This window comes from Oryctolagus cuniculus, chromosome 8, assembly GCF_051225735.1.
Source record: "Oryctolagus cuniculus isolate XC-2025 breed Fujian yellow rabbit chromosome 8, ASM5122573v1, whole genome shotgun sequence".
Taxonomy (NCBI): Eukaryota; Metazoa; Chordata; class Mammalia; order Lagomorpha; family Leporidae; genus Oryctolagus; species Oryctolagus cuniculus.
Window position 1 is genome coordinate 102,779,666 of NC_142874.1, and position 144,179 is coordinate 102,923,844.

At 38.6% G+C, this 144,179-nt stretch overlaps 1 pseudogene; it reads left to right on the forward strand.

Annotated features, from left to right (window-relative positions):
• Positions 1-2,155: 2,155 nt before the first annotated feature.
• On the forward strand, positions 2,156-2,530 carry LOC100342979 (prefoldin subunit 1 pseudogene; annotated as a pseudogene).
• Positions 2,531-144,179: the final 141,649 nt, after the last annotated feature.

The window sequence follows — 144,179 nt, forward strand, 5'->3', positions numbered from 1 at the left end:
ACCTTTGTTTTCTGGAAGAACATGGAGAAATTGAGTCATAGCAACTCTACCGCTATGTGCTGCAAGACTAGAACTTAGAAAATAAGTATGTTCAAGAAAATCATCAACTCACAAACTCCTATATAACATGTGAATTAACATGTGAATTTTAACATTGGGCGTACCTCATCCTGATTCTATTTCAGGATGACTTCACCCTGACTCAGCACTTTCTACTTTATTAAAACATCTTGTCTGTGACACTGGTACAAGTCTTACCCTCGAAAATAGGTGCTATCTTGCTCACTCCCTCTATCCTGTCCTTCTTGACTTCTAAATCAAGCTCTTGATCCCACCCTTCTGTTCAGAGTTTTCCCTAAATCTGTGAGGTTCCCCTGTCAGGGCAATGCTTTATTCTCTTCTAACTCACTGAGATACAAATCCCAATCAAAGTCTGAAACTGACTTGATTGATAAAAACTAGGGCTTTACCAAACTCATCTATTATTAAGGTTAATTCAAGTGAAATTGAATTTCAAAACGTTTTCACTGTCCATACATTAGTCATGATATTGAGCTTTTCAGACCAGCGACTCAGTTATACAAATATTTATTAGTAGATCTCTTTTGGCTGCCATGTCTCTTCTTGTCTGAATGCTGATGTGGCATTTCAAGGAGAATATTAATACACATCAACCAATTGGGTAATAGAAGTCGAAAGGTGACTTATAGCCCAAAGGAGCACTTTACTGAGATTGGCCCCTCACTACATTATATCCTGTCCCCACAAGATGGCAGCCATGCTTGATTTCAATTTAATCAGCTTATTTTTTAAATCTCTCAATATGTACCAGTTTATCAGAGTGATTTTTCACACTAATGAAATTACTGTAATGAAACAAACTTGATATTTTAAGTGACTTTTTCGATAACTTGGTTCTCTGCAGTTTTATTTCTTCTAATGCTTCTAAAACTTTCACATAAGATAAATTTCTGTTATGAGGCTGTTACAATGTATACTTCATTCACAACTTGTCTGGTATGATCAGCTATTTAGGTATTAAATATCAACAGAACACTAATAACATGCCACTCATGTACTAAAGAGTAATTAGAACACTAGGACATTATCCTGTGATTTCAATCTTTAGTGTAAATATTAAGTCTTCAAAATTGAAATCAATGTAACTATTTTCTTCTTCTAAAAAATTATCTATCCTGAGGGAATTGTACTTGGCCATGATAAAGATATTATCTATCTATTATGAATATTTTGACCCCTCTGGTGCTGGTGAGGCAGAGCAGTTAAGGCAAATTTCTGTGTAGGTCAAAAACAAACAATTGCATGCATAATGTCAATTATAGTGATTATCAATTATCATTAAAGAACCTACAAAAAGTCAAATTTTTCATCTGCCAATGATTATTTTAATTATAAAATAAACCATTTCTTTTGTACATATATTTTCTAGACACATAAGTCTCAAATACAATGTGTACTTGTGGAGTAGACTGAAATACTCAACTATCCATTTTTTTCAAAATACACTGTATTATATATATATTTAAAGATTTATTTTATTTATTTGACAGAGTTACAGCGAGAGTTAGAGGCAGAGAGAGGTCTTTCATCCACTGGTTCACTCCCCAGATGGCTGCAAGAGCCAGAGCTGTGCCAATCCAAAGCCAGGAGCCAGGAGCTTCCTCCGGGTCTCCCATATGGGTGCAGGGACCTGAGGACTTGGGCCATCTTCTACTGCTTTCCTAGGCCACAGCAGAGAGCTGGATTGGAAGAGGAGCATCCAGGACTGGAACCGGTGCCCATGTGGGATTCCGGCACTTCACTCCAGGGCTCTAACCCGCTGCGCTGCAGTGCCAGCCCCATTACACTGTATTATATAATACCACATAGAGTGAAGGAAACATCAATAGAGAAACAAAAGCATGATCAACACTCAAACACTTCTGCTATATCTATATTGACCTTGGAGGTCATTTCCAAGAAGGCATAGAACTTTATAAACATTTACTTCCACTTCTTAGTGAGTAATTGCATAATAATTATAGACTTGAGTACAATAAATTGCATATTCCTTGTTGCTCCTGAACATTGGTGGTGCATTTGAATGTTAGCTGATTATAAACAATAGTGAACTACAGAGTTAGTGGGCCACAAGATGGCTGCCCCTGTGGATCTCGAGTTGAAGAAGGCCTTCACAGAGCCTCAAGCCAAAGTTATTGCCACTCAACAGAAGGCGAAGCTTGCTGACATACAGATTGAGCAACTGAACAGAACAAAAAAAAAAAAAATGCACATCTTACAGATACAGAAATTAGGACTTTGGTAGATGAGACTAACATGTATGAAAGTGTGGGGAGAATGTTTATTCTTCATTCCAAGGAGGTAATTCACAATCAATGGTTTGATAAACAGAATATAGCAGAAGAAAAAAGTAAAGAACTAGAGCAGAGAAAAATCCTAAATAGAGCAGAGCTTTAAGGATGCAGAAGACAACGTCTGGGAAATGATATTGGCAGGAAGGTCATGGTAGGAGCCTCCTCCTGACCCTCCCATTCCTGGCAAGGATGGAGGGGCATGTGCAGGGGAGTGCCCCCTCTCTGCCCTGATGGACAGTTTAAATGGCCTAGCAACCCCACATTTTCCACATCAATCTGCACCCCTTTCAGACTCCTCCCTGTGTCCTTTCTTTATCCAGGCTCTGCCACTCCTGCCCAAGCCCCTCCTGTCTCCTGAGAATAGCATACTGAATTCCTGGGAGACAGAAAGAGGGGCAAACCACTGAACACCTGCTCAGCCAATCAAAGGTGTCCGTCTGCACTATTCCACTCAGCCTGCCTGTCTTGAATCGAGGCCTGAGAACAGAGAATGAAGAGGTAGTGGCTGTCTCCAACTCAGCTGCTTTTCCCTCTACATTGAAGCTTTTTCCTTTTTCCTTTTTCCTCCTTGGAGGAAAGTGGGTCCTGCCCTCCTCTCTTCCCCTCCTGTACTTCGACACCCCCCCAAATGATTCCTCCATGGCAGCCTGCCTGGAGATTTCTGTCCCACTTGTTCCCACATTTGTAACAAGTCTCCCCAGTAAGCCGCAGCTCTCAGGCTGTGCTGTTGGACGATGTCTTACCGTGAACGTGAAATCCTCCAGGCTCACAGGCAGCTGCAGTGGCCTGGAGCTGGCTTGTCCTGGCTCAGAAGCACCAACAGTGCAATTTTCAGGAATTTTGTTGCAAGCCCGTTGTGAAACAGAACAATTACCAAAAATTTCAATCTGAAATTTCAAATTATATCAAAAGCAAAGATAATGAATATTTGCAAGTCAAAAAAAAAAGTGAGTGAAAGGATGAACTAAAAATTTTACATATTATGGAATATTACTCTTGCAGGATAAGATAAAATGGCCTTAACTCACTATACAATAAATACATTACTGAGATGTCAAGTTGATCTTTTCCTAAGATTATTTTTCCTCTGTATCAGTCTGACAGCTTACAACACAGACACAATCCTTGTATTTGGTCTAGAGAAGATGGAATATGTCTTCAAAGAATGCTTTAAAAGATGTCAATAAAAATTATTTCAGGAAGAGAAACCAAAATAAGAATCTCTGCCTAAATTTAACTCGGTCTATTTTGCAGTGGGGATTATGTGAATAAAAATGACAGAGGGGAGACAAATCCTTAATTTTAGGTTGGATCTCACAGAATGCATTCAAAGTTAATTCATAAAAACTTAAAATTATATTGTCAAGCTTTTGTTCTCTAGCCTTTGTTTGTTACACTTTGTTGCCTCTTCACATTTTTTTATCTCATCAGGAGAGAGTGGGATCATAAAAAAATTATCCACAATAAGGTTGTGAAAATGACACAATAGTAAAAATGTTTAGATTGCCAGTGTTGTCAGAAATATATGAACCAGCTTTTCCTATGTTGGACCTTATGGAATGATTTGTCCTGTGGTGGGGGAAAGTGAAGTATATTTGCCACATAAAATTTCAAAATGCCAAAAAGATTTTTTTATACCTGTAGCACATGTAAATAAATTATAAACAGAGAGAAATCTCAGAGGAAGCCAATCATTAACCTATATTTAAATATTTCAAACTTATTTTACCATTGACATTCTTTTATATTTATTTTTAATTATTTTTTAAGTTTGTTTTTTTAAGGAATACAAATTTCATAAGTACAACTTTAGGAATATAGTTATTCTTCCCACCATATCCCCCCAACACACTCCCTTCCCTCCCCCTCCTCCCTCTCCCCTTCCCAATCCCATTCTCCATTAAGATTCATTAATTTTGTACACAGAAGACCAACTGTATCCTAAGTAAATATTTAAGCAATTTGCATACACACACAAAATAAAAACTGTTTGATAATTAGTTTTACATTTAACTCTCATAATACAACTCATTGAGGACAGAGGTTCTGAATGGGGAGCTGGTGCATGGTGACACCTGTTATTAATTTAGCAATGAACACTCTTATGTATGATGTCAGTGACCACCCAAGGCTCTTAACATGAGCTTCCCAGGCTATGGAAGTCTTTTGAGACCACAAACTCTGTCAGTATTTGGACAAGGCCATAAGCAATGTGGAAGTTCTCACCTACCTTCAGAGAAAATTTCTTCTTTCTTTGATGGCCACTTCTTTGTGCCAGGGTCTCACTCACAGAGATCCTTCATGTAGAACATTTTTTGCCGCAATGTCTAGGCTTTCCATGCCTGAAATGCTCTCACATGCTTTTCAGCCAGATCAGGAAGACTTAAGGGCTGATTCTGAAGACAGGGTGTTACTTCAAAGGATTGTCATTCTATGAGTCTGCTGTGTGGACTGCTTCCCATATTGGAAAACTCTCTCCTCTTTAATTCTATTATTATTACCAGACACTTGATCCTATTTATATGATCACTTTAACACTGAATCCTATCTATATATTCACTTTATTACTTAATATGATCACTTTAACAATTAACATAACATTTTTATCACCAAACTTAATGAGATTTGGAGTCCCATGACAAATTTTTAAACTGTATCCTTGGGGCTGGTGCTGTGTTTCAGCGGGTTAAACCCTGGTCTGTATCCCATATGGGCGCTGGTTCTAGTCTCAGCTGTTCCTATTCTGATGCAGTTCTCTGCTATGGCCTGGGAAAGCAGCAGAAGATAGCCCAAGTCCTTGGGCCCCTGCACCCATGTGGGAGACCCAGAAGAAGCTCCTTGTGGCCATCTGGGGAGTGACCCAGTGGTTGGAAAACCTCTCTCTCTCTCTGTCTCTACTTCTCTGTAACTCTTTCAAATAAGTAAAATAAATCTTAAAAAAAAATAAAAAAAAAACTGTAACCCTAGAAGTATGTCTGTAAGTGTATCCTATACAGCTTTACAGTTACAAACTTCTTCCTCCCTCTCTTATCCCCACTCATTTTTTACTGAGATCTATTTTCAATTGACTTTATACACATATGTTTTATAATTCTCATGGTAGAGATCTTTGATTTCTTTGGTTAAATTTATTCCGAGGTATTTTTGTTGGTTTGTTTGTTTGTTTTTGTAGCTATTGTGAAAGGGATTGATCTTTTTTTTTTTTTTTTTGGATTAACATGAATTTTATGTCTCTTGTTGTCGAATAAACCAGAAATAATAAAAAAAACCTTGTATATAAGCGTTTACATAATTTAGAATTATTTAACAGAGTCAAAAAGAGCTTACAGGACCTAACTCTAGAAATGGCAGAGTAACCGATTAAGCAGACACTGTTAAAATAGACATTACAGTTTTTGCAAAAACAGATTCCAAGCTTTATGATTTAGACCATTTTTAGATATTTACTAATATTAGTACACATTTTTTTTTTAACCCATTGTTATAACAGAAGATCAGACTTCAACTTTAGGTCAGTGTAATTTTGGCATTAGCACTCAACTCTGTAAACAATATTTTAAAATCGTAAACATTTTAAAACTTTTTATGACTTGTTTACACCTTTTGAAACTTTATACCCATAGTTACTTTTACATAGCCTTGAATTGTCATGTATGGACAACCTATGAGAAATATATTTTTTCAAGTTTTACTTAGCACTGATGCCTAGATGACTTAAGACACTGAGTTATTAATGAATACCACACCATTATTTGAAATGAAAGTTAAAATTACACTTTTATGTTTTTAAGTAACATGAGGATAACACCTCCTGGACAGCAAACACTAGTGCATGTTTACAACTTTGAAAAGATCTTTATCATTAAGAGAAATAAGTTTAAAGCATATTAAAGACTTGTAAAACTGAGCAAGCAAGCCACTGAGCCAACCAAAGGGCGTTTGTATTACCTCAATTTTCTTTTTTTTTTTAACTTTTATTTAATGAATATACGTTTCCAAAGTACGAATAATGGATTACTATGGCTTCCCCCCCCATACCGTCCCTCCCACCCACAACCCTCCCCTTTCCCACTCCCTCACCCCTTCCATTCACATCAAGATTCATTTTCGATTATCTTAAGACACTCTGGCAAAAGATCTCTGTGAGTGAGATCTCAGTGGAAAGAACAGGTCTTCAAAGAAGGAGGTACCTTTCTCTGAAGGGAGGAGAGAACCTCCACTTTGACTATGACCTTGTCTAAACAAGATAAGAGTTGGAGAACTCAAGGGGCTTCCATAGCCTTGGAAACTCATGACTGGAGCATAGGGAGATTACTGATGCCATAGACAGGAGTGTCAATTTGTAAAGTCAACAACAGGAGTCACTGTGCACTTACTCCTCATGTAGGATCTCTGTCCTTAATGTGCTGTGCATTGAGATTTAATGCTATAACGAGTACTCAAATAATATATTTCACTTTGTGTTTCTATGGGGGTGCAAACTGTTGAAATCTTTACTTAATGCATACTAAACTGATCCTCTGTAAAAAAAAAAAAAAAGAAAAGAAAAGAAACTATCAACTTCCAACTTTTCCAACTTGACTCTCACTGGGATTAAACATGACAATAGGTCTGATCTGATTTCATCATCATTTAAAAAAAATCATCTATTATTTTTCACTTTATGTTTCTGTGTGGGAGCAAACTGTTGAAATCCTTACTTAATGTAAGGGATTGATCTTACAAGCACAATTCAGCCTTGACATTGTCTGTGTATACAAAGGCTGTTGATTTTTGTGTATTGACTTTATATCCTGCTACTTTACGAAACTCTTCTATGAGCTCTAGTATGTTCTTACTGGCATCTTTCACATATTCTATATATCGAATTATACCATCAGTAAATTGGGATAGTTTGACTTCCTCCTTTCCAATTTGTATCCCTTTGATTTCTTTTTCTTTCCTAATGGCTCTTCCTAAAACTTCCAGGAGTACATTGAATAGCAATAGTGAGAGTGGGCATCCTTGTCTGATACCAGATTTCAATGGCAATGCTTCCAACTCTTCCCCATTCAATAGGAAGCTGGCCATGGGTTTGTTATAAATTGCCTTGATTGTGTTGAGGAACATGCCTTCAATACCCAATTTGCTTGAAGTTTTCACCATGAAAGGGTATTGTGTTTTAGCAAATGCTTTTGATGCATCTATTGAAATAATCACATGGTTTGGCTGGCGCTGCGGCTCACTTGGCTAATCCTCCACCTGTGGCACCAGCACCCTGGGTTCTAGTCCCAGTTGGGGCACCAGATTCTGTCCAGGTTGTTCCTCTTCCAGTCCAGCTCTCTGCTGTGGCCCGGGAGTACAGTGGAGGATGGCCCAAGTGCTTGGGCCCTGCACCCACATGGGAGACCAGGAGGAAGCACCTGGCTCCTGGCTTCAGATCGGTGCTGTGCACCTGAAGTAATGGCCACTTGGGGGATGAACTAATGGAAGGAAGACCTTTCTCTCTGTCTCTCTCTCTCACTGTCCAGCTCTGCCTGTTAAAAAAAAAAAAAGAAAGAATCACATGGTTTTTGTTCAGCAGTTTGTTAATGTGATATATCACATTGAAAGATTTGTGAATGGATAAATTCCACTTGGTCTGGGTGGATGATCTTTCTGACGTGTTGTCAGATTCTATTGGCTAGAATTTTGTTGAGGATTTTTGCACCTATGTGTATCAGGAAACTTGGTCTGTAATTGTCTTTTTCTTATGATCTTTTTCAGATTTAGGAATTAAGGCGATGCTGGCTTCATAGAAAGAATTTGGGAGGTTTCCCTTTCTTTCAATTGTTTTGAATACCTTGAGAAGAATTGGAATTAGTTCTTCTTTAAATGTCTGGTAGAAGTCAGTAGTGAATCCATCCAGTCCTGGGCTTTTCTTTGTTGGTAGGGCCTTTTATTACTGATCCAATTTCAGTCTTGGTTATGGGTCAGTTTAGGTTTTATATGTTTTCATGGCTCAATTTAGGTAGGTTGTACATGTCCAGGAATCTGTCTATTTCTACTAGATTTCCCAATTTATTGGCATACAGCTCTTTGTAGTAATTTCTGAAGACTTTTTATTTCTGTGGTGTCTGTTGTTCCATTTCGTTTTTCATCTCTAATTTTCTTAATTTGGGTCTTCTCTCCCCCCCCCCTTTTTTTTCAAAAAACCAGCTCTTACTTTTGTTCACATTTTGTATTTTTTTGTTTCAATTTTGTTGACTTCTTCTCTAATTTTAATTATTTCTTTTCTCCTTCTAATTTTGGGTTTGGTTTGCTGTTGTTTTTCTAGATCCTTGAGATGCATCGACAGCTCATTTGTTCAGTTCCATTCCAATTTCTTGATGCAGGCACCAATTGCTATAAACTTTCCCCATTACTGCTTTTGCTGTATCCCATAAGGTTTGATATGCTATGTTATCAACTTCATTTGTTTCCAGAAAGTTTTTGAATTTTCTTTTGATTTCTTCTATGACTCATTGTACATTCAGGAGCATGTTGTTCACTGTACATTGTTCATTGTACATTCAGTCTCCATGTGTTTGCATATGTTCCAGTGATTCCTAAGTTGCTGATTTCCAGTTCAAGTCCATTGTGGTCCAAGAAGGTGCATGGTATGATTTTGATCTTTTTGAATTTGCTGAGACTTGCTTTATGGCCTAGTATGTGGTCAATCCTAGAGAAAGTTCCATGCACTGGTGAGAAGAATGTGTATTCTACAACTGTGGGATGAATAGTTCTGTAGATATTTATAATGCCCATTTGGTCTATAGTGTTGATTAAATCTGTTGTTTCCTTGTTGATTTTCTGTCTGGTTGATCTGTCCATTGCTGAAAGTGGAGTGAAGTCCCCCATTGCTATTGTACTGGAGTCTACATCTCCCTTTAGATCTCATAATATTTCTTTTAAATAGCCGGATGCCTTGTAATTAAGTAGTTATACATTTATAATAGTTAAACCTTGTTATTGAATTGATCCCTTAATCATTACATAGTGCCCTTCTTTGTCTCTTTTAACAGTTTTCGTGTGAATGTCTATTTTGTCTGGTATAAGGATGGCTACACCAGCTCTTTTTTGGTTTTTGTTGGCATGGAATATCTTTTTCCATCCTTTGACTTTCAGTTTGTTTCTTCTAGGCAGCAAATAGATGGGTTTTGCTTTTTAATCCATTTAGCCAGTCTGTGTCTTTTAATTGGAACGTTGAGATCATTTACATTCAAGGTGACTATTGATAAGTAATGACTTTGCCCTGTCATTTTTCCAAAAATATTCCTATTTGTTTCCTTGAATTTCCTTTGAACTTTTACTGAAAGATTTTTTTTCTATTACCTTCTTTCATATTGATGATCATGTTTTTGTGTTTCTATGTGAAGCACATCCTTAAGCTTCTTTTGTAGGGCTTGACATGTGGTGGAAAATTCTTTCAATTTCTGTTTGTTATGGAAGATCTTTATTTCACCTTCATTCGTAAATGTGAGTTTTTCAGGGTTTAGTATTCCGGGTTGACAGTTTTTTCTCTTAAGATTTAGAGTATATCTCACCATTCTCTCCTACCCTGTAGGGTTTCTGATGAGAAGTTCTCTGTGAGCCTAATTGGAGATCCACTGAAAGTAATCTGGTATTTCTCTCGTGTACATTTTAGAATCTTTTTTTATGTTTTACTGTGGTGAGTTTGATTACAGTATGTCATGGTGACGATCTTATCTAATCATGTCTATTAGGCATCCTATGTGCTTTCTATATTTGGATATCCATTTCTTTCTCCAAATTAGGGAAGTTTTCCATTATTATTTTGCTAAAAAAACCTTCAAATCCTTTCTCTCTTTCATGCCTTCAGGAACTCCTAGAACCCCTATGTTGGTTTATTTTATAGTATCCTGTAGATTCCCAGCAGTGTTTTTTAGTTTTCTAATTTCCTCTTCTTGTTTTTGGTTTGACTGTATAATTTCCTGTGTTTTGTCTTCTAAGTCAGATATTCTTTCTTTGGCTTCACTGATTCTATTGTTAAGGCTTTCTATTGCATTTTTTATTTGTTATATTGAATTTGTCATTTCATTTTGATTTCTCTTTAAGTTCCCATTTCATGGTGGAAATTTTCTTTCATGTCCTATACAGATTTCAGTAGTTCATGCATTTGCTTCTGATTACTTCTATGTAATCTTATGATCAATTTTTTGAATTCCATTTCTTGTATTTCTTCCATTTCATTATCTTCACAATCTAGAATTGAAGTGTTGTGTTAATTTGGGACACCATGTTGTCTTCCTTATTCTTGTTTCTTGAATTGGTGCACTTGTTATTCAGCATTTGTGGAGATACTCCTTAGTTTCCTTAGTTTCTTCTTCTTTTTTTTTTTTTTTTAATTTGCTGTGGTTGCTTTTATATTTGTGCCTAGCCTCTGTAGATAAGTGGAGTGTCTTCTTTCAGTGACTATCTAGAGGCTTGTAGTGGGTGTGGCCAGGGAGCTCTGTTCAGTTCTCCAGGGTGAAGTGTGACACACCCAGGTTTGGTATGGTAAATCTTTTTTTTTTTAAATCAGAAGGGAAGTTTATTCTGCTCAGCTGAGCTCCTCTCCTGAGAGGAGATCAGTGTCTGACAGCTAGCCTCATTGTGTACAATATTCATCTGCTCTGTCACCAGGACCACACAAAGGATCTGTGCAATCTTCATTGTAATCTCAGCTTCCAGAACAATGTCCCTCATCAGGTAACCAGGAAGCCCTGAGCATGTGGAGTCTCCCACAGTGGCTGCCCAAAGTCCCAGTCATATTGTGAGTCCCCCCACACAGCCTCAGATTTTTTCACTGTCCTGGCACACAAGTTTCCCACAGTCACAAGCTCCCAGCCCCCTGTTAGTTCTCCCCACCAGAGTCAGGAGTCTCCACTTGGCTGGATGCTGGTTGCAGACGTGAGCTGCTATGGTTGTTGTGTATGTCCAAAATGGTGCCTGCTCTATCGACTTGTTACAGAATGCCATTGTAAAGTGATTAGGGAAAGACAGATGTGTCCATCCTGTCCTTTTTGTTTTCATCCCCTAGTTTGGCAGGTAACCGATCCCCCATGGTTATCAAGCTGTGTTCCCTCTAGACTCTTCCTGTAGCTTTAAAGCCAGTGGTTTGGGCTGCTGTGGTCTGGTCTCACCTCACTTTCCAATGCTGGTGCATAGGCTCTCGGCTCCTTGGGTCCTGAGTTGTGGGTGTCCACACCCTTCACTTAGGTTCATGTTTCCCTCTAATTTGTGTAGATTTCCCCCTGCCATTTTCTCCCTAACTCTTCCCTGAGACTGCACTCCTTTTTTTTTTTTTTACACATCTCTTCCTAGAGCAGTAAGCCCCCTCCCTACTCTACCCAACATTCCTTTTTATAATATACAACATACCTTTTCTAACAGTGTTGCAATTCATTTTTAAATTCCAAAAGTAATGTGTGTGTGTGTATGTGTGTGTGTTTCATTTCCACTTCATATGGTTGTGGATGTTTACATTAGCCAGATTGCAAACTTATAGAATGATCTATCATTTCTAGGGAAAGATTATGTTTTGTACTCTAAAAGGAATTTCCTATCTGTGTTTGGAACTTCTTTGGTGGAAATAATAAAGAACATTCAGCAACAAACATATTTTCTTTTTAAAATGCCTTAATATTTCTACTTTTGCTTTAAATGTACGAAGTCAAAGGAGAACATTGTTTTGAGCCTATGTTGAGAAATGTTGAGAAAATACGGGGTGATGTATAAAAATATAAATTTTCTCAAGTCTATCAGAGGGCTGATTTGGTGGGGCAACAAAGTGAACCAATTTCCCAAGAGTGAAAAGCCTCCAGTGTAAGACAGAACATGAAACTGCTCAACTTTGGAAAACATAGAGGAAATCAGGGCTGCCATGGAAGCAGGTTAGAAGAAATCAGCCAAAATTGTAATGAATTGCTAAAGGTTAAAGGTATGCTAATATGAGTTTAGAATAACTGGGCGCACAGATACAAGGACATTTGCAATTAATTATAGATTAACTATTCTGAACTCTTCACTCTAGGAAGAAAAGGGCTTTAAATTCTTAGGGTGGGACACCAAATCATCTTGTCCCCAAGTCCCAGATAAACATCCAATGCTTTGTTTCCAAGCAAAATTCATCAGCCTCTGAAAAGGATTAATAAAACCTCCTCTCTGACACCAAGAACTAAGTAAAGACTGATGTACCAGATACAGGCAAGACTCCAAGCTGTCTGTACTTTTATGGTTCAGGATCCTGTGCCAACGTAAAGCGGAGGTATACTGTCAGCAGGATCAAGCAGGGGCACACAGTATCTCCCCTGTTTAAGATCCTTCAGAGACACCAGTTGGAACATGGCTAACATGGGGAACAGTGGGACAAGAATGATAGCAAAACTCCATTCCGATGAGTAGGCACACAGGCACTGTATAAGATCAAGGCCACATCAAAAAATTAAATATCTACTCCCTGCATGCACAATGAGCTAAGCATGGAATAACAAGATAGAGCAAAAGAGTTTGGAGAGATAGACCCTGTATTGCATGTAGCCATGTAACAGATTCTGAGTGCTGAGTATGGAGCAGAGAGATTGAGAAAATCCTCTAGTACTACAGCTTTCACTCTGGCCATGTGGTTCAATCAACCTGCCACTCAAGGAATTTGAAGGCTGTGTTGCAAGGAGGATTATGATATAAAAAACAAAATTCAACACACAATTCAATTATGCATTACCATTCGAAGATGGCATTGTGGTAAAGCACTAAAGCTGCCACCTGCAATGCCAGCATCCCATACAGATGCCAGTTCATGTCCCAGCTTCTCCACTTCCAATCCAGTTGTCTGCAAATGACCTTGAAAAAGCAGCAAAAGAAGACTCAGGTGTTGTGGCCCCTGCCACCCACATGGGAGACCCAATGAAGCTCCTCACTCATGTTGAATCTTGCCAAATACTTCCTCTGCATCTATAGAAGATTACCATGATTTTTTGTTCTAATAATTCAAAACCACAGAAAAGTAGAATAAAATATTATTTAAACTAAGAACATGAGGAAGGCACCAAAAAAGGAACATTGAAGTGATATGACAAAGAGAAAAAAATAAATGTAAAACACACCAACAATTACATTAAATGTAAATGATCAAATATTTTACTCAAAAGAGAAATTGACATATTGGATAAAAAGGCAAGAAAGTTGTATGCTATCTTTAAGTAACTTACTTAGAGTATATAAATTAAAGATGTTAAAATAAAAGGATATAAAGGATGTGCCAATGCCATCTCACTACTCCAAGTGATCAATTTCAGTTCACAATTGATCATAATGAAAGGACTAAGAGTCAAAGGGAGCACATAAACAAGTCTAGTATCTGCTAACACTAACCGATAGAATAAATAAAGGGGAGAGTGATCCAACATGGGAAGTGAGATACTCAGCAGACTCATAGAATGGCAGATGTCCTAAATAGCACTCTGGCCTCAGAATCAGCCCTAAAGGCACTCGGATCTGGCTGAAAAGCCCATGAGAGTATTTCAGGCATGGAAAGCCAAGACACTCTGGCAAAAAGATCTCTGTGAGTGAGATCCCAGTGGAAAGAACAGGTCTTCAAAGAGGGAGGTGCCTTTCTCTGAAGGGAGGAGAGAACCTCCACTTTGACTATGACCGTGTCTAAACAAGATAAGAGTCGGAGAACTCAAGGGGCTTCCATAGCCTTGGAAACTCATAACTGGTGCATAGGGAGATTACTGATGCCATAAACAGGAGTGTCAATTGGTAAAGTCAACAACAGGAGTCACTGTGCACTTACTCCTCATGTAGGATCTCGGTCCTTAACGTGCTGTACACTGAGGCTTAATGCTATAACGAGTACTCAAACAGTATATTTCACTTTGTGTTTCTATGGGGGTGCAAACGACTGAAATCTTTACTTAATGTATACTAAACTGATCTTCTGTAAAAAAAAAAAAAAAAAAGAAAAAAAAAAAAAGAAAAAAGAAAAAAAGAAAGAAATTTTCAATTCCCAACTTGACTCTCACTGGGATTAAACATGACAATAGGTCTGATCTGATTTCATCATCATTTAAAAAAAATCATCTATTATTTTTCACTTTATGTTTCTGTGTGGGAGCAAACTGTTGAAATACTTACTTAAGGTATACTAAGCTGATCTTCTGTATATTAAGATAATCGAAAATGAATCTTGATGTGAATGGAAGGGGAGAGGGAGTGGGAAAGGGGAGGGTTGTTGGTGGGAGGGACGGTATGGGGGGGAAAGCCATTGTAACCCATGAGTCATACTTTGGAAATTTATATTCATTAAATAAAAGATAAAAAAAAAAAGAAAAAAAAAACATTAATAGAAAGCTGAATTCAATATATCAAAATATAAATGATTGATTTCAGAACTAAACTGCTTACTAATGATAAATAACCTTATATGATAATAAAATAGCAAGATGTTTATGATATAAACTTTCAACAAAACAGAGATTAAAGGAAATTTCCTTAACAATGCTATTTATGATAAGTCACAGGTAACATCATAATCAATGGAGAAAAACTGACTGCTTTTCATATAAGCTCAGGTACAAGGCAAGGTCGCCTACTCTTATTCCTGCTTTTCCATACAGAAATGCTAGCAAGAGCAATAAAAATAAGAGAGAGAGAGAGAGAGAAAGGCATTCAAATTAGGAAGGAAGACATAAAATTATTCCTGTTTGTAAGTGATATAATTCCACATGTAGAAAATCCAAAAGCTGTCACCACCCAAAAAAAGTACCTAGCAAATGAATTCAGTAAACACAAGGATATAAATAAATTTACAAAGACCAATTGTATTTTTATACCAATAGTAATCTTACTGAAAATCAAATAAACTTTAAAAAGACTTTTTAAAGTAGCAACATAAAAGCAAAATACTCTGGAATAAATTTAACCAAGATGGTGAAAGACTAGTCCACTGTAAACTATGAAACATTGAAAAAAGAAATGGGAGAAGACACAAATAAATGGAAGAATTAATGTTTAAAATGCCCAATCTACCCAAGGTGATTTATAGATTCAATGGAATCCTTACTAAAATTCTAATGATTTTTTTCCCCAGGAATCAAAATAACAATTCTAAAATTCCTGTGGTACCACGAAAGATCCTGAATGGTTAAAAATAATCTTGAAAGTGAGAAGCCCCACAAAGTTGGATGTATCACACATTTTGAATTCAGATTATATTACCAAGCACTAGTAATGAAAACAGTATGGTAATGCCATACAAATAATTGTGTAGACCAATGCAACAGAATAGAGAGTCCATAAATAAACCTAAACCTCTATGGTCAATTAATTTTTGAAAAGCTCACAGAGAAGACACAATGAGGAGAAAGTTTCTGCAAGAAATGTTGTTTGGAAAACTGATGACCACACATCAAAGAATCACACTGAAGTCTTACACTAAATACAAAAGTCAACTCAAAATTAATTAAAGACTTAAAACATAAAATTTCTGGAAGAAAACAGTAGAAAATCTCCTACATATTGACCTTAGCAATTATTTCTTTAATATCATAGAAAGCACAGGCAGCAAAAACAAAAAGGAGTAAATGGAACTAATCTAAATTTAAAATCTGCAAAGCAAACAATATTCAAATTAAAAAGCAGCCTACAATTGGGAGAAAATATTTGCAAGCTACATATCTGATAATGGATTAATATCCAAAACATTAACTTCCACAGCAAGCAAAACAATAAACAAAAACATAATTAAAATTATTTTTCACATTTCAACAGTTAAATAATTAACATTGTTAATTGAATTAAACCTTTTTTCTACATTAAATGCACAATGGCCAACAGTATGTAAAAACATGCTCAATGTCAAAGAGCAAAGGAATACAACCTCATATCTGTTATGATGATTATTGAAAGGACATGAGATAATATTGGCAAAGGAATGGAGAAAGTAAAAACTTTATAGAATACTGGTAAGAATGTAAATTTGTATAGCCATTATGTAATGTGGTGGATCTTCAAAAAAATTAAAAATAAAATGACCAAATGACCTGTCAATTTGTTTTGTTGGTTTTATACTAAGCCAAAATGAAATTAGCACCTTCTTCATTGCAGCATTGTTCACAATAGCCAAAATATTGGAACAACATAATTGTCTATCGACAAATGCATGGAGAAAGAAGTTGTAATATATACAATATAATACATATTTTATATGAATATATGTGTGTGACTATTATTCAGACTTTTAAAAGGTCAAAATGTAGATAAACCTTGAAGACACTATACATTTTACAAAAAAACTAGACACAAAATATGATCTTCCTATATCCAGAATCTGTAATAAAAAGAAAAGTAAATCCAAATAAATAGGAACAGAACAGAGATTGGATGATTGCTGTGCCATTCTCTTACAGTCCAGAGAAGGAGGAAATTATAGAAGTAAGTCAGAGTATGAACCTATATTTAGGTAAGAATAATAAAATTAGAGATGAAATATACATAGCATGAAAACACCAGTTAAAAGTGTTTTTATTAGTCAATTTCTCATCACAATAACTAAATCTTAAATATCAAAAGCAGGGTACTTAGTAATGAAGGTTTTTTTTTTTCTTATTCGCTTACAGTTTTTGGAAGTTTGTGGTGCAATATTGAGTGAACCTATTATTATGGTGCCTGATGAGGGTGGTGGATGGCTGAATGACTGCAAAGAAAGGATCAAATACTAAGTCCATTATCAGAGCAACTGGGCCTTACCCAGCATAACCAATCCTGCTGTAAGAACTATCTTCAACTGCATGCCTCCAGTGACCAAAGACCTCCCTTTAGACCTATCTCTGACAACATAATTGGATCTCAATACCATCAACTTTTGACTTTGGTTTTAAATGTATGCATGAGTCGGGGTGCTGAACAATGTTCAACATTTAATTAACAACTAATATTGTATGTTCTTAACAAGCTTTATTTATTTATTTGAAAGGCAGAGAGAGAGAGAGAGAGAATCGTCCATCCACTAGTTCTCTCCCCAAATGGTTACAAAGCCCTGGGGTGGGCCGGACTGAAGCCATGAACCTGGAACTCCATCTGGGTCTCCCATGTGGGTACAGGGTCCCAAGCACTTGGGACATCTTCTGTCGCTCCCCGTCTTCATGGGGGAACGACACAGGACCCTGCGCTGTTCTTTCGTCTGCTCGGCCTTCCCCGGGTTTGCTGCTGGTTCTTCCCGGGTTGGCTACTATCCCTTCCACCTCCGTGGAAGGGCAGTTCCCCCTGGCCGCATTCCCCACTTCCGCAGGGGAGCGGCACACCGCCGGCCGGGTCTCTCGGGGGCTGCACGGGTGTTCCTTCAGCTAGATGTTCCCCATAGATGTTCCCGGTGCATGCCGTCTCTCTCCTCCTTTATAGTCCTCCTCCGCCAATCCTAACTCGGCTGCCCACACGCCGAGTACGCTGCTCTCCTCCAATCAATAGCAAGTCCTACAGTTTATTAGTTGAACTGGAGGCAGCTGTGCGGAAGCTGTTTACTTCTCTCCCAGCGCCATATTGTGGGAGAGCAGATGCATAGAATAAGTCTTAATTCCAGTAACTCAGTCTAGTCCGGTTGCTCCCCACAATCTTCCACTGCTTTCTCAGGTGCACTAGAAAGGAGCAGGATCAGAAGTGGAGAAGCTGTGCTCAACTGGCATTCACATGTGATGTCAGTGTCTCAAACAGTGGCTTAACCTGTTGCACTATAATCCTGGCCCTTATTTTTGTATTCTATACTGAAAATTTTCCAAGGTAGTAGACTTTAGGTGCTTTACCACACACACATCAAGATAACTATGGAAGGCGATGAATATACTAATTTCCTAACTGAAGTAATAATATGTAAATGTATGTAAAGCAACATGTTGTTTTAAGTGTACGTAACAGAAATGCTCTATTTTAAAAGTATGCATCAGAAATAAATGTTTAAAATTAATAGAACTAAAAAAAAGCATGCACATTCACAATTATAGCTGTGTCAATAATTCCTTTTGACATAATTGATAGAAGAGATAAACAGAAATAATGTTATAGTTCTGAACTTCACTATCAACCAAATTGATTTAACTAATATTGACACAAAATTGCACTCAATATCTACAAAAATCACACATTCTTTCAACTGCACAGAATTCCTAAAAAAGATGCTTTTCTGAGCCGTAAAACAAATCTTGACAAAATTAAAAACAATGAAACCCTACAAATAGAAATAAATAAAAAATGATATTTGGAAAAATCTACATATACACAATCTTTGAATCAAGAGGAAGATACAAATGAAATGTAGAACATGCAAATTTCTAAAATTGAAGATAATATATCACCTTTTATGAAATGAAGATAAAGCAATACTTGCAGGAAAACTTTAGAGCATAAAATTGACAATTAAATTAAACAAATCCACTAACTTTATACCTCATGGTATTGGGGAAAAAGGGAAGATTAAATTCATAGCAATCAGAAACAAGGCAATAACAAATATTAGAGAAAAAAATTTTTTAAATTTAAAGCAAAAATAGAGAAAATCAATTAAACTAACAGCTGGTTCTTTGAAAATGATCAATAAAATTGAAATCATAGCATCATAAGAAAAAAGAGAAAGGTTAGAATGGGTCATCAAAGAAGGAGGTATGTGGGGAGCAATCCGGACTAGACTAAGTTACTCGAATTAAGACTTATTCTATGCATCTGCTCTCCCACAATATGTCGCTGGGAGAGAAGTAAACAGCTTCCGCACAGCTGCCTCCAGTTCAACCAATTAACTGTAGGACTTGCTCCTGATTGGAGAGCAGCGTACTCGGCGTGTGGGCAGCCGAGTTGGGATTGGCGGAGGAGGACTATAAAGGAGGAGAGAAACGGCATGCACCGGGAACATCTATGGGGAACATCTAAGGGGAACACCTGTGCAGCCCCCGAGAGAGCCGGCCGGCGGTGTGCCGCTCCCCTGCGGAAGTGGGGAATGCGGCCAGGGGGAACTGCCCTTCCACGGAGGTGGAAGGGATAGTAGCCAACCCGGGAAGAACCAGCAGCAAACCCGGGGAGGGCCGAGCAGACGAAAGAACAGCGCAGGGTCCTGTGTTGCTCCTCCACGAAGAGGGGGAGCGACATAATGGTGCCGTGACTTGGATATGAAGCCTAGGCAGGGTTTGGTGTCGTTCCCCCATGAAGACGGGGAGCGACATAATGGTGCCGTGACTCGGATAGGAAACCTAGCTCGGATAGGAAACCTAGCTCGGATAGGAAACCTAGCTCGGATAGGAAACCTAGGACGGATAGAAAACTTAGGACGGATAGCAAACTTAGGAGGGAAGAAACGGGAAGAAGCAGGAAAATACCGGAGAGAGAGACTAGCGAAGAGCCTAGGGGAAAGCCGGACGAGAAAGGTGCCGGAAGAAGCTATTGAAAGCCTAGGCATAGACTTGGATATGGACTGTGGGAAAGAAGTCAGGATTTGAAAGCGAAAGTGAAAGCTTTCATAGACTCGGATGCGGACTATGGCGGAGAAGCTAGGAGACTGAAAGCGAAAGTGAAACCTGGAGGAGGCTTGGACTCGGATACGGACTGTGGGGAGAAGCCAGGAGAAATGAGAGGAATATTGTTGGAAGAAAACTTAAGGAAACATACCGGGTAGAGAAAAATGTTAGGGAGGATGAAGCCGCGAGTGCAGGCCAAGGCGGAGACATAAGCCACCTTGGAATTCTTCAAGTCACCCCGGGGAGCAAGAGGCGAAGATCTGGAGCCAGAGGCAGAGACGTGGGCCGCCAGGATTCGCCAGGTTAGTCCGGGGAACTTGGACTGAATGCCGGTGGTGGCAGAAACATTCGCGGAAGCCGCCGCGTGCAGAGAGAGCACGGGGCGTGAATAGGTAGGGAACGCGGGGCTGGCGCGAGGCCGTGGTGCAGACGCGAAGGGCGTGGAGACCGCGGAGCGCGCGAAGCCAAGCCGCGCAAAGCCGGGAAGCCGCGCAGATGAGAGAGGCTGAAGCGGCTCTGGGCGAGGCACCGAGAAGCAGCCTCGGGGCGGGGCGAGGCGCCGGGAAGCTGCAGGGATAAGAGAAACAGAAGTTTAGAAGTAAAGTGAGAGAAATAGGAATGCTGGAAGATAGAAGTAAAATGGGAGAAATAGGAATGCCCGGAGATAGAGAAATAGAGAAATAGAAAGGCCTCCCCTCAACATGGCAATGAGAAAGCTTGGATTCGGTCTGCCTGATTAAGTGAGGCGATGAGCACCTGGGCGGCTAGCAGCTTATGCGCCGCAGGTCACCGAAGACAGGCATGAATCAACACCAATAAGTCTCCCCACAATACGGCAACGAGAAGGCTTGGATTCGGTTTGCCTGACTGGTAGGGCTTGTAAGCACCTGCAGGCAGTTCTAGCAGAGCAGAGCATGCGCTGCAGGGCACCGAACACAGGCACGTATCAGCACCTAAAAACCTCCTCACAACATGGCGAAGAGAGGACCCGGATTCGGTTTGCCTGATAGGACTTGTAAGAGCCTGTGGCAACTCTAGCAAGTAGAGCAGAGTGTGTGCCGCGGGACACCGAAGACAGGCGCGTATCAACGCTAAAAAATAAAAAGAAAGGGGGATCTGTGGGGAGCAATCCGGACTAGACTAAGTTACTCGAATTAAGACTTATTCTATGCATCTGCTCTCCCACAATATGTCGCTGGGAGAGAAGTAAACAGCTTCCGCACAGCTGCCTCCAGTTCAACCAATTAACTGTAGGACTTGCTATTGATTGGAGAGCAGCGTACTCGGCGTGTGGGCAGCCGAGTTGGGATTGGCGGAGGAGGACTATAAAGGAGGAGAGAAACGGCATGCACCGGGAACATCTATGGGGAACATCTAAGGGGAACACCTGTGCAGCCCCCGAGAGAGCCGGCCGGCGGTGTGCCGCTCCCCTGCGGAAGTGGGGAATGCGGCCAGGGGGAACTGCCCTTCCACGGAGGTGGAAGGGATAGTAGCCAACCCGGGAAGAACCAGCAGCAAACCCGGGGAGGGCCGAGCAGACGAAAGAACAGCGCAGGGTCCTGTGTTGCTCCTCCACGAAGAGGGGGAGCGACATAATGGTGCCGTGACTTGGATATGAAGCCTAGGCAGGGTTTGGTGTCGTTCCCCCATGAAGACGGGGAGCGACAGAGGTACCTTTCTCTGAAGGGAGGAGAGAACTTCCACTTTGACCATGGCCTTGTCTAAATATGATCAGAGTCGGTGAACTCAGGGGGCTTCCATAGCCTTGGCTGCTCATGACAAGAGCCTAGGGTGATTACTGAGGCCATAAACAAGAGTGTCAATTTGTTAAGTCAACAACAGGAGTCACTCTGCACTTACTCCTCATGTAGGATCTTTGTCCTTAGTGTGCTGTACATTGAGATTTAATGCTATAACTAGTACTCAAACAGTATTTTTCACTTTATGTTTCTGTGTGGGAGCAAACTGTTGAAATCTTTACTTAATGTATGCTAAACTGATCTTCTGTATATAAAGAGAATGGAAAATGAATCTTGATGTGAATGGAAGGGGAGAGGGAGTGGGAAAGGGGAGGGTTGCGGGTGGGAGGGACATTATGGGGGGGGAAGCCATTGTAATCCATAAGCTGTACTTTGGAAATTTATATTCATTAAATAAAAGTTAAAAAAAATAAATAAAGAAAGAAAGAAAAGAAAAGAAAAAATCCCCCCCCCCCAAAAAATAAACTTTAGTTCATGGATTCTACCATCATTTGCAGAATCCAGAGCATATTACCTGCTAGATTGCTGCCATCTTACCTTCTGCGACACATACGAGGTCTTAAACATTTTCACTTAAAACACTAGTGTCCAGTATTGCAAATAATAAATAGCCTCTGCTTGCTGTTCAAAAATAATGCTCATTTTATTTCTATGATTAATTAGTAAGCATTCTAATAAAATTGTTTACATAAAAAGATACGTTATCTCAAAAATAAAATAAACAAAAATAAAGCTTAAAAACCAAATAAACTGTACACAGATTGCTAAAAAGGAAATGAATCAGAGATTCTAAGAGGGCAGATTAGGGAATGACATAGTGTGCTAGGCTAGGGCTAAACAGTTAAAAAAAAAAAAAAGTGTAGGACGTACACTCTCAGAGGAGAATTGGAGAGAAAACCACACTGGAAATATTACAAAGGGAAGAGGAATGCTGTGGTCCTTTATGGAAGGGGAGGATGCAGCATGAACATGAACACAAGTTGGGCTGGTACCATGGCTCAATAGGCTAATCCTCCGCCTGCGGCGCCAGCACACCGGGTTCTAGTCCCGGTCGGGGCACCGGATTCTGTCCCGGTTGCCCCTCTTCCAGGCCAGCTCTCTGCTGTGGCCTGGGAGTGCAGTGGAGGATGGCCCAAGTGCTTGGGCCCTGCACCCTATGGGAGACCAGGAGAAGCACCTGGCTCCTGGTTTCGGATCAGCACGATGCGCTAGCCGCAGCGCGCCGGCCGCAGCGGCCATTGGAGGGTGAACCAATGGTAAAAGGAAGACCTTTCTCTCTCTCTCTGTCTCTCTCATTGTCCACTCTGCCTGTCCAAAAAAAAAAAAAAAAAAAAAAAAAAGAACACAAGCACAATTGCAACAGCTGAGACCCAGAGCAGGCAGCAGCTTGGAGACAGAAGTGAGACTGGACTGCAGCAACCCGTGGTGATATAGCAGGAGGGAGAGCATGGTGTGAGTCCAGACTGGAGCCATGGGGGCTAGCGTTTGCTAGCAGTTGCCCATGGACCAGTGGAAGTGTAGGGAGCAGATTTATCTTACCCCAAATTGCCCAAAAAGATGCCCAAGAAAAGGCTCAGAATGAGTGGGCACCATTTTGAGTTTGGGCAGGAGCTTTAGACTTTTTATATATGGCAATTAGCTGAGACAGGATGCCATCTTCTTGGCGGTACTGGCAGCAGTGGCAGGGAGAGAAAAGCATTCAACCAGTGGCTCTTCTGTATACATGTGATCCAGAGATTCCGGCAGAGGGAACAATCTGCAGTCACTATTGACTTTGAACCTGGCTGGGAGGTGGCTGAGCAACCACGTAGGACTGTGAGGTGCCTGCAGCCTCCCAGGATCAAGACCCCTAGGTGGAATTTTCTCAGGAAATGTCTGCTTCTCTGTTGACTGGACAGGCTGGCAGGGCAGAGGAAAACCTCTGCACCTAGTGACTGTGGGACCCTTGTGAGCTGAGACCGTGGGGACTTGATGGTGATATGAGAAGGTGCAAGGTGTAGCTGGGTCTCCAGGCAATCACTGGGTGCAACACCAGACACTCGGCGCTCCATGGTTGCCTAGGGCAGGTCATTGCAGCAGGAACTGTGCTGACAGTGAGGACTGAGCAGAACATTTATGCAGTTCATATGTGGAGCAGAACACACTGGGGGCTAACACCTGGGCACTGAGATCTACCATGCCCAACTTGAGTGTTACCCTGGATACTCGCCCCACCCTGGAGCACTGACCAGAGCTCCCTGGCCACACCCACCACACACCTCTTGGCAATCACTGAAAGTACAGACATTCTATTAAGCCACAGAGGCATAGCTCAAAGATAAAAGCCACTGGAGGACAAAGAACAAAAACAAAAATAAAAATCAACTCCACAAATGCCTAAAAACAATACAGTAATTCAAGAAACAAGAATAAGGAAGACTCCATGACTGCTCCAAAAGGAACACAACAAAACTTCAGTATTAGAATATGAAGATGAAGAGATTGAAGAAATGCCAGAAATAGAATTCAAAAAATTAATCTTAGAATTACTCAGAAGCAAATCCACGAACTAAAGAAAACTATACAGCCGGTGCCATAGCTCACTTGGTTAATCCTCTGCCTGCGGCGCTGGCATCCCATATGGGTGCCGGGTTCTAGTCTCGGTTGCTCCTCTTCCAGTCCAGCTCTTTGCTGTGGCCCAGGAATGAAATTGGAAGATGGCTCAAGTGCTTGGGCCCTGCACCGATATGGGAGACCAGGAGGAAGCACCTGGTCCCTGGCTTCGGATTGGCACAGTGCCAGCCATATCGGCCATTTGTGGGGTGAACCATCTCTCTCTCTCTCTCTCTCTCTCTCTCTCTCACTGTCTAACTCTGTCAAATAAATAAAAAACAAACAAACAAATAAATAAAAGAAAACTATAAGCGTCATAAATGTAAATTTTCCCATGATGTTGAGATTTTTAAAGACGAGTCAAGGGGCCAGCACCGTGGCACAGCGGGTTAATGCCCTGGCCTGCAGTGCCTGCATCCCATATGGGTGCCGAATAGAGACTCAGCTGCTCCACTTCCGATCCAGCTCTGCTATGGCCTGGGAAAGCAGTAGAAGATGGCTCAAGTCCTTGGGCCCCTGCACCCATGTGGGAGACCCAGAAGCTCCTGGCTCCTGGCTTCGGATTGGTGCAGTCCCGGCTGTTGCAGCCAATTAGGGAATGAACCCGTGGTTGGAAGACCTCTCTCTCTTTCTCTCTCTCTCTCTCTCTCTCTCTCTCTCTCTCTGCCTTTCCTCTCTGTTTAACTCTGACTTTCAAATAAATAAATAAATCTTAAAAACATCATTTTAGGAAGATACAGCTGATAAAGGATTGACAGCTGATATTGTGTATATACGTATGTGTGATCAGATGAAAGTGTGTGTGTTTTAATATACATGTATATATGTTTAAACATATATTTGTAAAAAAAGCTGAAAAGCTCTTAAATTCAACAATAAGGATATGAATGATCATATTTTAAAGTACACAAAGATTTGAACAGAAACTTCAATAAAGAAGATACGGAGTTGGCAAATATGCTATGTGAAAAGTATCATATCCAAGTTGAAACAACAATGGGATTCCACTACTTACTTACTAGATTGGCAAAAATAGAAAATACTGACGACAGCAAATGCTAGAAAAAGTGTCAAATGGGGGTCGGTGGCATGGCGCAGTAGGTTAATCCTCCACCTGCAGCGCTGGCATCCCATATGTGCGCCGGTTTTAGTCCCGGCTGTTCCTCTACAGCTCTCTGCTGTAGCCCGGAAGGGCAGTGGAGGATGGCCCAGGTCCTTGGGCCCCTGCACCCACATGGGACACCAGGAAGAAGCACCTGGCTCCTGGCTTTGGATAGGCACAGCTCCAGCCATTGGGGCCATTTGGGAGGTGAACCAACAGAAGGAAGACCTTTTTCTCCATGTCTCCCTCTCACTGTCTATAACTCTACCTCTCAAATAAATAAATAAATAATAAAATCTTTTAAAAAATTGTAAAATTATTGGAACACTTTTTCATTACTGTTGGGAATTTAAGATGGTATAGCTATTTTGAATGACAGTTTCATGATTTCCTATAGAACTAAACATATTCTAATCATGTAATCCACCAGTTCACTCCCTGGTGTTTACTGAAGTGATTTAAAAGCTTATATCACACAAATACATCGATATTTATAGCAGCTTTATTTATAATTGCCAAAACACGGAAGTAACCATGATGTCCTTCAGTAGGTGCATGAATAAGTAACTGGTAACACCAGATAATGGAATGTTCTTCAGTGGTGAAAAAAAAAAAATAAGACATCAAGACATGAAAAAACTTGGAGGAACCTAAATGCACATTAAGTGAAAAAAGTGAATCTGAAAAGCCTACATATTACAGCCAACTATGAGACATTCTAGAAAAGGAAAAAACTATGAAGACAGTTGTGATCACAGAGTAGTGAGATGAGAAAGAATAGACAGATCATAGAGGACACTTAGAGCAGAGAAATTGTTCTGTATGAAACTGTAAATGTTAAGTGCCTGTCAGCATAGGTGTATCCAAACCACAGAATGTACAGAACCAGAAGCCAACCCTGATGGAAACAACTGACTTGCTAACAATGTTATAGAACTGTAGGTATTTTCAGTTGTAATAAATTACCATTGTGGTGTGGGATTTGGATAGTCAGGAAGACTGCCTGTGTGGAGCATAGGATATATGAAAATCCCCCATGCCTTCTTATTTTTTGTTATGAGCCTAAAACTCCTTTAAAATATAATCTATACATTTTAATTCTAGGCAAAATATTTAGAAAGACACATTATCAGACAGATGCTTGACAAATAAGCATCTACAATTTTTTCAGCATTATAGGTTATGAGGGAAGTATACATGAAAACAACAGTCAGATGTTTCAACACAGCTATGAACATGACTTATGTGAAAGAAAAAGCAAAATGACCATAGAAAGGCCGAGCAAGAATGTAGAGCAAGTGGAAATACCGCATGATTCTGGTGGGAAAGCTAAGTGCTGTAGCCACTTTGCAAGGAGTTTCAGTTTCTTATAAAGTTAAACATGCAGTTGCCATTAAGTATGGCCGTCCCACTCTGATGTATTTACTCAAGAAAAATAAAAGTGCATGTCCAAATCAGGCCTCTCTGTAAACATTTAACAGTTTTTCTATTTGTAACTGTTCAAAACTGGAGATGACCCAAATATCCAAATGCTAAGGAAATGATTAAAAAAAAAATTGTTTGTCTATACAAGTTAATGCTACTCAGCAACAAAAGATACTTTCCTCAAATGTCCAACAATAAGGTCGAATCTCAATATCAAATGTATACAGAAAGAAGGCAGACATGAGAAGTTGTGTATATTGGATGTCTAGTGACATTTAGGAAAAGATAAACTATAGGAAAGGAAATCAGATTGGCTTTCTCCAGAGACAGAGAGTGAAAGGTCTAAATTATCTAAAAGGGGCACCAGGACTCTCTCCAAAATAACAGAAATTTTATTTATAAAATTGTATATATATATATATATTTTAAAAGTCATCAGTGTGGACAAAAGATGGTGATATTTTCAACATATAGATTTTACTAAAATTAATCTAACTTTAAAAGTGACATACACTACATGAAAACTTAAGCATTTATTCTTTGTGTAATATTTCAAAACTCTAGCAGTTGCTAAAATAAAAATTTGAATTCACCCAGCAATTAGCATATTCCAAGTAGATCAACAAACACGGTGTCTACTGTGAGTTTTATCAACTTTTTCTTCCATTAGTTTTGATTGATACATCTTCCATATTTAAAGTTAATTTGATCTAATTTTCTGCTTTCAATTTACTAAAATATGCAATTATACAGAGGCCATTAAAATCTAAATTTTCTAAAATCACTATCCTCCCCATTTTCCCACAGCAATAGAAATGGAGCATTTGACAAAGCATCTCAGTAAATCCCTTAATTAATTAAATAGGTTTAAAAGCTGCCACAATACTACTAGTATTTGAATGTATTCTCTCTCTCTCTCTCTCTTTTTTTTTTTTTTTTTTTTTTTTTTTTTTGACAGGCAGAGTTAGACAGTGAGAGAGAGAGACAGAGAGAAAGGTCTTCTTTCTGTTGGTTCACCCCCCCCAAATGGCTGCTACGGCCAGCACGCTACGAAGATCCAAAGCCAGGAGCCAGGTGCTTTCTCCTGGTCTCCCATGTGGGTGAAGGGCCCAAGCACTTGGACCATCCTCCACTGCCTTCCTGGGCCACAGCAGAGAGCTGGACTGGAAGAGGAGCAACCAGGACACAACCAGTGCCCCAACCGGGACTAGAATCTGGAGTACTGGCGCTGCAGGCAGAGGATTAGCCTAGTGAGCCATGGAGCCGGCATGAATGTATTCTCTCTCTCTCTCTCTTTTTTTTTTTTTTCCCCCACAGGCAGAGTGGACAGTGAGAGAGAGAGAGACAGAGAGAAAGGTCTTCCTTTGCCGTTGGTTACCCTCCAATGGCCGCCACGGCCAGTGCGCTGTGGCCGGCGCACCTCGCTGATCCAAAGGCAGGAGCCAGGTGCTTCTCCTGGTCTCCCATGGGGTGCAGGGCCCAAGTACTCGGGCCATCCTCCACTGCACTCCCTGGCCACAGCAGAGAGCTGGCCTGGAAGAGGGGCAACCGGGACAGAATCTGGCTCCCCGACCGGGACTAGAACCCGGTGTGCCAGAGCAGCTAGGCAGAAGATTAGCCTAGTGAGCAGTGGCACCGGCCCTGAATGTATTCTCAATGCATAACATCTTTATATTTCTTTCCCTGCTTTAATTTAGCACCAATTCCAAGTCATCAGAAAAAAAAAAGTTAATGCTGACCATTTTCCATGTTTATTTTATGCAGTTGAAATCATCATTCCTCCACAAACATTTTGAAATAATAAACTGTACCAAGAATTTTAGGACTGTGGAAGAAATTTCTGGATTAAAACAGAACTTTATACATAATTCCATTTATTTATTTATTTATAAATATTTATTTATTTGAAAGTTAGAGAGAGGAGAGGCAGAGAGAGAGAGAGAGGTCTTCCATCTGTTGCTTCACTCCCCAATTGACTGTAACGGCCAGAGCTGTGCCAATCCAAAGCCAGGAGACAGGAGCCTCTTCCAGGTCTCCCACATGAGTGCAGAGGCTCAAGGACTTGGGCCATCTTCTACTGCTTTCCCAGGCCAAGGTAGAGAGCTGGATTGGAAGTAGAGTAGCCGGGACTTGAACCCGTGTCCATATGAGATACCAGCACTACAGGCAGTGGCTTTACCCACTATGCCACAACGCCAGCCCCACCTACTCCCATTTAAAATGTGCAGAAATTTTAGACTTTCTGAAATTGCAACCTGGAAATGACCACTACATGTTCATTGTCACCAAATGCATATAGATTTTTAATTATGATCGTGTATTTATTTCTTCATAGCTGTACAGGCTTAAATTCTTTTCATGATGTAAATGAAAAATATCTCTGTACCATACAAATATCTAATGAATAAAAATGTCTTAACATGCCTGAAATATCAGGCTTTGATACATTAAACATCATTTCCTCTTCCCAGAATTTGAATCCATACTTTTAAAATGACAAACAGCATCATTTTATTTGACATTTTCCTTATTGCACAATATTTTTATCATAAATTATGATGCAGTCATTAATTCTGATGATGTGATGAGGAATAAACAACTAACATGATAAATTATTTGTAATTGTTTTTAAAATAAATTTAATAAGAAAGATATTGTTTATGCAGTAACCATAGTAACAAAGCAATTCTTTTCCCTGTTGTAACAACGAAATTTCCAAGAGGATTCTGAAATCCCTGAGAGAGATGTCTTTTAAGATATATATTTTAATCACTTGTATTGATTTACAAACAATGCATTTTAAATATAGATTTAAAATACCAAAATTATTCAGGTTGAAAAATGGTCTCTTAAATAGTTTCTCAATTATGACATTTGTGTCAATCTTGCTTACATAGTTTTGTTTAGTAAAATTTGATATTTTTCTTTTTGAATTGAGGTACTAGTTGAGTAAAGAGGGAATATTTCTCACATTTTTGGAGATGCAGCTATTTTTGTTTACAACACTTGTGCTTTCTTTGTGTCTGTTCAGGCCAATGAATAATAGCTACTAGAAAAACTACAGGAAGAATAATTAGGGAAAGTAGTTCTTATATTTTTGATTAGTTGCTATATCAAAGGTTGGGATATGTCTGGCTTGCAGGCTATATAATGCTCATAAAATAATTTGCTCTAACTCTGGCACCTAAGACTACAGTTGAAATGCAATGAATCTAGAGCGGGCTAATTTTAAGCTGACAATTTTATATGGCCTGTGGATGCTGCCGTAAATATCCAAATGGCCCTTTGCAGAGAAGAGCTTCCCCATCTCTGCCAGATCCAAGTGTCAAATGTAGTTGAGACTAACAGCCATGGTCAATTGCACTAGTATCCAACGAATGGATTCCCCTATTTGGGAGGCACATTTTTCTTCTCCTTCAGCTAACTGAGCAAGGAGGCTATTTAGATGTTTGTTAGCATATAAGGTTATCATCACAAATATTCACTAATAAGTGTGACAAATATATATGTTTATTATGGCAGTCAACTCATAAAATATCTATCACAAAGTAAAATAAGATGGAAAATAATGAAGACAATGGATAAAAAAGTATTATATTATAAATACCCAAAATTAAGAACTGTAATGATGAACATCTAGAAACAAATAAACATGCTCTTACTTACCTTGATAAAATAATTATCTTTAAGATCTAGGTATGGGGCCAGTGCTGTAAAGCCACTGCCTTCAGTGCCGGCATCCCACATGGGTGCCGGTTCAAGTCCCAACTGCTCCACTTCCAATTCAGCTCTCTGCTATGGCCTAGGAAAGCAGTAGAAGATGGCCCAAGTCCTTGGGGCCATGCACCCACGTGGGAGACATGGAGGAAGTTCCTGGCTCCTGGCTTCAGATCAGTGTGGCTCTGGCCGTTGCAGCCAGCTGGGGAGTGAATCAGTGGATGGAAGACCTCTGTCTCTCTCTTCCTCTCCTCTCTCTGTGTAACTCTGACTTTCAAGTAAATAAGTCTTTAAAAAAAATCTAGGTATAGTCGCATGCTTGGAAATCTTAAAAAATGTATTTTTAGGGCAATAATTTTTTGTGCTTTTCTTTTTTTATTTTTATTTTTATTTTTTTAATTTTTTTTATTTTTTGACAGGCAGAGTGGACAGTGAGAGAGTGAGACAGAGAGAAAGGTCTTCCTTTTGGCCGTTGGTTCACCCTCCAATGGCTGCCATGGCTGGTGCGCTGCGGCCAGCGAACCGCGCTGATCCGATGGCAGGAGCCAGGTACTTATCCTGGTCTCCCATGCTTTTCATTAAAATAGTAGGTAATGTTGATGATATTTAACTATTCCTCTGATTTCTTAATTAATTTTAATGCTTAACTAATAAACCTTGAGGCATGCACCAAGATTTCAATTCCAATATAAAAATCAGTCAATTCATTCCAATTCTAAGGAAGGACAGAATATCCCATTGATGATGTTTGAAGAAACACCAATGACAAAGAATTTGAGATTTCTGTTTCCAATTTAGAATAAATATGATAAAACCATAAGGAAGTCTTGGGGCACATTGTATGTTTGGGTACAAACCTCAAATGTAACATGGAAAGTCTCCATTGGTCTTTATCTTCTCTTCCATGCAAAGTGGTTCTTAGGAATTCTACACCATAACTAAGATGTTGTTATTAACATTACTTTTTTTAATCTATGAAAATTCAAGTCTAATTTTCCTCTCATTGAGAGGGCTTATATATCAGGAATGAAAAGTTCTCTTACACCTCTTCTGTCTTGAATTATATGACTCTAAGGCCTGGCTCCCCACCTCCTACACCACCACACAAATATACATAATTGATTACCTCACATGTAAAATATTGCTTTCTTTTATATCCCCCCTTTTATCTTTAATTTGATTATCTTCTATTTTTCTATCTAAAAATTTAGAAAGTTTTTAATTTTTTTGAAAAATAAAGTCATAATGCTATTAAAATATTTTGAAGACATTTAAAAAGTAATTCAGAAGAAACATTTTATTGGTTCTTTTTTTTTTTTTTTTTTTTTTTTTGACAGGCAGAGTGGACAGTGAGAGAGAGAGACAGAGAGAAAGGTCTTCCTTTGCCGTTGGTTCATGGTTCACCCTCCAATGGCCGCCGCGGCCTGCGCACTGCGCTGATCCAATGGCAGGAGCCAGGTACTTCTCCTGGTCTCCCATGGGGTACAGGGCCCAAGCACTTGGGCCATCCTCCACTGCACTCCCTGGCCACACCAGAGAGCTGGCCTGGAAGAGGGGCAACCGGGACAGAATCTGGTGCCCCGACCAGGACTAGAACCCAGTGTGCTGGCGCCGCAAGGCGGAGGATTAGCCTAGTGAGCCGCGGCGCTGGCTTATTGGTCCATTTTTGTTTCATTCATTTTTATTTTATTTTTAAAGTCTATTTTAAGGTCATTTTATTTCCGAATAGTGTTAAATTTACAAAAATTGTGCAATAGAAATACAAAGAGTCCCCATGTACCCTTCACCCTATTTCTCCTATTAACATCTCATATTAGAGTTTTTGTCACAATGAATGAACCACAAACCCCTTATATCCCTTCTACTCCCCCCTGCCTCTCACATTCAACATTCTGTGTTCAGATTGAGTTTTTATTTTTATTTTTTGACAGGTAGAGTTATAGACAGTGAGAGAGAGACAGAGAGAAAGGTCTTCCTTCCCTTGGTTCACTCCCCAAATGGCCACCACAGCTGGCGCTGCACCCATCCAAAGCCAGGAGCCAGGTGCTTCTTCCTGGTCTCCCATGCAGGTGCAGGGGCCCAAGGACTTGGGCCATCCTCCACTGCCCTTCTGGGCTACAGCAGAGAGCTGGACTGGAAGAGGAGCACCTGGGACTAGAACCTAGTGCCCATGTGGCAGAGGATTAACCAAGTGAGCAACAGCACAGGCCCCAGAGTTTTTATTTTAATTTTAGCTCTTACATATAAGGGAGAATGTGTAGTATGTTTCTTTCTTTGGCTTATTACACTCCACAGGATGTCCTCTAGTTACACAATTTAGCAGCAAATGACAGCATTTCACTTTCTAAAATACCTTATATAGTATTCTATTGTGTGTATATGCAAGTTTGTTTATTCATTCATCTGATGATGAACATCCTGTTTGGCTCTATTTTTTGAACAGTGTCCGCTGTGCTGCTATACACATAGAAGCAGGTATCTCTTTGTCACAGTAAGTTCATGCCTTTTGAATATATACGCAGTAGGGATTGCTGCATCATATGGCAATTTCAGTTCTAGTATTTAAATGAACCTCCATACTGTTTCCCATAGTGACTGCATTAATTAACATTCCTACCAACAGTGTGTAAGAGTTCTACTTTCTCTGCATCCGCACCAGTGTTACTTTCTGTGTTTTAGATATTAGCCATTCTGACAGCATTGAGGTGATATCTCATTGTGGTTTTGATTTGCATTCCCCTATTGGCTAGCATTTTTCAGAAATATTTTTAAAGATTTATTCATTTATTTGAAAGGCAGAATTACAGATCTGGGGCTGAGAGAGAAAGAGAGAAAGAGAGAGAGAGAGAGAGAGGTATCTTCCATCCACTGATTCATTCCCCAGCTGGTCACAACGGCTGGGGCAGGCCTGGTCAAAGCCAGGAGCCTGAAACTTCATCTAGGTCTCCTATGTGGGTTCAGGGGTTCAAGCACTTGAGCTGTTTTCCACTGCTTTCTGAGGCACATTAGCAGGGAGCCAGACTGGAAGCAGAGCAGATGATACTCGAAGAAATGCTCATATGGCATGCTAGTGTTGCAGACGGTGGCTTAATCCGCTGCACAACACTGGTCCCATATTACATATATTTATTAACTATTTATAATTCTTCTTGTGAGACTTCTCTATTCAGATCATTTGTTGCTTTCTTCAGTGGATTGGTTGTTTTCCTTTTGTTGAATTTTCTGAGTTGCTGATATGTCTAGATATTAATCCTTTGTTAGATAAGTAGTTTGCAGATATCTTCTCTCATTCTATCAGATTCCTCTACACTCTATGGATTATTTTCTTGGCTGTGCAAATGCCTCTAAATTTGATACGATCCAGTTTATCTAGTTTTGTTTTTCGTTGCTGTGCTTTTGGGATATTACCTGTGAAGTCATCACTTACATCAATGACTTGAAGTATTTCCCTTCTGCTTTATTCTAGCCATTTCAATTCTTACGTTTAGGTCTTCAATTCATCTTGAGCTGATTTTTGTACATGATGAGAGGTGGGGATCTAATATCATTTTTCTGCATGTATGTATTCAGTTTCACCAGCAATATTTGTTGAAGAGACTATCCCTTCTGCAGTATATGTTCTTAGTGTCTTTGTACAAAATCGGTTGGCTGGGCCATTTCTTCTGTTCCATTTATCCATGTGCCATCACCATGGTGTTTTAGTTACTATAGCTCTGTAGTACTCTATGGAATCAGGTACTGTGCTGCCTCCAGTGATTATTTTCCTCAAGATAACTTTGAGTATTCTGGGTCTTTTTTGATTCCATATGATTTTTAGGATTTTTTCCCTAATTCTGCAAAGAATTGGTTGGTCTTTTGACATGGATTCATTGAATTTGTAGATTGACTTAAGTAGTATAAATATTTTAATAATATTAATCCTTTCAATATAATTTTCATGTATCCCTGCTGATATCTTTCATCAGTGGTATATACCTTTCTTCATAGAGTTCTTTGACTTTGGTTAAATTTTTGCCTACATGATTTACTTTTGTAGTTATTGTGAGTGAACTTTCTTTTCTGATTTCTCCTTCAGTGAGATCACTTTTGTACATTTAAAAATAAAGTCTGAAATGGAATTTTCATATGATGTAGCAATCTGTTTCTTATGATACTCAGAAAGTGTGATCACAGCAATCATTTTCTTATTGCATAGAAATATTTTTCCTGCTAATATTGTTCAAGGCAAAGATTTGAGCTATTTTACAAGCATAGTTAAAGCTCAATATTAATTTAGAATGACTAGAGAAAATATGCAAATCAAGGTCTTTTAGATAATGAAATTTTTGATAAAATATTGTTTTGAAAGATCCTTTTACTGTAGTTTTAGTTATCAAAAATGCGTATTGAGGGGCTGGTGCTGTGGTGCAGTGGGTTAAAGCCCCCGCCTGCAGTGCCAGCATTCAGTCCTGGCTGCTCCACTTTTGATCCAGCTCCCTAATAATGCACCTGGGAAAATGGAAGAGGATAGCTCAAGTCCTTGAGCCCATGTACCCAGATGAGAGACCCGGACAAAACTCTTGGCTCCCGGCTTCGGATTGGCTCAGCTCCAGCTGTTGTAGCCATTTGGGGAGTGAACCTGCAGATGTAAGATCTTTCTCTCTCTCTCTCTCTCTCTCTCTCTCTCTTTCTCTGTCTCTCTACCTCTCTCTGTAACTCTGTCTTTCAAATAAATAAAATAAGTCTATTTAAAAAATGTTATTGAATCTCTTCAGTATTCTCAAATTCTGTCTTCAAGTTTATAGATGTGTCATTATGTTATTAGGCACTACAGGCCTGAACTTCAAGAACTGAAGCAAAACAGAATAATTTTACAGAGATTGTTGTCAGCACAATAATAATAAAATAACTTTTAAAAGTAACTTGCGGCACCGGCACACCGGGTTCTAGTCCCGGTCGGGGCACCGGATTCCGTCCCGGTTGCCCCTCTTCCAGGCCAGCTCTCTGCTGTGGCCAGGGAGTGCAGTGGAGGATGGCCCAAGTGCTTGGGCCCTGCACTCCATGGGAGACCAGGATAAGTACCTGGCTCCTGCCATAAGATCAGCGCGGTGCGCCGGCCGCAGCGTGCCGGCCGTGGTGGCCATTGGAGGGTGAACCAACGGCAAAGGAAGACCTTTCTCTCCTTTCTCTCTGTCTCTCTCTCTCTCACTATCCACTCTGCCTGTCAAAAAAAAAAAAAAAAAGTAAAAGTAACGTTCTAATATTTATTAATTTTTTACAGTGTTAATTTGAATATATTCAATTTCTACACACCCAAATAAGTTGAACCCTGTTGCAATTCATAAAAGGGAAAGATATAAGATTACTTATCCAATGGCTCTTATGTTAGAAATAATTACATAACAAACATTGAACCTCATTATTTCAAGACTTACTGGTTTTATCAGCAAACAGAAGCAAAATCATCTCAGGTCCTGAAATTTCTGCAAATTAAACAAAAGCAAGGTTTATTTGTTCCATTCCATTCATGACAGAACAATATCTCTACATATAATTAAGTTTTATTCTTTCTCAATTAATGGAGATAACCCTAAGTCAGTTTGACATCTACAGCTCTACTACTGCTGATATTCACTAATATATGGATCATTTTATTGGGTAATGTGATTATCTTCTACAAAAAATGTAACACAAAGCCTCATGGTAAGTACTATAAACCCAATTTCTGTTATTTGATTCTGTTACTACCAGCTGAAACAAAGTCACTTCGATGTTTAGAATAAGAAGATTGTTGTTTTTCTTTTCTTGGTGTTGTTGTTGTTAAGAATTTAATAAAAATAGGATTCTAAGGCTAGAAAGCAGACAGAAATAAACCAGAGAGTAACTACCTGTCAATATCCAAGATCTGCACACAATGAAAAAGGGTATTCAAAAGTACCAACAATGGGCCGGCAGCACAGCTCAATAGGCTAATCATCCACCTGCAGCACTGGCACCCTGGGTTCTAGTCCCGGTCGGGGCGCCGGATTCTGTCCTGGTTGCTCCTCCTCCAGTCCAGCTCTCTGCTGTGGCCCCGGGAGTGCAGTGGAGGATGGCCCAGGTCCTTGGGCCCTGTGCCTGCATGGGAGAACAGGAGAAGCACTTGGCTCCTGGCTTCGGATCAGTGCAGTGCACCAGCACCAGTGGCCATTGGGGGGGGGGGGGCGAGTGAACCAACAGAAAAAGGAAGACCTTTCTCTCTGTCTCTTGCTCTCACTGTCCACTCTGCTTGTCCAAATAAATAAAGTACCAACAATGTCCCCTGTTTCTCAAATTTTCTATTAAATGTAACTGCTGAAAAATTAGGATTAAAGCTTATATGCCCTGAAAGCAAAATCAATATAAACATTTCCATACACTCCAGACAGTGTACTTGGTCTGGCACATTTATAAAAGGACAGTTGGAGTTAGGTATATAACAGTGATTAAGAGTTTTGGAAGAAAAAAAAAAAAAAAGAACATCACAGTCTGGTAACTGGAGCAACCTGAAAGCTCTAAGACTCATGGAAAGCATAAAAATTGTATTAACCTGGGAAGTGAGTGAAGGAAATGAACTTAATAGCATTTGAGCAGGAGAGGTAGAAATTACATCCTCATGGTACCCTAAAGATTAATACAAACATGTTAACAAAAATGAACTAGGATCCTGGATGAGAACAGTGACCATGTCATCAGATCTGAAACAAATCAATTGACCTATTTTTAAAGTGAGTGCTAAAAATGTACTTTATATATTTGACCAGTTTTAGTCATTTTCTGAAAGAGTAAATTCTGGTACCAGTTACTCTAAACAACCAGATGCCATCATCAAAACTTTTAAGCTTCCTAACAACCCAAATCTCATCTTTTAGGAGTTTGGAAGAGAGATTGGAGAGTATTACTCTATTTAAGGTTGACAATATAGGCAAAACTTTTTTCCCTTGTATCCATTTTTTTTTACATTCTTTTGTAATTCTTCCCATCAAAATATGTAGAATATGGTCAACTTTTGACTTCATCTAATTATACCTTATTCCAGAGTATTTATTATTCAAGGCATGAGATTAAGCTCAAGAAGCCTTGCATTAATTTACTCTCTTTTTTGAAAATCTCTCATCAGAATTTTAACAAGAAATAGGTTTCTGAATAATGAAAGTGACCCTGTCAGCATGGTCGATGCTTACCTAGCTAATAACATGTGAATGAGGTCATCTTAAACCTGGCCAGCCTATTGTTTGCCTGTGCACCAAAGAGGTATGAAAAGCCCAAATAAAGTCAGCTGAGTCTGGCCCAGATCACAAGAATTCTTCAGCTGATCCATAATGTTGTGAGCAGCAGTAATAAGTGCTTTGAGGTACAGAGTATTAGATTGATTAGTAATGAGATGACAGCACCTGACAACAATCATCATTGTTAATTCTGACTGAAAGACACAATTACTTTAAATTTTCATTTACTATCAAAGAGCTGAATTTGCTCCAGTTTCATGTCATATAGAATTCCAATCTGATGAAAGGGCTGGGATTTTGGAGTCTAGGTTCCAAAGAAGGAACTCGGTTATACATAGGGAATGCAAGTCTGTGTAGAGATTTAGCTAAGGAATAAGGGAGGAGATGTACAACTTGGGACATGCTCAATCGGACTTGCCCCAAATGGTGGAGTTAGAAATGGGCCAGGGGATTCCAATACAATCCCATCAAGGTGGCATGTACCAATGCCATCTCACTAGTCCAAGTGATCAATTTCAGTTCACAATTGATCACATTGATAGGTCTAAGAGTCAAAGGGATCACACAAACAAGACTAGTGTCTGCTAATACTAACTGATAGAATCAAAAAGGGAGAGAATGAACCATCATGGGAAGTGGGATACACAGCAAACTCATAGAATGGCAGATGTCCTAAATAGCACTCTGGCCTCAGAATCAGCCCTTAAGGCATTCGGCTCTGGCTGAAGAGTCCATGAGAGTATTTTAGGCATGGAAAGCCAAGACACTCTGGAAAAAAAAAAAAAAAAAAACTAAATGAAAGATCTCTGCGAGTGAGATCCCAGTGGAAAGAACGGGGCCATCAAAGAAGGAGGTACCTTTCTCTGAAGGGAGGGGAGAACTGTGGGGAGCAACTGGGAGCAACTCGGACTAGACTAAGTTACTGGAATTAAGACTTATTCTATGCATCTGCTCTCCCACAATATGGCGCTGGGAGAGGAGGAAACAGCTTCTACACAGCTGCCTCCAGTTCAACCAATAAACTGTAGGACCTGCTCCTGATTGGAGGAGAGCAGCGTACTCGGCGTGTGGGTAGCAGAGTTAGGATTGGTGGAAGAGGACTATAAAGGAGGAGAGAGACAACATGCACCAGGAACATCTATCTGAAGGAACACCTGTGCAGCCCCCGAGAGAGCCGGCCGGCGGTGTGCCGCTCCCCTGCGGAAGTGGGGAAAGTGGCAGGGGGAACCGCCCTTCCACGGAGGTGGAAGGGACGGTAGCCAACCCGGGAAGAACCAGCAGCAAACCCGGGGAGGGCCGAGCAGACAAAAGAACAGCGCAGGGTCCTGTGTCGTTCCTCCGGGAAGAGGGGGAGCGACAGAGAACTTCCACTTTGACTATGACCTTGTCTGAATAAGATTGAAGTCGGCGAACTCAAAAGGCTTCCATAGCCTTGGCAACTCATGACAAGAGCCTAGGGAGATTTCTGACGCCATAAAGAAGAGTGTCAAATTGTTAAGTCAACAACAGGCGTCACTGTGCACTTACTCCTCATGTAGGATCTCTGTCCTTAATGTGTTGCTCAATGTGAATTAATGCTATAACTACTACTCAAACAGTATTTTACACTTTATGTTCTGTGTGGGTGAAAACTGATGAAATCTTTACTCAATATATACTAAATCGATCTTCTGTATATAAAGATAATTGAAAATGAATCTTGATGTGAATGGCATGGGAGAGGGAGTGGGAGATGGGAGGATTGCAGGTGGGAGGGAAGTTATGGGGGGAAAAGCCATTGTAATCCATAAACTACTTTGGAAATTTATATTTACTATATAAAAGTTTAAAAAAAGAGAGATTTAGCTAAGCACCTTGGAACCTTCACACAGTCTGTCACACAGGAAATGCCATGTGTTTATTCAATGCTGAGAAATATTAGAATTTTTTAAAAGCTGATTATAGAAACCTCACAGAGCAAATTGAATACTCGGTTGATGCCCAAGAAGGGTAATACATTAAGTGTAACTAAAATCTATAAAAATTAGGCTTAGCACCAACTTTAAAGTTCAAATATAAACATCTTAAAGAGAATGAAATGAATCTAATAGGACAAAAATTATCCATCAGGAATTTAATGGCATATGAAAACAGAACACAACATGCTTTAAAGGAAAGATTTTAATCCCCAGATCCTGTAATAAATCACTCACAATGCCTAGCATACAATCAAAAGTTTCTACACCTGTGTTAAAAACATGAAAATATGAGTTGCAGTTATGACAAAAGAAGCAGAAGCACACATATTGACACATACATATGTATCACCTAGCTATTTGAATTAGCAAAACTGATTCAAAGCTATTGAAAGGACAGGAGGTATAATGATTCCTTGCATTAATGTATTTAACAAGTCTTATTAAGTAGAAAAATTTCTTGAAAAATCAACTTACCAAATTAGATGCAACAAAAATAGGATATCTAAATCTAGTAGCCATGAAAATGGAATTTAAGATTTCCACAAATGACAATTTTACTGGAATTTTTACTGAAATACTTAAGTCATGAACATTATCAGTCTTAAAAAACTATTTCAAAAATATATGATGGGAACATTTCCCAGCTACTTATACAAGAATGTCATAACCTAATGTCAAAATCTGAAAAAGCAACAAAATATTTAACATATTTTTGAGCATGGACATGAAAGCCTTTTTATAATATTAAAATATGCACATGAGAAATGTAAGAATATGACTGTTTTATCTTCAAGTGGAGCTTATCTTGGAAAGCACAGCTTTTGTATAATTTGAAAATCAAGCAATATATTTTTAATTTTTCTAAAAGATTTATTTATTTATTTGAAAGGCGGAGTTACAGAGAGGCAGAGGCAGAGAGAGAGAGAGAGAAAGTCTTCCATGTTCCGGTTCACTCCTCAAATGGCCAACTTAGCCGGAACTGGGCTGATCTGAAGTCAGGAACCATGAGCTTCTTCCAGGTCTCCCACATGGGTGCAGTAGCCTAAGGACTTGTGCCATCTTTTACTGCTTTCCCAGGCCATAGTAAAGAGTTGGAAGTGGAGCAGCCAGAACTCAAACCAGCACCCATATGGGATGCTAGCACTTCAGGTGTTGGCTTCATCTGCTACTATGCCACAGTGCTGGCCCTGCAATGTATTTTATTATGTGTAGATAGCAGAAAAATGCTGACAATTGCAGAAAAAGTATTTTAAAAATTATTTAGGTTATTCTTGATTTTTTTAAAAAATAATGTATTTATTTGAAAGAATTAGAGAAAGAGAGAGAGAGAGAGAGAAGAGAGACATGGAACTTCCATCTGCCTGTTCACTCCCCAAATGGCTATAATGGCCAGGTATAGGCCAGGCCAAAGCCAGGAGTCAGAAGCTTCATATGGGTCTCCTATGTTAGTACAGGTGTTCACAGACATGGACCATTTTCTGCTGCTTTCTTTGATGCATTAGCAGAGTTCTGGAACAGAAGTATAGCAGCTGGGACTTGAACTGGTGCCCATATGGGATGGCGGCACTGCAGAAGGCAGCCCTATTCTTGATTTCATAAAACAGCATCTAAGTAGAGTTCAGTAAAGAAAATTTCCCCAATCTGATAGTATCTTTATTTTTTTCTTAAGGCTGCTATAGCAAATATCATAAACTGAGTCCTTTAAATTAAAAAAAAGTCATTTTTTTCACAATTCTGAAAATTAGAAGTCTAAAGTCTGTGTGTCAGCAGAGTCATGCTTCCTCTGAAAGTTGTAAGAGCATCATTCCTTGCCTTTTGCTAGTTTCTAGCGATTCACTAGCAATCATTAACAATCATTGGCTTGCAACTGTGTAATATGAAACTTGGCCTTTGCAATCACTTAGAGTTCTTCCTGTGTATCTCTGTCTTCACAGAGTGATCTTTGTATCAGAAGTGATATTGGACTAGGATGCAACCTTCATATGATCACACCTTAATTGCATGGTTCTATTAACAAGTTAAATTATATTCTAATGGACTGGAGCTTCAGACTTCTAAATGTATTTTTTGGCAGCATCTAAACAATATCCCAAAATCCTGTTATTGAGATAATAATATTCAAGGAAATTTTGGACTCTCCTTCCAAGATCTTGAACAAGACAGATGTATCTTCTGTTACTAGTAATATTCTATTGATCTTGACAATGTTACTTGCAAGAAAAAATATTAAAGATCATAAGTTTGGGAAAGATAGAAACATGACTCTTCACAGAGGACAAGATGTTCATGTAGTCAATTCTAAGAACTCAATGGCAGCAAATACACATTACTAGAACAATTATGGAAGTTTAGCATGTCTCAGGAGTCAAGATCTATTAAAAAATTAATGCCATTCCTTTGCTGTAGAAAGGAATAGCAGAGGAAAGAATTTTGCAACAGTACAAAATAAAAAAATACATAAGAATGATCTTATGAAACAATGCCAAAATCTCTCCGTATATATTGGATACTAAAAATGTAACTTTTGAAAAGTTAAAGATGATATACAGAGAAAGAGATATACCATATTCAACATTTAAAAGATAAAATACTAATACTCCTACACGTTGATCTAAAATTTACCAAAATTATAAACAGTGAAGCATCAGTGTTGTAGACACAGGCAAATACCTCCTAAAATTTATAGTGAAATATAAAAAGCCTAGAATAGTCAAGACAACATAGAAAAATAGGAACAAAGTTCAAGTACTCAAAGTAAATGACTTCAAGACTTATTATAAAACTACAAGTAATCTAGTCAGTGTAGTTTTGATGTAATGAAGGAAAATTGCATTCATGGAAAACAAGTAAGTACAAAAGTAAATTCTCACTTACATGGCTTATTGACTTTCAACCAGAGTCAATCCCTGGAGAAATCACAGTCTTTCCAAAAAACAGTACCTGGATCATTATTCTGTTAAAAACAAGTGAAATCAAAGAAAAAAGAAAGAAATATGTAATATTGCTTATAGCATTCAGAAAAATTTACTTGTGGTTGATAATAGCCCCAAATGTTCAAGCAAATTCCAAAAAACCTTCTGGATTAAAACACTGTGATATACATTTTTTGATTAAAAGGTAGATACATGCTTTTTGGACAAGTATAGAATTTAATAAATTTATATAAAAAGATAATGAAAACATTTAAACATTAAAACCAGTGTTTTGAAAATGAATAGGCAAGCTAGAGATGAGAAAAACTATTTGAATATAATATATATAAGTTAAATAAATGAGTTCCATAAAGATAACTTCTCTGACTGAAAATAAGGGAAACAAAAGAAAAATGATAGAAGACTTGAAAATACGTTAGAAAGGAAGAGTTCTGGTGCTGGTGTTGTGGTGCAGCAGGTTAGGCCACTGCTTGCAAATATGGAGTCCAGTATCAGAGTGCAGGGTTAAATCTCTGGGAAAGCAGCAGAAGATGGTGTAAGTACTGGACCTCTACCACCAATGTGGATACCTGGATGGAGTTCTGAGCTCCTGGTTTTCTCCTGAACTAGCCATGATCATGTGGCCATTTGGGGACTGAGCCAGCAGATGGAGGATCTCTATCTCTCTGTCTCTCCCTCTCTCTCTGTTACTCTGAATTTCAAATCAATAGAGAAAAGATATCAAGGAAGAATTCCTTTCCAAGACCTATCTGTGATATGTAATAAACAAATGAATAAAGTGTTCAATATCTACCCCAAAAAAACACAAATTAGAGCCAAAATGAGATATCCCAACATACTCTCTTGTCTTAAGGGTCTGCCAACATTAAATGTTGCATAGTACATCTAGCCATAAGGACCTTCATAAACCACTGGAGAGAATTTCAAATAGTAAAACACCTGAGATAGATTGACAGAGAAAGAGAAGGAGAAACAGATAAACGAAAGAGAGAGAGAGGGAGAGAGGGAGTTTTGCATTTGCTGGTTCCCTCCCCAAATGGCTGCAATAGGTAAATGGCAGTGACCCAATCCTTGAACAGTTACCAGCTTCTGTGCACCTGTATCAGTAGGGAGCTAGATTCGAGGCAGAGCAGCCATACTCAAACAGGTGCTCCAACATGGGATATTGGCATACCAAGCAGTGCCTTAATTCGCTGCCTACAGTGTTTGCCCATATTTGGCCACTTTTTATGACATCAAAGAAATTCCCATCCTAAGATCAAGCAATTTTATGTATTAATAAACTCTGCTGAAAACAAAACAGACCTGAAAACAAATTGTAAGAGAAAGTCCATAGCACTTTTATTCATAGTAACCTCCAAATTAGAAATATCACATAGTGATCAAAAATAGAATGGGTTAGCAACATGGTATTTATAAAATAAGACTATTTAGCTATAAAAATAAAATGACAGGCTGGCGCCGTGGCTCACTTGGTTAATCTTCTGCCTGTGGGGCCGGCATCCCATATGGGCGCCGGGTTCTAGTCCCAGTTGCCCCTCTTTCAGTCCAGCTCTCTGCTGTGGCCCGGGAAGGCAGTGGAGGATGGCCCAAGTGCTTGGGCCCCTGCACCCATGTGGGAGACCAGGAGGAAGCACCTGGCTCCTGGCTTCAGATTGGCGCAGCACACCGGCCAGTGAACCAACAGAAGGAAGACCTTTCTCTGTCTCTCTCTCTCTCTGTCTAACTTTGCCTGTCAAATTAAAAAAAAAAAAAAGACAATGACAACTGATAAACACAACAGTATGGGCAAAATCCAGTTATTATAAACAAGAGAGGCCAAGGCAAAAGAATATACTTGTCTAAAATATGACTCCATAATATTAAACTCTAAGACAAGGTGACAACCTCAGAAATGTGATTGCCTGTGGGAGAAGGAGTGTTGACTGGTTAGAGAAAGGGGAGAAATTTATGGAGCGATGAAACTGCTGTATAGCTTGATAGTTTATGGCTTACTAAGTTTATACATTTGTGAGCAAATTTTAGATTGTTCATTTAATATTTATTCCTTTTTAATTGGAGCTATATAAATTTTACCTCCAAAGTAAGGGATATTATTCAACATTCAATTTTATTAACTATTGCAGTAAGATGATTTAATGAATTTGTAAAGTCTTCTGTGTACATTAGTGTTAACAAGTGAATAATATTTAAAGGTTGATAGAAGCCAGGTTTATTTCTGTTGGGTAATAGAAAAATTACAAATATCAAAAGGGGGAAGATTACAATGTGTTCTTGGTGATCATGAAAACTAGTCTTATCTGCTACATAGTTACCAACATATATTCATATGTTTTCTAGATTTGTTCACTGGGAAAAACTAAAAGTAATGACACATTAGTAACAATGAGATCCTGGTGTCTAAATGTGATTGTTCAGTAAAAGTCTTCAGGTCTTCTTGATTCCTGGGTGAGTAGGAAATGATCCTGTTAGCAGGTATGGGTGGCTCAAGCATTGCACCATCTCAAGAAAGGCCTGTTTTCAGGATTGTCCCTTGGCTTGCTCCTAGGATGTGATCCCTGGGTCATCGGAACAGTCTTCTTATTAGAATGGTTTGGCATGAATGAGGTGCTTTGTTTTGTCCATGTAGAGTGAACACTTGTTTTTGGCCCTGGGAAACAGTAGGCCAGAGTTTGAGCAGCTATGCAACTGCTGCACATCTATGTGACTGTTGTCCGATAAAAGACCAGAACACCCAGGCTCAGGTGACTCCCCACTGGACAACACCTTACATGTGTTGGAAAACTAATTGGATCCCTTTGTGGCTCAGATGGGAATGGACAACTGGAAATCTTCCCAGTTTCTGGACTTCAGCTCGTGCATCTGTTCCCTTTACTCACTCAGTCTGCATCCTTTCCCTCCTTCACTTTGATTTTATGGACTTTTCTGAGTCTTGTGAATCCTTTTCTTAATTCATCAAGCCCAAGTATGATCCTGGGGACCCAAAATCCCAGATAAGAAGGAAATAGTTTGTTTTTCCAGAAATCAACAAACTGTTTAAGGAGTGATGGATATAAATGATAGTTTGGAAAAGATTGGCCAAAGTTGTGATAAAACTTGAGTATCAAACTAAGTAATGAGAGTAACAGATTCTAATCCATTGAATAAATTAAAAGTCTATGAATACACAAAGATGAGAGTAAAATATACACATCAACAGACAAGAAAAAGCTCTTCATAACAGCATGAGGCCAACTAATAATTACAGAAATAATTATGCTAGAGAAACATAAATGCATGTTAATGAATAGGCAACATTTTGACAAGGAACAGAATAACTATACAGATTTAAGTATCTGCTAATTATACACACACACACACACACACACTATTGAGGAAGAAAAAGAATAAATTTACCTTGGATGCACCTGGCAGATGCTGTGGGGAGGACTGAATTTTCTCTGGGTAGCTTCAGCAATATTACTTATTCCACATCGTCTTCTTACAGTGAATCTTGACATCCTCCCCTTACATGGCCAAACTTCTGTTTTCTAGTCTTGAACTTGGTAAAACCTTTGTGTCTACCTCAATAAACAGGTAATAGATTAAGTGATACAATGTGATTTCTGAAGCTACATCATAAACGTTCCATTCAGGTCTACCTCACTTACTGTCTTGGGATGCTTGATCTTAAGAAATCCAAGCAATCTGTGGAGAGACAAAGGTGGATAGGAAAGGCCCTCTCCCCCATAGATTTAGCCGAGTTCCCAGATAACTGCATCAACTGGCTGGGACCTATGTTGCTCTGAAAGGATGAAGGTACTTCAAAAGTTTTGTGGAAAATGGAGTTTAAAATGGGTTTACAGGTGCAAAATAATTGGAATTCATGCAAAGAAGCGGTCTTCAATAGCCCATGGAAAATGTATTTTATGGAAAAACCATGCAAGTCTTTCAAATTTCTTTGCAGTCAAGTAAATTTGTTTTAATTCTTTCTCCACATACTTGTTGAAGTGCCGATGTAGATCTCTAATGGCTCAGTCAAGCTGCTGTGACCGATGCTGCATGGAGCGGAGCTGAGCCATTCCCACTAAGCTATTTTCAAATTGCTGATCTCTGAAGAGAATAAATTATTGTCATTGTTTCAAGCTGTCACATTTTGGAGTGCTCTTTTAAGCAGCAATAATATTTGGGAAACATTCTAGTATCACATGTAGGGTGCTGGTATCACTAAAACATAAAACATGCGGCTTTGATTTTGGGATTGTGGGATCTGAAGCTGGAAAGGATAATAGAGTGACTACAAGGAAACAGGAGGAAGAGTAAAGACTACATGAGAATAATTGGAAATAGGTGAAAGGGATTCGTTATTTTATAATGGCTGAAAATCTGGTAACACTGTTTTCTTTGATAATACAATGATAGGAATGAGGTACACTAAAGATATTTCCAAGAATAATATTGAAATAACCAGCTGGATTCCACTGGTTTCCAATGTAAGCGGAGAGGGATAAGCCAAGGTAACTTGCTAAACATACACGAACCAGGTCTTCAAAACCTCACAACAAAAATAAAACTGCTTCTTATTCCATCTTTCCAGATGGCAGACAACCTTCAAACTAAGTCTGCGAGCTGAAGAGCAAATCCGGAGGATGATTGGTAAGGTTCTTAGGGGTGTGGTCTCACAGCATTGTCACAGGGAGCCCGAGGCACAGGAAGCAGTATCTCTAGGAAAACTGTGTGTGTTGCTTTTGTCTAATGAAATATATTAGTAAACTGATAGCTAAGAAACCCACATTTTCTCCTGAGGAATTGTATCAGCTGTCATTAAAACAAAGAAAGGCACTACAAAACATTTTTAAAAGGCTTCTGGGACCCTCAACCTGTCTGAGCAAGAAGCAGTCTGGGAGGCCTATGCTTTGATGACAGGGGCCATTTATTATGGAGAATGACAGACGCTCCAGAAGACAGGAACGAGAGTGCAAAGAAAGCCCGGAGCCAGGAAGAACAATTGCTAGGGAGGTGACCAAGCCTTAAGGAAATGGAAGCATGTACATGGCTGTGATGGGAAGTTGCTGTGAACAAGTAGTTTTTCCAAGTCTCCTTTCCTTCCTTCAAATGGAAGGGATTAGCACCAGCATTGTGAGACAGAGGGCTAAGCCACTACAGCAGGGTAGGCTGCCTCCTAGGCACTGGCATCCCACATGGGCTCTGATTTGAGCCTGGCTGCTCCACTCCTGATCCAGCTCCTGCTATTGGACCCTGGAAAGCAGTGCTTAGGCCCCTTGTTACCCACATGGGAGACCCAAATAGTGTTGGAGCTCCTGGCTTCAGCCTGACGCAGCCCTGGCTGCTTTGGCCATTTGAGGACTAAACCAGAAGATGGAAGATCTCCTCTCTCTCTGTGTAACTCTGCCTTTCCAACAATCAAATAAATCTTTCAAAAAATGGAAGGGATTATGGTGTACTCCTATGTTGCACCCTCATCATATTCTGGTATATGTAAGTCAGACAACTTACCTCTTTGTTCATAATTATGCCAATTACATGTATTGAACAGAAAACATCTCAAGGACCTCTTCTTTTGTATATTTTTTTATTTATATGGTGAACAAATTTCATGTATTTCATATATACAGATTTGGGAGCATAGTGATACATCCCACCCTACCTTCCCTCCTGACCACACTCTCCCCACCCCACCCCCTTCCTTTCTTCTTGGAAGATCTAGAAGACACAGATACAGTTCTGGATAAGTATTACTTACCAAAATTGAATCATAAAGAAACAGAAAACCTGAGCAGATGAATAATGAGTAACATAATCATATCAGTAATAAGCCCAGAACCAGAAGACTGTACTACTGAATTCTACCAAACATTTAAGGAAGAGCTAACATCAATACTTCTCAAATTATTATAAAAATTGAAACTGACGGAATCTTTCCAATCTTACTCTGTGAAGCCAGAATTATCCTGATTCCAAATCCATAAACAGCAAAACGAAAAAACAAATGATATACTGGTGTGTCTTTGAGGGACAGGATTTTAAAGATTCTCAACAAAATACTAACCAGCTGAATCCAACACAGACCAAACAATTCACCCTGACCAAATAGGATTTATCACAATGATACATGGATGATTGAACATACATAAATCAGTAAATATATCACATCAACCAAATGAATGATAAAAATTATAAAATCATCTCAATAGACACAGAAAGAACTTTTAAAAAAATTAAGCACCCATTAAAAAACTTGAAGAAGTTGGATACAGAAGAAACATACTTCAATATAATAAAAAGTTAGATATAGAAGAAGCATACTTAAATATAATAAAAACTATATTTGACAGACGCATAGCAAAAACCATACTGAACAGGGAAAATCTGAAAGCATTTCCTTTCAGACCTGGAACAAGAAAAATATGCCCAATGCTCCTGCCCCTAATCAATATAATAATCATGTAATAATTGAAATTTTATCTAGAACCATTAGGCAAGAGAAAGAGGAAAAAGTCATACAAATAGGAAAGGAATTGATCGAATTACCCCCTCTTTGCCAAAGATATGATTCTAATTATAGATAAACCAAAAGATTCTGAGACTACTAGAACTACTAAATGAATTCAGTCAAGTTGTAGGCTATAAAATCAGCACTCAAAAATTAGTAGCACTGGCGCCGGCATTGTGGCATAGCAGGTAAAGCTGTTGCTGTGACTCCTGCATCCCATATGAGTGTTGGCTCATGTCCAGGCTTCTCCACTTCAGATCCAGCTCCTTGATAATGGCTTAGAAAAAACAATGTAAAATAGCCCAAGTACCTGGGCCCTTGCTACCTACGTGGAAGAGCCAATAGGCTCCTGGGTTTGGCCTGGCCCAGTCATAGCTATCGCAGCTATCTGGGGAATGAATCAACACATGGAATATATTTCTCTCTCTCTCTCTCAATTCCTCTCTTTCTGTCTTAGATCTCTCTTTCTGTCTCTCCATTTCTATAACACTTCAATTACATAAATCTTTTTTTAAAAAATCAGTAGCATTTTTATATTTAAGTAACAAATTTGCTGAGAAAATTATAAGAATGATTTCATCCACAATAAATACACTCTCACAAAAATACATTAAAATAAATTAACCAAGATGTGAATTATTTTTACATTGAAAATTATGAAACATTTAGAAAAGAAATTGAACAGGACAAACAAAAACAATGGAAACACTTTCCATGTTCATGCATTGGATGAATTAGTATTTTTATTTTTACTTTAAAAATATTGATTTATTTATTTTAAAGTCAGAATTACAGAGAGAGAAGAGAGAACTTCAGTTCACTGGTTAACTCCCTAAATGGCTGCAATGGCCAGGGCTGGGCCAGGCCAAAGGCAGGAACCAGGAGCTTCTTCTGGGTCTCCCATGTGGGCTCAGAGGCCCAAGGACTTGGACTATTTTCCTTTGCTTTCCCAGGAGCATTTGCAGGGAGCTAGATTGGAAGCAGAGCAGCTGGGACTGGAACCCGCACCTATATGGGATGTTGGCACTGCAAGTGGTGGCTTTACGTGCTATGCCACAGTGCCAGCGACTGAATTAGTCTTTTTTAAAAAGGAAACCTAGAAGAAACACTTTAAGACATTGGCTTAGGCACAAGAAACTAAAGCAAAAATAGATAAATATAAAATGAAGAAACTTCTGTTGGGAATTTACCCAAATAAAATGAGATCAGCACATGAAACAGTTATTTGTACCCCCATGTTTTCGCAGCTCAATTAACAACTGCTAACATATGGAATCAATCTAGGTGCTCATCAATTAATGGCTGGATATAGAAACAATGTGGTATGTATACTCTCTGGAATACTACTCAGTAGTAAAAACAAAAAGTAAAATCCTATCTTTGCAACAAGATGGGTGCGACTGGAAACCAGTATATTTAGTGAAATAAGCCAGTCCTGAAAATAAAAATATCACATGAAGAAACTTATTTTATAAAAAAAGATTTATTTATTTAATTATTATTCATTTCAAATACAGAGGGAGGGATGGAGAGAGGGAGGGAGAGAGAGAGTGATAGCCCATAATGCCACAATGGCCAGGGCTGGGCCAGACAAGCCAGGAGCCAGGGACTTCATTCAGGTCTCCCATGTGGGTGGCAGGGGCTGAAGCACTTGAGCCATCTGCTGCTGCTTTCCCAGGCGCATTAGCAGGGAGCTGGATCAGAAGTGTTGCATCTGAGACTCAAACCGAATCCCATATGGGATGCCGGTGTCCCAGGTGGCAGGTAAACCCATTATGCCACAACTCTGGCCCCAAAAGAAACTTCTTAACAGAGTGAAGTGACAACCAACAAAATGAGAGGGATGTTGTTTGCAAGCCATCCATCTGACAAAGAACTGATGTCCAGAATAAATAAGGAACTCAAAAGATTCAACAATAAAATCTCATCCAATCCAGTTAAAAAAGGGTAAATAATCTACACAGACATTTCTCAGAAGAAATACAATGGCTGTGGGGAAGTACAGACAAAAACACAATGAAGTATCAATTCATTCCAGTTACAATGACAATTATGAAAAAGACAATAAAATAACCAAAGTTGGTATGGATGTAAGAGAGAGGGGAGCCCCCATACACCCATGGTGGGAGTATAGTTTAGTACAGCAATTTTGGAAAACAGTATAGTAGTTCCTAAGAAAACTAAAAATAGCTGTATCCTTTAACCCATCCATCCTCCTTCTGGGTATACATACAAGTGAATTAAAATCAGCATGTGAGAGCGATAGCTGCACTCCTGTGTTCATTGCAGCACTATTCACAATAATCGAGGAATGGAATCAACCTAGGTTTCCATCAACAGAAGAATGGATAAAGAAACTATGATACAGGTACACAGTGTAGTATTATTCAACCATAAAAAGGAATTAAATCTTGACATTTGCAGATATATATAGTACTGAAGATCATTATGTTATGTGAAAAGTCAGAAAAACAAGTAATACACTTTCTCTTTCATATGTGGAAGTATATATATATATATACACACACACATATACTTACACACATACACATATACATTCATATATACTTACACACGTACATATATATATAATACACACATACATATATATTTAATCCTAATATAGTGATTTCTAGAGGTTTGGAAGAGTGGAGAGAAGGTAAAAAGGGAAGGTTGGATAATGAATTCTAATATGCACTAGGTTGAAAGTAACTCATTGTGGTTTTTGTTACACAGTAGGATTATTATAATTCACTGTGATGTGTTATATCTGTATGAAGAACTCTGGTAAGCTCCAAGTACAGGAGAAAGGTAAATGACTAGAAAGTCTATTTGCCTTGGCCAGTGCCGCGGCTCACTAGGCTAATCCTCCACCTAGCGGCGCCGGCACACCGGGTTCTAGTCCCGGTTGGGACGCTGGATTCTGTCCCGGTTGCCCCTCTTCCAGGCCAGCTCTCTGCTGTGGCCTGGGAAGATAGTGGAGGATGGCCCGAGTACTTCAGTCCTGCACCCCATGGGAGACCAAGAGAAGCACGTGGCTCCTGCCTTCAGATCAGCGCAGTGCACCGGCTGCAGCGCGCCAGCCATGGTGGCCATTGGAGGGTGAACCAACGGCAAAGGAAGACCTTTCTCTCTGTCTCTCTCTCTCTCACTATCCACTCTACCTGTCAAAAAAAAAAAAAAAAAAGAAAAAAAAGAAAGTCTATTTGCCTGGTGTGATTGATTCATGCTATGTATATGTATGGAAATATTGCTCTGTACCACCTTGAAATTCACAAGGAGCTCATATTAATAAAAATGATTAAAATAAGCCTTTTTTGAAAAAATTAAATATTTCAAAAATTAAAAAGTCACAGGTACTCAGGGGCCAGATACCAGAGCACGTTCCATTTATGACAGAGCCCTGATTAAAAAAAAAAAATATTAAGGCCTTAGACAATACTGAAGTGAATGTTTATAAAACTTCTGAGTGAGGAAGAAAATTGCAAGCTTTAAATGCTGTAAGCAGCAACAGAAAAGTTAACAGATTTAACTGAGAATCACAGGCTTCAAAATGGCCCTAATGAGCAAAAACAAGTAGCACATAAATATTTCCCCACATGTCTAGTTGTCTTTGTGGTCAAGTACAATACAAAGGAGAACTTCAGTTTCACCTATCAAATTATCAGAGACAGAACAGATGTAAATGAGATAAAAAGACAATAATTATAATAAAGTTCTTTTATTGATGGGAACAACATAACAGGTACTGATTAAGTTCAAGCTCATATTTTGCTGGTAATATATGTAATAGTTTTGAATTCTCTTCTAAGGCTATACTTTAGCAATAAATGTTAAGCAATTAAGAGTCACAATAAACTTTGACCCACTATTTTTACTTTTTGGGAAACTGCCTAACAGAAATTGCCTAAATAAAAAAAATACTTTGTGATGACAAGTTGTAATTATCAGTGGCCATGAACTTTTCAAGAGTTTTATACACATTCACACTACACTCATTTATTTCTTGCAATGGATTTACAGAGTAGTCACTAGTATTATCATTTGAAAAGTAACTGAGACACAGAGATTAGAGACATGGCCAGTCAGGTAACTAGAAAGTGCCAGTAGAAGAACTTGAATCTAAGAAATGAGATTCTAGAGTTTACACCCTAGAAGACAAGCACAAGCAGTATTTATTGCATTTCTATTTATATTAGTTAAATTTTAAAGGAATTTATTTGCTTAATAAGTAACTCTAGTACAAACCCTTAATGGACCTTTAATGATTACAAATGTTCTGTACAAGATTTGGGCAATAATAACATCACATGAGAGTTTTTAATACTTAAGGGAAGGGGGAATCAAAGAATAAGGGGAAATTAAACTATCTCCATTTTTAAAAATTGAGATGTTATTCAGTGAATACAAACAACTGATCTTTTAAAAATGAGCTAAAATCAATCTCTGGAGAATGAACAGTCTCTTCAACAAAAGATGCTGGGAAAATTGGATCTACACATGCAGAAGTATAAACCAAGACTCCTGCCTTACACTTTCTACAAAAATCAACTAAAACAGATATGGGTCAAAGACCTAAGTCTATGACTTTGTACCATCAAATTACTAGAACATATTGGAAACTCTGCAAGGCATTGGCATTTGCAAAGACTTTTTGGAAAAGACCCTGAAAGCACAGGCAGTCAAAGCCAAAATAGACAAATTGAAGTACATCAAGCTAAGAAGCTTCTGCACTGCAAAGGAAAATCTCAGCAAAGTAAAGATGCACCAACAGAATGGGAGAAAAATGTTTGCAAACTAAGCAATTGATAAAAGATTAATAGCCAGGATCTATAAAGATCCCAAGAAAGTCAACAACAACAAAACAAACTTTCCATTTAAGAAATGGGCAAAGGACACAAACAGGTATTTTTAAAAGGGTAAAATACAGATTGCTAACAAACACATGAAAAAATGCCCAGGATCAGTAGCCATAAGGGAAATGCAAATAAAAACCCCAATGAAGTTAAACCTCACCCCAATTAGAATGTCTATCATCCAAAAATAAAAAACTAATGCTAACGAGGACATGGAGGAAAAGGTAACCTAATACACTGCTGGTGGGATGTAAACCGGTACAGCCATTGTGGAAGAAAGTATGAGATTCCTCAGAAATCTGAAAATTGATTTTCCATATTTTGCAGCCATCCTGGGAATTTACTCAAATGAAGTGAAATGAGCATAGGAAAGATTTATTTGTACTCCTGTGTTTATTGCAGCTCAATTCATTATAGCAAAGATACGGAATCAACCCAGATGTCTGTTAACTGATAACTGGATAAAGAAAATGTGATATAGATACATTATGGAACACTATTCAGCCATAAAAAAATAAAATCCTGTGTTTTGTAATGAAATGAATGTGACAGGAAACCATTCTGATTAGTGAAATAAACCAGAATCAAGAAGACAAATAAATGTTTTCAATGATATGTAGCAGTTAATATAGAAGACAAAAATGTACAGGAATGAAATGAATATTTTGTGATATGATTGTTGTTTTTAGACCTTGTTTATACTCCTGTGGAATAGTGGTCTTCTTACTTTTTATTTGTTGAATATTATGTTTAGCAGTTAATTAAACCTGTGAACATAGAGTAGATTAAAATTATGTCTTTGCAAAAACTAATGAAGAGAAGGGAAGAGGGAGTAAGGGAGTATGATTGTCTTCTTGGAATGGTACTTATGGGATGCATAAAATCTATTCTCTTAATATTAATTTTTTTAAAAAAAAGAAAGCCACTGGAGCATAAAATGACTTATGTGTAAAATCTTATATAAATCAATCGTTGTAGGAATAATGTATTTTCATATCTACATTAGATGCGGTTAGTTCTGCTTTTGGATGACATTGATTATTTGAAATACTATTGATTTGAATTTACAAGATCTACTTAAAAATCTATTAACATTTTTCACACATAAGTATGAGAATCAAAGTCAACATTAGATATTAAAATAAACTACAGAAATTTGGCAAAACCATTTATGTTTATCATCATGTTTAATGAACTCATGAAACCATAGATCCAAAGCACTCTCAGGTGGCTAGTGTTGGCTCACCATGAGTTAAGCTGCTGCCTGGGATGCCAACATCCCACATCAAAGCACTATTTCCAGTCCCTGCTGCTCTGCTTCCAATCTAGGTCCCTTGTAATCCTCCTAGAATGCAGAAGAACGTGGTTCAAGTAACGTGGGTCCCTGCCACCCAGATGCGAGAGGCTTCGATGGAGTTCAAGGCTTCTGACTTTCATCAGGCCCAGACTTGGCTGTTGTAGCCATTTGGGATATGAACCAGCACATGGGAAATTTCTTTATTTCTGTGTCTCTCTAGCTCTCTTTATCAGCATGCCTTTCAAATGAACAATAAAAATAAGGCTTTAAAAAAATAGAATAGCAAACCATTTCCTATGTCTGGATCACACTTTTCCTGTCTTCATCTATAAAGTGTAGTTGCATGGATGATCTTCACAGAGCACCTTTTCTGACTGCATTCCTGAGACCTCTAAAAATAAAATTTGTTTAGTAGGGGCACCGATCAGTTTATGGAAAACAGCAATGGAAGTATATGCAAAGAAACAAATGACTGGAATACTTAGACTTACTCACTGAGGGTAATAGTTTCCTCTCACAATTTACCACAGAAGAACTCAAGAAACTGATTGCACAAATTAAATGAACAACAAAGAGAAATGAAGAATGACTAACCAGCATACAGACTTGTTGACTGTCCCATACTAGAAATGAAGTAAAATATTAAAAAATATAATCCTTAAGGGTGTAAAACTTTAAGCTGATGATGTTCTAAATAGCCTCAAAAATACCTATCAGCTCTGTTTATATTTACTGTAGTCTCTATTCCTCTTTTTTTTATTTCACTTCATGACTTGCATATTGACTGGGGAGACCAAATGCATATAAATCAAGTAATGTACTTAAGTAATTATTTAATTTCTGATGTTTTTTTTTTTTTTTTTTTTTTTTTTTTTTTTTTTTTTTGACAGGCAGAGTGGACAGTGAGAGAGAGAGACAGAGAGAAAGGTCTTCCTTTGCCGTTGGTTCACCCTCCAATGGCCGCCGCGGCCGGCGCGCTGCGGCCGGGGCACCGCACCGATCCGATGGCAGGAGCCAGGAGCCAGGTGCTTTTCCTGGTCTCCCATGGGGTGCAGGGCCCAAGCACCTGGGCCATCCTCCACTGCACTCCCGGGCCACAGCAGAGGGCTGGCCTGGAAGAGGGGCAACCGGGACAGAATCCGGCGCCCCGACCGGGACTAGAACCCGGTGTGCCGGCGCCGCAAGGCGGAGGATTAGCCTAGTGAGCCGCGGCGCCGGCTTAATTTCTGATGTTTTAAAAAACAACCCAATGTGAATAAAAAACCAGATTATAGTATGTTTCATATCTTGGGATTGCAGAATTGAATTTCAGGATCTTTGTATTTATTGTTCCAGATTTTTTAATGCAATTGTGACATGGCCTTCACTATTTTTATGGAGGTATGGTGGGCAGAAGAAGTACGAAGGAGGGTAAAGTTGTGCCTCCATGATTTAGTCTTTCACATTAGAGTGAATTGTCACTAAGAAATTACTTGTTTAATGATGATTTTACAACAACAGCAACAGCTGGAGCATTGTGTTTTGGAGGCAATGATGGAAGTTTGCAGGAAAATTTTGATGGGGGGAGGGAAGAATTAAGACACAGATTTAACAACCCAGTAGAGGCCAGGATCTGGAGTAGCCCTCGTTTGCACCAAAGTATGGACTCTGCCTTGTGTATAAGACAATAAAATTATACTTTAAATGATTACTTAATGGGGATGGAGACACATCTGTTCACTGTCCACATTCTGTTAGCAACTAGCTGTGTGCCATCGGACTAGGCAATTATGTGACCAGGATTCCTTGTAATCCTGTCATCTTATGTGTAAATTTAATGGACTAATTGGCTCAAAGAACTTGTATAGTATTAAATAAGTAATCATCTAAAACAGTGCGCAAGTTAAAGATGGTGTGTTTATTATAATTATTTTTTCTGCATTTTTATAATTTACTGTATCATTATATACTATGTATAATATGATCACAGTTTTGTTTTTTTTTTTTTTTTTTTTTTTTTTTTAGTATTATATGCACTAGTATGTGGGTTGGCATTCGCAGTGAGTAAGATGCCACTCTGGAGGACTGTATCCCCTATTAAACTGCCTGGCCTTCAGTTCCGGCTCTGCTTCCAAGTCCAGCTTCCTGCTCACACCTACCTTAGAAGGCGACAGGAGATTGTTCAAGTGGGCTCCTGTTCCCCATGAGGGAGACCGAACTTGATCTGGTGATTCTTGCCCTTGGGCCTAGTTCCAAATTGTAATTTAAAGACATTTTTACTATGCCCACCTATGATATTACATTTCTGCTGTGGGATTATGAAAGCAGTAAGGAATTCTTGATTAGAAAAAAAAGTACATGTGAAATCTTCTTAGAAAATTAATGATACTATTGACAGGTGGATAACATTTAAATTACCTCTTTTGGTTTAAGTTTCTTCTTCTTTTTTTCTTTTTGGAAACATTATTGTAGTATTCCAATAATCTTTTACTGCCCCCAACACCATAGTTTTTAAGGTATCAGGTGGTGAGTAATTTCCTCATTGTGTACGTGTTCCCTTTTCTGTGCCAAGCAAGGTGCTGGGCACTAGGTTTATAGGAGCCAAGGAGATCCCTTGTCATGGAGCTTTTATTCTAATATTCAGATTTGATATTTTAATAATTTTTGAAGGATAATAATGCTTCACAATCTATCAGCAAACCAAACATTTACTTAAAACTTGACATTGTTTTCAAAAGTTACTTAATTTTTATTTTATTTATTTTAATATTTTAAGACTATATATTTCTAATTTGCATTACAATCAATGGCTTATTGGCTCCACTAAATAAAGAGTGAAACACTAAAAAGTGAAAAGACCTAGTCTAGCAGAGAACTAGGCAAGGGCTATTCAGAATGACTAAAAGGGAAAATGGTCAATTTCACTCATATCAAATAAATTTTAAGATTGTCACAGAAGCATTAAAATTATAGCATTATCTAATTTCTATAAATTTGACAAATATTTAAAGCAAAGTTTGATAAAACACTGTATTTGAAGCAAAACTGTTCCAATTAGTTAATTTTTTAAAGAATACATTTCTTTTTGAAAATAGAAAGGAATGAAATCTGAAGTGGTGGCCAAGGGTTGAATCTGAAGGGGTGTTAGATAGCATTTGGTAAGAATGCATGTGTTAGCAGATTACCCAGACTGAAAGCATGTGCATTCCAAAATCTAATGATTTCTAGCACTGTAAAATCAAAATCTAAAAATGCTGATGGTGAAAGTGATAACATCTCTACAAGAATATTCTATAAGCTCTTGGCAGATGCAAAAGAAAACTGTCCCAAATTCATGGTTTGGGCTTTCTGCACCATCCATCAATCAGGAAATAAAACCCTATTATGCAAGACATACATTGTTAATTTATGACACATTATGCCTTTCATTGGCAGGATAGACAGGTAGTTTGTGTATATTTGCTTTAATATTTTAATAAAGTATTTTGAAAAATAAATCTACTGCTTCATTCCCATGCTTCATATTTCTTTTCCAATCTCCTATCATAAGACCATTAGATAGCCTACCTATAAAAATGATAAAAAAAAGATAACAATGCTTTAAAATATAGAAATAGTTCTGGTAATCTGAAGATAAATTTGGTAGTTCATTTTACAGAGATAGTTAAAGATTCATCTTTCAAAATATATTGTCAAATAAATTTATTCATTTAACTATATTATGTAAGTTCTTTTTTTAGTAACTTTCATATTTCCATCAAGAAGTCTGTTATAAATTTCCCAAGCTTTTCGTTATTCTTAAAAAGGTTTGGCAAAGAAATATATTGTTGTGGTATGACTTGAAGTGCTCTTTAATACAGAGTGCTCAAATATCTGATTTATGAGATCTATGAGATTCAAACTAGTCTTTCATTTTGTATCTAGTATTTTTCTTTATAACATGTAATATGGAATCAGAAATATCCTCCTAAGCCTCAATAGACTACTGTCTTTAGCTATGCTTTTCTCTAACTCAGAATGTCTCGAAATATTTCCATTTAAAGGAACCTCTCAGTCACGAGAAAGATGCTGTTGAAATGTAACTATTTTAATGTTTTGCTGTCTTGAATCTTATTTTGCCTAGATTTCCCTGAAGTGAGTGGGCCTCATCTGTGTAAGATTTCTTAGATGGCTTGAATTTATACTCTTGCTTTGGGAACTCTGCCTACTTTAACAAGGCACTCAACTAGTCCTGCAGAAGTAGTGTACAGAGATTTGTAAGATCTTTGAATATTCATTTCACATAGTTGCTGATTCTTAAGAATGTGGCGTGCATACAATTTCTTGAAAGCTGTGCTGGCAGAAAGAATCTACTTCAGAATTGCATCATTTTTAGGGAATGCAAAGGCACCATTGTCTTTAGAAAGGAAAAATTAGGCATGAAAATGAGTATTTTCCTCAGTTCCACCCATTGTATAAATACTAAATTCCTGTAAAAAGTAAGAACAATTATTGAGGAGAAATGATGAAAACATTTGCCCATAAAATGCATACTCACTAAACATGACAAAACATTCCCAATTTCTTTTAAGCTTTAAAATGCTCACTTATTTATCTGAGGCAGAGAGAAAAAGAGAGAGAGAAGGAGAGAGAGAGAGAGAGAAACAGAGACATAGAATGATCTCCCATCCACATGTTTATTCTTCAAATGCCTGTAACAGCCAGGTCTATACCAGGCAGAAGCCAGGAGCCCAGAAGCCAGTCTGAGTCTCCCACATGGGTGGCGGGGACAAAAGCACTTCAACCATCTCCAGTTGCTTCCAAGGGTGTGCATTATTAGGAGGTGGCATCAGGAGCAGACTTGGAACTTGAACCCAGGCACATAAAATACCAGCTGCAGGCATCCCAAGTTTCATTCTAACTGTGCCAAATACCTGCCGTTAATCACACTCTTGTTATGTGAAAAAAGTTCTTTGAACTTTGAATTTATTTCTGTGCAAAACTTGATTATTTGATTTCTCTGAAATCAAGCTGGAATTTTAAGAAGAATCTCTAGTCTAGTTAATTTATCATAAGGGATTATACCATAGTTGGTTTTCAGGTAATGGTTCCTCCATCCAGTAAACTGCTCAGTTGGGTCTTCTGTGATGCACTTCCAAATTATCTTATTGTAGTTATTATAATTTGAAAAAGATTTATTTATTTATGTGAAAGTCAGAGTTACAGAGAAGGAGAAGGAGAGGCAGAGAAAGAGAGAGAGGGAGAGAGAGAGAGAGAGAGAGAGAGAGAGAATCTTCATGTGCTGGCATACTCACCAAATGGCTACAACAGCCAGGGCTGGGCCAGGCTGAAGACAAAAGCCTCCCACCTGGGAGGCAAGGGCCCAAGCACTTGAGCCATCTTCTGCTGATTTCCCATGTGCATCAGCATAGAGCTGGGTAAGAAGAAGGGCAACAGGGACTTGAACCAATACTCCTATGGGGATGTCAACATCACGGGTAGCAGTTCAACATGCTGTGCCACAATGCTGCCCCTTTATATAATTTCTTAAACACATTTCAATTTGCTTTTATGTAGCAATTTTTTCCCAAAATTTAGGGAGAAAATTTACATGTTCTTTCTGTCTATTTAATCTGTTCTGACCATAAATGAACAGACTCAATTACCTGGTTTGTATGTGTGTATATGTGTGTACGTGCCAATTTTTACTTTTGTGATAACTACAAAATGCTCATTATATTTAGCATGAAGAATACATACTCTACTAGTTTCCAATTGTAATAAAATTATGAGGTTAAAATGTTTTCCTTTCTATAGATGATTTTATTATGAGTATTCTGAAACCATCACGATATTGTGCAATTGCAGTTTTCTGGCTGTGTTTGTGAAAATTAATAAACAATTTTCCAGAACTAGAACCAAAATTGCAAATGATAAAGACTTCCAGACATCAAAGAACTCATTGTCTTCTTTTGAGGTTCTCTCAAAATCAGAATTAGATAAAAACTTGAATGTAGGTACTTTATTTAGTAGGTGATCCAAAGAAATGAAAATGAGAGACTAGGGAAGGTAATACTGGAACAAAGCCAAAGCCAAAGTAGGGTGTGCTAATTGCAGTGTTTGCATTCAATTCCATTGTGTGCCCTCTGAGAAACCGTGTTGGATGTCCCTCTGGAGAGTTCCATTGAAAGATTGTGGAGCCTGGTATTTATTCTTCCCAGTTGGAGGTAAGCACAGAAGTGGGCCAAGAGAAAACAGAGAGCTTCATCAGTTGAATTGGCTCCTCTACCTCTTGCAGTCCTCAGGTATGCACGCATTCCATATTGATTTTATTCTGTCACTACCATTTTAAGGATTTACTCTTTTATTTTTATTTGAAAGATAGACCGACAGAGAGAGAAACAGGCATACAGACCCCGTTGCCCCCCCCCCCCCCACACACACAACAGATCTTCCATCTGTTGGTTTACTACCCAAATCCCTGCAACATCCAATGCTGGGCCAGGCCAAAGCCAGGATTTGAGAACTCAATACAGGTCTCCTGTGTGGGTAGCAAGGAGATAAGCACTTGAGCCTTCTCTGCTGCCAAATGGTGCTAATATTCAATATCTAGAATAAAAGCATAACTTGAGGGTGTTAGTGAAATCCATTGCTGCAGATAGAGACCATAATTGATGTTTAACTCCTTCTAATCCTGCCTCCCATTTTAGAAATCCATCATGTTTGGCTGTCGCCGCAGCTCAATAGGCTAATCCTCTGCCTGTGGAGCCGGCACACCGGGTTCTAGTTCCGGTCGGGGTGCTGGATTCTGTCCCGGTTGCCCCTCTTCCAGGCCAGCTCTCTGCTGTGGCCAGGGAGTGCAGTGGAGGATGGCCCAAGTGCTTGGGCCCTGCACCCCATGGGAGACCAGGAGAAGCACCTGGCTCCTGCCTTCGGATCAGCGCGGTGCACCGGCCACAGCGCGCTGGCCGCGGAGGCCATTGGAGGGTGAACCAACAGCAAAGGAAGACCTTTCTCTCTGTCTCTCTCTCCTCTCTCTCACTGTCCACTCTGCCTGTCAAAAAAAAAAAAAAAAAAAAAAGCAAGCAAGCAAGCAAGCAAGCAATTCATCATGCTACTTAGTGTTTCCTCTGTTTTAGGTCCATTGCCCAGGGTGGTGGTGGTGCTGGGATGTCTTTATTGCTGAAGTTTTAAGCCTCCTGATACTTTCATGTTACCATCCATGATTGGGGCAAATGCTCATGTCCTCACATCCTAGGTGTAGAACCATTAAGTGACAACAATGTAGACAAAGGACCATCGAGAGACAGCCTTTCCAGCAATGTTCCCTCATGCTCTAATTTTGTGTCAGCAATTCTACTAGTGCATATGACACTTGTAAGAATGTGTCTCAGATCTCTGATTGGGGGACCATTCAGTTTTCCATGGGTGATTTTCAGTCAATTATTGAATATGCAAATCAAATTCTTGGAGGTACAGACTTCCTCTGATGAGCAAATTTGACTCAAAGACTCTCTAGCAGACTTGTCAAATTGTGCTGAAACTGCTGTGTGTCTGGGACATTTCCACACAAACTTTCCTCATTTTCCCTCTCTGTGCTTTACTTGGGATTAAAACTCCATCATAGTCTGATAGCATGCCCAGCTTCTTGCATATTCCTTTCCAATATTCCTCACAGTTTTTGCCATGTTAAATCTCTTTGCATGGTTAATCTTATATTGGCATGGTTTTCATGAATGGTACCAGAAGTGATACCAGAATGACAAATATTTTAGAAGATTCCAAAGCAGTGATAGAGGATGCCTGTTTACAGCAGGATTTGAGAAGTCTTAATTCAATAATGAATATTGCCAAAAGGCCATCTCAACTTCAGAACTCTTTCTACCCCAGTTGCTTGAGGTCTACTTTGCTGCCTAATCACCACAGTCAGACTCATCCTCTTTGTCATTGTCATTCTGTTGTGTTTCATAGCACTCTCCAATAAAGCATCCTGCCTGGCAATCTCTAAAATGGGAACCCAATCTAGGGTTGTGTGATGCAGACATTCCTCTCTATCTCTAATGGAATAGTCTATAGTGTTTATGCTGTGCATGGATACTTTTGTTGAACTTTGCTTTTGTTTTTTTTTTTTTTTTTTTCAGGACTTCAAAAATAATTAAGTTATACAATTGGGTATAGAACACACAGGAGAACCCTATAGGAATTCTAAAGATAAATACCCTAAACAAATTAGTCTGTGAATTTGCACCAACATTGATGGAGCATAGGTTTTCCCCAGTCATGGGGTCAAGAACGGATTGAAAGAAGAATATCAAGGTCACCAGAGTCTCCAAAATACATCCCATTGCTAATTTGATAATAATTAGTGTATTCTGTTCAATTATTGGGCAGTGTACACAAAAGTTGTTATGCATTTGGAACTTTCAAGTAAGTGAGATATTAAGGCTGAAGTTTAGGCTTGAGTTTTTTCAACTTAAGAGAGCATTGAAACTATAAAAATAAGTATGCTTTAAATAAAAGATTTAGTTTAGCAACTTCATATTTTCTATGAAATCTCACCCTGATCCTCTCCACTTTTTTTGTTACTGCTTTGCTTTCCTGTTATTTATAGTTGTTCTTACCATTCAATTGACTGTATTTTAATTATTGATCTTGTTTATTATTTGTCTACCTCATCTCTTTTTTTAACATGGCCTTGTCTAAAAATGATCAGAGTCAGTGAACCCAGGGGGCTTCCATAGCCTTGGCAGCTCATGACAAGAGCCTAGGGTGATTACTGATGCCATAAACAAGAGTGTCAATTTGTTAAGTCAACAACAGGAGTCACTGTGCACTTAACTCCTCATGTAGGATCTTTGTCCTTAGTGTGCTGTACATTGAGATTTAATGCTATAACTAGTACTCAAACAGTATTTTTCACTTTATGTTTCTGTGTGGGAGCAAACTGTTGAAATCTTTACTTAATGTATGCTAAACTGATCTTCTGTATATAAAGAGAATCGAAAATGAATCTTGATGTGAATGGAAGGGGAGAGGGAGTGGATAAGGGGAGGGTTGCGGGTTGGAGGGACGTTATGGGGGGGAAGTCGTTGTAATCAATATTCTGTACTTTGGAAATTTATATTCATTAAATAAAAGTTAAAAAAATTATTTTATCTATTTATTTGAGAGGCAGAATTACAGGCAGAGAGAGAGAGAGAGAGAGAGAAGTCTTCCATCTGCTGGTCCACTCCCCAAATGGCCTCAATGGCCAGAGCTGGGCTGATCCAAAGCCCAGAGCCAGGAGCTTCCTCTGGGTCTCCCACATGGGTGCAGGGTCGCAAGTACTTGTGCCATCTTCCACTGCTTTACCAGCCCATAGCGGAGAGCTGGATAGGAACAAGTGCTGGGACAGACTGGTGCCCTTTTGGGATGACAGTGTCGCAGGCAGAGTCTTAGCCTACAATGTCAGCCCCTACCTCATCTCTTAACACAATTTCTATGAGAGCTAGGTTTTCTCTTCTTATCACTGTGGAATTCCCAGGACATAGAGTAACGACCATCTCATTATAGGTTCTTAATCATTATTTGAGAATAAATAAATACAAAAGAACATATGAGTGAGTAAAAGTGCTTAGAAATTGAAATCGTATGACAGAAGCCAGTTTTTATCATTGAAGTAGAATGTAATGTATTTTCACAAAAAAATAAGTCTAGATCTGCAATTTAAATGAAAAAGATGAGTTTCACTCCAGGGAATATATGAAACAGTATACTGAGACAGTGCTTTATCAACTTTGCTTACAAATCACCTGGCAATCTTGCTAACATGTGGCTGCTATTTTGGTTGTTCTAGGGTATGACTGAAGACAACATTCCCAGAAGAAACCTCGTGATGAAAATACCATTTCTTGGAGGCCATGCTTTTGAGTTGCATGATGCTAAAAAGTTAACTGATGGTGGATAAAAGTACATTATGTGGCACATCAAAAACATTGAATCAGAAGATTGGATTCATGATCTAATGATTACATCAATGAGCTTAACATTTTATTAATTTTTGTGTATAAAATTTTATGAATTTAATTATCATACTTTCAATTTAAATTATACATTCCAATTTTCCCAGGCAGATATGAGTATAATCAGCAACACATTCAAAAGTATGTCATAGTCTGAAACACAAATGTAAATAATGTCTTGAGTTTTTTGATTTGCTAACCAAATTAGAAAGCACATCAAGGGGCCAGCATTGTGACATACAGGGTTAATCTACTGCTTGCAATGTCAGCAGACTGAGTCCTGGCTACTCTGCTTCTGAACTGGGTTCCTGCTAACAGGTCTGGGAAAGCAGCATATGGTAGCCCAAGTATTTGAGCCCTTGCCTCCCAGGTGGGAGACCTGGATGAAGGTCATGGCTTTTGACTTCGGTCTGGTGCAGATCTGACTGTTGCAGTCATCGGGGAGTAAACCAGTGGATGAAAGATCAATCTCTCTCTCACTTGCTCTACTTCTCTCTTTTGTTTTACCTTTCATGTAAAAAAAATAAGCCTTAGAAAAAATTTTTTTGAAATGGAAGTCAAAAAATATACATTTTTTCCAAAGCTTTACAGACCTAGAAACTGATTCTGAGGTTATTTTTTGACTGAACAAAAAAGTTAAAAATTTACATTTATTGGGACTGTTTGCAAAAATCAGCAATGCCAAGGAAATCAGGATGGATTAGAAAGAAGAGTAATTTGCAAAGAGTAGTTTGAAAGAGGTAGAAGCAGATTTAATTCATTGTTGTGAAACAGAGATCAAGAATTGGTTGCTGAGTAAGGAAACAAATGTATTATATTGTGAAAATAAACCCTAATGTACAAAAATCCTGGACAGTGTTGAGATAGACAACCTTGGGCTTGGAATTGTTGATAGACCCAGTTAAAGAGGGGGGAAAAATGGGAGAGACATAGGTATAAATTTATTGTAAGAGATAAAGACCCCTCCACCCTTTTCTCATGCTGTCTCTAAATATACTATTATTTTAACTTCTAGCAGATTATATGGTCATTCTTGATTAATGAGTAATTGTGAATTGAAGTAGAGACTATCCTGGTATGCCCTCTGGCATATCGAAAGGATCATTTGTAAAAGTTCAGGTTTAGGAAATCAGACAAAAAAAATAGACTGTTATATTTCAGGTACTTTACTGCGAATGTAAAGTCTCAATTTTCCTAGATATTAATAATGATTCTTCATTATAACTCTTGTCAGTATTTATCTATTCTTTTTTTTTTTTTTTTTTTTTTTTTTTTTTTTTTTTTTGACAGGCAGAGTGGACAGTGAGAGAGAGAGACAGAGAGAAAGGTCTTCCTTTGCCGTTGGTTTACCCTCCAATGGCCGCCGCGGCCGGTGCGCTGCGGCCCGCGCACTGCGCTGATCCGATGTCAGGAGCCAGGTACTTATCCTGGTCTCCCATGAGGTGCAGGGCCCAAGCACCTGGGCCATCCTCCACTGCACTCCCTGGCCACAGCAGAGAGCTGGCCTGGAAGAGGGCCAACCGGGACAGAATCCGGAGCCCCGACCGGGACTAGAACCTGGTGTGCCGGCACTGCAAGGTGGAGGATTAGCCTAGTGAGCCGCAGCGCCGGCTCCTTAGTATTTATTTAAAAGTAAATTTCAATTTTGCCCTTTTTGGCTATTAGTTTGTTTTATTTCAATTATTTTACATAAAAAGATAGTCTTTACTTAATGCAAAATAATTATTTAAAATATTTATGATTTTCATTAAATATTTTTGATTACTTCTTTTCAATACCTTTTTACTTTTATTATAGAAATCAATGAATAAGCAAACTGTATATCATCTGCATCATTTTGTGGATGTTGTATTAATTTTGTTTTATTTCTAAATTTTGAGATCTTGTAAAAATTTGAAATTATTCTGATTTCATAATCCAGAATAAAATAAATAATAAATACTCCAAGAAAATCTTGTGATGTTTTCCTTTCTTGTTTGGAGTGATTGAATTTAGGATGATGATGTCAAGATCTGAACTTTGAAAGTTGTAAGGCAAACACTGACAAATAATGTGATGATGGTATTTTATTTGGTAGGTTGGCAAGTTTCAGATTTGTCATACTCTCTTTCTCCTAACATTACAAAATATTTTTTAACACTATGTAATTGAAAGTAGGGAAAAATTCAATTTCTAGGTGTTAGAGATCATATGGCTTTTCAGAGACATATACCTCTTGTTTGGGTCAGAGAAATAGAAAATTGAGTACCTGATGAAACAGCTGAATCAATTTAATCTCTTTCCAATTCATTTTCTTACAAATAATGCTTGTAATTAAAGGCACTGATAAGTAAAACAGAAGCCAAATTGTTTTTGCGTTTACAAAGACTTAGAGATGAAGAGGTAAATTATAAGTTTCAGTCACAGAACTGTATTGGGAGAAAAATTTAATGTACAGAACTTAACAGAAATATAGAATAAAATTACCCTATTTTGTTATGAAAATATTCTTAAAATATTTTTCCCAGAAAAGCCCCATTACAGATATTCCAAAATGAAAACCAGTTTAGTTTTCTTTCATTTACAATTTTTGTCTTCTCTTTTTAATTATCATAGTACAACAGGTTAATATGTTAGAAATTAGTTACTTCAAAGTAGTATTAAAAAGTAATTATTGGTATTATATCTGTTCTCTGAATTAAAAATGTTTAAATTTTTAAAAAAAGTCTACAGTATTATTGGAACCCCTTGACATCAGGTAGACCCTGTAAAAAGCTTTATACGTATTTGTTTTATGCTTTAGCAAATATAACATCATCCTACTAGAATGAAATGGCTATATAAATATATATTATACATATACACGCATACATATATATTTGTATATATCATTGATTCTAAATATTTAAGGCTTATGGCAAAAGTTAAATCCATTATCAGCAATTTTGTTTCTTTATTCTTTCATTTTACTTGATAATATCAAAGTATAATCGTGAAAAATTCAAAATGAGTTTTGAGGTCAAAACTGTGGCACAATGGGTATGCTGCTTGCAGTGCTGGCATCCCATATGGGATGGCCTGGGAAAAGCAGCCGCAGATGGCCCAAGTGCTTGGGCCCTTGCTGTCCACGTGGGAGACCTGCCTAAAGCTTCTGACTCCTGGCTTTGACCTGGCATAGCCAGGGGCCAATGTAGACATGTGGGGAGTAAACCAGCAGATGGAACATCTCTCTCTCTCTGACTCTGTCACTCTGCTTTTCAAATAAATAAATCTTTTTTTTTTTTTTTTTAAGAAAATGACATGGTTACACAATTGTTGCAAAATGTTTCCAATTTAAATTTTTGAAGTGAAAAATGTTTTGAGATACTTGTTTATCATGTGACTTGAGTCAAGCTAATATTCTGATCTGTGAATTTCTTCCGATTCACTGCCATTTTTTCTTTGCCAGGAAGAAATTCATGATTTTTTTTTTAATAATTCAAAATAATATTCTCAGAGAAACTGAGTTCCTGGGTAAGACCAGGGAAAGAACCAGAATTGGTCCAAGCTAGCAGTTTTACCCCTATTTTTTATGCTGAAACTTGCTTTATGGATGGCCACTGTGTAATGAAGTTTGAAGAATTCTTCCCCCATCAAAGGAAATGCTAAAGGAAAAATGCCTTTTTTTTTTGTCTCATATTACTCTGTGTTCTGTGATGCTTTGAATAACAATTCATCGGTAAAAGAAAAGTCTCAGATTGAAAGCCAATTTGTTCAAAATGGCAAAGCAGAAATTTGTGAGGATTTGGGTTCTTAATGAAGACATTGTCCTTATTCAATTTGTGTTGTCAAAATAATCACTTATTTATCTTAATTTAACATACTATTGATTAAAGGTATCCAGTTTAATGAAAATAATATTCAAAAATAATAGAATGTGTTTATAGGTAAAAATATGAGATTGACTGCTAATGAGAAATATATTAGGGAAATAAGTGTATTATAAAGTTTTTGATTCCACTTAAAACTAGTTTCCTCCAAATAAAGTAGTTATTTGGCTAGATCTAGTGAGTAACAGTGATGCACAGAGAGAAGCCATTCTCAGAAGTTACTAGATACCTCATGTTGATAAGTCTCATTTATTATTTAATTAAAAATTAGCATATGATTCTTGTGCATGAACCAGATCCTTGTTCAATGTTTTAGTTACGTTTGATGCAGTTTTTCCTCTCTGCAGTTGGGAAATTGAGACTTGGCCCGTATTTTAATTCTTTCTAATCTTTCTTCAGAGGAGACTTGACCTTAACCTCTGTTTCTAAATTAGCATTATTTTTTTTCTTTCCATGGCTACTGACAAGCATTTTTTTTTACTGACTATGATGACAGGAAGAAAACATGTAGGAGAAAAGGGAAGACAAAATTGAAGGTGAGCAGGTATAGAGCATTGGATCTAAGTAACAGAGATGGTTTATAATTAGTATGATTGCTGTGGTTTCTGGAAGCTTATTCAGTATTCTCTTATAAAAATAATTCATGTTTCATTTCTGAAATGAGAAAGGATTGCAACACTGCGTTCTAAAGCAAGAGAACTGCTTCTCTCCCCACAAAATAGTCTGTCACTGCCTTCACCATCACCTTCACCACCACCACCCCCATTATCCACATCTAAACTATTTAAAATATTTTCAAGTTCAGCCAAATTTGAAGTAACTGCTTCATTTCTAATCTCCTTCTCAGGTATCTTTCTTATTGTTTTTGTTTCCAAATTAATTTCTTCTGCTCTTTTAGTTATATTTTTCTCTATAAAGAAGCAAATTTTAGTTTTTTCTCTCATGTGAAATATATATTTATATTTAGAAGAGAAAAGCTGTGAAAAATATTATCTTTTACTATTTTATTATATATTATAAAATAATATAATATTAATGTAAGCTTACTCTTTATGTTCCAGTAGGGAGAGATTGGGGAGAGATTGGGTGGTTTGTTATTTTATAGTTGTTTAATTTCTCATAAAGAAAAAGTACTTGAAGAGAGAGAAGGTTGTAATACATTTATCTGCATGTATCTTCTTGTTAACTGTGCTGAAATATTAGAACAACAAGACCAATGTAATTATTTAAATGTGTGATCATAAATCATTCAGAACAGAGCAGCATCCAGCAGGCAAGGTGTCAAGTGAGGGATTAGTCTTATTTGGAAATGATTCACTCTAACAAGAAGGTGAATTGGAAGCTACTCCAGGGAGCAGCAGAATAACTGGCTTGGCTATAGAAGGCTCAGTACTCCTGTAAGAGGAAACCTGCAGATATACAGCTCTAATATAAACATTTCATAAGGCTAACATGAACATATCTTGTGATTCTAGTTTTCTCTTGCTGGTTTGATATCCTAAAATTAAATCATTTTGATCCCTTTTAGATTTCTACTGCAAAATTATCTTATATAGTTATCTTCAAGTAACAGTGTTAATCATGTTAATGCATATAGAATTTACATGAGTAATAAAATTTAATACAAAGTGCATTTTAGTTTATATGGAATGTGCAAGTCTTCATCAATAATTCTCTTTAACTAGAAATAATCATTGGTCTAGAGATTGTAAGGTTGAGTTGATTTTTTTAAAAAAAATTTTGTGGAGAAGCTTAAAAGTAGATATTAAATTGAATGAATACATATAGGCAATGTGCCTAAACAGAGATAGACACTAGCATGTGTACCTGTTTTTATCTATGTGCTAGAGAGTGATTTTTTTTTTTTTTTTCATAAAAAGGGGTTGTGGAATGGAAACACCTGTTTTAGGTCATTTAATTGAGCTACAGCATCAACTTTGAAACTTTCTATTCTACCCAACATACTTACAGCACTCTCCCACCGGAAGTGTCCTGTCCTGCAAATAAGGATTCTCTCTTTCCTCAACACCATTCTGTTGCTGTAATTGTACAGATTTTGCTGACAAGCCAGGCACAACAGGCATCCTTCCTGATATGTGATTTGCACTTGGAAAACTCAGTGGTGTGATTCTTTTCAATCAATGATAGTATGAGGAGATTTTAACTACAGAAAAGATTTATACTATCAGTCAAACTGATAAGTTCAAGAAACATTTGTCAAATCATTGTAACCAAACAAAAATTCAAGCAGAAGAGAGGCCATGAGACCAATTCCTTCCTTAACATCTCACATATTTTCTCTTTAGTCATGGTATATTATTTTTAAACACAACATTCCTATTTCTCTTCTCTCTCCAGAGTGGGATGTATTTGCATCTGTTTAGCAGCATACTGTTGTCAATAACTAGAAGAACAGGCAGAGAGCAATCCTGGCATTGCACTTTGTGGCTCCCCACTATGCCAGAGGCACACTTGGAGAGCAGTTGAGAGATGGAAGACGATGCCCAGCACTGGCTGAGCGCTAGATGACTGCTCCGTTGCAGCCACTTCCTGCTGTGTGGGCATGTGCAATTCTGGGTGTGAGTCTGTGTGAATCTCATGATGACGGTGGGACGAGAGGCATATTTTAGGACCAGCCGAGGTGAGAGTTGGTTGCCTTCATGACATTTAGGAATCTTTTACTGTAGCTTAAATTTTCAGCAGTGGTATTGGAATAGCCAGAACAAATTTACTTAATCTTGAACTGCTTCATTTAACTTAGTACCTCTTTGTCAGACTGTTGACTTAACATTTTTGAGTGTCAATTTATTTATGAAATGGGAGTAAAATTACCATCCACATACTGCTTTTTATGGGTATTTTTAGACAAATAATTTTGGGATGATACATAGTGTTTGATAATAGAGGAGGAAATTTGAAATAGAAAATGGTGTTATACAAAGGCACAGAAAGAGAAAACACAAGTTTGATTGGAGTAGATACTTGTGAAGGGAATGTAAGTATTAAAAGTAGGCTCTGGGGAAGCTTGTAGAATGCTCCATAGAGACTGAGAAATACAGGTGTGTGGTTTCTAGGCTTCTTGAGACAAAGAAGGGCTGATTTAGCTGTAGTAGGCAGGCCAAAAGTCTCAAGCATATAGGAGTCCAATCGGGACTAATTTGCAGTAATGAATACAGAACTAGACTAGACATTTTAGCCCTTAGTATCTTTTGGACAAGAAGCTGTCTCTCAACACCTTAGTGTCTTCATTTGTAAAGACATCTATGTCAGACAAATTCTATAATTCTGTATGGTTTGTAAAACACTGAGGATGTAACTTCTAGAGATGGACTTGAATTTGAGTAGTTGCCATCCAAAAAGAATGGAAGAATGCAAGCAAAAAACAAAGGCAAGAAAGCAAACAGAAAAAAACATTGTAACAAAAATCATAGAATTTAGTTACATATTGTTTATATAATTTTAGAAGATATTTCAAAGAAAGGACTTATATAATAAATTTTTATAATTACAAATATATTTCACCTTGTGCTTTTTTTTCTATTTTTAAAATTTAAAAATTAACATCTCTTCTTTAAAAATTTATTTACTTGCTTGAAGTTATAGTTGCAGAAAGAGGGAGAGAGAGGGAGAGACAGAAAGAAAAGTCTTCCAGCTGCTGGTTAACTCTTCAAATGGATGCTACAACAGGCCAAGGCTGGGCCATGCCAAAGCCAGGATCCTGGAGCTTCATCCAGGTCTCCCATATGGGTGCAGGGGCCCAAGCACTTGGGCTTTCTTCCACTGCTTTCCCAGGTGCATTAGCAGGAAGCTGCATCTGAAGTGAAACTGGAATCCATGTGGGATGCTGGCATTGCAGGCAGCAAGTTAACCCGCTGCGGCACAACACCAGCCCCTCTTCCTTTTTTAATATCATGTTTCTTCTCAAATATGTAATTGCCATGATTAAAATATTTATGATATTTTTATCTTGTCCTTTTTTCTGTTTACCCGTTTTTTAAATATCATGTTTCATCTCAAACATTTGTTCTGTACAAAAAACCAATTTTGGGAAAACTGAAAAGTTTGCCTTTGGGCTGTGACTAGTAATACAGAAGAATTTTCAGAAGCTTATAAGAAGTGAAAAGGAAAAAAAAATAAAAAGCAAATCTTACATCCTCACCTAGCACTCTTGGGGATTTAAGCAATATAAGATAACATTATAAAAGAAGAGCTTGAGAAGTGTTTTTTAAAGTTACAGAGTGTAACTTTAAAACAGGATGATTCATAATTTCACTATAGTTCCCCTATTTCAAATGAATTTTTTCTTATTCATAATTTTCATAACATGAAGATAATTGTAGGCTCTGTTTACAAGCTTTAAGTGGAAAGCCCACAGGGAGAGTGCACACACTTTTACCTAAGTGTAGCATCTCTGATATTTAGAATATTTCCTATGGAGGAATATTAGATTGCAATTAAACACAAGTTCCTTTTTTAGACTAAAGAATACAGAAATGGAATGAAGTAAGCCTGGATGCACAAGAAAATAAGGGTTGAAATGCAGTTGTTTGTAAGTGAAGCAGAGGGACAGGCACTTGAGGGAGAAGGGAAGACACTGCTTGGGACATGCGCATCCCCCACTGGAGTGCCTGCGTTTCACTCCTGACGCCATTTCTGATGCCAGCGTCCTGCTCATGCACACCCTGGGAGATAGCAGTGGTGACTCACTACATCACTGCCCTACTACCCAGGTGGGAGCCTTGGATTGAGTTGCCAGCTCCTGGCTCAGCCTGGATGATTGTGGGCATTTGGCGAGTGAACCAGAGGATGGAAGCTCTGTTTCTGTCTCTGTCTCTTGGTCTGTCTCTTCTGTGTATCTTTGAAATAATTGAACAAAGCTTCAACAAATAAGGAACAAGGATATCTCCCCTCTATTCTCAGGGAGGATTTGTCTGATCAGCAGTGTAGTGTCTTCTGCATGGGCAGCACATGCATGCAGACAAACTGCATATTATGCAATTACTCCTTCAACATTCTACCCGTAGACATGCCAAAGAGTCGACTCAACGTTCTATGTTGACCGGTTTGTCCATTTCCAACTTACAACAGGGTGAGACTTTTAAAAATAACTCTGGCTTTTAAAGATCTCCTCTGGGGCAGAGCTCGGTACCTCGAAGTTTTTGTCCAATTTGAGAAAGCATTATCTGCCTTTCTTTCTTTCCCTCACCTTCACTGAGTCTCCTACCACCTTAGATACGTCTTGTTGTGTTAAAATAGGAGTATTTTGTAAGATTGTGGGATTCAATGTAATTCCATTTTTTTCAATAATAAATATTTACAGGGGCTGGCACTGTGGCACAACGGGTAAAGCCTGCAGTGCCAGCATCACATATGGGCACTGTTTGGAGACCCAGCTGCTCCACTTCTGATCCAGCTCTCTGTTATGACCTGGGAACTCAGTAGAAGATGGCCCAAGTCCTTGGGCGCCTGCACCCACGCGGGAAGACCAGGAGGAAGCTCCTGGCCCCTGGCTTCAGATCAGCACAGCTCCAGCCATTGAGGCCAATTGGGGAGAACACAAGCAGATGGAAGACCTCTCTCTCTCTCTCTGTCTCTCTCTCTGCCTCTTCTTCTCTGTGTAGCTCTGACTTTCAAATAAGTAAAAAATAAATCTTTAAAATAAATAATAAATATTTACAGAGTTTATATATTGTGCCATTCAAGGAACAGGTGGTAGAAATAGAGAAAAAATAAACAGAAGGGGTCTCTGCTCTCAGTAGGACTAACATTCTAAAAGACTGAATCCAAGGACGAATTTTGTTTATAAAAGCTGAAAATCAGAAATCAAATAGAATCAAAATTAGCTGGTAACATGTTACTCTTCTTAAAATAGTTTAAGGGTCTGGGCATTTGACACAGCAGTTAAGATACTGCTTCGGATGCCTAGAACCCATATTGGAGCACCTACCTTCAGGTCCTGGCCCACCTCCAATTTCAGCATCCTGCTAATGGCTTACCCTGGGAGAAAGCAGGAGATGGCTCAAGTAGTTAGGTCCCTGCCACCTTCACAGGATCCCAGAATTGAGTTTCTGGCCCTGGCTTTGACCTGATCCAACTCCAGCTGCATTCGGGGAGTGAATCAGCAAATAAGAGCTCTCTTCTGTCACTGCCTTTCAAAGAAAAAGAAAGAAGGAAGGAAGGAAAGAAAGAGAAGTTGAGGAAATATGTGTATATGTACACAAATAGCATAAATGTCACATATAGGCCTCAACATATATTTATTATATATATTATATATATAATAAAACAGAAAACAGGATAAAATAGTGCACTCTTAAAAACTCAAAAGGAAATAAAATGCACACACAACTCCTTAACTACCATTTTTTGGTACTTTTATTATCTTGCCCTTATTTCCTCCTCCTTTATTTCTAACTATTTCATTTAAAAAAGACTTGAGGTGAATACAAAAGGAATAATTTTATAGGGTTAAATTAATGAGACTGCTTCAATTATTCTATATTTTAATCATTAATGTAGTGCACGGGCATTCTTAAATTGAACACTGTAGCCATGCATAAGTCTCTCCCTTACTGGGAAGCAAATACTTAAAGACATTAGTTAGTACTTTAAAAATTTAGCTAATATACTCTCCCATCCTAAACACTTGAAAAGCTAGTTAATACTTAAAAAAATTAGTTATCATGCTCTCCCATCCTTATGAGACTCCTACAATAAATATAGTGTCAGTTTTTTTCTGGTTAACCCTGGTACCAATCCTCAATTTAGACCAATTATATTTTGCCAAACATCTTGTTTTTTACTCTCCACCTACCTTTAACATTTGAATATTTCAGCTAAACACAATTCTGGGTTCTGCTTAGAATGAGGGTTAAGCCAAGATAAAATATTAACCAGTGTCCCCAAGACTGTCTGGAAATTTTGAAGAGCTCCAGTGATCCGATTGCTTGACACTGCTTTTCTCCCAAGCAGAATTTTCAGTTCAAAAGTGACAAGTGCAGGAGGGTAAAATGCCAGACAGAGAGTGGCTGTTAAGGAGAAGTGAGAATGAGGAGCTTTCTGAAGTCTCACTGGACTGGCAAGACAAAACTCCAGAAGTTCAGTTCTACTGGTGCAAGGATCCTTTTAGGAAGCAGATCCTAGAGAAAAGAGAAGCACAAAGAAGTAAGCCCAGTATACAGAATGCATTCTTTCCTTTAAGGCATTTGCCCTTCTTTATGCAGAACAGGCTGGGAGGTAGAGAAAGCAAACAGAAAGCTGTTGATAAATTTCTGAATAGTGAAGCAGATTTATTGGTGGCCTCATGAGGTTGGGAGAGAAAAATGGGCATTTAGAGCCTGGTCGTGGATGGTCTAACGGAACAGCTAATGAATTTATTCAGGATTCCTGAATGTCCAGATTGCAAAAGTAAGGGATATTCACAGATTTGGAGGCCTTGTGCCTCCAATCCCCTGCAGAAAACAAAGCTAATCTGCAAATGAGTTCAGTTTCTGATTGCATTAAGATTATATGCTCTTATTCTCACTATCTGTACGAATTTACCCAAAACCTTCCCTTGAAAATCACCACTTCAAAGAATCCTACATCTTATTGCACACAGTTTTCATCCCACTAAATAACCAAGCAGGATATTCACTTTATACTGTGATGCCATATTGGACCGAAGTTTGCCCTTCCACTGCTAAATGACCAGAATCAGGGTTAAATGTATGGAAAAGCTGTTTTTAAATATCAGACTAGAACAGCAGAAGAGTGGCATCCTGAAGAGAAGGAAGCCAAACTTGGGTTATTGAGGAATAAAACAATGAGAATTAGCATAGACTTTATTTCACAAATGATATGAAGGGACCAGCAGAGAGCCCCTTGAAGTGGAATGGAGTGGGGAAGGAGTGCATCCATGACTCTGCATCCAGACTGATTACAAACTTGTTTTCTCAGCCAAACATAATCTGATAGAGTTTGCTGCCAGCAGACCTGCACTGCAGGAAATATTAAAGATTCCCTAGGATGAAAACAACTGGGCCAGATGGAAAATTGAATTTACCCAAGGAATGACAGTGCTTGTAATGCTAAATACGTGCATAAAGATAAAACCATTCAAAATTTAATTTTTAACATTAAATATATCATAGTATCAGTAAAAATATGTTTATTACGAGGTTTATTACATTGATCCAAGTAGAATGTATACAACAAATCCTAAAAGCGAGGAAGGCATGAGACACAATGTTACAAGACCCTTGAAGTATACATGCAGCAGGGTAATGTTATTTGAAAATAGACCAAACCAAAGCAAAACCCCACAGAGGTATAGCCATTAGAGTTGGAGACATTGACATTTCACCAGATAATATAAACATATAAAAAAGAATTAAAAATTTACTCTCCAGGTGAAAACTTAGAATATAATTGCTTTCAGTATGGATTTTTTTTTTTGACAGGCAGAGTTAGACAGTGAGAGAGAGACAGAGAGAAAGGTCTTCCTTCTGTTGGTTCACCCCCCAAATGGCCACTACGGCCAGCACGCTGTGCCAATCCAATGCCAGGAGTCAGGTGCTTCCTCCTGGTCTCCCATGCGGGTGCAGAACCCAAGTACTTGGGCCAACCTCCACTGCCTTCACGGGCCACAGCAGAGAGTTGGACTGGAAGAGAAGCAACCAGGGCAGAATCCGGTGCCCCAACCGGGACTAGAACCCGGTGTGCTGGTGCCGCAGGTGGAGGATTAGCCTAGTGTGCCGCGGCGCTGGCCTTCAGTTTAGATTTAACATAGTTGTAGAGAACATATGAGATCTGGATTATGGATCAATTATATATATGTATTAATTATATATATATGTGTGTGTGTGTGTGTGTGGAGAATAAAAATATAAGTACATGCATGTATGCATGTAGATAGTTTTATGTCTGAAAAGGAGAAAGGTTAAAACAAATCAATGTTCAGGCGGCGGCCATTGGAGGGTGAACCAACGGCAAAGGAAGACCTTTCTCTCTGTCTCTCTCTCTCACTGTCCACTCTGCCTGTCAAAAAAAAAAAAAAAAAAGACACACAGCAATTTAAGCTCAAAGATTTTGAAGGAAATAAAAAACAGAGAATCCAGAAGAAACACTAAATACAGAATGAGAAATCAACTAACAGAGAACACACTTAATAATAGAAAATATGCAAAGCCAAAAATTGATCCTACAGAAAGACTCATTAAATTAACAAACCACCCTTAGGAAGAGTGATGAGAGAGAGAGAGAGAGAATGAGGACAGAAGTGAGAAAGAGAGGGAAAGACACATAGACAGAGAGGAGGGGAGACTGCTCTTGTCAGGAAAGAAAAAACAGGGAACTTCTGGCCTAGTGGTTAGTATGCCCACAATCAATTTCTGAGTACCTAGGTTTGTGTTCTATCTTTGGCTCTCTATTCCAGTTTTCTGCTAATATAAACCCTGAGAGGCAGCAGGTGATGGCTCAAGGAGTCGGGTCCCTGGCATCCTCGTGGGAAGCCGGGATTGAGATGGTGGCTCTCATTTTTGATGTGGTACAGCCTTAGCCATTGCAGGCATTTGGGAAGTGAAGCAGTAGACAAAAGCTGTCTCTCAAATAATGATAGAAAAAAGGGGATAGTTCTAATAATTCCATAGACATAGCAATAAGTCAAGAATCTGAAATAAAAGGTGTATGTGTAGCGAAGGAGAAATGGTTGTTATTATTTGCACATGTGTTTATCTACTTGGAAATCAACAACAATCCACAGATAACAAAATCTTGTAATTGATAGGGCAAACTCACTTGGTAAAAATTTAATGTATATACAGTAATTAACTGTACATCAGAAACAATTAAAAATGAGCAATTGAGCTAAAAATAGGGAAGAATTAAAGATTTATTTATTTATTTGAAAGGCAGAGTCACAGAGAGAGAAGCAGAAGAGGAGAGATATCTTCTGTCTGCTAGTTCACTCCCCCAAATAGCTGCAATGGCCAGGGCAAAGCCAGGCCAAAGCCAGGCCAAAGCCAGGAGCTTGGAACTCCATCTGGGTCTCCCACTTGAGTGGCAGTGGCCCAAGTACTTGGGTAATCCTCTGCTACTTTTCCATGTGTATTAGCAGGGACCTGGATCAGAAAATGAAGCGGCTGGGTCTTGTACAGGCACCCATGTGGGATGCTGGCATTGCAGGCATTGGCTTAAGGCATTGTGCTACAGTACCAGCCCTTTATAGATTTTTAAAAAGACATGATTTTATTTTCCAAGTGTTCGTTTTTTTCTCTTGAGTTAAAAAATCATAGAACATAAAATTTACCATTTTAAAGTATACAATTCAGTAACAATTGATGTGTTCACTTTATTGTAAAGTGTCAGGCCTCAAAATATAAATTCCACATTAAATTGATTTTCATAATCTCAGTAGGTTTGCTTTGAATTTAAAATTTTGATTTTAAAATTTTTGTGGAAACAGCTCAAAGGAGCAAGAATTGACAGGGCTTAGTCAATGCTGTAAATGGAGAGTAGCTAAGATAGTGTGTTATTGGTGCAAGAATGAGAAACAGGTTATTGGAACACACTAAATAATTACAAAGAGATCATTTCATATTATAATACAAATAAGGACAAAGAAGTCCTCAAAGTGTTCAGGGGCAGAACATACTTCTAAATATGTAATGCAATCGCATACCCAGGTGGTATAAAACAGATTTAGCTCAACAGGCTAATCCTCTGCCTGCGGCGCCAGCATACCAGGTTCTAGTCCCGGTCAGGGCTCCAGATTCTGTCCTGGTTGCCCCTCTTCCAGGCCAGCTCTCTGCTGTGGCCAGGGAGTGCAGTGGAGGATGGCCCAAATTCTTGGGCCCTGGACTCACATGGGAGACCAGGAGAAGCACCTGGCTCCTGGCTTCGGATCAGCACGGTGCGCCGACTGCAGCACGCCGGCTGTGGTGGCCATTGGAGGGTGAACCAATGGCAAAGGAAGACCTCTCTCTCTCTGTCTCTCCCTCTATCACTGTCTATTCTGCCTGTAAAAAACAAACAAACAAAAAACAACAGATTTTGACTTCTATTTCACATCACACTCAAAAAAAAATCAGTTACAAGTGAATCATTGATCAAAATGGAAAATGTAAAACAATGCACCTTCTAGAAAGTACTATTTAATAGAAATGAAATGTGTAACATGAATCACAGATATCTTTCAAATATCTTATATAATGTCATATATCCATATATATAATTTTAACATATACTTAGAGTAAAAAGATATGTTAAATTCTTGTTTTGAAACTTCTTTTTCTAACTCTGCTATGTATTTTACACTGACAGCACATCCCAGTTTTAACTCGTAACAGTAGTTCCATGTGAGGAGTTGCTAGTATCTTCATGATCTTGGGCTGATAAATATTTTTTTTCAGTAAGCTCAGTTGTTAACTGAAAACAAAAATACTGTCTTAAATTTAAGAACTACTCATCAAATAAGCCATTAAAAAGAAAAGTTAAATCCCACAGTGGAAGATATTATATAATTTCTTAAATATTACATAGCATAGGTTTTGTTTTAATTACACCTACACACACACACACACACACACACACACACATATTTCAGGTTGTCTCAGTGTGGCACTGTTGACATTTCAGTGCAGACATCCCTTTGTACCTGTTGGGCTACCCTGTTTGCTGTAGGATGTTTTGCAGCATCCCTGGCCTGGACCACGGCATGCTCATAGCACCCCTTCACTCACAACAAATGGAAATTTCTCTTGACGTTGCTAAATGTCCCCTGGTGGATAAAATCATTCCACAACTGAGAACCACTGATACATAAAAAATACATACAAAGTAGTTAAAAAAAAGACACAACTCAACAGAAAACATGGGGAAAATATTTGAGTAAGCAATTCACAAAAGAAGATTTTCAAATATCCAAAAAGCTATAAAATATATTATAACATTCTTAGTCTCATCATTCATTCACGAAATGCAAATTGAAACCACAGTATGATATGACTATACTGCCAGAAGAATGGCCAATTTATACACAATAATGTATACACAATAACAAATGGAGCAAGTGGAAGTCTTTGGAACAGCTGGAAGTGATAAGCTGCTGGTGGGTGCTTGTATTTGAGCAATTATTTTAGAAAAATTGCAGTATCGAGCGTATCTGAGCATATCATGCCCCTATTCTATCATGTAGTATTCTACACGTATGTGTGTTCTCCAACACGTATTTCTAAAAACATGCTTTAGAGCGTGAGCACAAGGATGTTTAAAGCAACAGTGTTTGTGATAACCAACCTGAAAACAACTCAAATTAATAAAAACAATTGTAGAATATTCTTAAAACGAAGCACTATATACAGAAGTGGAAATGAATAAGCTACTGCTATCTGCAATAATATGGGTAAATAACAATTACAATGTTAAGCAAATAAGTAATGAAATATGCACCATGTGATTCTATTGATGGAAGTACAAAGACTGGTAAACCCGCTCAGTGCTGCTGGAAACATTACCTTCGGGAAGACAGGAGGAAGCCGTTTCCGGAACGGCCGCAGCACCACAGGTTTTGATGGGATGGGTAACTCATCTGTGGACTGGTGACTCTGTGTGTTCTCACTCCGAAAACTCATCATGCTGCACACTTGTGGCCCATCCATTATTTTTGTTAAAAAGCATCAACTGAGTAATCTGAATATCATCATGTAAGAAATAAGTACATCCTTTGCAGTTAATGATAACCTCGATCGGTCTACATATAAGGGCTGGCATTGTGGTGCAGTATTTAATCCACTGCCTGAGACATCTGCATTCTAAATTAGCACTGGGTTTGAGTCCTGGCTGCTTCAATTTACAATTCAGTTGTCTGCTAATGCTCCTGGGAAAGCAGCAGAAAATGTTCTGAGCGCTTGGACCCCTGCCATCCATGTGGGAGACTGGGATGAAATTCCAGGAGCCTGGCTTTGGTCTGGTATAGCCTTGGTCAGTGTGGCCATTTAGGTCATGAACCAGTTTATCAAAATTGCTCTGTCTCTCCTAAGCTTCCCTAACCCCTGTCTCTAACTTTGTATTTCAAATAAATAAAATAGATCTCAGAAAATAAATATTTATGCATTTAAATTTTAAAAGGGTACATAGAAAATCATGTAGGTGTCTAGAAAATGAACAAGTATTTTTTTTTTTTGAGAGGACAAACAGGATAAGTTTTTAAGACTATTGCAGATATACTGTTTTGCAATTGATAATTGATTTATGCCTGGATTTTTTGTACCAACAATCTGTGGAGTCACTGGAATTGCCAACAGTGCAGTTTTTTTGTTTTATGTTGTTTTTACTGGACTGGATTGACCCTTTTCCTAACAGCATGGTTTAAATCCCTATGTACTCCTAGGGCACAGAAAAAGAAATGTGTTTTTAAACATGATCATACAAATCTGTAGCATTTTTTTCTGAAGATATTGGAAAAAACACTCAATAACCTCAGTATCTTTCATATACTCATAAGAAGTACATGAACAATGGTCTTATCCCTATGAAACAAATATAGATTTATTAGTAAAAGGCAAATATAAGACATTTTTATGAAAGTCTTTTAATCTTTTAAGATTCCTTTCATTCTCAGAAATCAAGAAAAGAGAGCTTAAAGCAAGCTTAATTTGAAAATTAAGCACACTATTGACTTTCTGAAATGTGATATAAGACAAGTTGGTAATAAATTATTTTATTGCTGCATTTAAAGGATCAATGGTATACTTGGTAAATTCACAGTAACTATGTATGAATGAGTGAGTGAATGAATGAATGACTCATGACTACCAAAACTTAACTTTGACCTTGGAAAGGCTTCAGGTTACAGCTCCCCCCATCCTCCTTGCAAAATGCATACAATTTTCTAAAAAGCTGCAAGCAGCTCCTCCTAGTTTCACATGGTTAGGTGATAGCAAGCTCTCCTTTTCATTTTTTCATTTATTAGCTAACTGACCAAAAACAAAAACAAATCAAAATGAAGTTCTTTGTCATGACCCCCACAGGAAAAGGAAGCTAGGGTAAGCATTTGAACCTGATGGGATTGTATTTTAAACGTTGTAATCACCAAAATACCACTGCAAAGGGAAGTTGGTAACTTTGAAATGGAAATGATTATTGAAATGCACTTTTAAAAGTGAAGTTGAAAGGAAATCCCTCTATAGCTTAACTAATTAGCGGCTTGCCCCTTGAGTAATGCATTTAGTGGTTTCTTCAAACCTCAATGTCACCCTTTTATGATGACACGACTGATAATACACAGACATTTTTATCACACATCAGCAATTGTTTTAGCAATGACACACAAAAGAACAAGCTATAGACACTGGAAGGTGTGTAAGAAGTTATGTTTTTTAAGAGAAATGTTCTTCATAACAATAGATTATGTTGTAGTATCTGTTTGCATTTATAAGATTTTCATGTTAATTCTATTCTCTTAAACACTATGCTTTATAATAGCTTGCTATCTCTAATTTTTAGATGAGAACATAAGTAGTCAGATAAACTTGGTGATCTTCTCAAGGTGATTTTCACAAACATATTTTGGATGAACCAGCACTAGAATTTGTATTTCTAGCCCAAGATTTTCATTTTTCCTCAATGCATCACGGTAACAAACAACTTTGTTTACATGTTGTTTTAAAAGAGTAACAATTTATTTAACAACAATGGACCTCAAATAAATGATCACATACACATGATTCAAACAATTCTAATAGTAGAGTTATTATCTAGTAGATTTGGGTTGATGATGTACAGTTTAAAATCTTCACTGTTCATTAGTTGAAACTATTCAATTGTCACAGTCCTAACGTGTTATTTGTATTATAAATCCAGTCAGAGGCTAGGGTGAAACTCTGTCAGTGGGTTAGTAACAAACAGAATCCTGAATTTTTGACAGTGGTTAGAAGCAGAAAATAAGTGTGGGGAAGGAACAATCCCTTTAAACACATATTAGTGGCTCCAGTCATGAGAATTATATCTATTTGCCACGTGATGTCTTTACAGAATTGATGGTGACTTCATTTATTAATCAATTTTTTTGGTGCCTGCTATGGGTCAGAGGCAATTCCCAGTGTTGGGAGCAGAAAGAACAAGGTATAGTGTGGTCTTTAATTAGCTCATAATCTCCAGGTGGAAACAAACTGTAAAGTCCAATATTTACAGTTCAATATAACAAGTTCCCTAATAGAGGTTTATAAAAATGTCATGGGAACCCATGGGATTAAATTTGCAGCTAAGCAGTGGAAATGTGCAAATCTTAACAAGTAGATAACATTAGAGGAAAGCCTGTAGGCTTTTCCAAGCACAGAGACTAAAAGGGGCTGTTCCAGAAAAGGAGAATGTCATAGATATTGGTACAGCTTGCGGTATTATTAGAAATAGTGAGAAATTGTATATAGCTACTTTGCTTATGCTCATAAGACAACACTTTCAGAATATAAACTTGTACATCCAGGCTATTGTACAGATTCATACATATAATGCCAGATGATGCAGACTTTGTAGATGAAGGAAATGTAAGGAGTTTTTTTTTTTTTTTTCTTTAAGAGTTTTTAGATAAGAATTCTGTTTTAGGAAAACAACTAGAGGCAAAATGGAGGATGCATTGCAAAGTAAGATGGAATCTTATTGCTAAAAAGTGTCAAATTCTATAGTATGAAGATTCAATACCATAAATGCTTTTTTATTTTGTGTCAGTATGAAAATGATGCTTCTTTAATGCTTTAATGTTTCATGAGAATGGTGAGCACTGCTGCATTATAGCAGTGAGGGGGAGATACAGTGTGGTAAGCAACAGCATTTACTCTAGATTTGATCTACATTCTTAGAGCTATCTCTTGAGTGAAACTCCCCGCGGAGGGCTTCTTATATGTAAAACAGGGAAAATAGTAGTATCTTTTCTGCAGGGCCATTTAAAGATAAAAGGCATTGTTGCATGTGAAATGCTGTGATAATTACCTGGCACTTGCTGCTCGATAATTTCATCCTCAATTATTTCACTAGAACAGTGGTTTCACCTGGGAGCAATTTTGTCCCCTAGTGTAAGTGTGGCTATGTCTTGAGACATTTTATTGTAAGTTGACCCAACTAGGAGAGAAGGGGTGCTGCTATATTCAAACACATAGAGCCCAGGGATGTTTCTAAACAACCTAAAATACCCAGGGTAGCCTATTGCAGTAAAGAATTAAGCAGACTAAAATAACATTAGTGTCAAGATACATAAGCTTTGCGTTAGAAAATGCTATTTCTTGTGTTAATTTACCGAAGGAAAATTTTGATCAGTCAGCTTAGAAACAAAGACTTATTCCCTTAATAAAGTTAGATCCAGATATGAAATAGCTAAAAATCACAATAAATTTACCAGCATATTTCGTCACAGTACTTCGCTGGAAGCAATAGAAGTATTTTATCAGAAGGTTGGAAATTCAAGGAATTTCTAGGAGATACAGATACCTGGGGTTTGTTGTCTCAGAGCCAAGAACAAAGCCACAAGTCATGATGCATCCAGGAAAAATAATTTCCAACCACGTATAGAACTGATAGCTCCAGCTGCTGCTTAGCATCCCTGCTACTGGACACCAACACTCAGGCGCTTCCAGGTACAGGTCTCAGATGAAACAGTTGCCTTTTTCCTGGGCTTGGGGGGAGACTTGATTTTGTATAGCTGACCACCAATTAATGAAGCTTGTATCTCTCTCCAAGCTTCATGTGAGTGCATCTGATGGACATAGATGAGAGAAACTCTGGTTGAATGAAAATCTTGGAAAATAATTTTTAAGCTAATTTTGTTGACTTCCAATCTAATTTATTTGCTTTCCATATAGACAGACTGAACCTCCAGTTCCATTGTTGTTCAGCTAGTATCAGAAGAATGTTCTTTACCATGTGTTGTCACCCAAAACTTCAGTCCTTGGATGTATGAAGTCATATTGGTCCCATCAGTACTCCACCATTAACTCTTAATAGATCACCCAGATTTTGGTAAACATCTCAAATAACATATCCCTTAATAATAAGTATTGGCCATTCCAATCATCACATTAGATATTGGATTTAATAGCCATCAAGAGACAATTGTGGTTCATTTTTATGAGTTGAATTGTGTCCCCAAGAAAGCTTTGTTAGTATACTAATACCTTTATTTGGAAATGGGGTTTTTGCAGAAGTGATCAGGTAACTATAATGTAATTAGGGTAAATTCATCATCTATGACTAGTGTCTTCATAAAAAGGTGAGATTTGGACGTGAAGACAGACTTGCACTGAAGGATGGCAATGTCAAACACACAGAGCTAAAACAGTCATGTGACTACAGGGGTGCATCCACAGTTCAGCAGTTCCATGCATTGGCAGCAAACACCCGAAGCTGGAAAATGCAAGGGTCGAGAAGGAATCTCATTTGGAATTGGCAGAGAGAACAAGGTCCTGGTGAAACCTTGAATTCAGGTTTCTGAACTTCAGTACTGTGAAACAATGAATTTGTCTTGTTTTAAGCCTCTGGTTTTTGGTACTTGGTTATGGCAGTCCTAGGAAACCAATGCAGTGCAGTGATGAAGTGTTCCTCCCTTGGGTTCCAGAGTCAACAGCATCTACGCTCATGAGGACACAAGACATTCATCTCACACTTGTAAGTAAAAGTAATGTCCTGTAGAATGGTAGATCAGGCCAGCAATTTTGGTATTTAGGAAGTAAGAAGAAATAAACAGAAGCTACTGTTTTCAGCTACATAAAGGCTGGAACCTGGTCTCATCACTCAGTTCACATTGAGCAACTGCCACAGTTCCTGTACATGAATTAGGCTCATGAATATGTTTTGTAGAATTGAAAGTTAATAGGGGTCAGCGCTATGGCATAGCAGGTTAAGCCTCTGACTTCGTGTCCTGCATACTCTGCTTCTGATCCAGCTTCTTTTAAGGTGCCTGGAAAACAGATGAAGATGGCCCACGTACTTGGATTTAATCACCATTGGAACCCTGCCCACAGACCCAGATGAAGCTCCTGGCTTTGGCCTATCCCAGCCCTGGCCATTGTCTCTCACTGTCTCTCCCTTTTTCTCTGTATCTCTACCTTTCAAGTAAATAAATCTTTAAAAAGGTAAAAGAGAAGATGATTAAGTTGTGTGTTTTAATTTCAGAATGGATGAAATATATCTTTATTCATGAAAGAAAGAAGTATGTTTTGGGGGAAGGAATTACAGTTGTAGACAACCAAATAATTAACAATTCAAAGTGCTGGTGTAGTCAAAAGCAACTACAAACCAAAGCCAGGTAGATAATTTAGCTTCAGCACATTCATTCTTGTGATACATGAGGGAAAGGGGTGTGAGTAGATGAGATACAAATATAATTATGGAGGTGGAAATGTGGGAGCTTCAAGAGTTCATATGGGTTGGTTCCTAATTTACTGATGAAGTAGGGAGTTGGAAGCCTGCCAAGAATAACTGGACAAGGTGAGGGCATAGGACTTGAAAAATATAGGCAAGATTTGGAATAGTCACTAAGGGAAGTGAGAGATTGCTGATTAGTTTTAAGTAAAAGGATTGCCAAACAGAATAGAGGGGGCAGCTGAGGTTGAACTTCAAATCTGTAATGGAGACGATCAGCTTCGTTAGGTGATTTTTTTCCCTAAAAGCATTTGGCAACCTGTGAGCAGAAACAGAGAAAATGGATGTTCAGGTTGGAGACTGGTGAGACAGGTGAGGCAGATGGTCACGGGGGTGATGGATGAGAAGGAGCTTCTAAGAGTGTCTTTGAAATGATGGATTATGGGGCCCAGTGTAAGTCAGGAGGGAGGGTCTGCCAGGAGGAAATGATAGAGTCAGAGAATAAAGTAGGGTTGAATGACCAGCAGTTGCAATGAGGTGACACAGTAGCTTTGTTGAGAGTAAGGGATTGAGAGAGGGGGAGAAGTCAGAGGCTGAGGTTAGATGGAGAATTCCAGCGTTCCAGTTTCTTAGGTAAAGCATTCATCATTATCAACAAAGCTTTACTAAATGGGAAATGAGCAGAGGCCTGTATTTCTAGGTCAGACAGTTTATTTCCATTGCCCATCATATTGAAGGAAAATAGAAGTAGTGGGTATGATTTGAGTTAATAAACAAAATAGTTTACTAGTCAACGTTTGAAATTAATTGAAAGGGGAAAGTCATTTCAAACTCCCTATCATTGAGATAAGATGCTGAAAACTTTGTACATTTGCTGGCCAAATTTCCTCCCCTGCCCTAATTTTACCTCCCCAAATACTGCTAGTTCTTTTGGCCTGCTTTTTCATAATGCATATGATTTTTATAGAATCTCCATCTATTTCAGATAGTGTGTTTTTTCTTCCCTAAACAACAAAACAACCTCTCTTTCCCGATCTTTCTAAACTACCCAAATACATTTTTCATACTGACTTCGGTTCTTAATACATATATATTTCTTGGTTTCCACAGTTTGGAGTGCTGCTATTTGTTAGTGTTCTCAAAAAAGTAATGCTATAATTCCAAATTCCAAAAGCAATTGATAGAGTTGGACAGGTTAAAAATAAAGTTTGGTAGAAAGTCCTACTAAGCAAAAATTAACCAAAAGTTGGAGTGGAGTTATTTATCCTAATAAATAGCATTGTGTTTGGGAAATAATTAGGGTGACAAAAATTCTGTTTCTTTGGTTAGTAATTCACTAGTGAAATTGAAAATTTTAGAATGGATTCGTGCAGAGTAAGAGGTCAGTTGAATCAGTTTCTAATCAAAACGCATACCTCAAAATATTGATGTAATCATACAGTGACTGGCTGCATTTGGAGAATAAGTTCATTTCCCACCAGTGGCTAATGTTAAATTCGATCTGCACATCTCCCTTAATGATGTAACATTGGATAAAGACGGGTAATTACCCAGTTGAATTTAACTGAAACTGCGCCTTTAATCTTTTGTATATTTCTGTTCTGTAAAGTTAGGAATTATTTAGGATACTTTGAAGAAACCCAAAAGAGGACAGAAGGGATTCAAACAATGAGGAAAAGATATGTGAAGCAGAAATGAGAAAAAAAAAAATCTATGTACTCCAGAAAAGAAAAAAAACTGAAGTGAGCCACATTCACAATCTATAAATAATACCTCCTGGGTAACAACATAATGAAAGAAGGGAATTATTCATAGTCTCAGAAGACATGAGGACAAAGAGCAATGACTGGAAGCTAAAGAAAGCAAAATATAGGTTAGATATTAGGAACGCAGTATGAACAGTGGCCTATTCCTGTTAGACCAATGTGAATAAAATCCTTTTTGACCTATAACATAATAATTATTTGAGAGATGAAAGCACCTACCAGAAAATAAGAAAATATACTTTATTTTTTAATTAGTACATTTCTTCACATACTGTTGAACCTGCTTAAGCCATTTTAACCTGAAAATTAACAGAACAATTCTCATTTGCAACTGAAAAAGTTAGCACACAACCAACTTACTCTAATAAATGGAAAAACTTAAAAAGAATTCTGGGGTTACAAAAATTATTCATATAAAAATGCCATTTATATCATAGACTTACTATTGTAGGTAAACTTAAAGTAGAACATTTGGAAGATGTCCTAAGAAAATCAATGAACTCTGCCATATAAAATAGGAACTACAGAAGACATAACAAAAATTAGCTTCGTAGTAAGGAAGATATTTTCTGGGAAAAAATTCTTAGGAAATTTTAACAAATAGAGAGGAAATACAGCACTGAAACTAAAAGTGACTGGAGTCAAAAAAACCTAGGTTTGAATCCCTACTACAGCACTTACCGTGTGACCTTGGATATATTCTCCCTGTATCCTGACACTCTCTTTGCAAAATGAGGACATAAACTAGAGGTTTGATGTGACTATTAAATTCTATGAGATAATGTGTGCAAAGTGCTTGCCTAGTAGCTGGTAGTGTTCGATGAATTGTCATCATTGGAATGAGTGTGCTGGGAGATGGTGGTTAGCAAGGAACACACATGGTAATGTGATCAGCTACCAGAACAAACTCTTTTTTTCCCCCTCAATTCTTTCCATTTCCTCTTCCCTTAGCCATTCATTAGCATTCTGGAGGCAAATCTAATTGTTAAGTGGGAACCATCTGTTTGGCAGAAAATCTCTCTGAATGGCAAAATCCATCAGAATCTCTATCAAAATCTTTCCACTAAGTAAAGCAAAATAAACAGTAAGATTGCACTTATGAGAATGTGCTTTTGTTTATCACATTAATTTTTATAATATATGGCTTGATATTCTTTATTAAGGATGCTAGGGAAGTCACTAATCAGTAAATTAACCACAACCAGGAATGAAATAAAATTCTGAAATAAATAGTGAAATAACACAAATCATGGAATAGATTCTCCAGGTAAAGCAGAGATAACTAACAGACTTGCTCTGCAAAGAGAAGAAAACTTTCCTTAGAGGAATTTCTGAGATGAGTGCCTTAGATCAGAAGCAAGCATTCTTTGATCTGTAATGATCCCTGAATTTGGTCTTTGTTTGAAGCCCTCTCTGTGGTCATTATGGTCTCTTTCTTAGAGGAAGCAATACTAATGACTGGGCACGTAAGATACAAACTGCCTAGCCTATAATGGGAGCATGAGTTTGAGTTCCAGCTGCTCGACTCCTGATCTGGCTCCCTACAAATGCACCTGGAAATGCAGCAGAAGATGCTTGTGTACTTGGGCTTTGCTACCCGCTAACCACATGGGAGACCAAGATGGACTTTCAGGCTCCAGGTTTTGCCCTGGCCTAGTCATGGCCTTTGCAGGCATTTGGGGAGTGAACCAGCAGATGGAAGATCTCTTTTTCCTGTCTCTCTGCCATTCTGCCTTTCAAATAAATAAAATAAATCTATTTAAAAAATTGGCTTGATATTTTCTTAAAATGTATTACTCTCACTACATTAGTAGTTTAAGGCCTAAAATAGTTGTTAATTAGACACACACCAAAGAATGTTTAAATTTATCCTTTTTTAATAGTCATTTAAAACGTTGGCATTTTTCCAGGTTTCATTCTATAAAGTGTTTCTATAAATATGTATATTTCAAAATAGAAAATTGTTGATAAGAAATTAAAGAAGGGAAGTAACTGAAAAACCTACAGTTTTATGCTTATGTTGTTGGAAAAATATGTTTAAATCACAGGCAAGAAGCATAATCCCACCACCATCCAAGATGGATTTGATTATAATAAAATTACTAGTTTTTATTTAACAGAAGATACACTAGATAAGTTGCCAGATACATATTTTCCTGAAAGTCAGTAAAATAAGACAAGAAACTCACCACAGGCTGGTGCTGTGGTGTAGTGGGTGAAGCTGCTGCCTGCAGTGCTGGTATCCCATATGGGTGCTGGTTCAAGACCTGGCTGCTCCACTTCTGATTCAGCTCTCTACTATGGCCTAGGAAAGCAGAAGAAGATGGCCCAAGTCCTTGGGCTCTTGCACCCACGTGGTAGACATGGAAGAAGCTCCTGGCTCCTGGCTTTGGAATAGCACAGCTCCAGCTTTTGCGGCCAACTGGAAAGTGAACCAACGGATGAAAGGCCTCTCTCTCCCTCTCTCTGCCTCTCCTTCTCTCTGTGTAACTCTGACTTTCAAATAAATAAATAAATCTTTTAAAAAAAGAGAAACTCACCACAAAAACTGACATATGAAGTGAAGTCATGGACTGGGAAGCCAAATAGCTAAGAATATCTCTTAGGAGATACTCTAAATTAAATCAACAAAAAATCACCTAATCTCAACACATTGCACAATTATTGAATAACAGATTAAGACAAGTGTTAACAAATATGGAGAAATCCTGGTGGATGAGACTGTGGGCTGAAATAGACAATGTGGAGCTGTTTGACAGCTCTCTGTTTTATTAATTTTTGAAATTTCAGTGCACCCCATGGGAGACCAGGATAAGTACCTGGCTCCTGCCATCGGATCAGCGCGGTGCGCCGGCCGTGGCGGCCATTGGAGGGTGAACCAACGGCAATGGAAGACCTTTCTCTCTGTCTCTCTCTCTCACTGTCCACTCTGCCTGTCAAAAAAAATAAATTAAAAAAAAAATTTCAGTGGCTATGCAGTTTCACTTTCTGGTAAATATCCTAGTGCTTTCCTTAAATCATATTATGAAGGGAAACTCATGAAGCCTTTTTCAAAGCTTTCAACTAGTAGACAATTGCACATGACACCATATAAGTATAGAGGATTATTATGTAAGGAAGAGAGATTACTGGTTGGTTCCACACTTTTCAGAATGAATAAATAATAAAAACAGTACTGAGTAGAATAAAGAGAATGAACTAGCTAAAAGACTATAGAACAGTAACATTTACTCAAATTGAAATGTATGTATTAAAAACAATCCTATGCAATTTGCATTGTACAGTTATACGGACAATTTAAAGGACATATTGCTATTAATCAGATTTAGTTTGTGGAGAATGGGTGGAGGAGGAAGATGAGGAAAAAGGAAGGGAAAGTGGAATCAATCAATAAATAAGAGGACTATGCACTGCCAGGCAATAGTTGTAGTTTAGAAAATGAGCGAAGTTATTGAATGCAAGTTTTAGTAACTCATGCTCACAAAACTATATATATGAAGAGCCTTAAAAAGAAAGGTTAGGAAAATCATAAACAGTTTTGCTAAAGTTTGTTCTACCACCTGTTCTTTGAAATGCTACTTTGTTATTCAGCATAGATTTCATTATAAGCACAAGATTTCAAGTTTTCAATAAAATAAAACAGCAAACATTGTAGGGAATGACAAATTCTGAAAGTAGAGACTGTAAAAGGTATACTGGACATATTTTGGATAACTTCCCAACTCTCAATGACACCTTTCCTCTGACAATTGTCATCTCCCCCTGCCACCCCCCTCCCATCTTTGTCTCATTAAATGGAGTGAGATTCTGGCAGCCAATGTATACCCGGATGGGTCAATAGGATTCTATGTCTCATGAATTGGGAATTGGGATCCAGGGACAAGGACAGTGTTTACTTGCTCAGGAAGTGAGGAAATCCTACTTAAGAGAATTTTAAACATTGTAAAATATAGTTTTATTACCATAATTATTTTTCCACATACCATGCTATTTATCAGGATAAGCACGTCGAAGTTTTCATTAATTTTGCTTAGTCAAAGTTCTTAACCACTCCTGTATGTTAGCATGTTCAACTACACAAAGCTAGGAGATGCAGAAGTACAGAGAAGTAAAGGAAGTTAGAGTACTGACTTTCTTTCTTTCTTCTACCCACTTCCTGACTTTTTTTTTTTTTTTTTTTAGTCTTTGAGGGAGGGAATGTCATCATGTTCTTGAACTTGTACCTATAAATCATATTGAAGCTGCTAAAAAGTAACTAAAATTAAAATAAAAATATTTTTAAAAAAGAGTATTCACTTTGCTTCTTTTCTCAGGCCATGTTGGGATCAGTTTCTGTCAAATATTCCAGCATACTTCCAATAAATTACCACTTAATTTGTTTTGTAAATCAGTTTGGGGTGATTGCTATCATTTTCAGCTTCATGCAATTTGAGTAGGTAGTGTATAGACTTCCAGCATTCACCAACACCCTAACTTAATATTTCATTTCCTCAACACTATTAACTCCAAGTCTGAAAATCTTGTTCTGAAATCTTGCTTGTCCAGTTGAGGGACTCTTTCCTTCCCATTAGCAGTTCCATTCAGCTTCACAATACTATAATTGGTAAATAGCAACCATACTGTGGTCTTTGTTTTTGTTTTTCAAGTCCTTGTCGGAATCTTCTGAGTTTTGGCTTGCTTTGTTTTGTAATAGTTTCTCTCTGTACTTAACAGTTTATTTTTATAATGTCTTTATATCTTTTTTTATTTACTCCCTTGTATTAGATTGCCTTTGAACACTTTTTAAATTTTTTATTTTTGAAATATGTTATATATTTTAGCAAAATCCTATGATCAGTCTCATGCCATATAGCACATGGCAATGACTTTTATAGTGGATGCTTTCAGGGTTAGAATTGAGTCACTTAGGGGGCTGGTGTTGTGGTGCACTAGGTTAATCCTCAGCCTATAGTGCTGGCATCCCATATGGGTGCTGGTTCTAGTCCCAGCTGTTCCTCTTCCAGTCCAGCTCTCTGCTGTGGCCTGGGATAGCAACAGAAGATGGCCCAAGTCCTTGGGCCCCTGCACCCATGTGGGAGACCTGGAAGAAGCTCCTGGCTTTGGAACGGCATAGCTCCTGCTGTTGCGGCCATTTGGAGAGTGAGATCTCTCTCTTTCTCTCTCTATCTCTCTCTGTAAATCTACCTGTCAAATAAATAAATAAAATCTTTAAAAAAAAAAAAAGAATTGAGCCACTCCATACATAAATGTATAAAAATCTTGGATAAAAGTCCTGAAGAAATGAGTTTTATAAGTCAATTGAACCAAGAAGGAGGTACCTTTCTCTGAAGGGAGGAGAGAACCTCCACTTTGACTATGACCTTGTCTAAACAAGATAAGAGTCGGAGAACTCAGAGGGCTTCCATAGCCTTGGAAACTCATGACTGGAGCATAGGGAGATTACCGGTGCCATAGACAGGAGTGTCAATTGGTAAAGTCAACAACAGGAGTCACTGTGCACTTACTCCTCATGTAGGATCTCTGTCCTTAATGTGCTGTACATTGAGATTTAATGCTATACCGAGTACTCAAACAATATATTTCACGTTGTGTTTCTATGGGGGTGCAAACTGTTGAAATCTTTACTTAATGCATACTAAACTGATCTTCTGTAAAAAAAAAAAAAAAAGAAAAGAAATTATCAATTCCCAACTTGACTCTCACTGGGATTAAACATGACAATAGGTCTGATCTGATTTCATCATCATTTAAAAAAATCATCTATTATTTTTCACTTTATGTTTCTGTGTGGGAGCAAACTGTTGAAATCCTTACTTAATGTATACTAAGCTGATCTTCTGTATATTAAGATAATCGAAAATGAATCTTGAAGTGAATGGAAGGGGAGAGGGAGTGGGAAAGGGGAGGGTTGTGGGTGGGAGGGACGGTATGGGGGGGAAGCCATTGTAATCCATAAGCTGTACTTTGGAAATTTATATTCATTAAATAAAAGTTAAAAAAAAAATAAGTCAATTGAACCATTTGGTTGTCATGCCTAGCTCAGTTCTTTGTAGGATGCTTAAATTATCTCTTGAGTTGAATCAAATGGAAACACTTCATATATTAAGAAAATTCTTTTTAGGTATTTCCTTTAATATTAGTATACAAGGAGATTGCATGTCTCTATTTTATGACTTGATTAATTCAGAGGTTTTTTTTTTTTTTAATGCTTGAGTTATTTAGTTCCCTTCCAAATGTACAAAAAGGGGACAAAATTTATACCAATAAAGCTTCTAATCCTAAATGTTCTTATGGTTTCCTTTGTTTCAATTACCCTCTGATAAATTGAAGAGCTGTATAATCAACTGAAAATAGCTGCTATCCCTTATTAAATGAGAGTAGAAATGAAAGTGCGAGTCATAGATAAATTTTATAAGTGAAATTTTTTTTATTTCATTTAATTTTTTTTTCCATTTTCGCACTTTTTCTTCCCTGTTCTTTTTCTTTTGTCCTCTTATTCTTCTGAATGTCGGTATCCTGGCACTGAATAACATTTAACATAAAACTTAAGTGCTAGGGCCAGCTTGGTGTTGTGCAGTGGGTAACACCACCACCTGCGACACCACAACCCATATCAGAGAACTGGGTTAAGTTCTAGCTGCTCTGCTTCCCATCAAGTACCCTGCTAGTATACAAGGAAAGGCAGCAGAAAAGGACCCAAGTATTTGGATCCCTGCCACCCACAAGAGAGACCTAGATGGAGTTCCAGGCTCCTGAGGTTGGCCTGGCCCAGCCACAATCATTACAGCAATTTGGGGAGTGAACCAGTGGATGGAACATCTGTGTCTCTTCCTTCCTCTCTATAACTCTGCCTTTTAAATGAATAAAATAAATCTTAAAAAAAACCCACTTATGTGCATATATGAAATGATTACTTACTACAGACTTATGAGTATGTCTTAAAATCCAACAGCTGGTTACTTAATATTGAGAGCATTATGGATTTCTCGTGTCCTTTTTCTGTCAGGGTTGACTTGAGGCAGTCCAACCTGATTAGATTGTTAGTGCAGTAAGAGTGGGAACTGTGTGGAGTATCCTTAGAAAGACATTCAAAGTATTATCACTGATCACAAAAATAGGTACACCTGCTAATTTGCTGCACTTGGACATAAGCCACAACTCAAATCAAGTTTCATCTGCAGAATCCTCACAGAAATGAACAGAGCAACCCCTTTTCCTCAGAACACTTTGTGGAGAGCTGCTATTGCTGTGTGAACTAGTTAGTCACCCAAATAGCAAAATTTGAATTTCAGCTTTTAGTGCCATCTCTCATTCCACAGTTTTCACTTTCTTCTTTTAATCTGAGGAGACATTTGCTACATTCAAAGTTCAAAATGAAGAAGTTCCTGTATGACACTTCTACTAGAAGGTATGCATCTTGAGGGAAATGTGTGGAAACTCCCCGCTGTAACAGTCACCAGCACCTGGCACATTTCCTGTCACACAGAGGCACTGAACCTGTGTCTGTGCTTTTTTTTTTAATGTATGAATAAATGAACAATAATAAATGCATTTTGAAACAATCACTGCAATCATGCTGTGGGCTTTGTAACAGCAATGTATCTAAACCAATACCTCCACATATCCTATTTCACAAATTTACTTGGAGTGAGTTCTGAGTAAATGTATAAAGAAAATTTTAGTACAAGGAATACAATTAAGAGACCTGGGGGGCCAGTGCTCTGGTGTAGTGGATAAAGCCACTGCCTGCTGCGCTGGCATTCCATATGGGGACCATTCAAGTCCCGGCTGCTCCACTTCCAATCCAGCTCTCTGCTGATGGCCTGGAAAAATGGTAGAAGATGGCTCAAGTCCTTGGGCCCCTGAATCCAGGTGGGAAACCCGTAAGAAGCTCCTGGCTCCTGGCTTCCAATCGGCGCAGCTCTGGCCGTTCACTCTGGGGAGTGGACCAGCAGATGGAAGATTCTCTCTCTCTCTCTTTCTCTCTCTCTCCCCCCTCTGCCTCGGCTTCTCTGTAACTCTGCATTTCAAATAAATCAATAAATCTCAAGAAAAAAAAGAGAGATGGGGTCGCCTAAACCCATATTTTGCTATCTGTCTTACAGATTTAATAGATGTTAAGTCAAAAATTAACTATGCCTTGCATTAAAAGTTTACATTATTTTGGGGCCAGCACTATGGCGCAGCAGGTTAATGCCCTGGCCTGAGGTGCCAGCATCCCATATGGGTGCTGGTTCGAGACCCAGCTGTTCCACTTCCAATCCAGCTCTCTGCTATGGCCTGGGAAAGCAGTAGAAGCTGGCCCAACTCCTTGGGCCCCTGCAACCATGTGGGGAGACACAGAAGAAGCTTCAGGCTCCTGGCTTCGGATAGGTGCAGCTCCCGCTGTTGCAGCCAATTGGGGAGTGAACCAGTGGATGGAAGACCTCTCTCTCTCTCTCTCTCTCTGCCTCTCCTCTCTGTGTAACTCTGACTTTCAAAAAAATAAATAAATCTTAAAAAAACAAGTTTACACTATTAGCCTATCAACACAAAACATATATTCTACCTTAAAACAGTAATATCAATGTAATTTGTTCACTGACCTCGTCCCTACTACAAGAGATATCAGATATCCTCAAATATTTGGCGAAGGTAAACACTTAGATTTAGACTATAACCAATTCACTGTCAGAATAATGTCTCAGACTGAGGCAAATGTGGGGTTTCCTAGAGAATTTTAAAAATCGACTTTCTGAAGTTTTGGGTAATGGTATCAAATATGTTCTACTGAGGCAATGAAATGCCCTCTGTAACTGTGAAAGTCTTGTTTCTATCATTTACATTTTGTTATATTTCTGAGAATAATCTAGCATTAGCCTTCTCTTAAAAGTTATCAATACCTTTTATTACAAAGCTTAGCCTTACTTTACATGTATTTTATTACTCAAAATCTCCTTTGTGGTACACATTGAAATAGTCATCTCACTGACTTGCGCAACATCTGCATGGAAGAAGAAAGGAAGTTCGCTCTATACTCTTTAATCTTCACTAGTTTTCAAAATGTGGTTGATTTTGGTAACAATGTGATTTCCTATAGTATGCATTTATACAAGAATGAAGTTATATTACTTATTTACTACATAATTAAATATATATTGAAATATGTTATAAATCAAAGCATATTTTTCTCATGTATTATTGGTGTACTGTAAAAGAATCCACATGAACCCAGGAGGAAAAGCTACAATTGTAGTTTAAATCCAAGGCTTGTTTGTTACTTTATAACGAGCATTTTGCTTAATTAAGTTGGGTGGCCACATTTATTGTAGATAGATTTAATATCAAATAATATGACATTGGATATTAAATTTATGGGAAAATTTCCACGTGAACTTTAAGAAGACATCAAAGAAGCCATAAAATAAAATATACTATGAATTTTATTACTTTTAATTACTTAAGAAATTGACCAAGAAGAATGCAAACTGCTCATTGGTCTCAATTGCTAAGCTGTCAAAAAAGAACAAAGTATAAGATACAAAACAGATTTTGGATTATCTAAATATGAAATTTAATAGAGAAACAGAGTGTAGATTATTGATATATGATGTTGAACACACATAGCACATTTTGGCAAATGCTGTATGAATACATAAAGCCCTAGATAGCAGTTACTTCACAGTTGGTTCCCTGTATTTATCATATGGAAGAGCACCTGATTGTATTTGAGTTTTTCACCTCTATACGCAAGCAGAAGTATTGATTGTTATCCAGAGCAGTATCCTGGAAGACAGGTTACTGATTTCCCAGAAGGTAGGATTTCAGGAAAATATCTCTTTTACACTCTTACTTACGGGATCTATTTTTTTTTTTTTTTTTTTTTTGACAGGCAGAGTGGACAGTGAGAGAGAGAGAGACAGAGAGAAAGGTCTTCCTTTTGTTGTTGGTTCACCCTCCAATGGCCACCGCGGCTGGTGCGCTGCGGCCGGCACACCGCGCTGATCCGGTGGCAGGAGCCAGGAGCCAGGTGCTTTTCCTGGTCTCTCATGGGGTGCAGGGCCCAAGCACCTGGGCCATCCTCCACTGCACTCCCTGGCCACAGCAGAGAGCTGGCCTGGAAGAGGGGCAACCGGGACAGAATCCGGCGCCCCGACCGGGACTAGAACCCGGTGTGCCGGCGCCGCTAGGCGGAGGATTAGCCTAGTGAGCCGCGGCGCCGGCCGGTATCTATTTTGACGTAACTGTTCTATCAAGTTTGAATCAAAACTTCTTTTTATGGTGAGACTATCAACTTTCTTCTGAGATACTGATGTAATTCATACTGTTCAATAATTAATAGAAGGAGCAAACATTTTAGAATTAAATATTATTAATAGAAGAACTATAGAAATACAAATGATTTAAAGATCACATACTGTTTTTGTAACTTCACAGGTATTAGCAATTATATGTATATCAGGAACAAGAATTTAAAATTAACCTTATTAATGAAAGGAAAGATAAATTTTATGTACTAGTAATAATTACTTTTTGAATGCTTGATTGCTGGAAATTAAAAGTTGAGGCTTTCCTAAGTAATTATATATATGTGTGTGTGTGTGTGTGTGTGTGTATGAATTAAAAACAAACACTGCTAATTTTGTATGATTGACATACTAATTTAATATGAAAAGAATGTGAAGTATTAGTGTGGGTGTTTATTTAGTCAACAAAATGAGAGTTCTTATCTTCTTAATAACTGTTAAGATCTGGCCTGTAGATTGGTAATCAAGAAAGAAGTTGAGTTTTTGAAGAAAAGGGCTGTTTAGTTAAACAATAAAGTCATGTGATCTCCAAAGACTACAGAGACACTCCAAAGAATGGCTGTTGCAATGTTCAAACAAGGTGCTGAAGACCTTTCCTGTGACAACTTGGCTGGAGTGGAGGATTTGTATTATTAAATAATATGAGCAATAGACTAGAAGATATTTTGCCGTAAGACTGGACTGAGGTGAACTAAAGTAAAAAAATATCACAGCTGAGTAAGAAGTAATGATATAGCACTGAATTCCATGGAGAGAATTTATGTATCTGTTTTTGGTCATCTACGATAAGATTGAACATTGAATACAAAGGGAAATCTCTAGTCAACATGTAAAGAAATTCAGCCTCAACAATGTGATTAAACAGAGTGAGATAAATAAGTAATCAGAATGGGTCAAATTTGACTATTTTATTTCATTTTTCAATCGAGCACTTTAGTTATTTGGGTCAAAACAGAAGATCTGGGGACCGGCGCTGTGGCGCAGTTGGTTAAAGCCCTGGCCTGAAGTGCTGGCATCCCATATGGGCATCGGTTCTAGTCCTGGCTGCTCCACTTCCGAGCCAGCTCTCTGCTATGGCCTGGGAAAGCAGCAGAAGTCCTTGGGTCTGTGCACCCATGTGGGAGACCCGGAGGAAGCTCCTGGCTCCTTGCTTCGGATCGGCGCAGCTCCGGCCATGTGGCCATCTAAGAGTGAACCATCAGATGGAAGACCTCTCTCTGTCTCTACCTCTCTGTAACTCTTTCAAATAAATAAAATATTAAAAAAAAAAAAAACAGAAGATTTGATATGGTAAAGAAAAATAATTATTTATTACTGCAGTGAATCTTTATCAAAATTAAAGTTCACAGAAAATAAACAATGATTTCCATCTGTTCACCAAGCAAAAAAGAAAGCCTATTCATTTAAAAGGGGCAATTAAAAAAACAATTCAAAAAGGCACAAAATTACTCAATTTTTTAGTTATTTGTATCCAGAATAAAAAAGTATTCAATATTTTCATTTGATTAAAAAGCCTTTAAAAAGATGTGGAAAATAATTTGTTGGAAATTTAGCCTTGACTGAAAATCTAATTTTTTTTTTACAGTCCACTGTGTACATTTACCATGCCTTCTTTACCTATCCGTTGACAGACACCCTGGTTAATGCCATATCTTGGCTACTGTAAATAGTGCTTCAGTAAACATGGTGGAGCAGGTATCTTTTGGATATAATAATTCCATTCTTTTGGATATAAATCCAGCCATGGGACAGCTAGGTCATATGAAAGTTTTATTTCCAGGTTTTTAAAGACTCCATACTTTTTCCCCAGTGGCTGTACTAATTTAAATCCCCACCAACATTGCATATGAGTTTCCCTTTCTCTACATCCTCCCTAGCATTTGTTATTGTCTTTTTTGTAACAGTCATTGTAACCTGGGTGAGGTGTTATCTCATTGTCATTTTAACTTGCATTTCCTGTCTTTCTGAACATGGAACAATGATTACTGGAGGCTGAAAGTCACAGGGAAGGAGTTAGTGGGAGTCTGGATAATAGGCACCAAAACAGAGCTAGATAGAAGGCATAAGTTCCTACTGCCACACAACACAGCTCACAATAACCTATCATATTCGCCGAGCAAACAGAAAGGAGGAGCCTCAAAGGCTCCAATAATAAAGCAATGTCTAGGAGTGGGAAATGTTTTTTTTTTAATATTTTTAATTTAGTGAATATAAATTTCCAAAGTACAGTTTAGGACATCTGCCATTCTATGAGTTTGCTGTGTATCCCACTTTCCATGTTGGTTCGTTCTCTCCCTTTTTGATTCTATCAGTTAGTATTAGCAGACACTAGTCTTGTTTGTGTGATCCCTTTGACTCTTAGACCTATCAGTGTGATCAATTGTGAACTGAAAGTGATCACTTGGACTAGTGAGATGGCATTGGTACATGCCATCTTGATGGGATTGTATTGGAATCCCCTGGCATGTTTCTAACTCCACCATTTGGGGCAAGTCCAATTGAGCATGCCCCAAATTGTACATCTCCTCCCTCTCTTATTCCCACTCTTATATTTAACAGGGATCACTTTTCCATTAAAATTTAAACATCTAAGAATAATTGTGTGTTAATTGCAGAGTTCAACCAATAGTACTAGAATAAAAAAAATACTTAAAGGGATAAAGTATTACATTGTACATCAACAGTCAGAACAAGGGATGTTCAAGCCCTTGATCAGCCCTTTTTCTGAAAAACTAATTTTTAAAACCTCTGCTATTTATTTTTTTATTTTTTATTGTAGGCTGTGGCTTTACCTACTATGCCACGGCACCAACCCTGACTATTTCAATTTTTAAAGACAGTTTGCTATCATTTAAAAGGGGACCAGGATATAAAACCAATGAAGAAAAATGTGAAAGAAAAGTGAGATATGTGAAGATAATTATGGATAAAAATGAGATAAAACTCAATAAGTATTATACACTGTCAAATAAAAAATAAATCAACTTTTTGAAAATACAAAAAATAACATTGTAGTTCAGGTTTACATACATATATGTATATACATAAATGTATACACAATGCAAATATATCTGAAGACGTCAAAAATTCATAAAACACTATGTGCAGATTTCAAGATTTTGGCACCAAAATAACCATCTTTTAATTTCATTTGCATTAACTTTTGGGTAAAAATTGATCTTAAAATAAGTATAAAAGAAGATTAAATTCAGGATCTGAGCCGGCATTATGATGCTTTGTCTTCTATTATATGATTATATCTTTATAAATTTTGCACACTTGTTGATTATGAGATTATAAACCTTAATGATTAGCTTAAATTGATTAGATTGTTGAGTGTCACTGAGATGTCAGGAAATGGCATTCTGTTGGAAAAATATGAAGCTATCCTTCACAATGTGTGGAGAGCTCCATGCTTTTGTTTATTTTTTTGCATGTAAATTAATCTCTGAACAATTTCTGTGTATCACAGCAAGAACTGTGCCATTTCCTAGTTACTAAACTAATCAAGGGCATAGGTCTTCCTAGACTGCCTTGGAAAACAGGAAGATCAAAGAATAGAAAAACCTTCTTATTTAATCAAGCTTTGTTTTCTAATCGATTTGGGAATAAGAATACAAACCCTTCTGTTTGTTGTTCCATGTCTTTAAATAGTCTAGGGGGAGAAAATCATCAAAGTGTATTCTGTAAATGTGGAATTAACAAGGCAAAACTAAAGACACTTAGGTTTGCATCATAAATTGTGGCTATTGAGTAAATTGTCTAGAGAAAGGTCTAATCTCTTTCTGGTTATCTAATAACTTAACCTTTTTCATTTCCCAAATGGAAAACATTGGCTCAGCTTTGTCAACATATCTAGTGCTAATCAAATGAAGGTGTTAGCTTACTTAACTTTAAAAAAAATGAATATTTTGGCAGAAAGTGTTTCCAAGTATATAGAAATTTAGAATCCCATGAGAATGACATTTCAATTTGAAATAAATCTGTCTGAGTATTTATGTCAACGTTGCCTACACAGAGGTCTACTTTTCTATGAAGGAATAAAGTGATTACAAAAAATTATGCTACCCTGGAGTCATAAGAATTTGTTTTTTGGGGAAAAAACACTGATAAAGTAGATTTTTTTGTATCAAAGCCTTAATCTTTACTTATTTTTATTGAAACAAGAGTGATTAATATCACTTCATTGGGATTTGTACTATTTATATTATGTACTTTCACTTGTTTTTCTTGCATCTGTTCTGGAATGATTCAACCATGGTGACTGTAAATATCAGAAGTTAGCTGACAAGGCAGATGTGTGGTTTGCAGAGTTAAGCTCCATTTCTTAGAGCCTGGGATTAAGTCCTACCTCTGCTTTGATTCAGCTTCCTGATAATGTGCACCTTAAGAGGCAGCAGATGATGGCAGAAATAAATGGGTCTCTTCACACACAGGGAAAACCCATATGGAATTTCTGGTTCTTAGCATCGGCCAGACCCAGTGATGGCTGTTGCAAGCATTTGGGAAGTGAACCAGGGGATCAAAGATATCTCTCTTTCAAATAAATAAAAATGAAATAAACAAAGATTAACTGTTAACTGCTGTTCAGATTCATATTCAATATTACAGTGGGATTTCCTGTTGGACAAACCATAGTTTAATATTTTGCAGGTAAATTAATTTTGATAAATAGCAAAATGCTTTCATATTCTATGTCTAATAAACAAAAATAATTTGTTTGCATATACTTATATATGCAAGCTGAGTAGGATAGTTTAACATTATTAAGGTTATAATAATGATATCATAAATTTTAGGAAACTGAATGATTAAAAGTGATTTCAATATTTATTACTTTATATTTCAAGATTTAGAGAAAAGGCCATTGATTCATTCTGTAAATGAAGTAATGTATGTTATGATATAGAATAATAAAGTAATTATCAAAAACATGTGTTGAATTTTATTGAAGACTTTCTGCTTCCATAGAGATGCTCATATCATTTTAATCTTTCATCTTTTTGTATGATATAATGCATTTATTAGCTTGCATATTTTTAAGATTTACTTTATCTCTTTGAAAGACAGAGTTACAGAGAGAGGTAGAGCCAGAGAGAGAGAGAGAGGTCTTCCATTCACTTGGATCAGTTCCCACATGACTGCAATAGCCAGAGCTGAGCTGATCTGACGCCAGGAGCCAGGAGTTTCTTCCAGGTTTCCCATGTGGGTGCAGGGGCCCAAGAACTCAGGCCACCCTCTACTGGTTTCCCAGACCTTAGCAGGGAGCTGAATCAGAAGAGGAGCTGATGGGACTTGAACTGCTACCTGTATGGGATTCTGGTACTGCAGGTGAGGCTTTAACCTGCTGTACCACAGAACCAGCCCTTAATATGTATTAGTTAAAACATACTTATATCCCTGAGATAAGTCCCATTTGGTTATGGTAAGGGAGCTTTTTTATGTGCTATTGGATTCAGGTTACTTGTATTTTGTTGAGAATGTCGGCATCTATCTCATTTTTGTTTTGTTTTTGTCAGGTTTTAGTATCAGACCATCCTCATAAAATGAGTGTGGATGAGTTCCCTACCTTTTAATTATTTTGAATAGCTTGATAAAAATTTCTGGTAGTGCTTATTTGAAAGTTTGGTTGAATTCAGCAGTTGAAGCCACTTAATCCTAGGGTTTTCTTTGTTAGAAGAATTTGTTTAAAATTTAATCTCATTACTCTTTATTAGCTCAGATTTCCTATGTCCTCACAATTCATTTTTACTTAGTTAAATGTGTCCAGAAATTGTTCCATTTCTCCTGTTTTCCAATTTGTTGGTATATAGTTGTTCATAATAATCTTAATAATCATTTGTATTTCTGCATTATCAGTTGTAATGTCTCTTTTTTTACCTCTGATTTTATTTATCTGAGTCTTTTATTCTTAAGTATTCTAGCTGAAAGTATGTAGGATTTGTTTAACAATTCCAAAATTCAGCTGTTTGCATTATTTTTTGGTATCTATTACATTTGTTTCTGCTGTTATAATTTTTTTCTATTAACTTTATTAAGATTTTATTTGTTTATTTGAGAGGCAGAGATACAGAGAGAGAGAGGGAGAGTTGGAATTGTTTCTGCTTTACTATGTCTTTGAGTTGCATCATTAAGGTGTTTATTTGAAATCTTTGTTTTTCGTTATAGTTATCATTATGAACTTTTCTCATTATATTGTGTTTTCTGAATCCTCTAAATTTTGATATGCTATGTTCTAATTTATATTGGTTCTATGAATTTTTAAAATTTAACTTCTGATTCTTTAATTACTCATTGTTTATTCAATAGTGTGCTGTCCAGTCTCAATGTATTATATAATATCTAAAGCGTCTTTTGAAATTGATTTCTAGTTATTTTACATTAGGGTCAGAAATAATATGTGCCATGATTTTTTTATCTTTTTGAGATTTGAATTGTGACCTAGTGTATAATTTATGTTATAGTTTACATATGCCGATGAGAAGAATGTGTGTTCTACAGCTGTAGGATGATATATTCTGCATTTGTCTGCTGGATCTGCTTACTCAATACTATCATATAACCTTGATGTTTCTTTGTTGGTGTCTACGGCCTGGATAGTCTGTCCATTGATAAAAATGAAGGATTTAAACCCCTCCCCCATTGTGGTATCAAAGCTTATTTTTACTTTAAATCTATTATTGCCAATTTTATATAAAATCGGGCAATCCAATATTATTCACATAGTTACTTAGAGCCAATATATATTCTTTTTGACTTGGTGCCTTGATCATTACAAAGTAATGTTCATTTTTTATGGTTTAGGTCTTAAAGCTATTTATTTTGTCTGTTAAAAGTAAAGCTGCTTCTGCTCGATTTTGGTTTCTATTTATATAGGATTTCTATTTCCAACATTCTTGTCAGGTAGGAAGTCAGATATGAGCTTATGTGTGTGTGACAAAGGCCTGAAGAGAAGTCCATGTCCAGCATATGCATCTGCTTCTCAAAGTCATCCTGATAACATTTCAGGGGCAGCCCAGTATCTCCATCCTGCCCTGCCCCCTTCTACCCAATAACCTGCCAGGTGGGGGTCCCCACCCCTTCTGCCTGATAATCTCCCAGATGCAGCCCAGTATCTGCATTTCAAATACCCTGCTCCAGATCCTGATTCTCCAGGGGGTCTTGCTCACCCTTTCTCTAAATCCAGGGAGGTGCCAACCAGGCTTCCTCCTGTCTGATACCTTCAGGGGGAAAACTCAGATAGGAGTTTTTAGTATTTACATCCATAAAGTCTTTTGTTTCAGGAGGAGGTGTGTGAAGACAAAGACCCATCTCCTTAAAAACCCCCAGCCTCAACCAGACTGTGGGCTCAGTCCTCTGCCTCTATGCTGAGCCGCCCACCTGGCCTGACCAGGTGTATTCCACTCAACCATGGAGCCTCACTCTCCCCCAGTCTGAGCGACTGGGCACTCTCTCAGGTTCTGTCTGGAGAGGTGCCCATCCATTCTTATGGATGTCCCTTCCCTAATAAACTTTGCTATTTTACTGTCCACTACTCTCTGTCTCACACCTGAATTCTTTCTTGTGGGAAGACAAAGGACCCTGCATTCACTGGTAATATTTTGGTAAGCAAGAAGGGATTTTAAGAAGACATCGAAGGTCAGTATTCCTTCCCTCAAGCGGGACCAGATCTGTGGAAGTGACCTTCGAGTGTCTGGCACCCCACACCTCTCCAAGAACGTGGAGTGCCCCGACCACAGCTTAGCCATGGCCAAAACTCCAGAGGGATTGTAAGGAACAGGAGAGAAATTAGGAAGAGTAGTTGGCTTAGAGCCTAGAGACCCCCTGAGCTCACTTTGGTTTCCCTGTGGCCGGTTACACTGCCTACTGCTATGCGAGCAGTGTTTAGCTCTGGTCTAGGCTAATATTGGCCCTCCAGGTAAACTCGGACAAATAGGTAGTGGACAATCATGAGCGATAGGAGATTTTGAACACCCACTCAGGCCCCAGACATCAGGGCCTTTCCCTATGCTCTCCTCCAGTTGAGATTTGTGGGGGAAGGTGAGGGCAGTTCCTCACCTCTTGTCTTCTGTGACTTTCCCTCTTCCTCCTCCTGGTCTCCCTCCACCTCATGTTCTCCTCATCTCCGTTCCTATATGGCTGGCCTTGAAGAAGGGAGAAGGAAATTCTACAGGTCTCTCAACCTAGGGAAGAGTCTTGATCAGATAACCCTTTCCAACCTGATAAATGTTTTTCCGTCTTTGCAGCTTATGGTAGCTCTGCTGTGTCTTGAAAGTCTTTTGTGCACTGTTACTGTTGCTAAGCTTTGATTGCCTGAGGACCGAATCTGGAAAGGAGCTAAAGGTAACTATCTGTTTGAATTTACTGATTGATTGCAGTAGTCCTGATTGGATCTGGCTTTGGTTGAATTATAGGAGGATCCCAGCACTCTTGGTGGAATGGCGTGCCTACCTAACCCCAGGGCCAGTCCTGCTAGGCCCCAGCGTGTGCAGTCTTCCCTGTAAAAGGGGGACCATGGCCTTTCCCTGCACTCCATTCAGGTCATTGTGGCCTGCCACACCCACTTAGGTACAGCCAGCGCTCCCCAGGGCTGCTTTTTTTCCTCTCCATTTCCAATTCAATACTCCTCCTTACTAGGAGGTGGGAAGAGGAAATGCCTCTAGCTACTGCTGGCCTTACCTAAGGGAGCTAGAACCTTAATCCATTAACCCTTTCCAACCTGATGGTTCTTTCTCTTTGCAGTTAATGGAAACTTAAGCAATGGACTGCTATGCTGATGACCAGCTCTTTTCTGTGCTGCTGTAGCTAACTTAGATTATGAGAGTTTGCACATGTCTTGAAGGTTTTACATTTTTCTATTGCCACTACTGAGTCTTGATTGGGAAAACTGCAACATGAAGTTGTTTACATTATTTGTCTGTATTTAATGGTTGAGTGATTACCTTAAATCTGATCAGATCTAGCCCACAGCCTTGGTTAAAATGCTCAGATTAAACGTACTAATTTGTGGCTAAACGGTTTGACTCTCTGACACTTCTAAACTGAGTCTTCCAACTTTGAGGCTTCCAGTCGGATCTCTCGAACTCTCAAAGGATGAGACTCTAAATTTGTTAAACTAACAGCTGTTTGAGTCAATTCAGATTATGGAAACTGTATTAAAATACTGTAAATGATGTCAGACCAAGTTGTATTCATGTTTTTGCTTTCCAGCTAGAGTGGTCTTATGAAAATGAGAGTAAATTCTGTGTATTTTTATGTTGTTAACTAAAGTAAGCCAATACAGATTGGTTCAGAAAATTGGGTTAATGCAAACGCCCTTCAGTTTGCTTGGTTTCCTTGCTCAGTTTTACATGTCTTTAATATGATATAAACTTATTTAAAAGATGAAGATCTTTTCAAAGTTGTAAACATGCACTAGTGTTTGCTGTCCAGGAGGTGTTATTAAAAAGCATGGAAATGTAATTTTGACTTTTAATTCAGATAATGGTGTGATATTCATTAATAACGCAGTGTCTTAAATCATCTAGGCATCCGTGCTAAGTAAAACTAGGGAAAATGTATTATGTGTACTTTTAACATCATAAATTCGATGAGAGACTGTTTGAGTTTGTTAGCATGTATTCTCATAGGTTGTCCATACATGACAATTCAAGACTATGTAAAAGTAACTATGGGTGTAAGTTTCAGAAGGTGTGAGCAAGTCATAAAAAGTTTTAAAAAGTTTACGATTTTAAAATGTTGTCTACAGAATTTTCTGTAAGTTGAATGTTAATGCCAAAATTACACTGACCTAAAGTTGAAGTCTGATCTTCTGTTACAACAATGGGGTTTTTTTTTAAAAAAAAATGTGTACTAATGTTAGTAAATACCTGGAAATGGTCTAAATTGTAAATCTTACAATCTGTTTTTGCAAAAACTGTAACGACTCTTTTTAACAGTGTCTGCTTAATTGGTTACTCTGCCATTTCTAGAGTTAGGTCCTGTAAGCTCTTTTTGAGTCTGTTAAATAGTTCTGAGTTATGTGATGATTTTGTGTGCTAACTCCTATGTTCAAGGTTTTTATTTCTGGTTTATTCGACAACAAGAGATACAGAATTCATGTTCTGCCAAAATAATCTACTTTGTACTCTGCTGTCTGTTAAATTATGATTGATGAAAAGCATTAAGCCTTAAAAAGTTATATTAAATATCATTATGATTAGGTCTGGTCTAAAAGTGTTAAAATCGCCCTGACTAAATGAATGGCTATCATTTCAGGATGTTAAGGAATTATATTTTGACCAGATCCAGATACTCTAAGTTCTCTTAGCACCTTTAACAGACTTTCTGAAAATCAAAGTTCTAAATTCCCTGGACTTTTGATATCTCCAGATGGGCCCCTGGAGATGTCAAAAGATATATCTCTCATCTTACAGAGATAATAACTAATCAGGCTGTTTAGATTGAAAGTGCTGCCAAGATGTGAAATGATGCTAGACTTCAGTTATAAATGTGTTTCTTTCTAGCTGCTCCAGTCTCTAGCTCAGAAGCCAGATTCTTTAAAGAGGGACTGACAAAGTCTCCATCCAGCTAATGCTGAATAACCAGGCATTACTAGTTCAAATGTATTGCTAGTTAAAATGTGGATCAAATGGAGGTCTAGCCAAAAGGGAGAAAGTGTTCCAAAAGAGACTCAGAGACAATTGGAGATGGTTATATGGCAGATGCTAGAGAACTGGGTTCCAGGAGCCCTAAAAGCTCTAGTATCCACAGGCTACACAGCAAAAACCCAGAAACCCAAAAACCTACACCTATGGGTTACACAGTAAGACTAGTTAAACCCAGAAACTCAGGCCCATAGCCCACTGGCTACATGGTAAATATCCAGAAGCCAAAGGATGACAGAGACATCTGCCATAATTTCTCCTCTAAGTCAGGCTACGCAGTAAACACTGGTTAAATGCCAGTTAAATCTGAAAGCCCAGGAAGTCAGGCTAAGCAACCAGAGAGACTTGACTCGCTGCCTCATATCTCCTTTTTTCTCTTCCAGAAGGGAAATTGCTACTGTTCTGCCTGACTCTCCACTGTGATGTATGGTTTGATCCCCTGACCTTATGTAAGGGATAACTAATCTTTTCTGTAATGAAGCCTGGCCACAGTATAGAGGACCAAACAACATAGCCAGAAAAAGAGGTTAAACTATGAAATAATGTTACAGCTAGATTGATTTTACGGTGTACACGGTAAATGGGCAGAACACCCTTTTAAGCCAAATTGAGGGGAGGATAGGAAGTTATACTGGTGACCTCAAAGTATACAAGCAGATCACCACAGTTAATCTTACCTAAAAGGTCATAGTTCTCCTCAAGGGCAAAGTTTTAACTAACAGGAAAATACTAAGTGTCAAAATTTGCCCATGACCATAGTTTCTATGTCACCATGATGATATTAAAGAAATCTTCAAAAATCAGGGTTGGGTTGAGCACCCCCTTGGCTGACATCATAGAGGCTGCCTCCTTGGTCTACTTTATTAGAGACCAGGAGAACGAGGAGCAAGCCAGCAGCAGGAGCAATGTAAGGATAGGCCACAGGCCAATCAATGGCTGCTTGGCATGGTGATCTGCCGTCAAGGAGATCCACAAGGCCAGTGCACCCCAAACAGCACCTGTTTCCAATATGAGGAGCCAGGGCATTGGGCAAGCAGCTGTCGTGACAGAAACTGCCTTCTGTCAGCTCTGCCAAGAGCAGGGCCACTGGACACGGAACTGCCCTGGGTGTCAAAGGACTCCTGGTTCAGAACCGCAGACCCTGTGGCTCTGAGCTAAAAAGCCTTTGGCTCTGCCCAGCCTTTGCCCAGCTTCCAACTCTAGCCACTGCTATTGAGAGGATGGCCTAGGGTCAGCGAAACTCAAGTTGCCTATTTGTACCAGCCTCCTATTCAGCTCTCCTCCTAGTCCAGCCATGTAATGCAAGTCAACAGGGTGCCTCCCTTAAAGGAGATTTGCATCTCTTGCAATTCTCTTCCAGCACCCCATGGACGGGTCTGGGCCTCACACACCCAGCCAGGCCTTAAAAGTCTATCCAAATAGAATTCAGCTTGGAAAGCCCTTCCTACCAGTTCCAAAAAAACAGGGCTTTCAGTAACAGCTGACTAAGATAGTCCTGTGCCTACTTGGACAGGTCCTCACTGAGGACTTAAAGGGCCATCTCTTGAGGGGGGTGCACAATAATCTAAAATGTAGATGGTTAAATGTAAATAATTTGTTAGTCTGTTTCCTTTCCCAGCCTGAGACTGTAGTATTGTACACTGGCTTAACTTCCTAGCAAAACTAGCTACTAGGTATCCAGAGGAAAACAAAGCATAGCTAGTCCATTAGAGTGTTAATTATTTAACCCTTATCCTCACCCCTGGGGAAAGAAAACCAGCCCCAGAGAGGATATGGGCCATGCAACAAATTCCTACTTCTGCAAACTTCAGGCCGTCCCAGCTTTTCTCTATCAGGTTACAGCTTCCTAGGCACAGGGAAATAGCACAGTTCCTAAACCAGGCTCTCAACAGGGAGCTAAAGCAGAGCCCCTCCTTTGGGAGAAAGAGCAAACCACAGCTTTTGCTCAGCTAAAGGACTAAAGCCCCTGCATTAGGATGCCAGCAGAAGGAACCTAAAAGACAGCCCCCTGACAAGCGCAGGTGAAGTTTGGTTCACAGATGGAAGCAGCTTTGTCCGAGATGGGACCTGCTTCTCAGGGTATGCAATAGTTAGGGCCTGGCATGTTATTGAAGCTCCTGGTCTGCCCCCAGGAACTTCTGCTCAGTTCGCAGAACTGATCACCTTAACCAGAGCTCTAGAACTAGGTAAGGACAAGAGAAAATAACTCCCAGGGTTCTCAACCTCCACCTTTAATTAAACCTATGCAGCAAAAGGGAACTTACCCCAGAGAAGGCTGGCAAATAGATTTTACTCTGTCAAGGCTATAGGTGGCCCGCGCCGCGGCTCAATAGGCTAATCCTCCACCTGTGGCGCTGGCACCCCGGGTTCTAGTCCCTGTCGGGGTGCCGGATTCTGTCCCAGTTGCTCCTCTTTCAGTCCAGCTCTCTGCTGTGTCCTGGGACTGCAGTGGAGGATGGCCCAAGTGCTAGGGCCCTGCATCTGCATGGGAGACTGTGGGGAGCAATCCGGACTAGACTGAGTTACTGGAATTAAGACTTATTCTATGCATCTGCTCTCCCACAATATGGCGCTGAGAAGAGAAGTAAACAGCTTCTACACAGCTGCCTCCAGTTCAGCTAATAAACTGTAGGACTTGCTCCTGATTGGAGGAGAGCAGCGTACTCGGTGTGTGGGCAGCCGAGTTAGGATTGGCGGAGCAGGACTATAAAGGAGGAGAGAGACGGCATGCACCAGGAACATCTAAGGGGAACATCTAGCTGAAGGAACACCCGTGCAGCCCCCGAGAAGAGCCGGCCGGCGGTGTGCCGCTCCCCTGCGGAAGTGGGGAATGTGGCCAGGGGGAACTGCCCTTCCACGGAGGTGGAAGGGATAGTAGCCAACCCGGGAAGAACCAGCAGCAAACCCGGGGAGGGCCGAGCAGACGAAAGAACAGCGCAGGGTCTTGTGTCGTTCCTCCACGAAGAGGGGGAGTGACAGGAGACCAGGAGAGGCACCTGGCTCCTGGCTTTGGATCAGCATGGTGCCCTGGCCACAGCGTGCCAGCCACAGTGACCACTGGGGGTGAACCAATGGAAAAGGAAGACCTTTCTGTCTCTCTCACTGTCCACTCTGCCTGTCAAAAAAAAAAAAAAAAAAAAGGCTATAGGTACCTGCTTGTACTTATAGACACCTTTATTGGATGGGTAGAAGCCTTCCCAACCAGAACTGAAAGAGCTCAGGAAGTGGCCCAAATTCTCCTGAAGGAAGTTATTCCACACTTTGGTCTTCCAAAATCTTTACGAAGCGACAATGGGCCTTCCTTTTTCTCCCAGATTACACAAGGGATTTGTAAGGCCTTAGGAATAACCTGGACCCTTCACTCTGCATGGAGACCTCAGCCTTCCAGTAAGGTAATAAAAGCCAACCAGACTCTATAGAAAACATCACAAGTATAGAAATGTGTGCTTGGTAAGTAAGGAAAGTTAAGAAGGAAAGAGTTCTTTTGAATAAAGAAAGGACATGGCTTGTAAGAATGACTTCATCCTGATGGCTAATTTACTCTAGACTGGAATTGAAATGATGGAATGTTTTGAGTAAGTTGAAGAGGGTGTGTGGAAGTCACAAAAGGTTATGAAAGAAAGAAATATTGGACATGCTAACTGCTGCTCCTGGAGGTATCTGTGTCATGTTCCAGGAAGAATGTTGTCTCTGGGTCAATCAGACTGGACAGGTACAAACCCAAATTCATACTTTTCCTGGAAAAAGCCAAACAGCTCCAGGACCAGGCCAAGCAGGGCTGGGATTGCCCTGCCCTTGCCTGACATCTGGTCATGGAAGTCTTGGCTATTTCCTCTCCTTGGCCTAATAACTTCTGTAATGTTGCTAATTCTCTTTGGACCATGTGTTTTTAATGCCCTTGTCCATTTTGTGTCTAACAGAATAAAAGCTGTTGAACTCCAAATGGTCATCAGACAAGGCTTCCAGCCCATTCCATTGGATGACCTGAGCTGCCCTCTGGACCGAGCAGGACAGTCTTTCCAAGGCCACTGTCGCACACCTTAAGAGAGATAGCAAGAGGAAATACCCAAATCCTTCTCGACGCCCATGTGCCAGCTTTGAAGAAGCTACAGAAAATGGAACTCCATCCATTATCCCAAAGAAGAATTTTGGGTATTCCCTCTTGAGGAGGGAATGTTAGGTAGGAAGTCAGATATGAGCTTATGTGTGTGTGACAAAGGCCTGAAGAGAAGACGTCCATGTCCAGCATATGCAACTGCATCTCAAAGTCATCCTGATAACATTTCAGGGGCAGCCCAGTATCTCCATCCTGCCCTGCCCCCTTCTACCCAATAACCTGCCAGGTGGGGGCCCCTGCCTGTGGGGAGCAATTCGGACTATACTGTTACTGGAATTAAGATTTATTCTATGCATCTGCTCTCCCACAATATGGCGCTGGGAGAGAAGTAAACAGCTTCTACCCAGCTGTCTCTCACCAACTTGACAAGCTGCAGGAGCTGCTCCTGATTGGAGGAGAGCGGCGTGCTCGGCGTGTGGGCAGCCGAGTTGGGATTGGTGGAGAGGACTATATAGGAGGAGAGAGACGGCATGGTGGTGTGGGTTGGTTGGAGAGTGTGTTGGAGAGTTCGCGGGGAAGTTCGTTACTTCGTTCTTTCTCATTTCTCTCTACTCATTCTTGCTTTGGGAGTTTGCTGTTTACTTATTCTTACTTTACTATAGAAAGGACTTGTAAAAAAAAGGGAACAACAAGCGCCCGGTCCGGTGCGGCTCCTCCGCGTGCGGAGGAGCAGCAAGTGGTGCCGTGACTCGGATAGGAAACCTAGGAGGGAAAGACCGGGAAGAAGTGGGAAATTACTGGAGAGAGAGACTAGCAAAGAGCCTAGGGGAAGGCCGGACGGAAAGAGTGCCGGTGAAAAGCTAGTCAGAACCTAGGAAAAAAGCCGCGGGGGAAGAAAATTAGAAGCTAGGAAGGAGGTATTAACTGGGAACGTCTGGGAGACTCAGTCTTCCATTACGCTCACTGCTCCAACATGTCACAGACGGTACAGACAATGGAGTTCTTTGGCTACTCTTTGCCCACTGGCTACCTCTTCCTCCTCCTGGGCACCATCCTCTGTTTCTCCCTAAAGATCATCTATGGGCTAAATATGGTTTCTCTCTCTCTCTCTTCCTACTCCCCACCTCGTCGCAGCTTTTCCTCTAAGCAAGGGAAACGAGGGGGGAGGAAAATTCATGCATTCGTAAGAGCAATCGTAGAGACGTCCCCCTGGTTTCCACAGCAGTGGAGGCAGGTGGGACGGAAAATGCGCGAGGCTGGGGAACCGATAGAAGTGCTGAAGCTGTGGCAACTCGTTGATCAGGTGCTTCAGAACCCCACGGAAGGGATTGAGTTGTTGCTTAATGAGGGGAGTGAAATGCAGGAAGAATTATGGCAGGGCAGCCAGGCGAGCAACTATTGTAACGAACAAGTGAGAAGAAAATCAAAGAAAGATTTAGAGAGCCAGGAAGCTTATGGGGGGGAGAAGGAAGCTGAGGAGGGAACCTCGCCCCCGAGAGAGATGCCTGGCCATACAAGGCTGGCAAATTCAACCATAAAGGATGAATCACCACCCCGGTATCGCCCATTGGTACTACCAAAGTTTCCTCCTGTAAAGAAAAGCCCCTTTTTTCCCCATGAGATTGAAGAAGAGTGGGAGGAAGAAGGAGTGATGGAGGGAGTAGGTACGCAGGAGGAGCTAGAAAGGCCAAGAACCGAAAACAAGCAAAGGGGAGCTGTTTATAGAAAACCTGCTTGGGAGCAGTACCAGGAACCAGGCCAGGTGTTTCCTGTAATTCAGGATCCACAGGGAAACAGGGGATGGACGCCTCTTGACCATAAATTACTTAAAGAGTTGCAGCAATCAGTACAATTGTATGGGCCCCATGCAAGTTACACTCAGGCAATCCTTGATAACATTGGGCAGCAAGGCCTAATACCTGAGGATTGGAGAAACTTAGTAAAGGCGGTGTTAGGCGGGGGTGACTTCCTCTTGTGGTTAGCTGCCTATAAAGAATTTGCGCGAGAATATTCAAAGCAGAACTATCAAACAGGGAATCAAGCATGGGATGAGGAAATGTTAAATGGAGAAGGGCGATTTGCCTGTCCCGATGAGCAGGCCCGATTACCAACAGCTGTCCTCTTACAGGTGAGAGAGATAGCAAGAAGAGCCTGGAAGGTGATACCCAGAAAAGGAGAAGTAAGACACAGCCTAACTAAGATAGTACAGGGCCCTACCGAACCTTACGCTGATTTCGTGAACCGATTAATGGAAGCAGCAGGAAACATTTTCGAAACCGTGGAAGAAGCAATGCCCTTAGTCAAAAGATTGGCGTATGAACAGGCCAATAAAACATGTCGGGAAGCTCTTAGACCATGGCAGCATAAGGACATCCCTACCTTTTTGAAAATCTGTAGGGATGTCATGGATGATGTAGTTTCTGGATCACATGCTGCAGTAGCAGTAACCCGACAATTTAGACAGAACATGAGGGGACGTATATGCTTTAGATGTGGTCGAGAAGGGCATCTAATGAGGGAATGTAGGGCCAGATTTCCAGCCCGAGATTGGCAGGGCATAGAGAACTCGAGAAGACCAGGCCTTTGCCCACGCTGTAGAAGAGGAAATCATTGGGTCAGTGAATGTTACTTTAAAATAAACAGCGCAGGCAATCCCCAGAGGATGCCAAATGAGCCGGGCCCCATAAGAAGATCAGGTGTATATGGTCAACAGCAAAAAAACGGAATGTGGGCCCCTGCACCCCGGGGCCAAAACAATCGGTGGGTGCCACGGTCCCAAAACCAAATATTTACCGCGCAGAGTTACGAGCCACCGAATATTCGGTACTGACACCTCAAATGGGGCCACAAGCCATAGAAGTGAGGGCAGAAACAATTTCAGCGGAGCATAACGGACTTGGAATAATCGTAGGAAAAGAAACAAATGCTTTGAGAGGCCTAATGGTCATCACCGGAGTCATTCAGTTACCTTTTGATAAGCTAAAAGTGCTAATACAATCTACAAAGGGTATTATTCAAATCAAACCAGAAGAACCTGTGGCTCAAATACTGATCATGATTGGAGCGCAGGACGTTCATGGACCCCAAGGGGAGAAATTTGCAGCCTTGTCCCTATCTCTAGCAGATCGACCTCTGTGGACCTTAACCATTAGAGGAAAGTCGATTCAGGGCCTGCTAGACACAGGTGCGGATGTAAGTATAATTTCGGAAAATGATTGGCCGAAGTCATGGCCCCTTCAGCCAGGAGATAATACTTTAGTAGGCCTAGGTGCGGCCATGACACCATCAAGGAGTGCTCAGGTGCTTCATTGGCAGGATCAAGAAGGGAACAAGGGAAATGTGCAACCTTATGTTAGTGCACTCCCCATCACATTATGGGGAAGAGACATTTTAGAACAATTGGGACTGACGTTAACAAATGAGGATCAATTGGAGAGTTCTACAGGACGGCGTATTATGTATAAAAAGGGATATCAGGAGAGAGGATTAGGCTCCAGAGAAGGCAGAAGGGACCTAGCCCAGCCCAAAGGCGATTTTAAAAGACAGGACACGGGTTTTTCGTGGGGGCCACTGAGATGCAGCCGCTGCCATTGTCATGGCTGGACAACAAGCCAAAGTGGATACCACAGTGGCCCCTTACCCAGGAAAAGTTGGCTGCGGTAAATGATATAGTATCACAACAATTAGAGGCAGGCCATTTGCAACCATCAACCTCCCCATGGAATACGCCAATATTCGTGATAAAGAAAAAATCAGGGAAATACCGGTTGTTGCATGATTTACGGGCTGTTAATCAGCAGATGCAACCCATGGGGGCATTGCAACCCGGACTCCCGGTTCCTACTATGATCCCAAAGCATTGGCCACTAATAGTACTCGATCTGAAGGACTGCTTTTTTAGCATACCTCTACATGAACAAGACACTCAGAGGTTTGCTTTCACCGTACCTTCCATTAATCATCAAGGTCCCGACAAAAGATATGAATGGAAGGTGCTTCCCCAAGGAATGACCAACAGTCCTGCCATATGCCAGCTATATGTTGACCAGGCAGTAGAGCCGGTTCGACAACAGTGCCCAAAGGTACAAATTTTACACTACATGGATGACTTGTTAATAACGGCCGAAAGTGAAAGTCACCTAATGGAAGCATATAAGCTGCTGCTATTATATTTGGAAAAAGTTGGGTTACAAGTAGCGCCAGAGAAGATACAAAAAGGGGAAGTAGTACAGTACTTAGGACTTAAAGTAACTTCTGAAAAGGTAACCCCATTAGAATTTGAAATTGCAATAGATGGGTTACAGACCCTTAATGACTTCCAAAAATTATGTGGCAATTTAAATTGGTTGAGGCCCTATTGTAAATTAACTACCGAAGATATGATGCCATTATTCAATATTTTAGAAGGAGATGCCCAGCTTGATTCCCCTCGTAGATTGACAATAGAAGCCCGCTTGGCGTTACAGAAAATTGAAAAACAAATTAAAGCAATGCAGATGGAAAGATGTGATCCACAACAAGCCCTAGAAATATTAATTTTTATGGAACAGCTGTATCCCTTCGCAGTCATTTGGCAAGGAGGACCCTTGTTGTTTGTATACCCACATTCACATGCACCGCGTGTACTATACACCCAAGGCATAGCAGTGGCTGATTTGATATTAACAGCAATAAAAAAGGCGACAGAAATGGCGGGGAAGACTCCAAAGCGATGTGTAGTTCCCTTTGCTCAAGAGGCAGTAGAAGCCTTTACAAGGGAATGCTGGCAATGGGCATACATAGTTCTCATTCTACAGATAGAGATTGACAATCACTACCCTCGCCATCCATTTGTTAACTTCTGCACACAGGTTTCAATAAAACGGGTGCAGAAGGTGCGAAGGGATCCAATTCAAGGGGCAGTTACCGTATTTACGGATGGAGCTAAAGGCGGAACAGGAGCAGCTATATTTAACAATCAACGATATTTTGTTTTAACAGCATCCCCTTCTCCACAACATGCAGAATTAGCTATTATCGCAACAGTATTACGCAGAGAGAGCGCACCCATGAATATTTTGTCTGATAGTGCATATGTGGTGAATGCAGTTCAGATGCTCGCTACACAGTGCCTTATTCTTAAATCCTCCTCAGTCTATTCTTATCTAAGTGAAATTCAGGGGTTATTAAATCAAAGAGAGCATGCTATTTACATAGGCCACATAAGAGCTCATTCTAATTTACCTGGCCCACTTACTCGAGGAAACATGATGGCAGATCACTATTCAAGATTCTTGCTTGCATGCACCGCTTTGGAACAAGCTAAAGAATATCACTCTAAATGGCATGTTAACACCCACACTTTAAGTTTTAAATTTAATATTCCCCGCAAGCAAGCAGAAGATATCATTAGATCCTGTGAAAAGTGCGTTGTTACCATAGTTCCAAAGATTCCTGCGGGAGCCAATCCCCGTGGCCTTAAACCAGGACATATCTGGCAGATGGACGTTACACATATCCCCTCTTTTGGGCGACAAAGCTGTGTTCACGTCACTGTAGATACATACTCAGGTGTAATTATGGCCACAGCCATGAATAAAGAAGGAGTACAACAAGTAATCCAACACTGCTTGCAGGCTTTTGCAGCCTGGGGAGTTCCTCATGTGATCAAAACGGATAACGGCCCAGCGTATACATCAAAGCGTTTTGCTGCATTTTTGAAAGAATTCGGAATCTCCCATATTACCGGTATTCCATACAATCCACAAGGGCAAGCTGTGGTAGAACGCGCTCACTTATATTTAAAAAATTTAATAATTAAACAAAAAGGGGGAATAGGGGAAATGGCCACATCCAACAAGGATGTCTTGGCCCTAGCTCTTTATACAATTAATTTTTTGAACAAGAAAAAGAACGGTAAAACACCTGCAGAAATGCATACTCAATCAGCTGATAAGGAATCAATACAGTGGGTAATGTGGAAGGATTTACAGGACAACCAATGGAAAGGCCCGTTCCCCTTACTCAGAAGAGTACGAGGCGCCGTTTGTTTTTTTCCACAGGGTGCGGCACAACCAATATGGACCCCTGAGAGAAGAATTCGGTTGATAAACCTGCCAGCAGAAGATCTAGAAGAAGAAAACTCCATTTGAGGAAGAAAACAATGAATAACCAATCCCTGAGATCTTTGGAATACGGGACATTTTTCAACAAACTCTGAAGTAGCACGACAAACAAGAGTCAATAGCATGAAGATCACTCTGAACTTTACACAGGCGCGTATCAACGCCAAAAAATAAAAAGAAAGGGGGATCTGTGGGGAGCAATTCGGACTATACTGTTACTGGAATTAAGATTTATTCTATGCATCTGCTCTCCCACAATATGGCGCTGGGAGAGAAGTAAACAGCTTCTACCCAGCTGTCTCTCACCAACTTGACAAGCTGCAGGAGCTGCTCCTGATTGGAGGAGAGCGGCGTGCTCGGCGTGTGGGCAGCCGAGTTGGGATTGGTGGAGAGGACTATATAGGAGGAGAGAGACGGCATGGTGGTGTGGGTTGGTTGGAGAGTGTGTTGGAGAGTTCGCGGGGAAGTTCGTTACTTCGTTCTTTCTCATTTCTCTCTACTCATTCTTGCTTTGGGAGTTTGCTGTTTACTTATTCTTACTTTACTATAGAAAGGACTTGTAAAAAAAAGGGAACAACAAGCGCCCGGTCCGGTGCGGCTCCTCCGCGTGCGGAGGAGCAGCACCTGCCCCTTCTGCCTGATAATCTCCCAGATGCAGCCCAGTATCTGCATTTCAAATACCCTGCTCCAGATCCTGATTCTCCAGGGGGTCTTGCTCACCCTTTCTCTAAATCCAGGGAGGTGCCAACCAGGCTTCCTCCTGTCTGATACCTTCAGGGGAAAAACTCAGATAGGAGTTTTTAGTATTTACATCCATAAAGTCTTTTGTTTCAGGAGGAGATGTGTGAAGACAAAGACCCATCTCCTTAAAAAGCCCCAGCCTCAACCAGACTGTGGGCTCAGTCCTCTGCCTCTGCCCGACCAGGTGTATTCTATTCAACCATGGAGCCTCACTCTCCCCCAGTCCGAGTGACTGGGCACCCTCTCTCAAGTTCTGTCTGGAAAGGTGCCCATCCATTCTTATGGATGTCCCTTCCCTAATAAACTTTGCTATTTTACTTTCCACTACTCTCTGTCTCATGCCTGAATTCTTTCTTGTGCTAAGACAAGGACACTGACATTCACAGGTAACAGTCTCTTTGTGTCTTAACTTGTTAATGAGTTCCTTGTAGGTAGCATAATGTTGGGCCTTTTTAAAAAAATCAATTCAGCCTGTCTTTATCTTTTAATTGAGAAATTTGGTCAATTTATATACAAGGCTACTATCAATAAATAAAGTAGTTCCTGTTTGTTTTGAATATCCTTTTCTTATTTTCTTCCTGTTTTGTTCATATTTGTGAGTTTTTTTGGTTTTCAGTATTGATTAAGTTTAATTCTATTTTTTTTTTTTTAACCTATCTGCTATGCTAGTGGTTTTTTTGTTTTCATGGTGGTGGCTACCTTCATTTTGCTTTTGGATGGAGCAAAAGCATCTTTAAGGATCTTTCATAAGGCCAGTCTGGTGGCCATGAATTTGGTCCACTTTGCTTGTCTTGGAAAGTTTTTATTCCCCCTGAAATTCTAAAGGACAATTTTTCTAAATAAAGTATCCTTGATGGTATTTGATTTTCTTTCAGAATTTGGAATGAAATATGTCATTTCATTCCCTCCTGACTTGAAAGTTTCTGCTGAGGAATCTACTATTAGTTTATTAGGTTTTCCCTAAGTTTGACTTAGCAATTTTCTCTTGCAGTTTAAGAAAGTTCTACGTTTTTTGTATTTTTGGCATTTCGACCATAATATGCTGTGGTGAGGATATTTTCTGATCATGTCTACTTGGAGTCCTATGGGCTGCCCATACCTGGTAATTCATACCTTTCCCAAGACTGGAGAATTTTTCGGCTTTCACTTGATTGAATAAGTTTGCCATATGTTCTATCTTTTCTTTGTCTTCTAAAACTACCAATATTCAAATATTCATCTTAAAAATCTAGTCTCAAGAAGTTTCAGGTATCCAATACAGCTTTATAACTACACTCACCTCCAGAATTTGTTCATCTTAAATGACTAAAACTGTGGATGAGGAGTATTGGTAAAAGTGTACAAACCTTAGACATGAATAGAATGCTAGTGAAAATTATGTAGGATCATCTACATAAGGCTTTCATTTTGGTGTGTGTTACTTAAAGTCAACTAAAGTTAGTTATTTTTATTAATAGTTCTGGCATTCATGGAAAATCAGCTTATCCTGTGTTGTACAGTCAAGCTCCAATAACATAATACCTGAAAATAGATAATTTAAAAACAACGGAAATCTCACAGTTTTGGAGACTAGAAAGCTTAAGACCACCTTGCTAGTATGTTCCACTGTCTGGTGAGAGTTGCTTCCTCCCTGGGGAAGGAATGTCCTATCCTCTCAAAGCAGAGGGTAGAAGGGCAAGACAGCCAAATGCCATATGACACCTCCTCCATCAGTGCCTCATCTCATTCATGAGGGAGGAGCCTTCATGGGATAATCACCTCTTAAAGGCCTCAGGGCTTCACACTATCCCATTGACTATCTGCTTAAATGCCTGTATTTTGGAAGGTATACATTCAAATTGATATGTACCCCACCCCCATCAGGGACACAGGATTAAACTGATTAGGTTCATGAGCTAGAGACCATGCCCCCACAACCCTACTTGATCTCACCTATATATACCCATCTGCCAATTAGACTATATAACTACATAACTGCTTTTCGAAGTGAATAAGATGTGTGGATCGCACTGACCTTCTCCCTCCAACCCCCACCCCCTCAGCTCTTCACTGTGTCTCTTGCATGCTGCTTGTTTATGCCACTGTTCCTGCCCTCGTGGCTTCTCTGTGTGGCTCCGGCCTGCAGACTCCCTCACGTGGCCCCTGGTCTGCCCTCTGCCTGGTATGGAACTCATGGTTTATCTTTCTGCCCCCCACCCCTTAATAAAGCCCTTACATTCCTGTGTGTTTCTCTTGCTTCCCCAAATAAATTCTGAGCTTTACCATGTTGCCTATCTTGTTTATGTCTAAGCTTAGAATTCTTCTCTAAGTTTGAGACAAGAACCTGAAATACTAATTTTAAAATATACTAGACAATAACAAAACCACAGCATTTAAGCCAGACCATTTTTGAATTTTCATTCAATATTATTCTCAAGATATGTTTTTATTTTCACTAATGTTTTATGTAAAACTATGCTTTTATCTGGTTGTAAATGCAGGTTGTCCTAAATTTAAAGAAAGATGTTGAACCACGTTTTTATCCAATAATTGGGTTTTCAGAGCCTAGCTTTATGCAAATCTCTAGAGTGTTGGAACTGCAGCAATCTCTCTTATATTCTAATCTTCTGTGGAGTTTATATGCCTCCAAATATTTTGAGGATACTTTTTTGAACACTAAACCCTTTTTTTAAAAACTTTTGGTAATCTGATTTCTTTCCATGCAACCTTTCAGCTAAATAATAGTCACACTTAGAGATAACTTTTTGGGTAGGGAGGTAGATTGGACATAGGGAGAGTTCCTATAAGACAGAAATGCATAGATCTTCCTTCAAAAAGAAGGATGTCTGGGGATGAGAGAGAATATTTTGCAGTCTGGTCCTTGTACTTTTCTATTTTCTCTGTAAAGATATATGAAATTTGACATTATAGTTTTTCTACTGTAATTCTATTGTTTCTGCTGTGTGGTTTTTCTTTCATGGTAATTTGGTTCCACTGCATTCATCCCTTTTCCAATACTTTACTAAGTATGGGATGAGCAAATGATACCTAGAAAGTGAAACTATATAAACTAGGAGAAGCTCTTATCACAAAGGAAGGGAAAACCCTTCAGATACTGGAACTCCCAGTGAAAAACTATACAGATAGAATACACATAGAGAAAGACTCCTTTTGATATTAAAATGCAAAAAGTAGTAAGACAAAGAACAATAGTTGAGAGAAGAATAAAAGGGCAGAGGAGGTTTGTGCCTTGGTCCAGTAGAGCAGAAAAGATGGGATGTTGCATTCAGGTGTTGAATGTAGCCCTGGTTGCCTCTCCTGACTGGAGCCTGCATCTCCCAGGTGGGAGACAGAGGTACACAGGATGTCTCAGGTCCTACCATTCCAGAGTTAGTGGCAGGGCACAGAGAGCTGACTGATGAACTCAGAGGTTGTTGGTGATGAAGTGGAGGTTCCCATACACACACACAGTGTGCTCTGGCAGGGGTTAGCATTTGAATGGATGCTGCCACACAACCTCCGGTGCTCTCTGCTGGGAATAATTTCAGGAGTAGGTCATAGAGTGCAGAAAGAGGGACAGCACACACCTTCAACACTGCCGGCAATAGAATCAAAGTTATGTCAGCTCTGGGCACTTCAGGATTCAAGACAGAAAGAGAGGAAGAGGCATAAAAAGATGCATCTCACAGCTCGACAAAAAGAACAGCATAGAGATCACAGGAACCTATTTGTTTGCCCAAATGAGATGAGCATAATTTGAACCAAAACCAGTAGTGTTATCTTTATTTGGCAAGAACAGGAGAGTGATACAAAATGAAATTAAAGCACAATAGAGAATAAAATTGAATTGTAATGTGCAAATTTTGGCAATTTGGATTTTAATTCAATTGCATTTTGTTTCCTTTCTTTGTTTCAGTTCACCTTCTCTCTTTGTATTTTTACTTCCATTTCATTATCTCTTTTCTGGATTCTTATGGTCTCTTTCCAAAGACTCCTCTTTTATTTTCCTGAATCCTGGACAGGACATCAAAGGTAAGCATCCCTCCAGGCCAGTGCTGTGATGTACCAGGCTAAGCCTCTGCCTGTGGTGCCGGCATCCCATATGGATGCCTGTTTGGTGTCCCAGCTGCTGTACTTCCAATCCAGCTCTCTGTTGATGGCTTGGGTAAGAAGTAGAAGATAGCCCAAGTGCTTGGGCCCCTGCAGCCACATGGGAGACCCAGAAAAAGCTTCTGGCTCCTGGCTCTGACTGTTGAGGCGATTCGGGGAGTGATCCAGAGGAGAGATGATCTCTCTCTGCCTCTCCCTCTCTCTGTCTGTATCTCTGCCTCACAAATACATAAATCAATCTTTAAAAAAATGGTAAGCCTCCAGGGCAGTTGAGTCCCATCAGGAATATTGGCGACTTGAGGTTGTAGTTTCCTTTCTTTTCCCAAGGAAGAAACAAAGCCAGACTTCTGAATAAATATTTGAAGGACTGGACAAGGTTCATTTGTTGTTGTTCAAGAGACTAGCTAGTGCTGAAATTATATCCCAGAGGAAAAGATGGCATGTGAGCGGTGGCAACAAGTCATAGAGAGTAGGTCTCTTTGGGCTGACATCCTTGATCCCATCAAATCAGCCATGGGAACGCTGGTGATGTTTGAAGTTGTCTGACAGCCCTGCCAGGTAAGCCGGACTGGCAGATAAGCCTGTGGAGCTGGGAAGACCCAGTCTTCAAATCTTGGGCTAGTCACACCCATCAAATTACCAGCGCCAAGAAGAGACATTGTTCTTATTTAAAAAACGGACTTTAGAGGTGGGATAACAGAGGCACTGAGAGTTTATCTGTTTGTAACAGAGTGCTGAGTTAAGGATCTAAGAAGGATGCTGAATCTAGCTACCAGGGAAAGCTGATGCTGACAGTAAGGAAATCTTATTTGTACATACAACTAAAAATAAGGCAAAAATAAGTGATGGGTTAGTGAGGGATATAGCTGGTGGATAAACACGATTTGGTTTTTCTTTAAATATGAGATAGTTTAGAGGGAATAGGAGATTCAACAGCAGCCTGTAACTTCAAAGCTATGCAAAATATGAGAATATACATTAAGATAAGTTCAGATTGAACAAAATAATATTAATGACATTATGAAAACCGAAATTATAAATAAATGACTCACAATGTTTCTTCAGCCTTGAAAAATAAATTTTAACCATATAATTGTCATCTATGAATAAATATTTGAATAAATATTTGAAGGACTGGTCAGTTAGATGAACAATTCATAAAAAGTCTCAATATCATTATTTACCCCTCCCAGTTACATGAAAATCTTTTTCCTAAATTACCTCAGATTATGTTTTATCTATGTTTGCTAAAAATGACAGGATTTTTGAGTAGATAAGATGCTGCAGATATTTTGAGAGAGAGAAGAATCGTGTATGATTTTAAAGTGAATTTGCTGTCTAAAACTTTTGAAGTTCCCTCAAACATACTGTGTTTCAAATAAGACAAAGCCTTACTCCCTCTGGGGTTCTTTTGAGACTAGTTACTAGTTTTGACGGGGAATATCACAATAATTTTTTATTTGTTTGTTTGACCTTTAAAGTCTCAATTTTAAAGTTGAGACTGGAACAGAGGGTAGCATTAAAAAAATACCAAAAGTTAACCTAAAACTGTCACTTTAAAAAATATTTAGCTTCAGATCAAGTTTGGGTGAAGAATTTTTTGGAATCAGATTATTCTTTTTCTAAAAAAAGAAAATGTACAGTCATCAAACTGCAGCGGTCAAGGCCAAGGAGTCATCTAGGTTTCCTTCTCTCTTCTTTGCTCTTATTTTGGAAGCACAACATATAATACTCATGCTGCAAATACAGACTGAAGGAGGTTGAGCCCTCTGACACCGGGATCTTCCTCACTGCTTTTGCCTGTATTGCTTTTGCCTGTATTGCCTCCTCACTGTGTTTTACCTGTATTCTGCCACTTCCAGGATATTTTAGGCTCCCTTAGAAAAAGATTAAATGTTAGATAGTGCAGAAAAATTTCCCTTCCACATAAGCAGATACACTAAGGCATACAAAAACCATCTCCCCTACTTTCTTATCATTCTTCCCAAAATTTCTCCCATATTACTTACTGTCCCATCGTATCATTTTGGCATTATTTTAAAATTATTCTTTCACCATCACATCATAAATATTCATTTAAAAATTACAGTATTTAGTCGATACTCTGCTAAGTGGCAGGTTGTATGTTAAAGAGACCAAGAGAGAGACTCAGTAGATCTGAAGATCACTCATCTTTAAGCTCAAAGTGGAAAACAAGGGCAAATAATTCCAAAACAATCTATTTTCACAATATTTGCTGTTTTTCCAAAATAAAGATGGAATTTATCTCTCTCTGATATATATATATTCATAACTCATTAATACATTTCAATTTTCAAAAGAATTGGATTTAAGAGTCTTTTATGAGTGTATACCTTTTGACTTTTCATTTCTTAAAATAATAAATGGCAACAGAATTTCTTGGTTAGGCTGCTTATTTCCATTTATTTACATATTATTTATATGGTTTAAATCTTCAGTGTTAATAACAACTATTTGAAGTTCGTGTTTTTTATTTATTTATTTATTTATTTTGACAGGCAGAGTGGACAGTGAGAGAGAGAGATAGAGAGAAAGGTCTTCCTTTGCCGTTGGTTCACCCTCCAATGGCCGCCGTGGCCAGCGCGCTGCGGCCAGCACACCGCGCTGATCCGATGGCAGGAGCCAGGAGCCAGGTGCTTTTCCTGGTCTCTCATGGGGTGCAGGGCCCAAGCACCTGGGCCATCCTCCACTGCACTCCCTGGACACAGCAGAGGGCTGGCCTGGAAGAGGGGCAACCTGGACAGAATCCGGCGCCCCAACCGGGACTAGAACCCGGTGTGCCGGCGCTGCTAGGAGGAGGATTAGCCTAGTGAGCCGCGGCGCCGGCCAGTTCATGTTGTTTTATTTCCATTTTATTGACTGGCAAAATCTATGTTCAGAAAGTTTAAAGTGATTTATCTAAGGATTTGCAGCTTTTTAATGGCAGAAACAGGATTTCAACCAAGATAACCAGAAACCATGGATGTTATTCCCTTTAACAATGAAAATACAGACTCTTACAATTAAAATTTATGTTTGCTGGATTAAATCAAGCCTTTATTTTATTTCTTTATGGAACTGTGATTTTTCAAGATTTATTTCCTTTATTTGAAAGACACAATTACACAGAGAGAGGGAGAGACAAATAGAGAAAAATATCTTTCATCTACTATTTAATTTCCCATGTGGTTATAACAGCTGGGGCTGCTTCCACCAAAGCCGAGAGCCTGAACTCCATCCAGGTCTCCATGTTCGTGGCAGGACTCAAGTGCTTGGGACATCTTCTGCTGTTTTCCCAGAAGCATTAGTAGGGATCTGAAGTACAGTGATTGGGCCTTGAACTGATGTTCCTATAGAGATGTCAGTGTCTCAGTCTGAGGCCTAATCTGCTGTGCCACACTGCCAACCTCATGACTAAATATTCACATAAAAAAATCCAAACCTGGCAAATATCATTTCTGACTGTTCTTTTGTAAATGTTCTTTTTTAAATATGTATTGAAATGCAGACTATAACTGGCTTCCTCAAGATTGTAATATTTACCAATAAGACTGAATTAGGGGCTGGCATTGTGGTTCAGGGAGTTAAGTAGGCACATGCAATGCTGGCATCCTATATAAGCACCTGTTTGATTCCTGACTGCTCCAATTCCAACCCAGTTCCTGGCTAATATGCCTGGGAAAGCAGCAGAGGATGGACCAAGTGCTTGGGTCCCTGTACCCATGTGGGAGACCCGGATGGAGTTGTAGGCTCCATATATATATATATATATATATATATATATATATATATATATAAACTCAGCACCATGTCACCTACATATATAAATATTAGCAAATCAAAAGGGAGAATAATAATAGTGGGGTATTTCTTTGTTTTTTAATTTATGTGACAGGTAGAGTTATAGACAGTGAGAGAATGAGAGAGAGGGACAAAGGTCTTCCCTCCATTGGTTCACCCCCCAAATGGCTGCTACGGCTGGCGTGCTATGCCAATCTGAAGCCAGGAGCCAAGTGCTTCTTCCTGGTCTCCCATGTGGGTGCAGGGGCCCAAGCACTTGGGCCATCCTCCACTGCCCTCCCAGGCCACAGCAGAGAGCTGGACTGGAAGAGGTGCAGCTGGGACTAGAACCTGGTGCCCATATGGGATGCTGATGCCACAGGTGGAGGATTAACCAAGTGAGCCATGGAGCCGGCCCCCAATAGTGGGGTATTTCATCATCCCATGCTCAGTAATGGACAGATCATTTACACTGAAAATCAACAAATAAACATTGGATTCAAGTTGTATTCTAGACCAAATGGTTCTAACAAAGGTTACAGAATCCGTCATCAAATACTTTGAAATGACACCTTCTTTTCAGCTGTGTACAAAACATTTTCCAAGATAGATTATATGTTAGAATACAAAATAAATATTTTAAGACAAATTTTAGAATATTGATATTAATCTAAGTATTTTATTGTATAAGATTAGAAATCAGTGACAGAAGGAAATTAGGAAATTGTGCTAATACACGGAAATTTAGCAACATGATTTTCAATTGCCAATGGGTAATAAAGAAATTATGACAAATTTAAACATTTCTTCAGGCAAACAAAAATAGAAGCAAATTGTACCCAAACCTATAGGATATCACAAAAGGAGTTCCAAAAGCGAAGCTTTTGCATTAGACATTGTCATCAAAAAAGAAAAGGTTCTCAAATATTCAACCTTATATTTCACTTAAAGGAGCTCGAAAAACAGGAAAAAGAGCCCACATTTATGAAAGAAATAAATATTAAAGAACAGGATAGAGATAAATGACATAAAGACTAAAAGCACAATATAAAGGACCAAGGAAATAAAGAGCTGATTTTTAGGACAAACAACCAAAATGGACAAATGTTTAGTAAAATTTAGAGAAAAAGTAGAAAAGACTCCAATGCAATCAGTGACCCTTAATCAGAGGCTTTGTTTCACGTGGAGATCCAGTTTTCCCAGCACCATTTGTTGAAAAGAATGTCTTTGCTCTGTGGATTGGTTTTAGCTCCTTTGTCAAAGATAAATTGGTTGTAGATGCATGGATTGATTTATGGAGTTTATATTCTGTTTTACTGGCCTACAAATCTGTTTTTGTGCCTGTACAAGGCTTTTTGGGTTATAAGAGTCCTATAGTACTTGAGATCTGGTATTGTGACACCTCCAGCTTTGTTTTTGTGGTTAAGATTAGTTTAGCTAGGCCGGCGCCGTGGCTCAATAGGTTAATCCTCCACCTTGCGGCGCCGGCACACCGGGTTCTAGTCCCGGTCAGGGCGCCGGATTCTGTCCCGGTTGCCCCTCTTCCAGGCCAGCTCTCTGCTATGGCCAGGGAGTGCAGTGGAGGATGGCCCAGGTGCTTGGGCCCTGCACCCCATGGGAGACCAGGAAAAGCACCTGGATCCTGGCTCCTGCCATCGGATCAGCGCGGTGCGCCGGCTGCAGCGGCGGCCATTGGAGGGTGAACCAACGGCAAGGGAAGACCTTTCTCTCTCTGTCTCTCTCTCTCACTGTCCACTCTGCCTGTCAAAAAAATAAAAAAAATAAAAAAAATAAAAAAAAAATTAATAAAAAAAAAATAAAAATAAAAACAAAGTCTTCCAAAAAAAAAAAAAAAAGATTAGTTTAGCTATTCAGGATCTCTGTGTTTCCATATGAATTTTAGCATAATTTTTTCCTAGATCTGAGAAGAATGTTGTTGGTATTTTGATTGGGATCACATTGAATCTATGAATTGCTTTCTGTACTATGGACATTTTGATGATATTGATTTTCCAATCCATGAACATGGATTGATGATTTTTTCTTCTTTTTTATGTCTTCTGTTTATTTCTTTAATGTTTTGTAATTTTCACCATAGAAGTCTTCAATGTCCTTTGTTAAATTTATTCCAAGGTATTTAATGTTTTTGTAATTATTATGAATAGGATTAATTTTAGAAATTCTTTCTCAGCTATGGCATTGTCTATGTATACAAAGTCTATTCATTTTTGTATGTTGATTTTATATCCTGCTACTTTATCAAATTCTTTTATGAGTTCCAATAGTCACTGAGTGGAGTCATTTGGTTCCCCTATTTATAGAACCATGTCATCTGCAAATAAGGATAGTTTGATTTCCTCCTTTTCAATTTGTATCCCTTTGATTTCTTCTTCTTCTTTTTTTAACCTAATGGCTCTGGCTACAACTACCAGGGCTATACTGAATAGCAATGATGAAAGTGGGCACAACTGTCTGATTCCTGACCTTAATGGGAATGCCTCCAATTATTTCCCATTAATAAGATGTTGCCTATGAGTTTATCATAGATTGCTTTGATTATGTTGAGGAATGTTCCTTCTATATCCAACTTGCTTAAGGTTTTCCTCATGAAAGGAGGTTGACCTCACTTTGCTCAGCAGACCTGGTGCTTTCTCTGGATCAGGGCTGCTCAATCTTTTGCTGTGTCTGTGCTCGAGACAGCATGTCTGCACCTTCTACACAGTTCCACAGCATCTCCACTGCTTCCTCAGGACCTCCAACTGTAGTTTTCCCTGTAACTCTCCCCTGAGAGTGCACTTTCTCCACTTTTTTTTAATATTATTTTCACCTAGCCTAGAGCAGACCACTTTCTTGCTATTCCACCATCTTGGACACCATGGACCGACCATATAGGGAACTCTTTTTAAAAATTTTATTGTTTATATTTTTAGATTTTTTTTATTTTATTTGTAGAATCGCAGAGAGAAAGGGAGAGACAGATAAAGAGAAATCTTCTTTTATATACTGGATCACTCCCTTAATGGCTGCATTGGCTTAGCACTGGGTCAGGGTAAAACCTAAAAACTCCACTAAAAAACTATTGTAAATTTTATATAAATTCAGTAAGCCATGATACAATATCATGATGCAAAAATCAGTAACATTTTATCCACTAAATAATCAGTTTACCAAGAAAGAAATCAAGAAAATGTCTTCTTCACAATATCTACAAAAGAATAAAATGCTTAGGATTACACTTAGCCAAGGAAATGAAAAACGTTTACCAAGAAAATTAGAAAACACTTATGATGGGGCCAGCATTGTGGTGTAGAGGGTAAAGCTGCCTCCTGGGGTGCCAGCATCCAATTTGGCACTAGTTCAATTCCTGGCTGCTCCACTTCCAATCTGGCTCCCTGTTAATGGCCTGGAAAAGAAGCAGAGGATAACCCACGTGTTTGGGTCCCTGCAACCATGTAGGAAACCTGGATGAAGCTCCTGGCTCCTGGTTCCAGGCTGCCATCTGGCCCAGGACTAGTCATTGTGGATAGAAGACCACTCTCTTGCTCTGTCTGTCCCTTTCTCTAATTCTGACATTTAACTAAATAAATAAATCTTAAAGAAAACTGATGAATTAAATTGAAGGACAAAAAGTGGACTTGGAAAGATCAATATTGTTAAAAAATGTCCACATTTAGAGATTGAATGCAATCACCATTTAGCAGCAATAACAATCTTCCCAGAACTAGATAAATAATTCCAAAAATTTGAGTGGAAGCACAAGACTCTGAATAGATAAATCTGCCTTGAAGACAAATGATAAAGCCATAGGCAATAGAATACCTGATTTCAAGACATATTGCAGAGTTACAAGTAAACAAAACTGGCATTTAACCATAAAAAATAGAACAATGAACAAAATAGAGACCACCAAGATAAATCTACAAATCTAGAGCCAATTGATGGTCAACAAATTTGCTGCAACAATACAACAGACAATCTTTTAAAAAAATGTTGCTTGGAAATCTCCATGTCTACATGCAGAAGGTGGAAAGTCCAATTTTTTTACCATTTAAAAATCAACCCAAACAGATCAGAGATCTAAACATGACACTTAAAATTATGAAATTATAAAATTACTAGGGTGAGACATAGGGGAATAGTCAAAATATTAATACAGGCAGTGATTTTATGGCTAAGACTCTGAAACAACAGGCAGCAGATGCGAAACCTCACAAATTAGATAATAGCCAAAGAACAATGATAACACATTCTGGTGAGAACATGAAATGGAAACTCATATAAGTATTGTAGGAATATAAATTGTCACAGTTATTATATGTAAAAATGTGGAAGTTCCTAAAAATAAAAATTAAAATAGATTTCCCTAGTGATTCAGCTATCCCAAGTGGTATATATCCAAAGGAAATGAAATCATTGTCTTGAGATTATTTACACTTTCAAGATCATTGAAGCACTGTTCACAAAAGCCATGATGTGGAATCAATTTCAATGCCCATTGCCAGGCAAATGGATAAAGGAAATGTGGTCTACATATACACAGAAGGGAATATTGCTTTGCCATAAAAAAGAGTGAAGTCCTGTCAGATGATGTAAAATGGATAGAGCTTGAGGACTCTATGTTAAACAAGGAAGACACAGAAAGACAAATACTGCATATTCTTTCATATGAGAAAGCTTGGGGGAAAAAGTTGCTGTGAATGTAGATTAGTAAGTAGTAGAAGTTGGGAAAGGTGGTAGGGAGGGGTAACAGAAAGAAGTTGGATAACAGGTATTCAAATATAGGTAACAGGAATATATTTTAGTGTACCACACCATAGTGTAGTGACTATAGTACAGAATGACTTAAGTATTTCATTAAGAAGTAGAAAAAAAAGAGCTGAAAGTCACCAAACATAAAGAGATAATAAGAAAATAGAAATGGTAATTACCATAATTTGATCAGTAGGCTTAGTATAAATGTCTTGAAATATCACACTGTTCTCCTTACAAAGGTATAATTAACATATGTCAATCAAAATGTATAAAACTCTTGGATAATATAAACAAAAATTAAAATGATAAAAATGTTTTATCTTCTAAATCAAATCTTTTAAATTTAGATTATTTCATGTTCATGTCTTTTCAGTAATCAAGAAAATATTTACCATTTCACTTACTTATTTAAAATTGCTGATTTTCATGTAATAATTCACAGCTGTAAAATTTGATCAGCTGTTGTTGGAGAATGAGCTTGTTGATTCTATGAATCTTGACTGGAGGAGCATGTTCAGGATAAAGCCCACAGTACTGCCTATTTAAATTTTACATTTAAAATTTTACACTTAAATTACATGAAAATTACATATTTTTATGGGAAAATCTGATGCTTTTATACATTTTACACTGTGTAATATTGAATCAGAGTAAACATTTCTATCTCTGTAACCATCTAACATTTCTTTATGATGAAAACATTCAAAATCCTTTCTTCTAGACTTTTAGAGAAACATGCAGCATATTTTCATTTTCTATAACCACTTATTCTACAATAGAATATCAGAACATTGGCCGGCGCCGCAGCTCACTAGGCTAATCCTCTGCCTTGCGGCGACGGCACACCGGGTTCTAGTCCTGGTCGGGGCGCCGGATTCTGTCCCGGTTGCCCCTCTTCCAGGCCAGCTCTCTGCTGTGGCCAGGGAGTGCAGTGGAGGATGGCCCAAGTGCTTGGGCCCTGCACCCCATGGGAGACCAGGATAAGAACCTGGCTCCTGTCATCGGATCAGCGCGGTGCGCCGGCCGCGGTGGCCATTGGAGGATGAACCAACGGCAAAGGAAGACCTTTCTCTCTGTCTGTCTCTCTCACTGTCCACTCTGCCTGTCCAAAAAAAAAAAAAAAAAAAAAAAAGAATATCAGATCATTCAGATCATTTACTTCCCATCTATATAACTTAGTACTGATTAATTAAGATTTCTCCATCCCTTCCTCCACCTCACATACCCCCAAGCCTCTCATAATCAGCATTATGCTCAATTTCTTTGCATGTATTCCACATATGAGTGACACTTAGGTTTGCTCTATCTCTGTGCTAGACTTATTTCACCTAACACAATGACCTTCAGTTCCTTTTTGTTTCAAATGACAAGATTTGTTTTATTCTTTTGAAAGGCAGAGTTACAAAGAGACAGAGAGAGAGAGAGAGAGAGAGAGAGATGTCTTCCAGCCACTGGGTCACTCCCCAAAAGACCGCAACATTTACAGCTGGACAAGGTCAAAGCCAGGAGCTTCATCCAGGTCTCCCAGGTGAATGAAGGGGCCCAAGGACTTGGGCCATCTTCCACTGCTTTCCCAGGTCATTAGCAGGGAGCCAGATTGGAAGTGGAGCTGCTGGGACCCGAAGCAGTGCCCATGTGGGATCCCGCCATAACAGGTGGCAAGCTATATCCCAAGATTTGTCTTGTTTTATACGTAAATAGAATTTCATTGTACAAATATAGCACATTTTTAATATCCATTTATCAACAAATGAAAACCTTTCCATTTCTTGCATCTTTTGAATAGTTATACAGTCAACATGGCGGTGTAGCTGTTTCTTCAGCAGAGAAATTTCATTTCCCCTGGATATATCACAGGAGTGGGATTGCTTCATCCCATAATAGGTCTAATATTAGTTTTTTGATAATCTCCAAATTGTTTTCTACAAGGCTGTACTGATTTATATTCCAATCAAAATTGTGTAAGCATTCACTTTTCTCCACATCCTCACCAGAGCTTGTTGTCTTTTTCATAAAAGCCAATCTAACTAGAATAAGGTGACACCTCGTGTGGTTTTGATTTCCATTTCCTTGGTAATTAGTGATGCTGAGCATCATTTTTCATAACTGTTGGCAACTTATATATATTCTTTTGAGAATGATATGCTTAAATTGCCTGCCCACTTTTTGATTTTAAAATTCTTAATATAAAATATATTATATAAAATAAATTTATAATCTATAATAGAATAGAATAATATGTATTTATAATTATAATTTTCTTGTGATTAATTTAGTTCCTCATATGTTCCAGTTATTTATCCCTTGTCATAGACACAATTTGAAAATATGTTCTTCCATTCTATAAGTTGTTTCTTGACTTTTATGACTGTTTGCTTTAATGCATGGAAGCTCTTTCGTTTGACAAAATACCATTTGTCTGTTACTGCTTTGGTTTCCTTTACTTTTGGGACCTGATAAAAAAATCTTTGTCCTATGTTGTCTTTCATGTCCTAGTGTCCCCACTTCTGATCTATCTTCCTGCTAATGCATCTTGGGAGGCAACAGGTGATGGCTCAAATATTTCAGCCTCTGCCTCCTATGCAGAAGACACAGATGAAGTTTCTGTTTCCTGACTTCATCTTGGCCCATCTCAGGTTGCTCTGAACATTTGGAGAAACAACCAATGGATGGAAAATCTCTATCATTCTCTCTCTCTCTTTCTCACCTATCTATAGCTATCATCTAGCTATCTACCTTACATCTCTATCTCTCTCTTGCCGTCTGTCTTAAGTAGATGAAAATAGATATTCTCATTGTTTTGTTTTGCAGATATGAGGGGACATTTCTGTTTATGGGTATGCTGTCTACCCCTGTTGCAGTCCCAGCTGAACTTCAATTTCTCAGATACTTGCTCTTTGCATCCTGTAGCAAAATGTCTATAAATTTTCTTCATTCCTCTGGGTTTTTGAAAATGTTTTTTAAATCTTTTTTTTTTAATCTTTTTCCCCTTTAACTGTGTATTTTCAAATGCCCTCTCCTCAAGTTCACTGATTCTTTCTTCTGCCTGATCTATTCTATTGATGCCTTCTGTTATGTTTTAAATTTTGCTTAGTGTACAATTCAATTGAAAGAATTTTGATGTGTTTTAATTACTTCTATTTATTTGTTAAATTGATTAGCATGTTAAATTATTTCTCTGTATTCCCTGGACATTTGCTGAGTTTCCTTAAAATAGTTATTTAATTTTTCATCTGAACATTTGACAAAGGTAGATGGTTTCTAGGACCTTATTTTGCTCAATAGGTGAGAAGTGATTCCCTGAGGTTTCTTGGTGCTTCTTTCAGTATGATGTCATCTGTGCATTGGAAAACTGGGTATTTCTTTCCTGGTCTTTTTGTCTGGCTTCGTTTGTGATCAGTCTTCCAGAGATTCTTGGCACCTGCTTATTTTCTCTGAGCCTGTGGACTCTTTTCCCACTTTAGCACCAGGTTGTGTGCTAAACTGATGATCGCAGCACATCCTCTGCCGTGTGCTCTCATGGCTCTCATTGCCTTGTTGATGTACTGAACTCCTATTTACCGAAACCTACAGCTGGTGTGACATTCAGAATGAATCAGAGAGGCATTAAGAAAGAGGTTGCCTGTCCTGTAAGCCTCCCTCGTGGCTAAGGCAGTTCCTTATGCTGAATTCTGTGGCCACTAATGCTGCAAAGCTAAGCCTGCCCAAACCTGTGCAGCTTGGAGGCGGGACTGAAGCCCACATTGCTATGGTCTGTCTACTGTTGAGATGGACTCAGAGTCCAATCCCACCACAATTAATCACAAGTGATGTTGGCTGGAATATAAATCTGATCAACTGGAGCTACAGGTCTCCACTTGGCACTGAGGCAGGTCCATATGTTCCACCTAGGGATGCTGGCAAACCTAATGTTGGAGTTTTGCAGCCAAGCATTAAGTCCCAACATACAATCTGATTCATTGCAAACAGCCCAGTTATGGAAGAAGGATGATACAGGCATTTCTTTGCTGCCCAGACATGTACAAAGCTGTATCACTGCTGGATCTCAGTCACTAGACCCTGTACAATCTCAGACATGCACACCAGGCCCACATGAGGTTAACAGTCATACACACTGAGACAAGTCCTTCTCACCAGGGTATAAGTCTCTGCCCAGTTCCAGGACAGCACTAGATACGCTGCTAGATACTGGACACCTGAAAGCAGTAGACTAGGGATAGAGGCCTTTGGGTTTTATCAGGCAATTGGATTCACAGGGATGCCCAGCTCTGAGGCCCAAGGCAAGGAACAAACTCCCCTTTCCAGCTTTCTCCCTAGGGGCTGGAGTGTTGCTCCACTTCCTGTCAGTAGTTAGGGGAGGTATGTTGGAAGGTTCTTTAGCTGCCCGGATGAGGAAGATGTAAAACCTCCATTTGAAGGTAAGAACCTGGAGACAGGGGTTATGGGGCCTTGTTAGGTCCTTGGTTGGGCCTGGTCCTGAATCTCAAATCTAAGATGTGGATTTAATTCACTTCCCCTCTCCCAAGAAGGTAGCAAGAATTCTCTCTCCTCACTGAACTCCGTGGAGCTGGAGATGATCACCTGGTCATCTTAGCCACAGTCCTGCTCCTCCTACCTGTATCACTAAATTTGGAACACAAATCTCACACCTTAACCCACAATTCTCCCACAAACACATACAATTTCTATCAATTATTCGCTTCTAAATGAATAACTTCTAGTTACCAAAGTGCTTGCTGCCATGATGCTGAGTACTAAGGAGGACTGATTTTAATCCACAAAGTTCCAATCCAGTTGAGTGACCATTGATTCTTTTTAAGCATTTATCTCTTTAAAGATTGATTCTTTCTCCTCCTTGTATAGAAATGTATACTAAATTTGTGTGGTTGCTTTGAATAGCTTCGATTTGTATGTTATGCAAGGGTTAATACATGAAATATGAAATTTCATGCCATTTTTCCTTAAGCAAATACTCTTCTTTTTTAATATTATAGACTTTCAATATATTTGCAAGAAGCAGTTAGTCATAATTTAGATGAGTCTCTATGGTGCAGAAATTACGAAAATTAATCTTGCCTTAAAAAGGCCTTTAATTCACTCCAGTTACAGTAATATGGGATCTTCTTATCATTGTGAACCTTTTCTGGCATTACTATACAAACAAAAAGATTGATAATTTATTACACTAATCACTTCATTTATCTAATCCAAAACTTGAAAAACTTGCTAACACACAAAAAAGATAAAATCACAATTAGATTTGAAAGGTGAAGTCTATTATTTAATTAACTGCATTTTAAAATTATTTAATATAAGCTAGTTTTTTAAACCTTTCCAATAAATGAATATACTTTCAAAGCTATAATTATATAATTAAAATTTTAATGCTTTTCATTTAAAATTCAAATTGTTAGCTTAAGTTATGATAAATATAAAATAAATGTAATTGTCATTAATTCGAGTCAGATATCATTTATGTGTTAAAATTTATTTTTAGGTTTTAGATACTTTCATGGTAGCTATTTTTATCTATATTTTATAAAAAAGTTAAACTTGAATTAATGGTGACTTTATTTTAAATAAAGTAACAGGAAGTAAGCTGTGTTAAATTGGCAAAGAGAACTATATGCATAATAAATTAAAAGCCTTTTGATTTCCACCTACCCATTCCCTGGAGTTTACCACCTTTAGCATTTTGCTTGTTTGGGTAAAACAAAACTTCCAAAAACTTCATGGAAAGATGGAATTAACAGATACATTCATTTCTTGCAAAAAAATTGAAATCCATTCAGTTTTTCATAATATGAATTTTCTATGTACTTTTTGAAGATGGTCATATGCATGGACTTAGATATTTTACATGAAAGTTAACTAATCATTTACTTCCATTCTCCACAGGTTTGTTCTTCAAGTAACTTCTTACATTATTCTAGATATGTCTTTAAAATTAAAAAATACATACATTTTACCAGTGCTAATATGTTACATGTCATGTTCTAAATATGGGTTATTTTTATTTGCTATAATAGTATTCTTCTCATTGTAAGTCCTAGATTTAAATTTCATCTAGTGTGTATTCTATAATTAATGATTTTTGTGAGTTTGTCTCTGTAAACCTTGATTTCTTCATTTGTAAATGGAGTACTTGCAGAAAAAAATGAAATAATTCTGAGATTGGTTATTTTGGAAAATATTATTTGATAGATAAGATGACAATTAATCCGAAGTTTTGTCTGTTATCCCAGTGTAATTACTGGGATAGTGCTCCTTTTAACCCTCAGAATTATGCTTCTCTGGATATTATGAGATGTCATTCTCCTTGAGGTTGTTGACAGGATCATCTAAGGTGATTGGTGTGTTGTGAAACCCCACAGAATGAACCTGTGAGTAAAATTACAGCAAAGCAAACATAATAGATATGAATTGCTTTTGTGTTTCACCTTAATTGACATGATTTTAGTAATCATCGATGAAACATAAGTCTAAAAGTAATTCTCAGGAAATTTGTAGAAAAATGCAGTGAAGAGACATATAATTTTGTGCAAAAATTTTTTAAGTTCATGAGCAGTTTTTCATGATGCAAATTTGCATGAATCTTTTGGAGTCTCCTCATATACTGCTTATTATGCAAATTCAGAATTATTACAGATTCACAGAGATTTTAGATGTAGCACAAATATCTCAGAATCAAACCAACTTTGTCATGCAATTAATATATATTTCATAATATTGGTGGTACAAGATTTATTATCTAGTTAAATTATGGCAATATTTGAACAGAGGTGACCACTGAAATGGATACTTTTCTCATTGTGTGTATGTATAGTGTGAAAAGAAGGGCATTTTTATCAGTTTATATCTCTTCATAAAAACACATATGATCTTTTGGAAACCATGGTGTCACTATTTAAACAAACACGTGTGGATGTATAATACCAGTGGTTAAGGTTTAACATACTTATATCTGCAAGAAAAAAGTGGATTTAAAAAGCCAAAATAAGAGCTTCAAATTAGAGACACATAAAGAATATCACCATCTGAACTCTCTATTAGCAGGTCTGTAGGGGAATACTTGAAGTGCATGGGTACAAGTTGTTAGTTTGTTTTCTGTTGCTAGAATGAAACACTGGATGTTGGGTAAATTGTAAGGAAACACATTTAGTTAGCTCACCATTTGGAAGAATTGAAGTTCAAACAGCAGAGCTCTGATTCTGGAAGGGGCCTCTTTGAAGCTGCCACAGCATGGTTAGTGGTGTTACAATGTGAGTGATCACAGATAACATCACCAGAGAAGTCAGAGTCACAATCAACCCTGAAACCAATCCAGTAACTTACTAAGACCTAACAAAGGAGCCCCACGAGAACTACTACTGATGGAGGAGTCCCACAAGTACTCCTTCAAATTTTTCTCAGGGCATGCCCTGAATCGCTCGCTTAATGGTCTCCCATGAGGCCCTCTTTTTCTTCTTCTTTTTTTTCCTTTAATAATAATTTTATTTATTTCAAAGGCACTGTTACACAGAGAGAGGGAAAGCAGAGAAAGAGAGATCTTCCATCTGCTGGTTCACTTTCCAGATGGCTTTAATGGCCAGCACAGAGATAGGCCAAAGTTAAGAGTCAGGAGCTGCATGCAGATTTCCTACTTGGGTGGCGGGCACTGAATCACTTGGGTCATCTTCCACTGCTTTTCCCAGGCCAATACCCGGGAACTGTATAGGAAGTGGAGCAGCCAGGACAGGACTGTTGCACATGTGGGATGCCAGCACTGCCTGCTGTGCCATAATGCCAGTTCTTAGGCACTCCTCCTAAGATCCCAGATCACAACACTGCCACAGTGAAGACAATGTGTCTTCAACACATGAACACTTGGGGACAAAACAAATCCAAGCCCTAGCAATTTGTCTTCCATACCCAGCACATAAGAAATTATTTCAGCTTCATCAATGCATTTTTAAGTTTATTACATTTCTACTTATTTGTTTAAAAATTATGTAACAGTATCTTACACTATTACATATATTTATAACTTTATGTGGATTACTATGATGTTTTGTTACTGAATTCCTATGTTGTTAGCTAATCTTAGAAATCACTTCGAAAAAATTTTCATATTAAGACTGCTGATCATGGGAAACTAGATACACTCAAAGACATGACTTCAAGTTAGTCAATTAACATGCTGTATGTAACACTAGGGCAATTGTAACAAATACACAGCCCTTATTTCAAGTTTATCTAGTAAAAATAAACAATGAAAAATCCTGCATAATTATTGCTAGCTATTTTAACTACTAAATGAGGGATGTAGTTGCAAATGGGCTAGAGTTCGTGGCTTTCATAGAATGGAAAGATTATATTAAGTTGGTTTTTTCACTGGTAACTTTTCAATAAAATGGAGAATGATTGCTGGTAAGGACAAGCATAAATGTAAAATAAAAAATAAATAAGAAACAATATGTGAATTCATTTAATGTTGGTAGATTGAATACATAGAATTGAGAAAAAAAAGGTAATAATTTTGCCTTATTGGGCAAAGCAGAAGTTAGTAATAATAATTTAACTCAAAAATCTGATTTAACTGTATCAGGAAAATAAGGAGTAGGAAAGAGATGAATCAGATATATGAAAGTGTTGAATCCTTAACTGGCATAATAGCTACTACCTAGGGTAAAGAAATCAAAATGTTTTCATATAATAATGTGTTTATAACACAAAATAATACTAAATTCCATGCATGGTTACTGATAAGTATAAAAAGAGTCAGAAGCCAGTTCTTCATTTTAAAGAATATCTCTACTCTTTGAGTTTTAATTTATTTATATATTATCTTATAAAAACAAGGCTTAATATCAATGAAAAAGCTATGTGGAATTCTAAGGAATGATAATACTTCAGTTTTTCCAAAATGGACTTTAGTTGAAGAAAATCATCTGAAATAGAACCTGGAAAAAACACTGGGCTCAGATTCTTTTTTTCATATCTTGAATATTAGGATCAAGACTTAGTGATAAAAAAGATTTGTAAAATAAGCCTTTTAAAAGCAAAATTCTTCACAGTTGACAAATAAGCTTTTAAATTTGACTTCATAAAGAATAATTCATTGCTTCAGTTATGGGGAAATTATTTTCATATTCTATAAGTATAACCCCTTTTATTAAATGTTTAAGCATGTACATCTGTGGACTTTCTTTTAAATAATGGTTCCATGTTTCCCATAAGTTCGGATCTTCAAAGTTAAAGTTTTGTAAGATCAAAGTATTTCTAGGTCACAGTAATAAACAGAATGAAGCACATCTGGTATAGGACAGTTTTTCTCAACATAATAGGTCAGAGTCAGGCAATCTGCAGCTGTATCTGCCCAAAGACATTTATCCACTTGGAAAGAAGAGCTGATGGGGTGACCAGCATCAAATCAATCTTGATGTCAGATCCATTCTATCACAGCAATGAAACATTAAGATAATATACTGCAAGTTGTTGTATATGACTTCCAACCTTAGCATTATTATCCAGGATGAAATTGTAATTAACGTTATTCTCCTCCTCCTCCTGAAGTCTCTCTTCTAATGACTCCCTAAGCCCTATTATCCTTTGCTGCCAAACAATTTTCAAACTTGTTGTGTCATCAGCTTCTTTATAACTTTGAGTTGTACACCTCATCTTGCAACTATCATTAATGTGTGATTTTGCTCTGGTAAGGTTTGAATCTGTCAAGTAAATATTCAGGGTGTTAAAGGAAAGGAAACTTTGGTGTTTTTGCCACTGAAATTCCACACAAAAAATTTTAGGGCGTAGGTAATCTCATTCCAACTTTCGTTGCTTACAGTTTCTATTCTAGATTCAGAATTTCTGCCCCTTAATTTTAGAATGTGTCTCTTATTTTTTTTTTCTATTGAAAATTCACTTTCAGTCTTGGAAATAATTTTATTTTTAAAAAGTGGGGTGATTTAACTTCCTAAATGCTGTTATTTTGTGTAGTTTGTTCAATAGGACATTCTATTTGTTCTCCATTTTTCTGTAGTAGTATAAACACAATGTCGACTACACTAGGTAAAACATTGATGACAGTGAAGTTAATAACCAGTAAGAAGAAGAATTAATCTGCATATGAACTTTTAAAACCTACATTTCAAAGTATCAGAGCATTTTTAGTTCTTAAGTTCTCACACATTGCAGGAGCTAAATGGGAAATTTGTTATTATCACTTTATTAATTCAGTCACTGAATCACAGAAATATTAAGCAAATTACCCAAGGTTGTGATATTCCCCTAATTGTATTTAGACCTCATGACTTTGAGAGCAGTCTCAGGGAAGGGTTAGAGAGAAAACAGCAGAGGACATTACCCAAATTGGAGGGACACAGTGGACCTACATGGAAGGTGTGAATGTGCACAACTCAGGACTCCAGCAGCTAAGAGTCTCCACACCAGCATTAGAGAGGGAGGTGAGACCAGACTGCAGCAGCCTACACCACTGGTGAAAAAGCTCCATTAAAAGCCTAGAGGGAATCTGGCTTGGAGGCCCGTGGGGGAATAGTGTACCTGCCAAACAGAGGAGAAAAAACAAAGGGAGTCACACATTTCTCTCT